At 37.2% G+C, this 144,179-nt stretch overlaps 9 protein-coding genes and 1 pseudogene across 12 annotated transcripts; 8 read left to right on the top strand and 2 right to left on the bottom strand.

The window, feature by feature from the left end:
• The first annotated feature begins 11,215 nt into the window (after nucleotides 1-11,215).
• On the top strand, nucleotides 11,216-35,842 carry LOC132131959 (protein shisa-5-like). 2 transcript variants are annotated; one of them, XM_059544159.1, is made up of 5 exons: nucleotides 11,216-11,413; nucleotides 11,612-11,771; nucleotides 32,570-32,691; nucleotides 35,282-35,476; nucleotides 35,560-35,842. In XM_059544159.1, the coding sequence occupies exons 1-5, from the start codon at nucleotides 11,353-11,355 to the stop codon at nucleotides 35,709-35,711; spliced, it is 690 nt and encodes a 229-aa protein (XP_059400142.1). In that variant the 5' UTR covers nucleotides 11,216-11,352; the 3' UTR covers nucleotides 35,712-35,842. The 2 variants fall into 2 exon arrangements, with proteins under 2 accessions (XP_059400142.1, XP_059400143.1); XM_059544160.1 differs by lacking the exons at nucleotides 11,216-11,413; nucleotides 11,612-11,771 and adding exons at nucleotides 30,238-30,382; nucleotides 30,586-30,628.
• A 5,529-nt stretch (nucleotides 35,843-41,371) lies between these two features.
• Nucleotides 41,372-47,555, top strand: shisa10.1 (shisa family member 10, tandem duplicate 1). Its single transcript, XM_059543528.1, has 5 exons — nucleotides 41,372-41,695; nucleotides 42,576-42,735; nucleotides 43,089-43,213; nucleotides 44,928-45,137; nucleotides 46,335-47,555. Exons 1-5 carry the CDS (start codon nucleotides 41,635-41,637, stop codon nucleotides 46,490-46,492), a joined length of 714 nt encoding a protein of 237 aa, XP_059399511.1. The 5' UTR covers nucleotides 41,372-41,634; the 3' UTR covers nucleotides 46,493-47,555.
• Nucleotides 47,556-48,568: 1,013 nt separating this feature from the next.
• Nucleotides 48,569-57,111, bottom strand: atrip (ATR interacting protein). The gene is made up of 14 exons (XM_059543298.1): nucleotides 56,890-57,111; nucleotides 55,311-55,626; nucleotides 54,379-54,455; nucleotides 54,066-54,236; nucleotides 53,868-53,983; nucleotides 53,050-53,150; nucleotides 52,907-52,966; nucleotides 52,689-52,815; nucleotides 50,980-51,633; nucleotides 49,672-49,814; nucleotides 49,506-49,597; nucleotides 49,339-49,425; nucleotides 48,934-49,192; nucleotides 48,569-48,804 (listed from the first exon to the last, which is right to left on the bottom strand). The coding sequence occupies exons 2-14, from the start codon at nucleotides 55,612-55,614 to the stop codon at nucleotides 48,731-48,733; spliced, it is 2,265 nt and encodes a 754-aa protein (XP_059399281.1). The 5' UTR covers nucleotides 55,615-55,626; nucleotides 56,890-57,111; the 3' UTR covers nucleotides 48,569-48,730.
• Nucleotides 57,112-57,726: 615 nt separating this feature from the next.
• LOC132131112 (protein BTG1-like) lies at nucleotides 57,727-59,015 on the top strand. The gene is made up of 3 exons (XM_059543055.1): nucleotides 57,727-57,910; nucleotides 58,032-58,168; nucleotides 58,432-59,015. The coding sequence occupies exons 2-3, from the start codon at nucleotides 58,051-58,053 to the stop codon at nucleotides 58,764-58,766; spliced, it is 453 nt and encodes a 150-aa protein (XP_059399038.1). The 5' UTR covers nucleotides 57,727-57,910; nucleotides 58,032-58,050; the 3' UTR covers nucleotides 58,767-59,015.
• A 6,366-nt stretch (nucleotides 59,016-65,381) lies between these two features.
• On the top strand, nucleotides 65,382-78,961 carry LOC132131989 (inositol-pentakisphosphate 2-kinase-like). Its single transcript, XM_059544195.1, has 13 exons — nucleotides 65,382-65,606; nucleotides 68,758-68,817; nucleotides 70,812-70,907; nucleotides 70,986-71,052; nucleotides 71,425-71,546; nucleotides 73,020-73,109; nucleotides 73,435-73,493; nucleotides 73,913-73,985; nucleotides 74,697-74,976; nucleotides 75,270-75,405; nucleotides 75,780-75,882; nucleotides 76,266-76,345; nucleotides 76,435-78,961. Exons 1-13 carry the CDS (start codon nucleotides 65,526-65,528, stop codon nucleotides 76,637-76,639), a joined length of 1,452 nt encoding a protein of 483 aa, XP_059400178.1. The 5' UTR covers nucleotides 65,382-65,525; the 3' UTR covers nucleotides 76,640-78,961.
• cenpp (centromere protein P) lies at nucleotides 78,651-135,386 on the bottom strand. Of its 2 annotated transcripts, none has more exons than XM_059544197.1 (9): nucleotides 135,262-135,386; nucleotides 134,583-134,723; nucleotides 134,226-134,377; nucleotides 134,040-134,128; nucleotides 131,803-131,891; nucleotides 123,217-123,313; nucleotides 82,352-82,431; nucleotides 82,060-82,151; nucleotides 78,651-79,102 (listed from the first exon to the last, which is right to left on the bottom strand). In XM_059544197.1, exons 2-9 carry the CDS (start codon nucleotides 134,705-134,707, stop codon nucleotides 78,984-78,986), a joined length of 843 nt encoding a protein of 280 aa, XP_059400180.1. In that variant the 5' UTR covers nucleotides 134,708-134,723; nucleotides 135,262-135,386; the 3' UTR covers nucleotides 78,651-78,983. The 2 variants fall into 2 exon arrangements, with proteins under 2 accessions (XP_059400180.1, XP_059400181.1); XM_059544198.1 differs by having other exon boundaries at nucleotides 134,583-134,720; nucleotides 135,262-135,329.
• On the top strand, nucleotides 89,225-94,722 carry LOC132131305 (extracellular matrix protein 2-like; annotated as a pseudogene).
• Nucleotides 98,446-103,319, top strand: LOC132131330 (asporin-like). Its single transcript, XM_059543352.1, has 8 exons — nucleotides 98,446-98,841; nucleotides 99,754-100,027; nucleotides 100,846-100,958; nucleotides 101,791-102,004; nucleotides 102,382-102,492; nucleotides 102,702-102,795; nucleotides 102,863-103,001; nucleotides 103,086-103,319. The coding sequence occupies exons 2-8, from the start codon at nucleotides 99,784-99,786 to the stop codon at nucleotides 103,281-103,283; spliced, it is 1,113 nt and encodes a 370-aa protein (XP_059399335.1). The 5' UTR covers nucleotides 98,446-98,841; nucleotides 99,754-99,783; the 3' UTR covers nucleotides 103,284-103,319.
• On the top strand, nucleotides 109,501-112,322 carry LOC132131507 (osteomodulin-like). 2 transcript variants are annotated; one of them, XM_059543550.1, is made up of 3 exons: nucleotides 109,501-109,691; nucleotides 110,987-111,943; nucleotides 112,033-112,322. In XM_059543550.1, exons 2-3 carry the CDS (start codon nucleotides 111,004-111,006, stop codon nucleotides 112,275-112,277), a joined length of 1,185 nt encoding a protein of 394 aa, XP_059399533.1. In that variant the 5' UTR covers nucleotides 109,501-109,691; nucleotides 110,987-111,003; the 3' UTR covers nucleotides 112,278-112,322. The 2 variants fall into 2 exon arrangements, with proteins under 2 accessions (XP_059399533.1, XP_059399532.1); XM_059543549.1 differs by having other exon boundaries at nucleotides 109,501-109,832.
• Nucleotides 115,561-120,159, top strand: LOC132131208 (mimecan-like). Its single transcript, XM_059543217.1, has 6 exons — nucleotides 115,561-115,824; nucleotides 117,813-117,873; nucleotides 118,036-118,200; nucleotides 118,865-119,067; nucleotides 119,232-119,324; nucleotides 119,439-120,159. Exons 1-6 carry the CDS (start codon nucleotides 115,672-115,674, stop codon nucleotides 119,607-119,609), a joined length of 846 nt encoding a protein of 281 aa, XP_059399200.1. The 5' UTR covers nucleotides 115,561-115,671; the 3' UTR covers nucleotides 119,610-120,159.
• Nucleotides 135,387-144,179: the final 8,793 nt, after the last annotated feature.

The raw sequence follows: 144,179 nt of genomic DNA, 5'->3' as shown, positions 1-144,179 counted from the left end.
CACCCCCACCGCGGGGTTTACCTGTGATTTCTGCACTCCTGTCTGAGCGAAATGGAATACCAAAACCATCAATACACAGGCTATTATCCAAGACCTCCTCGGTTAGCCGGGATTCTGTGAGTGCTATGACACAGCTGTTTCTGTATTCCTGAAGAAAACGAACATTTCCTTGCAACTCGTCGAGTTTATTTCGTAATGACTGTACGTTTCCTAGTATCATTGAGGGCAAGGGGGATACAGGTAAGCTGTTTACGCCGTAGTCGCTGACGAATACCTTTTTTCCCTGGTTCCCTGGATTATCTCCAGGTGTAGAATTACTATTCTCCCTCCGTAGTATAGATGAGAAAGCGAGTACTGACATAGACTCAGCGAGTTCCAAGCCAGTAGTTGATGCCTGGTATAATGAATCCTGGACATTCATAACAGGATTTAAGATATTTTGGATGAAAACCTGGAGGCTTGAGACTGTCCCATAGACTGCCAAGTAAATAACATTGTCAGGGTCCATAAAAGGTATGAAAGCGGTCATCAGAATACTGCATCAGGCATGCAATCTGGGTTATATGAAGCGACGGGAACCATTTTTGTAATCCTTGTGGCGCGGAGGACACAGAAGAGCATACACAGCACGGGTGATATGGAGTGATTTTCATAACTTTTATGGAGCTTGACACTGTTATTTATTTGGCAGTCTATGGGAGAGTCTCAAGCCTACAGGTTTTTATCCAAAATATCTTAAATTGTGTTCCAAAAACGAACTGAGCTTTCACGGTTTTGAAACAACATGGGGGTAAGTGATTAATGACAATTTTCATTTTTGGGTGGACTAACCCTTTAAATGTGTTGCGTATATTGTGTTAGAGGATTCTAAAATTAGCTTGTTTCCAAGCACAAAGCAAACCAGTGCGATAACCAGTGTGTTTTAATTAAACCAGAGTGGTTTCACTAAATTAATAAAAGAAATATTAATACAATTTTAATATAAATAAGAATTATATTTTAAATTATAGATTAAATATACTAGAATATGCTTTTTTTAATGCTCATTATCTGTCCAACAACAGAAACATTAGAATTGCCATTTTCTTATCAGTTGTGGGGGTTTGGGTCCTCATCAACTTGTTAATCATCTGCTGCTGCTGTATCTATCGATTGTGCAGACATCCCAGACATAAGTGTTTTAGTGTTAAGGAAATATTTTACCAAAAACAGAAAATGTACTTGTCCTCAGGCCATTCAAGATGTAGATGAGTTTTTTCTTCATGTGAATAGTTTTGAAGAAAAATGTTTCATTTTATCACTGGCTCACCATTGAATCCTCTGCAGTGAATGGGTGCCGTCAGAATGAGAGTCCAAACAGCTGATAGTATTCTACACGCCTCCAGTCCATTAATTAATGTCTTGTGAGGCTAAGAATATGTTTATAACAAACAAATTAATCATTGAGATGCTTTATAACATTAAAACTTTGGACACAGGAGAAAATGCTGTTATGGTTTATTTTGTCCAGTAGCGATGGTTTGAATTAAAAAATGTCTTGATAGATTTGTTTCATGGAAACGTGTGGCTTTTGTCTTCACAAAACATTAACTGATGGACTGGAGTGCTGTGGACTGCTTGTGGATCATTGTGATGTTTTTATCAGCTGTTTGGACTCTCATCCTGACGGCACCCATTCACTGCAGAGGATCCACTGGTGATGTAATGCTTAATTTCTCCAAATCATTTCTGATGAAGAAACAAACTCATCTACATTCTTCATGACGAGTAAATGTTCAGCAAATGTTTACTTTTGAGGGAGAACGGTTCCATTAATAGGGTTTATAAATGATTCAGGGGGCTAATAAAATGTAATTATTAATTGATTTCTGTCTTGGTACAAACACATGTAACTACAGTCGTGAATACACAATCCATTCAGCCGCAGCCTGTAATGCTGGGAGTCCAGTGCCAACAATACCAACCAGTGCCGACTCAAGCAGGTTATTGGGGTCAGCCTATGCAGACAGGACCATTTCAGGGACAGTCATATGCACCAGGACCCCCACCCTCGTATCACGTGGCCAGTAAGAACACCTAGTACTGGATAGACTGAGACCATGTAGTAGTCTTTTCTGTGAAAGTAACTAGTGTCTTTTACTGTTTCCAGTAAGTTCTGGGTATCCCACTATTCAGGGTGCATATGACGGAGGCCAGGCCATGTACCCCATGAAGCCGCCTGACCAGCCGGCTAAGCTTTCATAGACATTGAATCAGCCAGCCTACAACCCCGCCTAAATGCATCCACCAAACACCGATCCAGAATGCAGAAGCGAGGGTTGTCTTCAATGAGCCAAAAAAAGCTCACGTTACTCCTCTCCTCATCAGGTTACACTGGCTACCAGTAGCCGCTCGCATCAAATTCAAGGTACTGATGCTTGCCTACAAGACGACCACTGGCACGGCACCAACATACCTAAAGTCACTATCTTCAATCTTATGTGCCCTCCAGAAGTTTGAGCTCTGCAAGTGAACGACGCCTTGTGGTGCCATCCCAAAGAAGTTCAAAATCACTCTCACTGACCTTTTCCTGGACTGTGCCCAGCTGGTGGAATGACCTCCCAATCTCAATTCGTACAGCTGAGTCTTTACTCATTTTCAAGAATCATCTAAAGACTCATCTTTCTAATGCGGTTTTAGTTTTTATTAGTGTTTTCTGTGTTCAGTATTATTCAAGTATACACTGATACACAATTTAACATTTAATGTACTAAATAAAACAAAAATATAAAATAACTTGCCATTTTATTTTAATTATTTTTGTTAGGTAATATTCTTTAGTTACAGCTTATGTAATTATTTTATTGACTTTTCATATTACGTTTCATTATGTAGACCACATTTAAATGTTTTGTTTTTTCCCTATATTTCAAATCTCAGGAAGTGAGATTCTATAAAGTAAGTATCAACAAGTTTTCTATTTTAAGTTTTTTTTCATTTGAGGGTCTAAAATGCAACCGCATTTAACATTAAATGTCTTAATAGCCTACTGAACTGCTGTGAAAACCAATATTATATTTGCGTGATGCTGATTAATTATATGAAATGAAATAAATATAAACATGTCTGCCCCCATTTCTTGAATTCTCGGATCATTTTAAATGCATTTTAAATAAACTGAATCATGCGGTGAAAGAACGCGCACTGGTGTAAATACTAGACTTCCTATTGCTTTAGTTAAGCAACATGGTAGTTCTCTCATAAGTCATCGATGTTAGCAAGACAAAACTATTTTGACAGGGAAAATTTTGCACAAACAGAAACACGCACACATGTAAAAAAAATATATATATATATATATGATGTCGTAGTGTACACGTGCCTGGTTTGGACTGTCTTTTATGGTATGTTTAGTGAATTTGCAGCACTTGAATGTATATGGGGCCCCCTACTGGTGAAATAATAAAGAAACAATCTCTATTACTAATCATCTAACACAGGCACAGGTCCTGCATGCTCACTCTCCCTGCAGCACTTTGATCTGCCGGTGTGTTTTACACAAGAGCAGGGGCGATTCTAGGGTCAGAGCTTTAGGGGTGCTGAGCACCCAATGAGCCCCAATGCCTCCACCCACCCTCTTTTCACACGAAAACAAAAAATATGTCTATTGAAAAATAACTATAATTTTAACATTGATTCAACTAACTCCAAAATCCAGTTTTATTTTTATTTTTTTGAGACCTTTTCAAAACAACAGCTTAATTGTGAGAGTTCACACAGACAGCCCCCTGTAACAAACACAAAACCTTCTTCACTCAGTGGGTTTTCCTGACCGTTAACTCCATGTGCCTCCTTTTGTATCAACAGTCATCAGATTGGTTACATTAGATTCAACTTTATTGTCATTGAACAAAGTAACAGGTACTTGGACAACAAAATGTAATTCATCTTCTGTAAATTATTTACAAATGGCCATCTCTAACATATCTGGATGCACGCCTGTCTGAACTTTCATAAACCAATATGTCATCAATAAATAATAATAAAACAAGCTTCATATCAAGAGTCATTTTAAATGTCTTTATTATTATTATTGGGCTTAGAAACTTTTTTTAAATTACAAATTCCTTTCACAAGAGAAACTTGTGAGTTTGAAATAAAAAAATAAAAAATAAAAGCAGGGGACCATTGCCTAGATAAGTAATTTGATACAAAAGCAGCGGGTTTGCATTATCTGTTACTTTAACTTAACTCTTTTCAGCAGAAGAAAAAAAAACAAGACAGAGGTCATTATGGACTGTCTCGTCTCTCACCTGAATCTGTCTTTTTTCTTTTAAAGAATTGTCGTATGTCCATTGCTCACTGCCAGGCCACATACACACACACACACACACACACACAGAGAGAGAGAGAGTAATGCTAGGAGTTCAGGAGTTAAGCCTGGTTCAGGTTAAATCCTGTGTGTGATGAATGAATAAATACAGCAAAAGAAAAACATGAAACTTTCTTTTATTGTCTAGTTTGATTGTCAGCCACAACTGAAAAATAACAGATATAAATCTAGGAATTAATAACAATTCTTTTAAAAAGCCACAGTGAGTGTTTTCGGTGATACGTGTTTTCACTCAAAACGCCAGGGCTTCATGTTTCCATGACGACTGACGAAAAAAGACGCACGTGACGTCATGTTTACATGACTCCCGAGTATTAAATTAACGATAAACTTTAACAACAGAGACACACGTGCGCACTACACAGGTTCGCAGTTTATTTGTCGCGCTTCTGTTTTTGTTTCACGCTCTAGCAGTTAATAAACAGAACTGCATGCGTCTTGCGGAAGAACATTGTAACCGGCGTTACTTCTCTCCGTTTATGACTATGGACGAGTCACCCAGGTCCTGTGCTACTCCACAGCGGCGGCGACCCGCCGGACTAAAATAGTCTGAAAATAAACACTTATTATAGACGTACCACCATGGTGATTCAGGATACTGACTCCAGTATTCACCGATATGGTTTCGGAACTTAGTTGCAACACAACCGATCACAACACTACATCACGGGTTCTCACTCTGCGTGTGTTTCGCGCTGGATGACGGTCGTGCTGAGCGGTGCAGGTACACAGAAGTAGAAGAAGAGAAGATGACACAATTTGCTATGCGGGAATGTTTTCATTTTCCTCCTTAACACATACATTTTAAACCACAAACTACGGAGTATGTTTTGGACAATATTTAACCGTGTAAAAGACGAAAAAATATTTTAGAATAACAAAATTTCTTACTCCAAGTTTTAGGGGTGCTGAGCTCCTTTTTTGGGGTGCTTCAGCACCCCTAAAAAGGGGCTAGCCTCGCCCATGCACAAGAGGATCAGCGTCCCTCATCTACAACGAGAGGTGTGATCTTTTTAGGTGGATCGGAGGATAATGCTGATACCAATGATTTCATATCATTGAAAGCTTCAGATTCAATATTTAATAAAAATGTCATACCGGGACCTTCTGGTGAAAATGACTTCTCTCTGATGATGCATGCCAGACTTCTCCAAACATCAGTCAGAAAAATAAAATAACCGGTGTCTTAAATAACCGACAAATTATTAGTAACAAAACACATGAGTGTGAATGATGCAATTTCTACCTTTGATCTCGTAGGTGTCTGATTCACTATGAAAAGTGTGCACTGACTGTTTTGACTGAACTTCTCACTCCTTCCCTCATTGTAGCCACCTCATAACGTTCACCTTGGAGATTGAAAATGTTTCTTTTTTGAGACCCCAGGAGCCCAAATTCAGACCCAGAACAATAAAACCCACAGAAGTGAAGTGAAGTGAAGTGACATTCGGCCAAGTATGGTGACCCATACTCAGAATTTGTGCTCTGCATTTAACCCATCCAAAGTGCACACACACAGAGCAGTGAACACACACACACTGTGAACACACACCCGGAGCAGTGGGCAGCCATTTATGCTGCGGCGCCCGGGGAGCAGTTGGGGGTTCGATGCCTTGCTCAAGGGCACCTCAGTCGTGGTATTGAGGGTGGTGAGAGAACTGTACATGCACTCCCCCCACCCACAATTCCTGCCGGCCTGGGACTCGAACCCACAACCCTTCGATTGGGAGTCCGATTCTCTAACCACCAGGCCACGACTTCCCCACACAAGAGGTGGGAGTTCAAAGGAAGAATCTTTATATTACCAGACTGCAGGGAGAGGAAGAGTAGATATAAGTCATGATCTGCAAGATTAACCACAATCTGATGTGATCCGACCACCTCAGAGAAAACCCGTGTTGAGCTGCTGCAAGAGCTTTAGAAGCACAGCAGCTGTGGTCAAAGAGTTCTCGTGTGTTCTGATTGGTGGATGATGATGAGTGGATAAAGACTAGAGCAATCAAATAGTGAGAGAGTGATCTGCTCACCAGGGTCCTCATTTATAAAACTGTGCGTAGGATCATTACTAAAAATCTACGTACGCACAAAAGCCAAAAATAGACTAAAAAAATAGCACACCTGCACGCAATTTTCACTTTATAAATCACAGCCTACCTGATAATTTGCGCACGCAAAATAAAATCATTTACCGCCCTTTATCCGCCCACATTCAACCATATATAGACAATGCAAATTACCTCATTGGCCATGCATAGTAAAAGGAGCAAGGAAATTTGTGTTTTTTAAAAACAAAATCATGACAGCAATTTAGAGCAAGGGCAAGAAGCGAAATTTCTCTGAGGCAGAAATAGAGGTTCTTGTGAGTGAGATGGATGAAAGGAAGGCTATTTTGTTTGGTGGCCACAGCAGTGGAATTACCAATCAAAAAAAAATATTTAGAGTGGCAACACATCACTGCTGCGGTAAACGCAGTTGCTTCGGCAAACAGGACGGTTCCAGATGTAAAAAAAGAAGTGGTCCGATCTTAAGGTGGGAGCAAAGAAACGGCTTGCCTCTCACCGACAGTGTGTGTGCGACTGGTGGGGGCAAAGGCGCCCCCGATTTGTCCCCAATGGAGACCCGAATGGCCTCGATTCTCGGCCAAACCAGTGTGTGTGGCATTGTGTCTGAGAGGGAGGGAGACACAGATGTGCTGGATACAGGGGAACCAGGTAAATAACTTTATTGCTTGTGTGCTCAGTTAAACAAAATAAATGACACAATTGGTTTAGTCCTTATTCTTGCAGAGTCTGCCCAGAGCCCAGTGTGACGAAACTCCCAGCGCAGAGTCTGCAGGGGCTATGGAGTTTCCCAAGGTCCCCAGCGCAAGTGCGTCCCGACCGTATGGCATGGCTGGAAGTGGCCGGGTGCTGACTGAGGCTGTTCTGCAGACACAGAGAGACACCATTAATGCAATTACTGTAATCGCAGATGAGCTTAAGCAAACAAGGGTTGTGCTGGGTGACATTGCATCTACATTAAAAGATCTTGTTATACCATTCATCAGTGCAATGTTGTGTAAAATAGCGCACACCATGATGATCTGGCATACTTTTTTTGGTTGATATAAAAGTCTACCACCCGAAGCATCAAGGCAACGCCATCTACACTTGAGGAGGCCAATGGCTCTCTCAACTGAGTGCGCACGAGCGTGGGTATCATTAAAGCGCACTTCTTCTGTGCTCTGAGGGTTTGAGAATGGGGTGAGTAGCCAGCGCCTGAGCGGGTAACCGCTGTCACCTGTAAAGTATAACAGATTATTTGTACAATAGGCTTTAACCGTTATGTAAAAACAATTATATGCATTTGCTTACCCAGAAGCCAGTCATCGCGAACGGCACCTGCCCTAAGTCGATTCCCTACACTGCTGTGCGCTAGAATAAAAGAGTATTCATTATATACATTACATAAGAAAAGGGGGGGAGGGGGCAATATTTTTAATTACTGAACAACTGGTTTTGGTTCTCCAGCCGGTCAGTTTTCTACTCCCTTCAGTCAGTCTGCACTACAAGCACCGCTTCAACCAGCGCTTCTCTCAGACTACACCTCACCTCAACCACCACACAAACCTTTTTACATGGATTCACCAGAGACCAGTTAAAACCCCAACTCACACACACAAAATGACCAGTTATGAACTGGATTGTGGAGGGTTTTGCATTCCCGTGCTTCTTCTACAGATTCTGAAAAGATTTTGTTGAGAATAAATGTATTGTTGCTTAAATTTAGCTTAAACTTGCTTTGTGAACTTTTTTTACTCCAGTCATTACCCACTGTTTGTTTGTTTCTCTTCATTTTAACCAGATTTGCTTTCAGTGTTTTGACACCTTTTGTTGTATGGCATTTAGTTTAATAAATCTTTAGTTTAATTATTCAATAAATGGCATCTTAAACTAAAATGTTTAATGGTCAAAAGTTAATGCATCTTATCTAAATGTGAAAACAATCCTTTGTTCAATTTTATTGTAGAGATTCTATAAAACAAATCCAACTTCAGACATACGGTGAATAAATAGGAGAATTCTTAAACGGAACTGTTTTCTGTAGAGAAAACAATCTTGCACCATCTTAAGACTATTTTTATTGTATATTTTGGAAATACTCTTAAAGATAAAGGTTCTTCACTGGCATTAATGGTTTCACAAAGAACTTATACATAGAACCTTTACATCACACAAAAGCTTCTTTATATTGGAGGAAGGTGTTCTCTAAATATTGACTAAAAGGTTCTTTGGGGAACCCAAAATGCTTCTTCTGTGGCATTGCTAAGAGAATCCCCTTTTTGTAACCTTAAAGGGTTATTTCACCCAAAAATCTAAATTATGTAATTAAAAACTCACCCACGTGTCGTTCCAATTGGACAGTAGACCGTACACCAGTGTTGGGGAGTAACTAGTTACATGTAACGGCGTTACGTAATTTAATTACAAAATTATTGTAACTGTAATTAGTTACAGTTACTAAGAAAAAATGAGTAATTAAATTACAGTTACTTATGAAATTTTTAACGATTACAAAGGGGATTACATTTGAATATTTACACACATCCACATACAGATTTAACTGATTTCTTTCCCAAATTGCACTGACTATTCTGAGACATATCGCCTTAATAATTTCCGGGATGCGGAAACACAGTCTGGTTCATAGAATCCAGTCATAGAAACAGAATGCCTAACGCGGACGGAATGTGCCACATTTTGGATGACTAAATCAACAGTAGGTCAGTACACTTGAATCAAAACATGACATCGACTAGTGTCTGTGAATATAAAGCCCCAAAAATGCAATATATGACTTGCACATTCTGCGTTTCTGTGGAAATCAGGCGCGGAATGGACACCGGGAGAAACGGGACAATTCCCGGTGGCCTGGCAGCCGATTTGGTCCTCTATTTAATATCATTATTGTATAATTGCCTGCCGAATGTACTAAAGCGATCATTTGCGAATCCGCCATTTGATAATTAAATCTCTAATAAGTCATGAATTGTTAGTCATGACTCGCGCGCTCTCCGCGCCTCCGCCAAACGGTTTGGATCAGACTCAGAGTAATCAATGCGAGAGAGAGAGAGAGAGAGAGAGAGAGAGATAGAGAGAGAGAGAGAGAGAGAGAGAGAAATAGAGAGAGAGAGAGAGAGAGAGAGAGAGAGAGAGAGAGAGTGGACTGCTGGAGCAGAGAAGCAGAATTACTGTTCAGTGTTTCAGGTCAGTTTCATCTGTAAAGATGCTTTTTTGTCTTTGTTTTTTTATTTATTTAATCAAGCAGCAGCACGTTGCTCATCAGTCATCACTCAAAATACTATATAAAGGACATCATTATTATCTGTTGTAATGTTACAGTAGTAATTTAGCTGAAAAAAAATCAGATTTTTTTTATAGGTTTAGGGGGAGCTACGACAGACAACAACACAACCCTTACGAAAATTAACATTTTAATATTTAACTATAAATCCAGAGAAAATGGTTAGCCTACTATTGTTTAACTGTGATAACCAAAAATGTAAAATTATTTTACAAATGTATTTATTTAAAAATAAATACAAATCCATTTGCAAAAAAAACAAAACAAAAAAAACAAGGTTATTTTACTTTCACATAGGCTAATAAAAGCATGGTAATTTTTTGTAAGGGAAAAACATGACTCGTGTACAGTATTATGATTTTTCGATAAAGATATTGTAGTATTGTAGAGTATTGTATTGTAAAGTATAGTTTTGTTCAATCTTGAGTATTAAAGTCATGAGAGAGATGGATAACAGGGCAAAATAAAGAGACTGAAGAGAAAAATGGAAGTGAAGGTGCCGTTCAGGAGAGAACTTTTAATTATTTTGCATGTCCCCAAATTGAAGATTTAAACCTTTTTTATGTCAGGTCCATACAAAAAAATAGTTTTGTCCATGAATTTGTTTGTGTGAGTTTGGATTTTCCAGTCTGAATTTTTTTCCCAGTCCGCCCCTCCTGTAAATTAATGGCAAAGACCTGGTTTAATTTACTACACATAGGCCTACTGAAGCTCGCAGTGTTTTCAACCTCTGCCGCCTCAATATAGGAGTACACGAGCACATAAACATAATTTCTAGAACTGCTTTGTGTCACTTAATGAGCATTTTACTTATTTTGAGAAAACTATCATCATATACAAAGAGACAGCAGTTTAAAAAAAAACACCAATGTTTCAGGAGTTTATTACACAGAATACATCACATGCTTATTAGATAACTGTATTTAAGTTGATGTATATGCTTTTATTTATTATTCTTTAATTTTCACAAATTTAGAAAGTAATCAAAAAGTACTCAAAAGTAATTAGTTACATTACTTTAATAAAGTAATTGAAAAAGTTACACTACTATTACATTTTAAACAGGGTAACTTGTAATCTGTAACCTATTACATTTCCAAAGTAACCTTCCCAACACTGCCGTACACACAGTTTCAATGGAGGGACTGAGAGCTCTCGGACTAAATCTAAAATATCTTAAACTGTGTTCCGAAGATAAACGGAGGTCCCACGGGTTTGGAACAACATGAGGGTGAGTTATTAATGACATAATATTGATTTTTGGGTGAACTAACCCTTTAAGGATGTATCAACTTACAGCGCTCCAAATTCTCAGACTACCTAAATCCATTTAATAAAAACGAATATATAATATAAAACATGTTTTTTTTTTAATATTTGATTGATATATTTTACGAGCAAATCACGAACAAACCCTGAATGTATTGTTTAGATTTACATATTTAAGTTTCACTTCAACAATATTTTTTTTCTTTTCTTCTTCTTTTTTTTCCGATTTCGTTTTCCCCCAGTGTTTGCCTGACGTTGATGACGGAAAAGAGGGGGAAAGTATACAACTGGTTCATTAGACGCCCACGAGCTGATCTGGTAACACTGTGAGCATCAAGAGAAGTTAGTTGAAGAGGAAGAGAAGCGCGATGGCGTTCACCTCAGCGGTTCTCCTGCTCCTGTCTGTGGGTTTATTCACAGTAACAGACGGTAAGTTTGCAACAAAAAAAACACTTTAAACATGCTTTTGGGCGGTTTACCGATGGCGCCAAGTACAAAAATCATTTATACACTTGATTCATCGGTACTTTTTAAACGATGTTCAAGTTATAAAGTCCGTTCTTTTCAAATTATCATATCATCGCATGTTCTTCTATGAAATGTGTCGCATTTCTACTGTTCTCTTAGGTTTTGGAGATGACTGTAAGAGCTACTTCACCAGCAACGGGTACAGGTCTTCGATTAACTGCGGGTTTATGCTGCACTGCTGTGGAAGCTGCGATAACAGATTCTGCTGCTACTCTGAATCTTCGAGATTATCCTATCATGAGCAAGATATGTGCACTATGTAAGGATTTTTAAGCATTTTCTTTCTTAATACAATTGTCCGTTAGACCCAAAAGTTACAAAATGGTTTGAGTCTTCAAAAATGACACCCACACACACACACACACACACACACACTTGGGTCAGTTAATGGTTTAATATCCCTCGTCATCCATAGCTGTGATCTACTGATAATTCTGTTAACTGAATCAGAGATTCAATCCAGAGATTTACACTTGAATGTGTTGTGTATATTGTGTTAAAGGGTTAGTTTACCCCAAAAATTTAATTAGCCAGTGTTTTACTCACCCTCGAAGAATCCTAGGTGTAAATGACTTTCTTCTTTCAGACAAATCCAGTCGGAGTTATATTAAAAACTATCCTGGCTATTCCAAGCTATAATTTTGTAGTCAGCGGGTGTTGCAGTTGAACAGTCCACAAGTCAAGCGAAAAGTGTTTATTACTTTTGTAATATGGATATTTTTCTTACAAAACACATGGATTCTCTAAAGGGGGCCTATATTCATCCCCGGAGCCGTGTGCGGTACGTTTTATTATGAATGTGCAAGCTTTATTTGAAGACTAGTGGAGTGTTAAACTGCAACACCCACTGACTATAATGAAATAGCTTGGAATAGCCAGGATAATTTTTAATATAACGTCTGAAAGAAGAAAGTCATATACACCTAGGATGCTTCAAGGGTGAGTAAAACACAGGCTAATTTAAATATTTGGGTGAACTAACCCTTTAATATCGTTTTTGATCTTAGTCTAATCGTTGATTTAAATCTCAAACCCTATCTTGAAATTTACTTGCGTTTCCAGCATTGCATCAGGTTCTGTCCTTCCCTTTTCTTGCACTACCCACCATTTCCCACCGTTTTTTTCACTGAAATGCAGTTTGCAAAAAGCACCCTACTCCCTGTAGGTGCATGTTACACTTTTAACAGCCCCTTTGTTACTTACAGAACAAACACTTTAAAAAGCGGTTTTGTTCACATCAATTTAAAGACAAGGCAGGAGAGAAGTAGTATGATGCAACTTCTACATTTTTGAGGGCGTTAACGTGACCCAGGCAAGATTGGCCATGATCAAAAGAGTTAAAAAATGTTGTAAGAAATATTTTATACAAACAATTGTTTTCAATTTTTTTTTAAGTGGAAATGTTTGCAATTGTGGCCCTGGTTTGAATCCTGATTTGATATTACTGTTTATAATGATATTATGTTTTTAATATTTCAGAGTGGTTTCATTAAATTAATTAAAAAAAAATATATATATAAATAAGATTTATAGATTAAATTTAGGGCTGTGCAAAAAATTGAATGCGATTTTCATGCGCATCTCATCAGTAAAGATGCTCCTGTAATTAGAAGTATATCTCGAGCACGTGCGTTCGGATCAGGGCTGCCAGGTTTTCACAACAAATCCTGCCCAGTTGCTTCTCAAAACTAGTCCAAAACGAGTCCAATCGCGCTTCCAGGAGGTTCCCCGATAAAAATTGCTTCCCGGGGTTACAATATAAGTTTTTTTACAGGGTTGCCTTAGTAAAATTCGCATTTTAGGTGCTAAATATCACGTTATTTGTATTGGGGTCGCTTCGACCCGCGGACATGAAAAACAACCACAGACTACACCGAGCCGTAATTCACTGACAATCTACACAAAATCGATTTTAAAATCGCAGGCGATTCTTTGTCGATTTTGAAAACGATTTTGTGTTAGTTGTCGGTAGACTACGGCTCTGTGTAGTAACTGCCGCTCCACCTGAACCAGTGTTGCCAAGTCTGCTATTGTTTTTCATGTCCACGGTTTGAAGCAACCCCAATACAAATAACGTGATATTTAGCCCCTAAAATGCGAATTGTACCAGGGCAACCCTTCCAGAAAAATGTATAATTTAACCCCGGGAAGCAATTTTTATCAGGGAACCTCCTGGAAACGCGATTGGGCTAGTTTTGGACTAGGTTTAAGAAGCAACTGGGCAGGATTTGTTGTGAAAACCTGGCAACCCTGATCTGAACGCACGTGCTGGAGATATACTTCTAATTACAGGAGCGTCTTTACTGATGAGATGCGCATGAAAATCGCATTCGATTTTTTGCACAGCCCTAATTAAATTACAGATTAAATATACTAGAAGATGCTTTTTCTAATGCTTGTTACTTCATGTTTTTATCTGTCCAGTGGCAGAAACATTACTGTTATCATTGGTGTATCAATAGCAGGGGTTGTGGTCCTCATCATCTTGTTCATCTGCTGCTGCTGCTGCTGCTGCCCCTGCTGCTGTTGCTATCAAACGTGCAGAAAACCCAGACGTAAGCGTTTAAGTGTTAAAGAAATACTTGAACAAAAACTGAAAATGTTCTTGTCATCAGGCCATTCAAGATGTAGATGAGTTTTGTTTTTTGATCAGAAAAGATTTGGAGAAATGTTTCATTTTATCACTGGTTCACCATTGAATCCTCTGCAGTGAATGGGTGCCATCAAAATGAGTCCAAACAGTGGATAAAAACATCACAATGATCCACAAGTATAGGTGCATCTCAATAAATTAGAATGTTGTGAAAAAGTTCATTTATTTCAGTAATTGAAATCAAATTGTGAAACTCTTTTATTAAACAAATTCAGTGCACACAGACTGAAGTAGTCTAAGTCTTTGGTTCTTTTAACTGTGATGATTTTGACTCACATTTAACAAAAACCCACCAATTCTCAGCAAATTAGAATATGATTACATGCAAATCAGCTAATCAACTCAAAACTCCTGCAAATGTTTCCTGAGCCTTCAAAATGGTCTCTCAGTTTGGTTCACTAGGCTACACAATCATGGGGAAGACTGCTGATCTGACAGTTGTCCAGAAGACAATCATTGACACCCTTCATAAGGAGCCTCAAACATTAATTGCTAAAGAAGCTGGCTGTTCACAGAGTGCTGTATCCAAGCATGTTAACAGAAAGTTGAGTGGAACAAAAAAGTGTGGAAGAAAAACAAGCCTCCACAGGGTTTTCCCCTTTGAGCTTCTCTATGGACGCCAGCCCCGAGGGGTGCTGGATATACTGAGAGAAACTTGGGAGGAGGGGCCATCTCAGGGCAAAAATGAAATTCAGTATGTGCTGGACTTGAGGACAAAACTCCACACTTTGGGGTGGCTATCAATGGAGAATTTGTTACAAGCCCAGGACCGCCAGAGCCAGCTGTATAACAGGGGAACTTGATTACGCAAATTTGCACCGGGAGAGAAAGTACTTGTATTACTCCCAACATCGAGCTCTAAGTTAATGGCTAAGTGGCAGGGACCGTTTGAGGTCGCATGACATGTCGGAGATCTCAATTATGGGGTAATATGGTCCGATAGGAACGGGGCACATCAGATCTATCACCTCAACCTCCTTAAAAAATGGAATGAGGCAGAATCAGTGATGTTGGCAACGGTGATTGGCGGGGAGCATGATCTCGGACCAGAGGCGAATGTCAAACCACAATCCCTCGCCCTGGCCCCAGGGGGGGATCACCTCTCGCCATCCCAACTGATCTAACGAAATTACAGACAGAGTTTGCCGATGTCTTCTCGCCCCTACCGGGCCGTACTAACCTGATTCAGCACCATATCGAGACCGAGCCGGGCGTGGTAGTTCGCAGCCGGCCGTATCGCTTACCTGAGCACAAGAAAAAGGTAGTTCTGGCTGAATTAGGCGCAATGCTTGACATGGGGGTAATAGAAGAATCCTAGTAACTGGGATAGTAACTGGGCAAGCCCGATAGTTTTAGTTCTGAAAACGGATGGCTCAGTCCGGTTCTGTGTGGATTACCGCAAGGTGAATGCTGTGTGTCGAAATTCGACACGTATCCAATGCCGCGGGTTGATGGGTTGCTTGATCCGCTAGGCATGGCTCGTTTTTATTCGACATTGGACTTAACAAAGGGTTATTGGCAGATCCCCTTGTCTCCATTATTCAAAGAAAAGACAGCTTTCACAACGCCGTTTGGATAACACCAGTTTGTTACCCTTCCATTTGGGTTGTTCAGGGCACCTGCTACCTTTCAGCGCCTCATGGATAAGATTCTGCGGCCCCATGCTGCATATGCGGCTGCCTACCTGGATGATATCATTATATTTAGTAATGATTGACAGCAGCATATGCAGCATCTGAGGGCTGTCCTGAGATCGCTGAGGGGGCGGGGCTCACGGCCAACCCAAAGAAGTGTGCGATTGGGCGTGTGGAAGTAAGGTATCTGGGCTTCCACATGGGACATGGACAGGTGCGCCCCCAAATTGACAAGACAGCCGCTATTGCGACCTGCGCATGTCCCAAGACCAAAAAGGAGGTAAGGCAGCTCTTGGGGCTGGCGGGATATTATAGACAGTTTATTCCTAATTATTCGGACCTCACCAGCCCTTTGACTGACCTCACTAAAAAGGAGGTGCCAGATACGGTCCAGTGGATGGCTGCCCTGTGTGGCGGGCCGTTGTTACACTCTCCTGATTTTTCTCTCCCTTTTCTGTTGCAGACGGACGCGTCGGACAGGGGCCTGGGTGCAGTCCTGTCACAGGAGATAGAGGGGGAGGAACGGCCGGTGCTGTATATTAGCCGGAAGCTTTCGAAGACAGAGGCTAAGTACAGCACCATAGAGAAAGAGTGCCTTGCCATCAGATGGGCCGTCCTCACCCTCTGCTATTATCTCCTGGGACGGGAGTTCACCCTCTGTTCGGACCACGCTCTGCTGCAGTGGCTCAGCCGCATGAAGGATACCAACGCGCGGATCACTCGTTGGTATCTGGCTCTTCAGCCTTTTAAGTTCAAGGTGATCCACAGGCCGGGTGTTCAGATGGCGGTAGCCGACTTCCTCTCCAGAAATGGGGGGTGGGGGGGAGTGCTGCAGGCCGGATGGCTCCCCGGCCTGAGTCGGGCGGTGGGGGTATGTGGCAGGGGGCAGCGTGGGTTTAGCGAAGTCTGCAGCGGGAGAGAGAATCAGTAGACGAGCGGTAAGTGAGTGGTTTGGGCAAAAACGATCAACACCTGTTTCTTGTTCAGTAATTGGCGCGGAGAGAGTATAAAATGCCAGGAGAGACCGAAGCAGTCGAGAGAGAGATGGACTGCTGACGCGAACCAGAAACGGAACCGGTACAAGTAACCTGGAAGTGTTGTGCGATCGTGTCTGTGTTTATGTCAGAGTAAAAGTCACCATTGGTGTTTATAAAGAGTTTTGAGTTAATAAATTCGTCAGCAGTCCAGCCGACTCCTTTGTCATCTTCCTTTCCTCTCACGAACTTACTACAGTGGGTTTTTGTTAAATGTGAGCCAAAATCATCTGTGGACTGCTTGTGGATCTTTGTGATGTTCTTATCAGCTGTTTTGACTCTCATTCTGACGGCACCCATTCACTGCAGAGGATCCACAGGTGATGTAATCCTAAAATTCTCCAAATCTGTTCTGATGAAGAAACAAACTCATCTACATTCTACATGACGAGTAAATGTTCAGCACATGTTTCTTTTTTGGGTGAACTGTTCCATTAATGGGGTTTGTAAATAATTCAGGGGGCTAAAAAAATGTAATTATTATTTGATTTTTGTCTTGTTTTTTTTTTCCACAGCTGCGGTACAAACACATGTAACTACAGTCATGAATACACAATCCATTCAGCCGCAGCCTGTAATGCTGGGAGTCCAATCCCAACAATACCAACCAGTGCCGACTCAAGCAGGTTACGGGGGTCAGCCTATGCAGACAGGACCATTTCAGGGACAGTCAAAACCAGGACCCCCACCCTCGTATCACGTGGCCAGTAAGAACACCTAGTACTGGATAGACTGAGACCATAAAGTAGTCTTTTCTGTGAAAGTAACTAGTGTCTTTTACTGTTTCCAGCGAGTCCTGGATATCCCACTATTCAGGGAGGCCAGGCCATGTACCCCATGCAGCCGCCTGCCCAGCCGGTTCATGCTCCTATGCTTTCAGAGACATCGAAACAGCCGGCTTACAACCCCGCCTACATGCAGCCACCAAACACTGGTTACTAAACCGCAACCGTGTGTCAAATCAGTCATTGCTGGATTGTGGAGTTTGACGCACTTTCACAAGGCAGTAAAAATGTGCATTATACAAGACTATTTGATGTGCTATAGTCAGGGTTATTACCGTTTTTAATTTTAGTTATTTAGTTTTATTACTTTCAGTTTCTTTCAGTTTAGTTTTCGCTTTGTGACACTGGAAAAATGCATTTTGGAATTGTAAATATAAAAACATTTTTTTTTTTAATGTTTACATGAAAATACCATTTAAATCTTTCTGCAAGCAATGAATGACATTTTTTTTAATGCTGTTTTATTTTTTATTATTGTTTTCTGCGTTCAGTATTAATTATTAAAGTATACACTGATGTATATGATGTTAATGTACTAAAAAAACTAAAATATAAAATATAACTAGCCATTTTAATTTTTATTATTTTTGTTAGTTAATACTATTTAGTTACATTTTATGTAATCCTGTTATTGACTTTTCATATTAAGTTTCATTATGTAGACCACATTTAAATGTTTTGTGTTTTTCCCTACATTTCAAATGTCAGGACGTGTGATTCTATTTAAAGAAAGTATCACCAAGTTTTCCATTTTGAGTTTTTTTGCTTTGAGGGTCTAAAATGCAACCGCATTAAACGTTAAATGTCTTAAGACTGAACTGCTGTGAAAACCAATATTATATTTGTGTGATGCTGATTCATTATATGAAATGAAATAAATATATACATGTCTGCCCTCATTTCTTGAATTTTCGGATCATTTTAAATGCATTTAAATAAACTGAATCATGCAGTGAAAGAACGCGCACTGGTGTAAATACTAGACTTCCTATTGCTTTAGTTATATGTTTAGTTTACCCAAAAATCTAAATTATGTCATTAATAACTCACCCTCATGTCGTTCCAAACCCGTGAGACCTATCTACGGAACAGAGTTTAAGATATTTTAGATTTAGTCCGAGAGCTCTCAGTCCCTCCATTGAAGCTGTGTGTACGGTCTACTGTCCATGTCCAGAAAGGTAAGAAAAACATAATCAAAGTAGTCCATGTGACATCAGAGGGTCAGTTAGAATTTTTTGAAGCATCGAAAATACATTTTGGTCCAAAAATAACAAAAACTACAACTTTATTCAGCATTGTCTTCTCTTCCGTGTCTGTTATGAGAGAGATTTCAAAACAAAGCAGTTTGTGATATGCGGTTCGCGAACGAATCACTTGATGTAACCAGATCTTTTGGAACCAGTTCACCAAATTGAACTGAATCATTTTAAAAGGTTCATGTCTCCAATATGCATTAATCCACAAATGACTTAAGCTGTTAACTTTTTTAATGTGGCTGACACTCCTTCTGAGTTCAAACAAACCAATATCCCGGAGTAATTCATTTACTCAAACAGTACACAGATTGAACTGCTGTGAAGAGAGAACTGAAGATGAACACCGAGCCGAGCCAGATAACGAATAACAGACTGACTCGTTCCCTGAGTCAAGAACCAGTTGCATCGGTTTTCGGATCACCAGTAGTTCTTTCGGACAGTTCGATTCAATAAACCGGTTGAAGAAAACGGTTCACCCGTTCTTTTGCGCTCGACGTAATGGCGTCATTGGCCATGATTGCCCTTGATTCAGACCTTCGGTTTACCTGGGCTCATAACATTAGCACAGAATCAGTTCAGAATCAATCACCAAAAGAATCAGCTCCTCGGTTCTCGAATCGGACGCGTCTGACAGAAACGGTTCTTGACTCGTGATCTAGTTACATCGAATGATTCATTCGCGAACCGGATATCACAAACTGCTTTGTTTTGAACTCTCTCTCATAACAGACACGGAAGAGAAGACAATACTGAATAAAGTCATAGTTTTTGCTATTTTTGGACCAAAATGTATTTTCGATGCTTCAAAAAATTCTAACTGACCCTCTGATGTCACATGGACTACTTTGATGATGTTTTTCTTACCTTTCTGGACATGGACAGTAGACCGTACACACAGCTTCAATGGAGGAACCGAGAGCTCTCGGACTAAATCTAAAATATCTTAAACTGTTTTCCGAAGATAAACCGAGGTCTCACGGGTTTGGAACGACATGAGGGTGAGTTATTAATGACATAATTTAGATTTTTGGGTAAACTATCCCTTTAAGTAACATGGTAGTTCTCTCATAAGTCATCGATGTTAGCAAGACAAATCTATTTCGACAGGGAAAATTTTGCTCACACAGAAACACGCACACATGTAAAAAAAAATAAAGGGCACTTTCTCAAGGAACATAAAGGGAGAGGTGCTGAAATCCCATTTGATGTCTAAGTGTACACGTGCCTGGTTTGGACTGTCTTTTATGGTATGTTTAGTGAATTTGCAGCACTTGAATGTATATGGGGCCCCCTACTGGTGAAATAATAAAGAAACAATCTCTATTACTAATCATCTAACACAGGCACAGGTCCTGCATGCTCACTCTCCCTGCAGCACTTTAATCTGCCGGTGTGTTTTACACGAGAGGATCAGCGTCCCTCATCTACAACGAGAGGTGTGATCTTTTTAGGTGGATCAGAGGATAATGCTGATACCAATGATTTCATATCATTGAAAGCTTCAGATTAAATATTTAATAAAAATGTCATACCGGGACCTTCTGGTGAAAATGACTTCTCTCTGATGATGCATGCCAGACTTCTCCAAACATCAGTCAGAAAAATTAAATAACCGGTGTCTTAAATAACCGACAAATTATTAGTAACAAAACACATGAGTGTAAATGATGCAATTTCTACCTTTGATCTCGTAGGTGTCTGATTCACTATGAAAAGTGTGCACTGACTGTCTTGACTGAACTTCTCACTCCTTCCCTCATTGTAGCCACCTACCCTCATCTACTTTCACATCTCAGATGAGCGGAGAGGTTCACTGAAAAGAATCGGATCGAAAGACTGATTCAGTCATGATCCTGTTTCTGGCAAAATGATCTACAGGCACAATGGAAAAGAAAAACAGATTTAACTGACACTGAAAAGTCCAAAATTAGGAAATGCCTATGAGAAGTATGCAACACTACAGAAATGTCAACTTTAAGGCATGAACATTGGACAATGAAATGCTCATTTGGCTATTGGGGTTTCAAAAATCTGTTGAGAAGATGCATATAAACAGCAAGTGACTTTAAGAATTAAGGCAAAGATTTCAAGTTAAACTGAATTAGTAACAGATCTTATGCATATCCAGATTGTGACGCACATCTGGGTGAAGAGTATAATCAGAACTGGGTTCATCCATTGGTTGGATGGAGGCAGATCTGAATGTGATTTGCTGCATTCAAATTGCATACTTCCAAAAACCGCTTACTTCCAAAAACCGTTTATGAACAGAGTAACTGTGTTGTGGAAAGTTACCTTTAAAAGCGACGCAAAAGCTTACTTATATGTTTTTAATATAAAAAGTTATATTTTTGCCAAATGATTTTTGACATTATTATTACCATAGTGGTTTTTCAGGATGGCCTTTGTTGTGTTCATCTCCTTCTGCCCGAGTAAAAGAATGAGAAAGCTTCATGGTAAGTGTCATATTTGTGTAAAAAGAGCTACATGTGGGTTTTCTTCATACTAAATACTGTCTTTTGATTCATCTTTTGTAGTACATATGGTGCGAAGAATTACAGTCATGATTGCACGATACCATTCACAGGAGAGTCAGTACTTACCTTACCCAGCTAATAACCTTCACCCAGTTTATGGATTGCAACCCATTCCGATTGGACCTACGCCGGGACAACAATATGCCCCAGGACCAGCATTCACATATCTGGAGGCTGGTAAGATCTGCTAACATCTACCTGTTTCAAAAAGAATAAAGCCTAGCACATTCTACAAGACCAAATGTTGTTGAACTTTTATTGTTTTAAGTCTGTGACAAGAAGTTCATGTTGCAACAAAATTGCCATACTTGTGCTTAAAGGTCCCGTTCTTCGTGATCCCATGTTTTAAACTTTAGTTAGTGTGTAATGTTGTTGTTGTTAGAGTATAAATAATATCTGTAAAATTCTAAAGCTCAAAGTTCAATTCCAAGCGAGATATTTTTTATTTAACAGAATTCGCCTACAAAAAATGACCCATTTGGACTACATCCCTCTAGTTCCTGCAGTAATGACGTCACTAAAACCTTTTTTTGACTAACCTCCGCCCACATGAATTCACAAAAAAGGGGGCGTGGTCTTGTTGCGCTCCGACGGAGAAGAGGAAGAGCTGCGTTTGTGTTTGTCGCCATGTCGTCCAAACGCTGTTATTTTAATCTCGGAGTCCAATCACCTTTGTTTGGGCTTCCCAGGGACGCTGTACTTGGAGATTAATGGTTACAATTTATGTTTAACTCGGTTCCCGAAAATTATAATCCACATGTAAAACTATGTGCAGCACATTTTGCTGAGGACAGCTTCCTCAATCTCAATCAGTTTAATGCCGGATTCGCACAAATATTATTCTTGAAAGATGGAGCAGTTCCCTTTTTCCTTAAGTGTATTTTATTATTTAAGTTGATGCGTTTAACAGTTTCTGTAACTTATTACACAAAGGGCATCGCTGTTTAGCTTTGTTAACTAGATGTTAGGACTGTGCAAAAAATCTAATGCGATTTTCATGCGCCTCTCGTCAGTAAAAACGCTCCTGTGATTATAAGTACATCTCCAGCACGTGCATTCAGTTCAGGATTGCCAGGTTTTCAAAACAAATCCTGCCCACTTGCTTCTCAAAACTAGTCCAATCACGTTTCCAGGAGGGCAGTGCGCGCTCAGCTGCTGTCAAATCACAACACAGGAACCGCTGGCCCAATCACAACTCGTTACGTATTTCTGAAGGAGGGACTTTATAGAACAAGGAAGTCATCAACCCGTTTTTATGAAAGTGAAAACAGCAGTATATAGATAGGTGAATTGTGTGAAAAATACAGTTTTTTTACACGCGAAACATGAACACGTTATATTGCACACTGTAAACACAATCAAAGCTTCAAAAAAGCACGAAAACGGGACATTTAATATACATAAAGAGACAATTCACCCTAAAATTCTGTCATCATTTACTCACCTTCAAGCACAAAAGATGATATGTTGAAGAATGTTGGTAACCAGATGGTTGACGGTAGCCATGCACTGACTTCCATAGTATTTATTTTTCTTTAGAATATCCTCCTTTGTGCTTAAAGCTGTAGTCCGTAACATTTGATGCTCTAGCGGTTAATAAACAGAACTGCTTGCGTCTTGCGGAAGAACATTGTAGCCGGAGCTACTTCTCTCTGTTTGAAAAATCACAAAGATACTGGGTTACTCCGCCGCGGTACCCCAAAGCAATCTAAAATAGTCCGAATATAAGGAGGGCAAGACACAAAAGGTCATTGCAAAAGAGGCTGGCTGTTTACAGAGCCCTGTGTCCAAGCAAATTAATAGAGAGGCAAGGGAAGGAAAAAAAGTGTACAAGCAATAGGGATAACTGCACCCTGCAGAGGATTGTGAAACAAAACCCATTCAAAAATGTGGGGGAGATTCACAAAGAGTGGACTGCAGCTGGAGTCAAGAACCTCAAGAACTTCAAGAACCACTACACACAGACGTATGCAAGACATGGGTTACAGCTGTCACATTCCTTGTGTCAAGCCACTCTTGAACAACAAACAGCGTCAGAAGCGTCTCGCTTCAAAAAGGACTGGACTGCTGCTGAGTCGTCCAAAGTTATGTTCTCTGATGAAAGTGAATTTAGCATTTCCTTTGGATATCAGGGTCCCAGAGCCTGGAGGAAGAGAGGAGAGGCACACAATCAACGTTTCTTGAGGTCCAGTGTAAAGTTTCCACAGTTAGTGATGGTTTGGGGTGCCATGTCATCTGCTGGTGTTGTTCCACTGTGTTTTCTGAGGTCCAACGTCAACGCAGCCGTATACCAGGAAGTTTTAGAGCACTTCATGCTTCCTGCTGCTGACCAACTTTATGGAGATGCAGATTTAATTTTCCAACAGGACTTGGCACCTGCACACAGTGCCAAAGCTACCATTACCTGGTTGAAGGACCATCGTATCTCTGTTCTTAATTGACCAGCAAACTTGTCTGACCTTAACCCCATAGAAAATCTATGGGGTATTGTGAAGAGGAAGATGAGATTTCAGACCCAACAATGCAGAAGAGCTGAAGGCCACTATCAGAGCAACCTGGGCTCTCATTAACCCTCTTGGCGCCACGGTCGAGTTTACTCGACAAGATGCGGCACTGAATAAAACGGCCGATTTTGTCAAATAGGGTGTCAAATTTCATGCAACCTCCCCTGCACCAGATAGCAGACATGTAATACTTCATCTCTGACTCAAAAAAACGTAATGCTCCTATACAAAATCTTCGAGCTAGAGCGCATTGAATCAGTGCGAAAAAAAGCGGAGCTAGTGTGAGAGTGAGCCATTTTATCAGAGCAATATTGTCAACGTCAGCGAGTATTGGCAATAGATTATTATTATTATCATTATTATTATTATCTAATGGCATCAATAAAGCTTCAATGAACCCACGATGAAGTGTTGGGACTTCTATTCGCGGACACTGATTCTGAAGGGGAATAGCTGCATTCAGAAGATGACGGTGATACTGAAAGTGAAAGTAGCCCTTAACCAAGCACAAACGGTGAATCCTTTGCCTAATGTAAATGGTCCTTTGCCAAATGTCAGAGGTGTGAACAATGTTTGCCGGGGTCAGGGTGTTCATCGCGAAATTAGCAGGCGTGTTATTGTTGCGGGGACGAGGCGGGAGATTTTTACCGCGCTGGACATGTAACGTTATATTTGTCTTCTGACCGCGCCTCTCCGCAATCGCGGCGATAGTATTGTAGTGGAGACTTTGTCTTATGCCACTGGGTATGTTAGACGAGGTCGAAGTATTCATAGGAAAGTTAGGAGGCAAGGTGGGGAGTCGCAATGACACTGGGTGCTTCTCAATATCCCTACTCGTCTCCTCGCTCCTCCGTCCTCCATCCTATGACCCGGAAACCGATCGAACACAGCCATCTTGAAGGACATCTCAATTCTCTAATTGCACCACGAGGAGACGAGGATCGAGGAGGGAGGAGGCTTCATGAGGAGAGATGAGCGAGGATACACAGGTGTATCCTATGCGGAAGTATTTTATCGACTTAACGTGACGCACGTATAAATTCTCCTCCCCCTTCACATCTGTTGTAACAATTTTTATTTATATTTTACCTTTTCACTTCAAATAAACCATGCATGTCATATATTTCAAACAGGGCATCTTGCTTTATTAATATTTATTATGAATGTCTTAATTAACAAACTTTAACAACATAAGGGCAGATCCCTTTAATTACAGCTGATGACACTTTGAAGTAACGCTGAAGGGAGCGAGGATAAATCATTTCACTTGATTCAAGTCCTCCATCCTCACGTCTTTTCCTTGCGTCCTTCCCTCGCATCCTGAAAGGGTGGAGCTAAGACACGAGGAAAGGAAGCGAGGAAAGGAAACGAGGATGCACAAATATGAATTGAGAAGCACCCACAGACTGTTGTCCGAGCTGTGCACACTCGGCGCGTGCGTGAGGCAGATCTGGCCGCGCAGCTCATTGCAGAAGCAGAGGCGATGTGACACGGGGCATAGCTTTTGAACTAAACAGGTCTTGTCTACTTGTGTTTGTGTGTCATATGAATAATATATATGTGCCCCATACATGGAATCAGAGTGCCTGCTGCATGTAGTAAATTGAAAATCCCAACTAATACATGCATTCGGTTTGTTTCTACCATTTATTAGTAATGATTTACACAGTTTGTTTACTACTTACTATTTACCTGAGCATTCGGTATTGTGATATATATTACACAGAAGGTGAGGGACATTTTTTGGGAGAAAGAAGTGCTGCATTTTATTAATCAAACATGTGACTTTTCATGAAAGTTCTATAATTCAAGATGGCCAACCCCATATGACGTCATAATATGCAAACTAGATGGGAAAATAAAATCCCTACATAAGCATTGGGTCATCCTTAATATTTGTATAATTGACAGAAAGTCTCTATCTTTTATAAATTTTAAGATATAGCCTTCTGAAATTAAGATGTCAAAATCGAACATTTTAGGAAAAACCTCTGGCGCCTACCTGAGCAGTGCCACAGACTGATCGACTCCATGCCACGCCGCATTGGTGCAGTAATTCAGAGAAAAGGAGCCCCAACTAAGTATTGAGTGCTGTACATGCTCATACTTTTCGTGTTCATACTTTTTAGTTGGCCAAGATTTCTAAAAATCCTTTCTTTGTAGTGGTCTTAAGTTATATTCAAATTTATACAGAGTTTGGGATTTTCCTTAGTTGTCAGTTATAATCATCAAAATTAAAAGAAATAAACATTTGAAATATATCAATCAGTGTGTAATGAATGAATATAATATACAAGTTTCACTTTTTGAATGGAATTAGTGAAATAAACTTTTTGATTATATTCTAATTATACAGGATTCAGGACAGGCTAAAAACACGGTTTGGAAAATTGATTCATGGTGTACTCGCTTATTATATACATTTTGTAAATTTTGAACACAAAAAAAGTTACGGACCGCAGCTCTGGTTGTTTCTTACCTGCAAATGGCAATATGACCACTAGGAGGAGCCAGAGGAGCTTGATTTTTTTCCACAGATTATCTGACTATGGGTCACTCCTATTTTTAATTACTAGTTTTTGTTTTCCAGCCGGTCAGTTTCCTGCTTCCTTCAGTCAGGCTGCATATGATGAAGATCAGATCATGTACGCTTTTTATTGTAGGCTATATTTTGGACATAGGCCTACTCTTAAAGATAAAGGTTCTTCACTGGCATTAATGGTTCCACAAATTACTTAATACATACAATTCAATTCAATTCAATTCAAGTTTATTTGTATAGCGCTTTTTACAATACAAATCGTTACAAAGCAACTTTACAGAAAATTATGTTTCTACAATATTTAGTAGTAGCTAGTAGTTTGTGCACGTTTGACAGGATTTTAGAAAAATAAAAATAATAATAATAATAATACAAGACGTAGTCAGCTAGATGATGAACTATCAATATTATTAATTAATAGTAATTTATAGGATGCAGTCACACATGTAGCAATAATTGTTAGTTCTGTTTGTTGATTCAAGGTTAGCATCATCTGGGGTCCTCTGAGGGTCAGCATCATCTCTTCTCAGGTGTTCTGGATCCAGACTGGAGCTTGTGTAACGTGGCAAAACATAGAAACAAAATAGAGACATCATTAGCATAGCTGCTGATCCAACAAAGTAAAATTAGTTTAACCCAAGCTAAAGAATAAAAATGCAGATGCAACTACACTCACAATTTAAGAGATACATTATTCGAATGCTTGGCGAAAGAGATGCGTTTTTAATCTAGATATAAACAGAGAGAGTGTGTCTGAACCCCGAACATTATCAGGAAGGCTATTCCAGAGTTTGGGAGCCAAATGTGAAAAAGCTCTACCTCCTTTAGTGGACTTTGCTATCCTAGGAACTACCAAAAGTCCAGCGTTTTGTGACCTTAGGGTGCGTGATGGGTTGTAGCGTGGTAGAAGGCTAGTTAGGTACGCAGGAGCTAAACCATTTAGGGCCTTATAGGTAAGTAATGATAATTTGTAACAGATACGGAACTTAATAGGTAGCCAGTGCAGAGACTGTAAAATTGGGGTAATATGATCATATTTTCTTGACCTGGTAAGGACTCTAGCTGCTGCATTTTGGACTACCTGTAGCTTGTTTATTGACGAAGCAGGACAACCACCTAGAAGTCCATTACAATAGTCCAGTCTAGAGGTCATGAAAGCATGAACTAGCTTTTCTGCATCAGAAACAGATAACATGTTTCGTAGCTTGGCAATGTTTCTAAGATGGAAGAATGCGGTTTTTGTAACATTGGAAATATGATTTTCAAAAGACAAATTGCTGTCCAATATAACACCCAGATTTCTGACTGTAGAGGAAGTAACAGTGCATCCGTCTAGTTGCAGATTGTAATCTACAAGATTCTGTGTGGTGTTTTTTGGTCCAATAATTAATATCTCTGTCTTATCCGAATTTAATTGGAGAAAATTATTTGTCATCCAATCTTTTACATTTTTAACACACTCTGTTAGCTTAGATAATTGGGAAGTTTCATCTGGTCTCGTTGAAATATATAGCTGAGTATCATCAGCATAACAGTGGAAGCTAATTCCGTATTTTCTAATAATATTACCAAGGGGCAACATGTATATTGAAAATAGAAGGGGACCTAGGACGGATCCTTGTGGCACTCCATATTTTACTGATGATAAATGAGATGACACCCCATTTAAGTAAACAAAATGGTAGCGATCGGACAGGTAGGATCTAAACCATCTTAGAGCCTGCCCTTGAATACCTGTATAGTTTTGTAATCGATCTATGAGTATGTCATGATCTATGGTGTCGAACGCAGCACTAAGATCAAGTAAGACTAGAAATGAGATGCAGCCTTGATCTGACGCAAGAAGCAGGTCATTTGTAATTTTAACAAGTGCAGTTTCTGTGCTATGGTGGGGCCTAAAACCTGACTGAAATTCTTCATACAGATCATTTTTATGCAGGAAGGTGCTCAATTGAGCAGACACAACTTTTTCTAAAATTTTAGACATAAATGGAAGATTTGAAATAGGCCTATAATTTGCCAGTACACTAGGATCTAGTTTTGGTTTCTTAATAAGAGGCTTGATAACCGCCAGCTTGAATGGTTTTGGGACGTGACCTAAAGATAACGACGAGTTAATGATATTGAGAAGCGGTTCTTCGGCTACAGGTAACAGCTCTTTTAGTAATTTAGTGGGTACAGGATCTAATAAACATGTTGTTGGTTTAGATACAGTGATAAGTTTATTTAGCTCTTCCTGTCCTATATTTGTAAAGCACTGCAGTTTATCTTTGGGTGCGATGGATGAAACTGAAGTGTTAGACGCTGTAGAATCTACATTCGCTATTGTATTTCTAATGTTATCTATTTTATCAGTGAAGAAATTCATAAAGTCATTACTATTTAACATTGGTGGAATATTTGAATCAGGTGGCGTCTGGTAATTTGTTAATTTAGCCACTGTGCTAAATAAAAACCTTGGATTGTTTTGGTTATTTTCAATGAGTTTGTGGATATGCTCTGCCCTAGCAGTTTTTAGAGCCTGTCTATACCTGGACATACTGTTTTTCCATGCAATTTTAAAAACTTCCAAGTTAGTTTTTCTCCATTTGCGTTCAAGACTACGAGTTACTTTCTTGAGAGAGTGAGTATTACTGTTATACCATGGCACAGTACGTTTTTCTCTAACCTTTTTCAATTTGATGGGGGCAACAGCTTCTAATGTATTAGAGAAAATAGTGCCCATGTTGTCAGTAATTTCGTCTAATTCATGTGTATTTTTGGGTACAAATAGCAGTTGAGATAGATCAGGCAGGTTATTTGCGAATCTGTCTTTGGTGGCTGGAACAATAGTTCTGCCCAGACGGTAACGCTGAGACATATAGTTAATATCAGTTATACGCAGCATGCACGATACAAGGAAATGGTCTGTAATATCATCACATTGGGGTACAATATCTATAGCAGTAAGATCGATTCCATGCGATATAATTAGATCTAGTGTATGATTAAAACGATGAGTGGGCCCGGTGACATTTTGCTTGACTCCAAAGGAGTTTATTAGGTCAGTAAACGCAAGTCCTAATGTATCATTTGCATTATCAACGTGACTATTAAAATCTCCCATGATTAGCGCCTTATCAACTGTAACTAGAAGGTCTGAGAGGAAATCTGCAAATTCTTTTAGGAATTCTGTATACAGCCCTGGTGGTCTATACACAGTAGCCAGAGCAAGAGATACATTAGATTTCTTTTGCATGTCTGACAGTGTAACATTTAGCAGAAGTATTTCAAAAGAGTTAAACCTGTATCCTGTTTTCTGGGTAACATTGAGAATATCACTATATATTGTTGCAACACCTCCTCCACGACCAGTCTGACGGGGCTCATGCTTATACATAGAACCTTTACATCACACAAAAGCTTCTTTATAGTGGAGGAAGGTGTTCTCTAAATATTCACTAAAAAGTTATTTGGGGAACTCAAAATTGTTCTTCTGTGGCATTGCTAAGAAAAACCCCTTTTTAAGATTTTTTAAAGAATGTATCAACTTCCAGAGCTCCAAATTCAGACTACCTAAATCAATAATAAAAAAAAAAATATATATATATATCAAAAATAATATTTTATACATTTTACGAGCAAATAACGAACAAATCCTGACTGTATTGTTCAGATTTACATATTTAACAACTTTCACTTCAACAGGTGTTTTTTTTTTTCTTTTCTTCTTCTTCTTTCGCTTTCGTTTCTCACCAGTGATTGCGTGACTTTGATTACAGAAAATAGGAAAAAAAACTAAAACGGGTTCTTTAGACGCCCACGAGCTGATCTGGTAACACTGTGAGCATCAAGAGAAGTTAGTTGAAGAGGAAGAGAAGCGCGATGGCGTCCGCCTCAGCGGTTCTTCTGTTCCTGTCTGCGGGTTTATTCACGGTAACAGACGGTAAGTTTATTACAAAATCAAAGAAACACTTTAAACATGCTTTTGGGCGGTTTACATATGGCGCCAAGTACAAAAATCATTCATACACTTGATTTATCGGTACTTTTTAAACGATGTTTAAGTTCTAAAGTCCGTTCTCCTGAAATTATCATATAATCACATGGTCTTCTATGAAATGTATCGCATTTCTACTGTACTTTTAGGTTTTGGAGATGACTGTAAGAGCTACTTCACCAGCAATAACGAGTACAGATATTCGGAAAACTGCGGGTTTATGAAGCACTGCTGTGGCACCTGCGATAACAGATACTGCTGCTACTCTGAATCTTCGAGATTATCCGATCATGAGCAAGATTTGTGCACTATGTAAGGATTTTCTTTCTTAATACAATTGTCCGTTAGACTCAAAATGGTTTGAATCTTCAAAATGACACACACACACACACACACACACACATACATATATATATATATATATATTTATAGAGAGAGAGAGAGAGAGAGAGAGAGATAATATATTATATATATTATATATATATAATAGCCTTATTTATATAAATGCAGAATAACATTAATAATTCATAGAAATAAATACACAATTAATGAATTAATATAACTAATATACATTTAATATAGCAAATAAATTGTTTTTGTTTATTATCCACATCCCATTCAATTTGCATAGCAGCAGTTGCAGTAAATTTGCATTATAAACAAAATATACTTATGTCAAGGCTAATTAATCTTGAGCATATTGATTTAAAAATATCATATATCCATACTTTGTTAGATAGCTACTTGTTCAAAAAGGTAGCTTTAGTTTAACATGTAAAATATGTGGATCCTATAGAAACAGTTTAGAATAGCTTAATTAGTCCAGTGTTATTTTAGTATTAGTTATTTATTTTGCTATTTTATCATGCATTAAATATTAATGTATGATATTTGTGGACATATGATGAACATGATAAAGCCAGGTGCTAAATTATTTTTTTCATTTTGATTACACACAAGATGAAAAAAGTTGTTCAGAGGGATTTCAGCATATTTATATATTTATATATTTTCGGCATATTTTTTTATTTTTATTAAAATGTCTCATTAATCAGGCCAGTAATGATTTATTAACAAATCCCTCTGGAGATATCAGAGAAATCACCTTAATTATCTCATTTGAGGTATAGTGCCCAGGGGCACCACAATGTCTTAATATGGCCCTGCCAGGCTCTTCCAAGCTATATCATTGTAGTCAGCAGGTATTGCAGTTTAACACTCCACAAGATAAGAGAAAAGTGTTTATTACTTTTGAAATTTGTCTTACAAAAACACATGGATTCACTAAAGGGGGCCTTTATTCATCCCCCGGAGCCGTGTGCGGTACGTTTTATTATGAATGTGCAAGCTTTATTTGAAGACTAGTGGAGTGTTAAACTGCAACACCCACTGACTACAATGAAATAGCTTGGAATAGCCAGGATAATTTTTAATATAACGTCTGAAAGAAGAAAGTCATATACACCTAGGATGCTTCAAGGGTGAGTAAAACACAGGCTAATTTAAATATTTGGGTGAACTAACCCTTTAGTATCGTTTTTGATCTTAGTCTAATCGTTGATTTAAATCTCAAACCCTATCTTGAAATTTACTTGCGTTTCCAGCATTGCATCAGGTTCTGTCCTTCCCTTTTCTTGCACTACCCACCATTTCCTTTAGAGGTTGTCGTTTTTTTCACTGAAATGCAGTTTGCAAAAAGCACCCTACTCCCTGTAGGTGCATGTTACACTTTTAACAGCCCCTTTGTTACTTACAGAACAAACACTTTAAAAAGCGGTTTTGTTCACATCAATTTAAAGACAAGGCAGGAGAGAAGTAGTATGATGCAACTTCTACATTTTTGAGGGCGTTAACGTGGTGACCCAGGCAAGACGGGGCTTGTTCAGAGTTAAAAACTGTAGTAAGAAATATTTTATACAAACAATTGTTTTCAAATTTTTTTAAGTGGTAATGTTTGCAATTGTGGCCCTGGTTTGAATCCTGATTTGATATTACTGTTTATAATGATATTATGTTTTTAATAATTCAGAGTGGTTTCATTAATTTAATTTAAAAAAATAGATTAAATTATTAAATATACTAGAAGTTGCTTTTTCTAATGCTTGTTACTTCATGTTTTTATCTGTCATACAGCAGAAACAGTGGTATTGCCATTGGTTTATCAATAGCAGGGGTTGTGGTCTTCATCGTCTTGTTAATCACCTGCTGCTGCTGCCCCTGCTGCTGTATCTATCAAATGTGCAGAAAACCCAGACGTAAGTGTTTAAGTGTTAAAGAAATACTTGAACAAAAACTGAAAATGTACTTGTCCTCAGGCCATTCAAGATGTAGATGAGTTTGTTTGTTGATCAGAAAAGATTTTGTTACGTGCCTCCCTTGTGTAGGGTCAGGGATGGCAGAAACAAGGAAATTTTTAAACGAGGTAGAAAAGACAACTTTTCTACCGACCACCTGGAGACCTTCTCTCCTGTCCCAGCACTCCACGGAAAACCACACAGACTTGTCACAGTCTAGAATTTTGGTTTATTAAACAAATTCAAAGAAAAAGATACTAAGCACAGAGCAAAATAAAGTTCAGGAGGGGACCAGGCCAAAATAACACCTTAAAAGTTGTCTTTTCTACCTCGTTCAAAAATTTCCTTGTTTCTGCCATCCCTGACTCTAGACAAGGGAGGCACGTAACAATTGGGGACTCGTCCATTTTTTTTAACTACGCAAATTTGAATTGCAGTTTTCTTGTGGTTGGATGTAAGTTTGTTTGGCTGCTTTAAACTTTGGTGGGTGAGGAGGTCCTTTGTTTTATTGGAAACATGGATTTTGATTTGATAAAGTTCACGCGGTCTCCTTCTTTGGAGGAATACAACCGTTGTCTAAAAAAAGATCTGCTTTTGATAGCTGACTTTTATAATATGACTGTATCTAAAGCTGCACGTAAACAATGCAAATAGACAACTAGCACACATGCTATGGTCTGGGGCAAGTGAAAAGTCTCCAGAGGCAGCAAAGGCCAAGAAGGGCACACTTCAGATGGAGTCTCCAGCTTTTATCCACAAGTTTTCCCTCCAGCAGCCAATCAGAGCATCCAGGTGATTGATCACAACCAGAACCATCTGATCTTCATTAAGCTTTTGCACGGCGTAGAAGGAAGAGAGAGAGAGACAAAACACTGCCAAGACAAATTGTAATCCACATAACTGCAATAACTAAATACTGCACAAATAACACCTTATAAAACAAAATTACGCCCAACGACGTAACAATTTGGAGAAATGTTTAATTTTATCACTGGCTCACCATTGAATCCTCTGCAGTGAATGGGTGCCATCAAAATGAGTCCAAACAGCTGATAAAAACATCACAATGATCCACAAGTACAGGTGCATCTCAATAAATTAGAATGTTGTGAAAAAGTTAATTTATTTCAGTTATTCAAATCAAATTGTGAAACTCGTGTATTAAATAAATGCAGTGCACACAGACTGAAGTAGTCTAAGTCATTGGTTCTTTTAACTGTGATGATTTTGGCTCACATTTAACAAAAACCCACCAATTCTCAACAAATTAGAATATGGCGAAATGCCAATCAGCTAATCAACTCAAAACACCTGCGAATGTTTCCTGAGCCTTCAAAATGCTCTCTCAGTTTGGTTCACTAGGCTACACAATCATGGGGGAGACTGCTGATCTGACAGTTGTCCAGAAGACAATCACTGACACCCTTCACAAGGAGCCACAAACATTCATTGCTAAAGAAGCTGGCTGTTCACAGAGTGCTGTATCCAAGCATGTTAACAGAAAGTTGAGTGCAACGAAAAACTGTGCAAGAAAAAGATGCACAACCAACCGAGAGAACGGCCTTATGAGGATTGTCAAGCAAAATCTATTCAATAATTTGAGTGAACTTCACAATGAATGGACTGAGGCTGGAGTCAAGGCATCAAGAGCCACCACACACAGACGTATCGAGGAATTTGCTGAACCACAGACAACTTCAGAGGTGTCTTACCTGGACTAAATAGAAGAACTGGTCTGTTGGCCAGTGCTCCAAAGTCCTCTTTTCAGATGAGAACAAGTTTTGTATTTAATTTGGAAACCAAGGTCCTAGAGTCTGGAGGAAGGGTGGAGAAGCTCATAGCCCAAGTTGATTGAAGTCCAGTGTTAAGTTTCCACAGTCGGTGATGATTTGGGGTGCAATGTCATCTGCTGGCGTTTTCAAAAAAACACAATGGACCAAAGTCACTGCCACTGTTTACTAAGAAATATTGGAGCTTCTGCTCACCAGCTTTTTCTAGCAGGATTCAAAGAAACCTGGGCTTCCATACCACCTAAGCAGTGCCATAAACTGATCACCTCCATGCCACGCTGAATTGAGGCAGTAATTAAAGCAAAATAAGCCCCTACCAAGTATTGAGTTCATGTACAGTAAATGAACATACTTTCCAGAAGGCCAGCAATTCACTAAAAATGTTTTTTTTTTTTTAATTGGTCTTATGAACTTATGAAGTATTCTAATTTGTTGAAAAAATTAATTGGTGGGTTTTTGTTAAATGTGAGCCAAAATCATCTGTAGACTGCTTGTGGATCTTTGTGATGTTTTTATCAGCTGTTTGGACTCTCATTATGACGGCACCCATTCACTGCAGAGGATCACTGGTGATGTAATCCTAAAATTCTCCAAATCCGTTCTGATGAAGAAACAAACTCATCTACATTCTGCATGATGAGTAAATGTTCAGCACATGTTTCTTTTTGGGTGAACTGTTCTATTAATGGGGTTTATAAATAATTCAGGGGGCTAACAAAATGTTATTATTAATTGATTTCTGTCTTGTTTTTTTTCCACAGCTGCGGTACAAACACATGTAACTACAGTCATGAATACACAATCCATTCAGCCGCAGCCTGTAATGCAGGGAGGCCAGTACCCACAATACCAACCAGTGCCGACTCAAGCAGGTTACGGGGGTCAGCCAATGCAGACAGGACCATATCAGGGACAGTCATATGCACCAGGACCCCCACCCTCGTATCACGTGGCCAGTAAGAACACCTAGTACTGGATAGACTGAGACCATGTAGCAGTCTTTTCTGTGAAAGTAACTAGTGTTTTTTACTGTTTCCAGTGAGTCCTGGATATCCCACTATTCAGGGAGGCCAGGCCATGTACCCCATGCAACCGCCTGCCCAGCCAGGTGCTGCTCCTATGCTTTCAGAGACATCAAAACAGCCGGCTTACAACCCCGCCTACATGCAGCCACCAAACACTGGTTACTAAACCGCAACCGTGTGTCAAATCAGTCATTGCTGGATTGTGGAGTTTGACGCACTTTCTCAAGGCAGTAAGAATGTGCATTATACAAGACTATTTGATGTGCTATAGTCAGGGTTATTACCGTTTTTAATTTTAGTTATTTTGTTTTATTACTTTCAATTTCTTTCAGTTAAGTTTTCGCTCTGTGACACACTGGAAAAAGGATTTTTGAAATTGTAAATAAAAATTATTATAGAAAATTTTACATGAAAATACAATTTCAGTCTTTCTACAAGCAATGAGTGAAAATGTATTCTACACATTTTTTTAAAATGCAGTTAAAGTTTTTATTAGTGTTTTCTGCCTTCAGTATTAATTATTCTGGTATACACGGACATACAATATAAAATTAAATATTCTAAAAAGACTCAAATATAACATAACTTGCCATTTTTTATTTTAATTATTTTTGTTAGTTAATATTCTTTAGTTACAGCTCATGTAATTCTGTTATTGTTTTCATATTAAGTTTCATTGTTTAGACCACAAATGTTTTGTTTTTTCCCTCAATTTCAAATGGCAGAAAGTGTGATTCTATTTAAAGAAAGTGTCAACTAGTTTTTTTCCTTTGAGGGTATAAATGCAACCGCATTTGAATAACAAAGTGTCATGAAATTTCCACTGACATTCTGTACCAACAAGTTTAAATACACAAACTCGCTTTTCAAGCACAGAATGGCTGTTAAGGTAGGGGAAAATTGTTAATTTTGTTATAGCAACCTTTATTAAAGCATTAGGAAACCCCCGTCCCAACATTTGCAGTGCCTTTTCAGATTGTATTTTACTGTTTCAGGTGACTTTGCTTTTTTGAGATGCAGCCTATTTGTTTGATGGCTATACATTCTGAATATGTTTAATTGGCGTTTTATGTTTTCTATGTGGGAAAGATGGTCTCAACATACTTTCAAACTCAACATAGTCGTCCAAACCCTCTGTAGTTTGGACTGTCTTTTATGCAATGTTTGGTAAACTTGCAGCACTTGAATGTACGTGGGTAAAAATGGTGTAAATTCAAAAAATGGTGTAATAAAAAAGAAACAATCTCTAGTGTTTGTATTGTTACTAATCATCTAAAAGGTCCTGCATGCTCACTCTTCCTGCAGCACTTTGATCTGCTTATGTGTTTGATCTCTTTAGGTGGATTGGAGTAGAATGCAAAACTGAAGATTCTTTATCATTGACCGATTCAGATTTGGATGCGCCTGGGCCACGCCCACGCTGAGGCTTCACTCACTGAGGCAGACTGCTCTCACTGCGAGAGCATGAGTGTCGCGTAGCACTTTAATCCGCCAGTGTTTTACACGTGAGGATCAGTGCTCCTCATCTAATGAGTGGTTCGATCATTTTAGGTGGATCTTTTTAGACTGGTGCCGTTTTTCTCAGAAGTTAACGATGAACTCACCTAGACATGTCACGCCCCTGCTTTGTGCTAATCCACTTTTCTACTTCTCCCGCCCTCACCTCTGTTGACAGCACTGAAGAAAAAAGGTATTGCAAGCCATTTGCCTGGCAGATTTGCAAAGCGCTTCACTGCTGCTCAGAAGTTGTCACACTTCATGTACCACTTCCTGCCTAACCGCTCCAGCACTATAGAATTAGGTTACTTGCTCCAGTATGCTCACAGGCTCTCTTCAGAGGTATTATTCAAACTTCAGTACAGGACAATGATGCTCACGTTGTCCAGTCTGAAGTGCAAACACTGCTTGCAAAAGGGGATGTAGAAACGGTTCCTTTAGTGAACAGCGAGTCGGCCTTTTTACTGCTGCTACTTCCTTGTTCCCAAAGAAGATAGCGGCTCAGATCCCCACAGTAGCCCCCTGGTCGACTCCATGTAACTCCATTTTGGAGGCTATAGCTCTGTCTACAACCGAGACACACTGCACAATGTTTGGATGTCCCAGACAAAAGATTGGCATTGTGAAACAATCGTGGTGATTTCTGTGATCGTGGCCCCTTTTATCGGTAGTCCTATGTCGTACAGTGAGAGAGGTTCAAAGATGGCCATTGTCACAATTATGTGACCAAAGATAGCCTACGATAATTTTCTGTCAGTATCAGTAATTCAGCATGTTGATCACACAGTGTGTTTTCAGTTACCACCAACGTTTACTGACCAACCAGTAAAAATGTGACATGATATCAACGCGGCAGTAAAACACAAAACTGCTTCCCTCAAGCTCTTATTTCTTCCACTTTCGCCACTCCCAGTTTTTTCAGCACTCATAAAAACTAAACTGTCAAAGTGTGAAGTGTAAAAGCTTCTGGCTGACAGAAAGCTAAATTTACATCTGTACAGTAGAGGGCACAGCTCAAACAAACCTTTCAGCAAACTGTTTTTGACACTGAATCTGTTTTTGTGCCATTGAGATGAGTATATGTATTTTCACATTTAGTCTAGAACTAAAGTAAGCATTATGTTTACATGGTGCACACAACACCTCTGCACTAACTCCCGATTTCTCTCAAAATGTGGACAGTAGAGCTGTCAGTCAATAAATGGAAAATAATATTTTTAAAACTCCGATATTTTCTTGCAAATTAAAATGTAATTAATTACTTTACTAGATACTTAAAAAAAAATATCTAAAAGTGTTTTCCTCCAGCTGGCAACCCGGAATGCCGAAATACAATTGGGTAAACTGACAATGGGCGGGTTTCACAAACCAAAACAATGGTAGACGTTCTGGCCCAGAACGCAAATTTTCAAAGGAGAATAAATGACTGTAGCATTGTTATTCAGATAAGCAAGTATGTTAAATTAGCATGTTTCTTAAATATCTGCAAACATATTATGGTATTTTTATGCTTTAGTAGAGTCAAAATCTTACATACAGCACCTTTAATCTTAATTCTTAAAATCCTAAAGTATGGCATGTGTGCCAGCAAACAAACAGTTTGTACATGTAGTTCTGGGATTTGCAATAAATAAAATGTGAGGTTAAGAAAAAAAAGAAGAAGATTGATTAGCCTAGTTGTTTTGGAAATAGTAGCTGGTTGACCACTAACCATGTTCCCAAAACCAGTTTATATGACCAGACCGAGTCATGAATAGATAAGATCCCTAAAATTGCAAATACTAAAGTTTAAAACCCAAAGAGATATCCTTTATAAACGTTAAGAGTTGGTCAGGCAATAGACTGTATAAAAACATGGACGTAGTGTCCGTGACGTTATCCATAAAATCCTGAAGAGCTTTTTTGAAGCTCAAATTGGGCGTAGCTGGCCGTTGCCATCTTGGCAGCACGTCACCGCACGTCGCTCCTGGATAATCGAAAATGGGCAAAAAGGCGGGAGCTGGTTGCTGAAACCACGCCCACCTAACTCGACTGCGGTTAGAGCAGCGGCAATCCACCTATTACTCAAGTTGCCACACCCTTAATTATGCAAAACTTTATACAAGACTTAATATAATTTAAACGGATAATTAAAAAAAAAAACTGCACCCCCCTCACAGTTGTTATGAAGGGCAAAATTAAATATATAGACCAAAATAATTTTTTAACCAGGCTATAAACATGTTTTTTCCGGCTGTTAAGTTGGGCATTTTAACACGGGGAGTCTATGGGATTGGCTCCCTTCTGCAGCCAGCCTCAAGCGGCTAGTCGATGAATTGCAGTTTTAGTCACTTAGGCCCAATCCCAATTCTACCCCTTAGCCCATCCCCTTTCCCTCCGTTTAGCCCTCCGTTTCGCGCGTTCACGTGAAGGGGTAGGGGTGTCTCTATTCTCTTTTGGTTGGAGGGGAAGGGGTAAGGGGAAGGGCCAGATAGCCCTTCAAACGAAGATTTTTCGGGACCACACTTCAGACGAAGGGGTATGAATTATCTCAGCAACATGGCTGCCTGAGCGAACAAAAAGACACATAAATGTAAGCTTTTTCGGCATAAATAAAGATTTTAACAAAAAGTAATCATTTGTTTTATGTAACATTTAATTGTGAGTTCATATTAACGGTCATGTTACTCAAAGAAATGTTTATCAAAAAATCGCTTATATTTGCTAACGTCATATCATTACAGACTGCATGATAGTGCCACAGCATATGTCTGATCAGGGCGATAACTGCCGTAGACATTGATGGGGGCTAATCCCCACAATAATTAGAAATCGCTAAACCATTTTCTCAAATATTACCTATTCGAGAGAGAGAGAGAGAGAGAGAGAGAGAGAGAGAGAGAAATGGAAGTTGCGTGTATTCGCGTCTGTGCATCTTTTTAGAGTGAGTTTACTTAAAAACAGCGATTGTATCCTCTCTTCACTGGAAAATATAATGTAGCGATTCAGTATTTAAATTGTATTTAACAAAAGTCGTGGGGCAGCGTTGACAAGTTTATTTTCTCCTGGATTTGTGAGCTGCGCGATTTCCAATCTGTGTGTCAGTAAACAGCTCATTGATACAGAACTATAATTAAAGGCTCTAATGCACACCAGTATATGTGTGTATTGTAAGAGCTAGACGACGAATGATGGCGTGTGACGTCATGTTTGTGGTGTCCCAAACCTTAGGGGAATATTTTCTCCCCTACCCCTTGACACTATGTTTCAAGGGACAAGGGGAAGGGGTAGGCGGAGGGGTAGGGGAAGGGTAAGGGGTATAAAATAGAATTGGGATTGGGCCTTAGACTTCACATAAGAGAGTGGGAGGTTGCCGCTTGGTCCACGTCCTCCTAAATCGCCTCATTTTAACATGCCCCCACATGTCTACATCACCATGTGGGAAGATTTGCATAACTCCGCCCAAATGTTCAAGCAAAGAAAGAAGGCTAACCTTGATTCTTGTGGTTGCCACTTATGCCATGTTGTGGAGACACTGTTTCGTTGTGAAAGCAAACCTACTTTGTTTGGTCTTCCAAATGAGGACACAACTAGAAATCAATGGTTAAGTTGTTTTTACAACACTGCTGCAGAACAGTTCAACCCAGATATTCAGATTTGTGCAACGCATTTTAATGGTGTACCATTTCCTGATCCTGGGAGAGAAGACCACAATGCCTGCTGACTCACAGTCTGGGAGTAAGTTTTCATATTTAAATCATTTGCCACCTATGACTCAAATGCAAGTTTCAAGCAGTGTAGAGTAGCGCTTGTTGTTTGTTGTTTCTCCGATCATAAATGGTTTTAAGTTTATGCGGCGCGATGCAACACAATGGGTAAAAAGACAGTATAAGTCATTATAATTAGTAATTATGTCCCCACTGGATGCAACAAATAGTTTGTTTGTAATGGGTTTTATTGTTTTTGTCGACCGGGACACTACATCACAGTATCTTATGGGACGTAAAATTTCCGTTAAATGCTTGAGGCATTAGGCCAATCACAACGCATTGGATAGCTGGCCAAACAGAGCACACCTCGCTATTCAGAGAGATGAGCTTTGTAAAAAACTAGTTTTTAAAAAAAAAAACTTCTGTTTCAGACCAGCGGGGCATATAGGAGAAACAATAACGTGGGAAATATTTTTTTTTTTTTTAACTTAAACTGATGTTCTTTTTAGCAACATCATATGACCCCATTTAAAATATATGTGTGGACATTCGTTTTCGTTTCATCCATAAAGGCTGCAGCATGGGACAGGCATTTGATTGGTTAGGACTCAGGAGATCCACATTGTGACAGAATACCAACCAGTCCCTTATTCAGCAATTGATTCCCATTGTCGTGAGTGTGTAAGTGTGTTGTGTCGTGTTGTTTTATGGGTTTACAACAAAAAATAATATTTTTTCTCATGTTTACGCTCTGGACGTCACAGGACTAATAGTGTAAACCTGTAGGTTAAGCGGGACTGTTTTTTTCCTTCCTAGTTCAGGGTTTGGCGTCTTCTCAGGTTACAACATCCGCAGGACTTCGCACGGAACGAGCTAACGTTACTGAAGAGGAAGAGCGGAGCGATGGCGTCCACCGTCCCGGTTCTTCTGCTCCTGTCTGCGGGTTTATTCACGGCGACGTTCGGTGAGTTTCTAAGATACCTCAAGAAACGGCTTCTTAGCGTTCACACGTCTTCTTGTTGACGGTTTCTCCGGGTAAATCGATGTCTGCTAAGTATACAGCAGGATCTGCCCTGACAAATTCGTTATGCATGTCTCATGTCTTATGTGTCATTTGCAATTTTATTATTTATGTTTCACGTGTAGTTTTTAGTAGAAAATTATTTGTTTTCTGTATTTCTTTTTTTCTACAAAAAAATATTTTTTCGAAGTAAACAAAAAGATAATTGGAGTGGCCTACGTTTTACTGAGAAACTGTTGCCTTCTTCCTAAAATTTCACATGTAATATAGTATTTTTGTAATTATTTGTTCAAATGTACTGGCAATTTCAGTTTTTTCTCTTTTACAAGATTTTTTTTTTTTTTTTGCTGTAGTAAATAAATGTATTGTTTCTAATCTGTTTTGTGTATATGAAATGTTTGATCTTTTTGAAGTCTATACATGTTTCTGTAGATTTAAAAACATGTGATGCATTTCCCTATACCATATGGATCTCAAATCTGCTCACAACAAGTGATGCATACAGCTTACAAGAATAAGTCCACTTAATAAATATGATTATGTTGTTCCAATGCTTATTATTTTCTAGCAAGAAGCACAAAAGAAGACATTCAGCAAGTTTGTGCTTCTTGTTTACACACAAGAAAAATATATGGTTGTTTACATTGTAAAAACTCTAAAAAGCCATAAAAAATACCATTACAGATAATCTAAATCATATTCCAACTAATTGAGTTTGGGTGACCTGTCAGATAGCAAGATTTTAATTTGTGGTGGAAGGACTCCTACGTGTTAGTTTTGGCCAACATGTCATTTATTTCTCTTGTCTTTTTGCTTTGTTTAGCCGATGATGACTGCAAAAGCTACATCAACAGTTATAGTGTGCTGAAGCCTTCCATTGACTGCAAGTTTATACAGTTCTGTTGTGGGACGTGTGATGACAGATACTGCTGCATTAATCCACTTCAGAAGTTATCCGAGGATGACCAAGACAACTGTTTTTTGTGAGCTGTTTTACTTCTCTCGTGATAGAAAAAAATGTCTTTCTTAGTTACATACTGACATGCACATTTACTCTTTCTGTGTCGGTAGCATTACCAAACTATGTTTTGAAAATATGACTTCCCAAACCCAATCCCCATTTTTGTTTGGCCGGACAAACAGATAGCGATGCCATTGGTTAAGTCCGTGTCGCTGTGCTGGGATAGCAGGGATGTTTTGATACTGACAGAGTATTATTTATGTTCATTTTTCAGGGAAATCTATCTGTGAATTGGAAGATGATTGTGATTAGATCATATATGATCCAATGAAGTGTGTTTCTAACCTGTCTTTTTTTTCATCATCTGTCCTAAAGCAATGATTATACGTCTATTGCTATCGGTGTGACAGTAGCAGGGATTGTGATCTTAGTCGTTATGTTCATCGTCTGCTGCGTCTGCCCCTGCTGCTGCCTCTACAAAATGTGCAGAAGTCCCAGACGTAAGTGTCTACAGTTGCAGAATGCATCTATTCTTGTTCGTGTTTTCAATTCGAGTCATGATATAATTGGACAGGAGTCATATTCCATGTTCAAAAGTGAAGCCAGTGAAAAAATATTTTGCATTTTCTCTAACTGAATCTCACGAAACACATCACTAACTTGTAAATTGCGACATCATATCCAAGTTTCGCAATTTCATTTCTTTCAGTTTTGGTGTCGAATGTAACCTAGGTGTTTTCGTGAGACTGATCCATGTATAAAACAGGGCTAAAATGTTTAAAACACAATTTCCACAAGTTTAGACTTTCTCTGACCTTCTAGCCTATGATACAAATGTCCCATTGTTTTCATAAACATGCATCCATCAGGGTAGTGTTACAATGAGAATTGATTACGTTGTGGGTCAAAATGTGACATGTTAGTGTTTTGTCCAACTGACCTGTGTGTAAGACAGGATACAACTTCTTTTCCACAAGTTTAAACTTTCTCTGACCTTGTAGCCTATGCCAAAAAAACTGGAATGTGACTTTTGAGAGCAGAAAAACTGAATGCTGGAGCATTCTGAGATTCCCCACCCAGTCTGAGTCACTGTGTCCACACACAGCAACCACAAACAAGGGGAGGAAACGCCCTTGTGCCCCAGTGTCTTGTGACACCATTGTTAATAATCGTGTCACAAGACGCTCAAATAAAAGTTGATGTCTCATCTTTAGAACTTCTGTTTTTAACATTTAGTTACGTAGGGGGAAAGAAGTGATTAGGCTTTCCATTCTGGGAACTAGGAATATAGTATTCTTCTTAAAGTGACAGTGCACTTAAAACCAGAATTTTCATTTTTGAATGCACTGGCCCTTTAAGAAGCATGTAAATCATCTGAAAGACTCACTGTTAAATTCACTGACCTGCTAAAATGGTCAACCTGTTTATTTGTTTTCTGCTTTAACCAGTGCTATTTAATATCATTGAGATACCACTGTAAGTTTTTATTAATATCTTGAATTAGTTTTTATTTTTATAGTTTTGTTTCCATTTAGATTTTAACATTTTAGTCATTCTGTTGTGTTTGTAACTTTTATTCGTTTTTTATGTTTGTATAGTTTTCTTCACAGGGAGGATTGTTTTTATTTTCATTCAACATGAAGGATATTCTGTAGTATTGTTGTAAAGTTATTCATTTATAATTGCGATATAATTTAACATTTTTCACAGCGTTAGCTGATATCTGTAGACCAGGGTGGCAAATATAATACCAATATTTATATAATGTAATGATATCAAATGGCAAGTTATAGAAAATCTGTCTTCATATCAAACAAATGGTCAGATTATTAATATGCCTGGTCTCTCTCTCTATTAATAATAATAGAGCCTAATAATTAAAGCACAAACAGAAGTTGAACTCTTGCATTTCTAATTTATCCATTTAACTGCCACAAAGAGGAACTGCAGCTGTAATTGTGGTTGCAGATGTTATCAGGCTGAAGTGTGTATAAATATATTATTTAAAAATATAATATTAGTCAATGTTACTGTTTTAAAGAGTTTCTGATCAAATACATGCAGCCTTTTACTCTGATCAAATACACAAGGCTTTTTCCTGAAGCATTTTAAAGTCTGCAGGGTATTTTATATAATATGCATGAATGCTACGCATTGACTGTGACTTTATCAGCTCAGTATATTCATGTTCTCTTGCCTTTGATTCTTTTACAGCTGTTATGGGAGCAACAACCACTACAGTGATAACCACACAATATCCTCAGCAGCCTGTCGTTCAGGGAGTTCAGTATCCACCGTTCCAGCCCATGCCACCTCAGGCCGTGTACGGCGGCACCCCAGCCTATGCTGGAAAACCCATGCCGACGGGACCCTATCAGGGCCAGATATTCGCAGCGGGACCACCACCCACATATCAGGAGGCCGGTAAGATAATACAAGCTCCGCTGGACTATTTACAAAGATTCATTTGAGAGATTTTGCTGTAAATGTTGATGTTTTTAATGCAAATCTTTTTATTTGGAAATAATGTGTCATTACATAGTATTGCAATCCTTCACTGTCTCATGACTTGCGAGTTATGAGTATGACAGTCTTAAAGGAAAACGCTTCCGTTTTTCCATATTGCACTATGGACGATACGCACTGAGACGGGAGAGGTACACATCAAATCATCTGAGATGAGAGAAGAACAGTGCAATATGGAAAAACGGTGGCATTTACATTAAGACACAGATGATTCAATTATTACTGAAGTGTTTAAGTAAAAATATATATTTTGGTTTACCATTGCTGTTAAAACGGATTCATTTTAGATTATTCTGTTTTTTTAATAACAAGACTGTTTAACAGACCTTTTAACTTTATTGCATCAAGTTGCACACAAAATGTGTGTGTGTGTGTGTGTATATATATATATATATATATATGAAGCATATTTGAGATCTCATACCATCAAAATAAATTTCAACAAAACTAAAATAATTTTTTTTTTTTAAACATTGCCATTCAAAAGTTTGGGGCCGTGAGATTTTATTAAAATAAAGAATATTCTACGTTTATCAAAACTGCATTTATTTGATCAAAAATACAGCGAAAAACAGTCATTTTGTAAAATATTATTGCAATTTAAAATAAACCTTTTTTAATTGTATTGATTTTTTTTTTTTATGTAATTGATTCCAGCCGAATTTTCAACATCATTACTCCAGTCTTCAGTGTCCTTTAGAATTCATTCTAATACGCTGATTTAATTCTCATGAAACATGTAGTTTTATTATTATTATTATTATAAGTGTTGAAAACCGCTGTTGCTTCATAGATTTTAAGGATTGTTTGATGCATTAAGAGTTCAAAAGAACAGAATTTATTTGAAATAAAACAATGATTGTTTGTTTTGAATCAGGATTCATTACTGTCACTTTTGATAAATTTTATGCATCTTTGCTGAATAAAAGTATTAATTTCTTTAAACCCAAACCCAAACTTTTGAACAGTAGTTTAAATTATCAAGTTGCATGGCTTTCACCTGAAAATTGCGCTCTAAATCGAACTCGATTTCGAAGTGTTGGATAGAAGTTTGATTGACTCAAAGTGAAGCTGTAATTCTGCTTGTGTTTTCAGGAGGCCCAGGATATCCTGTTCCCTACAGCCAGGCACCGTACCCCATGCAACCACCCGTTCAGCCCGGATTCGCTCACCCACCCCCACCAACAGACTACAGCTCGACCCAACCAGCTTACAACCCCAACTACATGGAGCCACCAAAGACCGGCTACTAAACCACAACCTGGGTTGTTGATGATTATGTAGTTTTATCCTACAATTGCGGAAATGTACATCTACTGTGAAGCAGATCACCCAGTTGGGTCGGGAATTAAATGATCAGTGTTTGCTATCATTGCCGCTTTCAAGTCTGACAGCAAAGCGCGTTTTCTTTACACTTGATTTTATTTAAATATTCTTATTTTAATTTACTCCAGCCATTGTTTGTCACTCCAAGCCATATATGTTGGTTTCGTTATGTTTGTTTTTCTCCACTAGGCAATAGGGAATATGTTTTTTTCGAGCCTCATAACTTACATGCTTCATCTTGAAATGCCGTTAAGGCCCTTTCACGCCGAGAACAATAACTATAAAGATAACGATATTAGCGTCTACACCAGCAAATGATATTGTCTGTTTAATCTAATCACACGTGCGTCTGGCGCTTTAAATTCTCGAGCTAATTACAGCAAGCTTGATTCTGATTGGCTGTCAATGTTTTTATCGTTCAACAGGAAAGAAAAATCGTTCTGAAAGTGATTCCAATGATACCGTTTTTCTATGGCTTTATCGTTATAGTTGTGGTGTGGACTCTGCTATTCTTTAATATCGAGAACGATTTTGAGAATTATATCATTATCTTTATAGTTATTGTGCTTGGTGTGAACCAAGCACAATAAGGCGCCTTAAAGCTCACACTTTATTTTATCCTGGGAATTTGCACAAAACGTCGACACTTTATCAGTTGGTACATTCGAACGACACCAGCATGCTGTTTAGATGTTTTCAGAGGTTTACGCATTTGTGAATGTTTGTAACTGTGTTCTCGTGACGGAGATCCAGAATATGCCTTGTTCAATGCAGCAAATTACACGTGGATACCATGTGTTCGGATTATTTTGAATGTTGTAGTAATTCCATGTTTATGAAGGAGGCGTCAGCACAGTTTAGTTTTTACTTGAGGGTCTGAAATACATTTGTATATCGCTGTGTGAGAAAGAGGTTTCGTTTGGTAATGTTGTGACACGCTCTTACGTGTTATGAAGTTTGGTCGTATGTTATCGACACCTCTCTCTGTACCGTCTTGTACCGGGGGTGACTTTTTTTTAGATGTTCTTGGTTTGATAGTATGTTAAAACTGATTTACTGATAAAACTGATGTTTTATTTTCAAATGTTTAGAATTTCAATCTCCATGTTTGCATCCGCAAATAAAAAGAAGTTGTGCTGGGACCAATGTTGAAGTCAAATGATGTGCCTAACATTTCACCTTTCTTTCTTTTTTTGTCAGACTTTTCTCATATTTCTTACAAGTCTTTTACCTACACAGAGGAGGTTAAATGTTGTACAGGAAGTGAGTTTACGGAGACGTGGACCAATTCTAATTTAAAATAGCACACTTGTACTACAAGATACTTTGAGGTCTCGGGAAAGTACATACCACTTCCCTTGATAGCACTTACATCATGCACTGCACTCAAAAAAATGATTTTGCAGATGTGCAACGAACGTTTCCTATCAGATGTCAAATAGACGTTTAGAAGATGTCTTTAAGATGTTTGTGAAAACTGACATCTTAAAGACATCTATCAGATGTTTGTACACAGTAGATGACTTCCAGCTAGCTAGCATCTCGAATCCACCGATTTCTTTTCTCACTTTGTTTTAATACAGACTTATTTGATATCTTATTTTTTGACTAGTGTAACTTAGCTCAGATGATTCTTGTATTAATATTAGGGTAATATTACTGTAGTATTCATCTTGTTGCTATGCTGATAGTTTTGTACATTAATCTATTGTTTTGTGTGTTTTGGGAGAGCAGGTGAAATGATCAACTTTAAATCAAAATTACATGCAACTATTTTTTTTTCATGCGAGTATCCATTTAAATAAACGATATAAATGTACAGTCAGTCGTTCATGAGCATCCACAGTATTAACCCACACGGTTAATTATTGTATAAATGTATTTGTCACCTGCTGTTAATTACTACAGATAAACCCTTTGGTTTATAAAAACTAAAAAATAAACATTTCTACAGTAATGCAGCTACAATGGAGGACTATATCCTGTAATACAAAAAGGCGATATAGAATTAATTCTTTAATTCGGATCATTGGTGCTCACAGTCTTTTTTAAAAGTAAGACGAAATCTGAGGACACACGACAAACACAGAATGTTTCTGAGCAGACAAATTGCAAGATATACACTAAATATCATTAGTTACAAAACTTGACTTTATGTTTGCTCATCATGACCCCGTTTCCATATCCATGTCTTCAACGTACTCCGTTTCAGATCGGCAGATCTCCTCCAGAGCCAGTTCTGCGATGATATAATACAGTTTAATGCACTGCAACTGATTCATTTGAAGATAAATATGTTTAAATGTGCTTTATCAGATGTTCATGCTGGCATCACTCACTAGAATCGAACGTACAGACACAAACTGACCTTCGCTCTCGGACAGATCTGGGACCAGCCGGAACGTGTCTCTGATGGCGGGAATGACCTGATCGTACATGTGCAGGACTTCAAGACAGTGTTCAGAAAACGACGAGTCCTTCATCAGCAGCCAGTGCAGTAACATCAGAGCTTCTCGCAGTACCTGCAACCCAGGACACGTCCAGCTCCGACCACCCACCGTTTGACTTCCTCTGCCTTTTGTCTTCAGCCATTGTCTGTGTAAAACCACAACAACCGTCCGCACCACCTGAAGAGGAATTAAATGTATCGTGCGCTCTGTACCAGACACATCAGTAACTATTGTTTGAAACACCCTATTGTTTCCCATTGTGCTTCTAAAGACGGGTTTTGCTTCAAAACTAACAGACAGTGAGAGTAAAGAGTGTATCAAACCTCATTAACACACTGGCAGGATGATTCACACAAAGCCGGCCATGTCCCGGTCTTCTGTGTGAACAGTTTGGTTAACAACCGGACGACCTGTTCACAACAGAATACCGTTTTTAATACCATCTTTATATTTGGAATGCATTTCAAATGAAATATTACAAGATAATCACCTCCAGTTCTAAACGACTCCACACGTCCTCAGAAGCCGATTTGTCCGGTCTAGATGTGACGTACTGGAACATTTTGAGAAAAGGACACGGATCTGGTGGAAGAGCGAGGGTTGGTGTAAAATCATACCTGCAGATGATGATCAATGGAGCACTGAAACACACTTACATTCGTGTGAGCAGAGTTTAGCGGCCATGTCTTCATTATAGATGATAAACGACAGAAATCTCACAGACAGACGCACTATTCTGAAGGACGTCTCCTGAGTCAGACATTTAGGCAACACTTGACTCGACATCACCACCTGAAGTCTACATTAGAGAAATGAGTCAGCAGATTAATTATTATCATCAGGATTTAAAAAAAATATACTAGCAAATCAGATTTTTTAAAAGAAAATAAAACACTGGCTATGTTTGAAATGAAATTGGAACAGTTATTCCATGCGAGGCATAAATTACTGTGGCAATCATTTGGCATGCATCCAGTTTCACTGCATAAAAAACAATATGTTTCTTTTAAATCCAATTTTGTCTCATATTACACAGTCTAAGCAAGTAATCCAGATTGTGACTGATATTCCTTATGGTCCATTTTTCATACTGAAAATCTGGATAAACTGAGAATACTGCATTCTAGAAGTTAATTCAATCCAAAACCAAAGAATTGAAATGAAGTCTAGTGCTATTGTGCAATGTTTTTCATTAGATATTTTGTTTTTATATAGACAGATAGATAGATAGATAGAACGACAGATAGAACGAAAGATAGAAAGAATGATAGAACGATAGATAGAACGATAGAACAACAGATAGATAGATAGATAGATAGAACGATAGATTTAATGATAGATAGAATGATAGAAAGAACGATAGAACAACAGATAGATAGAACGTTAGAATGATAGATAGAACGATAGAATGATAGATAGAACGATAGAACAGATTGATAGAATGATAGATAGAACGATAGAACAACAGATAGATAGAACGACAGAACGATAGATAGAACGATAGAACAGATAGATAGATAGAACGATAGATAGAACGATAGAACAACGGATAGATAGATGGAACGATAGAACAGATAGAAAATAGATAGACAGATAGAAATATAGATAGATAGACAGATAAAACGATAGATAGATAATAGATATCTTATAGAAAATAAAACAGATATTATCAAAAACTAAAATGCAAACCATAAAAAAAGACTTAAAATTAAAATAAGTATTCATTTAAATATCAAATCTAAACAAAAAACTTAGGAAGTTACCATTTCTCATATTTGTTTAGCGTAATTTTATGTACTCAATTTAAACTAAAACTATAATAAATAGCAAAAAAAAAACAACAACTAATGACCATAAACTAATAAAAATGATGAAAACGCACAAGAAAATGACTAAAACTTTAACTAAAATTAAACTTAAAACAGAAACCATTAAAGTAAGTTGTAAATCTAAATCTACTAAACCTGGAGAGCTGGTCGTCCCGCGCTCTCTCGGCCAGAACACTGAGGGTCTTCAAACATGTGCTCACCAGCGCCTCCCTCTGGCCCGCGGCCGTAATGAACGCAGGATCTGCCAGCTGTAGGATCCTCCTGAGAAGAGACAGCGGGGTCTGCGAGTCCCCGTTCAGATGTTCAGAGGTGCTGAGGAGGGTTTTCGATCCCTGCGGCTGCTTCACGTCCTCTTGGTGGCAGAGGAACACGTCCAGAGCCTCGCTGCTGTAGCACACTATGTGATAGAGCGCTTTGAGGGCGGCCAGGGCGAACTCCTCCTGACCGCTGAGAGACTCCTCCAGACTCGAGGCCAGGCTGCAGTCAGACGATCCGGACAGTGAGCTGCTGTGGAGCGAGGTCTTCGCCGAGCTCTCCACCGTCTCCAGAGACTGACAGTATGTGCTGATGTGGAAGGTGAGCAGGGGGAGGAAGTGCGCCGCGGCGGGACAGGAGCGCCGGGTGGGCTGGAGAGCAGCGTCTGGGTTCTGTGGGACACTGTCGGGGCGATGGAGAGCTAATGCGGTCAGAGCGGACATGGCCAGATTTTGCTGCTGGTGAAATCGAGATTGAGGACGATGAAATGATCTGAACTCTGTGGAGGACGAGCTGGAAGTCGTCAACGATCCCCTGAAGAAAGGAGTAAGTAAACATTAAAGAAATAGTTGCTTATAGTTATATTACATGCTACAGTATAATACATGGATCCTCAAATCTGGCTCGCGAGACTGACCCTGATCAAACCCTGACCCAACTCAATTACCTGTGATTTACCTGCTCAGGTGTGTTCGATCAGGGTTAGAGCTAAACTCTGCAGGAAAGTGGATCTCGTGGGCCAGATTTGAGGACCCCTGGTATAATATAATGCTAAGTGTTATTTAAACATGGATGATTTTTTAACTTTCACAAGTTTTCCGGGCCTAAATATCAAATTTTAGAATTATGTTTTCCCCCAATATTTCTAGGTTTTCATAGTTTTACTTTCAGAAATGAATTAATAATAATAATAACAATATCTTTTATATATTTAATTGTAACAATAAATAAAAAATATTATAGTAAATTTAAAAGGAATATTTTCAAGTCATATATAGTTATCACCAATACAATATTTAAATAATAAATTATAAAATTAATGAAAACTACATTTTGAAAAAGCAAAAACAGCTGATTTCATGATGTAAAAAGTCTTTTAAACAAGGCATTTTTACAAACTTTTTTTTATTTTCTACACTAAAATGTATGTGAAGCTGTAGTGTTTTATATGCTGTTCTTAATGAACCGTATATATATATATATATATATATATATATATATATATATATATATATATATATATATATATATATATATATATATATATATATATATATATATATATATAATGTATGTACGTATACATCTCTTTCCATGACTTAAAGTATATTTGATCATCGTTTCCAAAGTTGACATTGCTCAAACGTTCCATTGGGAAACACCAATTTTTACAAATGATGCAACGGAATATTGTATGATAAATGTTGTTAAAGTGGGCCGCTGATTTCTCCGAACAAACAGTTGTATGTAATGGAATCCGATGTTTACAGTAGGTTTCTCATGTTTCAGGACACACACTAATGCTATCAGAAGTGTTATGTGTTTAAGTCGGATGCTCCTCCCAGTGGGCGGGGCTTGTTGAGGCTTACGGGCTGACGTAGCCGTGCTGCGATAGGACGTTTGGCAGAGCGTCAGGACTGATGGACAGCAGGTGACACAGACCCAAAGAGCTCGGATCCAGCGGCTGCTGCAGCAGCAGCTTCAGTAACACACACCCTACAGTGAAACAAAGCACAGCATCATCATCACCACACACAGAGATAACAGAAACAAGAAGAAACATGCTAGACATCTGATCAGCGCTTACCCTCCTGCTCCGATCGTGGCTCTTCTGTGAGGGAACGTTTGGACTGAGCTGGTTTACCATCTGACAGATTTTGATAATGTGATATTAAGGGACTGAATGACAATATAAACACATCAGCAGTCAGGAAGGAAAATAATTCATACCCTCTAATAAAAGGGCTTTTTTGACAGGAGATGTTTTCTTGGAGAATTCGGCTGCAAACGTTTCTTTAGTCATGAACACTCGACTCGCAGGAGACTGAAGACTGTTAACACACACACACACACACACACACACCCAAATCAGCTCATATTTGTCTAGTATCTCAGCTTTCAAGACACATTCGAACCTGCCAATAAATAAACAAGGATTATTATTAATTGCAATAATAATATATTTAAAAACAGTAATACCTTTAATTTTAATAACAATACGACTAGTAATTAATATTACTAATAGAAAAATAAGCAAAGTTTAACAATAACTTTTTTATATTATATTTAAAAGTATTGTCTGTACTTATTTAATAATAATAAATAAAATTATTATTATTACTATTATTCATGTTGTTTTAAATAATAATAATTTAATAATAAAATATTAATCAATAATAATTATTGCCTTTTATGACCACATAATTTTGTAAATTATTATTATTTCAAACACTTGTTTTTTAATATTAATAATTATAATAATTTTTTTGTAGTATGATCACAATCAATATTTCTGTTGCTTTTAAAAAATTAAGTATTACTATTACTTATTCTGTACAATAATAATAATTCTAATAATTATTGATATTATTGAAATATTTAGTAATATTTAATTTAATAAAACTTAGTAACATACAAACAATGTAACATGATGCACTGAGGAGTGGAGTGCATGCAAATATTAATAAAATGTTTCATCAGTCTCTGGTCAACTCTTGTCAACGCTCTCTCATTACTAATTTCTCCAACAAAACGAGTGCTGCATTTACATGTTTCGTGCAGGAGTGCCGGGCTGCTTTCCTCCGCGCTCGATGCTCTGAAGTTTCCCTCTCATTTCATTCATCTCGGCTTCTTTAAAGTGCAACTCTGACTGCAGCGACTGCACCTGTAGAGAAACAAGCATGTGGATCTCACCCGAGCCGATTCATCAGCCCAATCATGTCATGAGTCAAACTTGGGTGCCATACCTTCCTGGACAGCTCTTTCTCGCGTTCGCTCTGAGCGTCAGCTTTCTCGTTCTCCAGGGCGAGCTGGGTCTGCCGCTGCTGCTCCTTCTCCTGATTGGCCAGTTTCAGGGAGTCACGCAAGACTCGGATCTCTCCGTTCTTCATCAGGATCTCCTCCTCTACCTCCTTCAGCTGAGTGTCAACAGACATGCAGACAGAGTCATGAAACACTAAATGATGACTGGAATTCAGGAATGAACTGTTATAATGGGGCCTCTATGAGAGCAGATCTTGAAGCACTCAAATGAACTGTGTGTTGTGTTGAAGAACACACCTTTTTCTTCAGGTCTGCTTGCTGTTGCTCTAACTGCCTGAAGTGCAGGTCTTCTCCATCTTTACTGGAATGGCCATCTGTTGAGAGAGATGCAAAATTACACATGCATACATGTTTAATCTCCAGTTTAACCCATCTAGAGCGCTTACAGTGCAAAAATGAAATAATCAGAAATTTTGTAATTAAAAAAAATCTATAATAATGATTATTATTATATTTAATACAAATTAATATACTTTATAATAACAAAAAAATACTGCTATATTGATTTTTAAATTTAAAAAAAGTGTTAATTAAATATTATTATCTCTTCTTAGACAAAATTAAATTAAATCTGCACTAATTATTATTATTAATATTATAACTATAAATCCACTGTGAGAGATGCAGACTTACACACAAAAACTTACATTTGTAGTTTAACCAATCCAGTCCAAACCTAAGCAAAAATGATATATATAAACTTTGACTTAAAAATATTTCAAATAATATTTAATCTGATAAGAATTCACATAATATTTAAGTAACAAAAACATATATATATTTTACTACATTTTCTGTTAATAGGTTTTGCTATATTTGTTTTTGTTATTAAATTACATTTAATCATATCTTAAATTTGATCAAATTAAATCTTATCCAATTATAATCTTATATAGTTATTACTATAATACCATAAATCCACTGTGAGATGCTAAATAAAACCATACAATGCACAAATCAATTAAAATAAATTATAACTTTTGATTATTATTGCTATAAATCTGCTGTTAGATACATAACACACACAAACTCGTTACATTTTTAGTTGAACCCATACATATAATGCAAAAACCTGTAGGAATATGCTTTTATCAAAAATGCTCGGTCCAAAAGCAGACATGGCAGTGTTTGAGAAAGGAGGACTTGCATCCAAAATGTCTTACACTAACCAAACGCATCTTTTCTGTGAGGTTCTCTGTTGTTACAGGTGTTGATGCTGCTGCTGCAGTCTCCGATGGCAAATGTTTTCCGGCCGGATCTCACAGGTGCTTCTCTTCGCTCATCAGCGGACGTGAACACCGAACCGAACGGCCTCTTCGACCCACTGTTCTGGCCATCTCCGGTGATGGCCTGGGACGCGATGATGTCAATCTGCTCCAGGTCATCCTGTGTGAAATCGATGTCATCGTCAAACGGGTCGGGCTCAGCTGTGACCTGATGGCTTTTCAGTCTCTTGCTTGGTGGGAAGTCCATGACAAAGAAGAGCTTTGGGGGGGGGGGGGGGGGGGTGAAAATAAATAAAAATTACACTATTCAATGTGGGGAAAACACACACATATACACACATACATACATACACACACACATACATATATACACACACATACATATATATATATATATATATATATATATATATATATATGTGTGTGTAAGTATGTGTATGTATATATATATATATAAAGTGAAGTGACATTCAGCCAAGTATGGTGACCCATACTCAGAATTTGTGCTCTGCATTTAACCCATCCGAAATGCACACACACAGAGCAGTGAACACACACACTGTGAGCACACACCCGGAGCAGTGGGCAGCCATTTATGCTGCGGCGCCCGGGGAGCAGTTGGGGGTTCGATGCCTTGCTCAAGGGCACCTAAGTCATGGTATTGAGGGTGGAGAGAGAACTGTACATGCACTCCCCCAACCCGGGACTCGAACTCACAACCTTTCGATTGGGAGTCCGACTCTCTAACCATTAGGCCACGACTTCCCAATATATATATATATATATATATATATATATATATATATATATATATATATATATATATATATATATATATATATATATATATATATATATATATATATATATATGATAAATTAAAAATTAATATATATAAACACAGAACAAAATACTTCCATGTTTTAATTTTAATAGCAAATCCTCTTTATTTACCAAAAAATAAAACGTGTTTAAATTTCATTAATTAAAAGACAAATTAAATTTGGGTGAAACTTGTTTACTGTTTTTCATAATTATATTACTTGTAGAAAAACTTTAAACACAATTGTAAAAAATTATAAAGAACGGCATTGGTTTTATTCTTAGTGATAAAGGTTTTTTTTTTTTTTTAGCATATTTTTGTTATTTGCTTTGGTGCCTAAATTGGTACCGAGAACTGTGGATTTTCACTGGTATCGGTACCGAATACTGAAATGTTGGTACCGTGACAAATATACATATACATAAATATACATAAGTATGTATACACACTCACACTATTCAGTGTGGGGCAAACGTGTATATATATATATATAATACAGTTATTGCCAGCTGAAAAAAGTACCATAAAACAAAACCACAACTGACAATATCATAATGCTACTAGTCAAAGCAAATAATCCAGTTATTTTCAAGCCAAATGCGGTAAATGATATCTGTTCTCCATGAAATGTTCTTGCAGAGTCTCATACTGTATTTACTGTGGTGAAACTGTAGTGAAGTGCTCAGGTTGATCAGTTACCTGCTGCTTCAGCGCGTGTCTCTCTCAGACTCCTGCATGAACCCGCGGCGGACACGACCGAACTGTGAACCTTCCAAACAAACTGCTATTCTGAACCATTAACATAAACACAAATGAATAAAGAAATAAACGACAAGTTGTGAGGTTTGAAACATGTCTGAGCTTTGCCTCTCAATCAGTGAGGAGGAGGAGGGCCTACATGCGGACAGTAGAAAACGCATACGGTAGTAAAACCTCATTTGATTGGCCGAAGAGCGAGCCTAGTTTATTACAGCGTGCTCTGATTGGTCCATTGACCAGCGCACGCACAACGGAAACGCTCGTGAGACAAGAGTCATATGCAAAAAGGGTTTTGAAACTCAAAGTTGTGATTTAAAAGATATTATATGGTCAAGTTTGGACCAATGAACGGTACGTTTGGAGAGGTTTTCCCTTTTTAAATATCCGTGCACAATTAATTATGGAACCTCGGCTTGTTTCCGTCACGGGATAAAAAATAAAAGGTAACCTAATTTCCCCTTTTATTTTATTTTTTACTGGATTTTTTTAAATCTCACAATTCTGACGAGAATACGTCGAAACGGTCAGATATAAATCCCAAATTGTGAGAAATAAATTCCGAAGTGTAAAATAAAAAATAAATAAAAATAAAAAAAACTTTCAAACATCTGATAGACGTATGTAAGATGTGAGTTTTGCATAACTAGATGCACCATACGTTGTAAATAAGTATACAAAAGTACGCATCGTTTGATACGTGACACGCCGTCTGTTTATAAAAATGGATCGCTTGTGACGTCAGAGGGCCAGCTCGCGCTCTGATTGGCGAAGGCGCGCTGCTCTGGAGTGTTTACCATCGGAGCTCGGAACAGCAGCTGCACGTAGCTCGAGCCACCGCTGGAGGAGGAGGTCCGTGGTCGAAAATTTAGTTTTATTTGTCCGTTTTCACTACCGCGTCGATAAAAGCACTTCCAATAGCTGTGGAAACCCTTTGTATCGCTAAACCGAGTCACTGGAGCAGGTCAGTGGCGTTTAAGAGGCGTTTTTCCGTGTTGTTTTGAACAAAGGAGCGCGCCAGAGACACTGGCCTGGCCTATTGAGTTCAGCTGATTGTATTTTTTATATTTTATTTTCCATTTCAGCTCATGCAAAATCTTCACGATGAAAACCGAGGTCTCTACTGCTGCTCACTTTGTCACACGTCTGTTGAGAGGAACGAGACTGCTTTCAGAAGAGCTGCTGGAACAGTTCAGATTCTCTTTGGAGGAAGCTTTAGGGGGTGAGAGAGCCTCGGGCATCTCCTTTCCATTGTTTACAAATAAATTCAACTATATCATGGTCCAAATTTGGTAGTTTACAATGAAAACGAATATTGTTTTGAAAAAAGCAGATGAGGATGAGACTGGGTTTATTGCAGCACCAAAGTCCATTTACTAAACTTGGATCATTTTGTGACTAAAAGTACCAGAACTGTTAGCAAAGAATTGCAAATCAGTTCATGATCGATTGCTCCAAGGCCTTAACTTTCTTCTTTCATTGTAGATCATTATCAGCACCACTGGTTCCCAAACGCACCGTGCCGAGGTTCGGGTTACAGGTGCATCCGGATCAACCACAAGATGGACCCTTTGATAGGCAAAGCGGCCTGTACAATCGGACTCACAAAAGAGCAACTCTTTTCACTGCTGCCAAGCGAACTCACCATGTGGGTCGACCCGTATGAAGTGTCCTACCGGATCGGAGAGGATGGGTCCATATGCGTCCTCTATGAGTCCACACCTCCAGACAAAAACCAGCCGGAAAGCTGTAAAGATGGACTGAGAATCGGACGTCCGAGTCCGTCCAAATCCTTCGGCATGATGACCTGCTCCAGCTGAAGAGTGATTCTGTGTAATTAGCTGCTTGTGAGCGCAGTGAACCAGGCTTCGCTTGCATTCGATTTCTTTTTAAACCTTGTTTTTTATTTTTTAATCAACAGTGAAATCTTCATCCTATTGACCTCATGGTGAAAACAAATGTATTTTGATTAAATGTGTTTTAAGCTCCCTGTACAGTCATGTTGAATATGTTTTTTTAAATTTCTATTAAAATGTTTCTATGGATTTCTAAAAAAAAAAAAAATTAAACTGTCTTTTGTGGTTATTCCATGTAACTGTATTAGATTTAATCAGAACATAAGCCATATAAGAGACTCTTTATACTTACAATTTATTAATTGCCTTATTTTTCTAACACTTAACATGTTTCTTACAACCCGAATTCAGGAAAAGTTGGGACGTTTTTTAAATTTTAATAAAATGAAAACTAAAAGACTTTCAAATCACATGAGCCAATATTTTATTCACAATAGAACATAGATAACATAGCAAATGTTTAAACTGAGAAAGTTTACAATTTTATGCACAAAATGAGCTCATTTCAATTTTGATTTCTGCTACAGGTCTCAAAATAGTTGGGACGGGGCATGTTTACCATGGTGTAGCATCTCCTTTTCTTTTCAAAACAGTTTGAAGACGTCTGGGCATTGAGGCTATGAGTTGCTGGAGTTTTGCTGTTGGAATTTGGTCCCATTCTTGCCTTATATAGATTTCCATCTGCTGAAGAGTTCGTGGTCGTCTTTGACGTATTTTTCGTTTAATGATGCGCCAAATGTTCTCTATAGGTGAAAGATCTGGACTGCAGGCAGGCCAGGTTAGCACCCGGACTCTTCTACGACGAAGCCATGCTGTTGTTATAGCTGCAGTATGTGGTTTTGCATTGTCCTGCTGAAATAAACAAGGCCTTCCCTGAAATAGACGTTGTTTGGAGGGAAGCATATGTTGCTCTAAAACCTTTATATACCTTTCAGCATTCACAGAGCCTTCCAAAACATGCAAGCTGCCCATACCGTATGCACTTATGCACCCCCATACCATCAGAGATGCTGGCTTTTGAACTGAACGCTGATAACATGCTGGAAGGTCTCCCTCCTTTTTAGCCCGGAGGACACGGCGTCCGTGATTTCCAACAAGAATGTCAAATTTGGACTCGTCTGACCATAAAACACTATTCCACTTTGAAATAGTCCATTTTAAATGAGCCTTGGCCCACAGGACACGACGGCGCTTCTGGACCATGTTCACATATGGCTTCCTTTTTGCATGATAGAGCTTTAGTTGGCATCTGCTGATGGCACGGCAGATTGTGTTTACCGACAGTGGTTTCTGAAAGTATTCCTGGGCCCATTTAGTAATGTCATTGACACAATCATGCCGATGAGTGATGCAGTGTCGTCTGAGAGCCCGAAGACCACGGGCATCCAATAAAGGTCTCCGGCCTTGTCCCTTACGCACAGAGATTTCTCCAGTTTCTCTAAATCTTTTGATGATGTTATGCACTGTAGATGATGAGATTTGCAAAGCCTTTGAAATTTGACGTTGAGGAACATTGTTTTTAAAGTTTTCCACAATTTTTTTACGCAGTCTTTCACAGATTGGAGAGCCTCTGCCCATCTTTACTTCTGAGAGACTCTGCTTCTCTAAGACAAAGCTTTTATATCTGATCATGTTACAGACCTGATATCAATTAACTTAATTAATCACTAGATGTTCTCCCAGCTGAATCTTTTCAAAACTGCTTGCTTTTTTAGCCATTTGTTGCCCCCGTGCCAACTTTTTTGAGACCTGTAGCAGGCATTAAATTTTAAATGAGCTAATTAAGTGGATAAAAGTGTAAAATTTCTCAGTTTAAACATTTGCTACGTTATCTATGTTCTATTGTGAATACAATATTGGCTCATGTGATTTGAAATTCCTTTAGTTTTCATTTTATTAAAATTTAAAAAACGTCCCAACTTTTCCGGAATTCGGGTTGTATAATAATCAGACAAGCTATAAATATGCATCTTTCTTAAAAACTACAAAACTAACTAACTCTTCCTTAATTTTTATGTATATGGAATTTATCTTAAATTTAAATTAAATACAATGAAATATAACGTATATAATGTTCCCTATATAACATTTAGACCTAGACTAAAATGCATGTGTGGACTGTTTTAACAGAAAGACATATCTGAAAATACGTCAGTGCTATTGTTTTGTCTTAAGATACACACAAGTATTTTGTTATTTTCAAAGGCACGTTTATAAAAGATACTTGTATGTCCTAATTGAACTATGGCCTAATCCTGGCTTAACCTGAGCCCTGTCTGTGAAACCAGGCCTAAATCTTTAAATCATTTTCTTAATTGAATGAAAAAAAATATCCAGAACAAAGATTGATATTTCTGGATTTGAATCTCAAAATAAAATGTTCAATCGCTATTATAACTTACTTTTTGCTTGGTAATAATTTTTATGGCATCTTAAAGAACATTTTTTTTGTTTTGTATTTGATTATCTATAAGGCATTTTCATTGAATTTTCTTAGTCTCCTCACCTTTACGTAAGCATTTTAAATCATGAGTAGTCATAAATGCATACATTACTTTAGTAGTCACTTAATTATTTAAAAAAGTTTTAATGATCCTACTCGACCAAATAAAACAAACTTCGGCCTCTAAAAATGCCCCTCACATTTTATTCTTTTAGTTTTTAATTTTTAGATTTAGATTTTCTAATTCTTTGCCAATACATAAACCCCCTTACAATCCCAACCTATTAAACCTATTTTTAAATATCATTTAAATGCAAATTGTATACAATAATTATATTAATACTGATAAGGTATACAATTTAAAATGTATTATTTAACAAATGATTTATTTATGTGTATTAATTAATTATTTATAACTCAAAAGTCCAAAAATTTGATGTTTTTAGTCTTTCTGAGTAAATCATGTGCAGGCGAACACAAAAGGGGAGCAATCACAGCAAAACAGCAATCATATGTCCATGACATAATTTTATAGACACAGTCTTATAATTTTTCATATCCAGGGAAAAATAAATGTTTTTTTTTCAATAAATCCAAACATTATGAAACATTTTAATTCATAAAAATAAATCATGAGAACATGAACTAGATGACGTCATGCGCTAATTAGCATATTTATGACGTAAGTGCGTCGTATTGTATTGCCTCCCTATGCTCACATACACATATTTAAATTAGCCATTCATTTTAATTATCAATAAAACTGTTTTTATTACTATATTTTAATGTTTCTGTTGTCAGACAACAGAATGAATATTATAATGACTGAAACGCGGTCCATTAAGACTACATAACCAGCTCTCAAACATTAATCTGCACTAATAAAATCAAATACACATACGATAAAGTCAGTGGTTGTGCTGTGACTGATGTCGGCTATACTTGCTTGTAAAATAGAGTTAGAAGCAACAGAATATATTTTTTTTACTGAAAGTGCTGCTCCTCTCTGCGCTCGCTGAACACAGCAGATGCAGAGAGAGAGGCTCGCGCTGGGAAAGAGAGACCTCGCACTCGTGCGGCAGCACCAGAGAGTCTCAGAGACTAAATAATGATTGTCCAAAAAGTCGCTAGATTTGTGCTAGTCGCTTTTTTGGAAAAAAGTCGCTAAATAGCGACAAAGTCGCCAAGTTGGCAACTCCACTGCCCAGCGGACCGGCTTCAACCGTCTCGCAAGTGTTGATAGGCTATTACTCGTGAGGTGTAACCAATCAGATTGAGCAAGAGACATTGAGCAAGTCTTTTTTTTTTTTATTCAAGAAATTGGATGAAAATATATAATCACCTTCAGGAGAACATTAACAAATAAAGAAGATAGAGGAGAAGAGGAGAAATAAAACACAATAAAGGGGTATGTAGCTTACAATCGAGAGAGAGAGGAAGAAAAAAAAATCTATATAATAATAATAATAAAATAAATAAATACACAAATACATTTTAAACCAATGAAGGAAAGCTATCTAAGCTTAATCAGTCAATAGATATACATTTTTCATATAAATCCAAAAACCTGACACATTTTTTAGGAGGAATTGAGCCCATACATTTTTGCTTATGGATGAAAAATTTACATTTACATTTATTCATTTAGCAGATGCTTTTATCCAAAGCGACTTACAGATGAGGACAGTGGAAGCAATCAAAAACAACAAAAAGAGCAATGATATATAAGTGCTATAACAAGTCTCAGTAACACAGTACACATAGCATGGGATTTTAAATAATATAATGTAAAGAAAACAGATAGAATAAAAAAAGAATAGATAAAGCTAGTGTTAGAGGTCTTTACACATACACACACACACACACACACACATACAATTGCATAATTAATGAAAAGAAAATAGAATATAAAAAGATTAGAAAGGTAGTTAGATTTTTTTTAAAGAATAGAATTAGAATAGTGAGTGTTAAAGTTAGAGGGTCAAATAAAGATGGAAGAGATGTGTTTTAAGCCGATTCTTGAAGATGGCTAAAGACTCAGCTGTCCGGCTTGAGTGGGGAGGTCATTCCACCAGGAGGGAACATTTAATTTAAAAGTCCGTAAAAGTGACTTTATGCTTCTTTGGGATGGCACAATCAAGCGACGTTCACTTGCAGAACGCAAGTTTCTAGAGGGCACATAAGTCTGAAGTAACAAATTTAGGTAAAGGGGTGCAGAGCCAGTGTTAGTTTTGTAGGCAAACATCAATGCATTGAATTTTATACGAGCAGCTATTGGAAGCCAGTGCAAATTGATAAACAGAGGTGTGACGTATTCTTTTTGGCTCATTCAAAATTAATCTTGCTGCCGCGTTCTGAATTAATTGTAAAGGTTTGATAGAATTGGCTGGAAGACCTGCCAAGAGGGCATTGCAATAGTCCAGCCTGGACAAACAAAGAGCTTGAACAAGGAGTTGTGCAGCATGTTTCGAAAGAAAGGGCTTGATCTTCTTGATGTTGAATAAAGCAAATCTGCAGGATCGGACAGTTTTAGCAATGTGGTCTGAGAAAGTCAGCTGATCATCAATCATAACTCCAAGGCTTCTAGCTGTTTTTGAAGGAGTTATGGTTGATGTGCCTAACTTGATGGTGAAATTGTGATGAAACGATGGGTTTGCTGGAATCACAAGCAGTTCTGTCTTGGCAAGGTTGAGTTGAAGGTGATGGTCCATCATCCAGGAAGAAATGTCTGTTAGAAAAGCTGAGATGCAAATAGCTACCGTCAGATCATCAGGATGGAATGAGAGGTAGAGTTGAGTGTCATCAGCATAGCAGTGGTATGAAAAGCCATGTTTCTGAATGACAGAACCTAATGATGCCATGTAGACAGAGAAGAGAAGTGGTCCAAGAACTGAGCCCTGAGGCACCCCAGTAGTTAGATGTTGTGACTTGGACACCTCACCTCTCCAAGATACTTTGAAGGACCTATCTGATAGGTAAGACTCAAACCATTGTAGTGTGATTCCTGAGATGCCTTTTGCCAGTAGGGTTGATAGGAGGATCTGGTGGTTAACCGTGTCAAAAGCAGCGGACAGATCAAGCAGGATAAGTACTGAAGAATTGGATTCCGCTCTTGCCAGTCTTAGAGCTTCAATAACTGAGAGCAAGGCAGTCTCAGTTGAATGTCCACTTCTGAAGCCAGATTGGTTGCTTGCTGTCAAGGAGGTTGTTGTGTGTGAGAAATGTAGAGACTTGGTTGAACACAGCTCGTTCAAGTGTTTTTGCAATGAAAGGAAGAAGGGAAACTGGTCTGTAGTTCTCTTAAAGAGATGGATTGAGGTTGGGTTTTTTAAGTAGTGGAGTTATACATGCCTGTCTAAATGATGAGGGAAAAACATCAGTGTGGAAGGATGTGTTGATGATGTGAGTGAGTGCAGGTACAACTGTAGGAGAAATGGCTTGAAGGAGATGAGATGGAATAGGATCAAGCGGGCAAGTTGTAGGGTGATTAGAAAGGATGAGTTTTGAGACTTCTGCCTCAGAGAGTGAAGAGAAGGATGTAAATGAGTGTAAGTTTGCTGGTGATATGAGCTTGACTGATTTGCCGAACAAAATAAAAAAGCTGAATATATACACTTTAGATTTGTTGGCAGATTCAGAGTAATAACAGATAATATCTTTCAAGCTGAAAGATTGTGCAAAGAGGGGGTTTGACATTGAGCAAGTCTGCAGAGTGGTGAATACAGAGAGGCTGCACGGCAGCTATATCAGAGCCGTCCAAAGTAGCGCATTTTAAAATAAAATTGACTTTAATCAAACCACGGATCCGTTTTATGTTTTGTGATCCGTCTCGCCACTAGTGTAGTATTATATATATATATATATATATATATATATATACATATAATTAAATTTTTGGATTGATAATATCCAATACTGAATCGTTCTGTTGTTTTTATATCATGCGCAAGCGAAATTAAAAAGGAAGGGAAACGGCAATCATGCATTCTTGACATCATTTTATTGATACGGTGGGGCGACAGTTTGATTGTCACTTTCAGCATCCAATCATCGGACGAATCTAACGATGACAAACACTTCTGGCCAATGGAAAACCTCAATCCCTGCGACTGGCCAATCTGAGCGCAGGGGGGCGTGTCCTCGCGAAAGCGGTAGTAGCGCTACACCCGACGGTGTGTCAGACGCGGCTCCTCCAGAAGTTTTGCGCCCGACCCCGATCACCTCACCCGGACTCTCAAATCTGCGTCAAACCCCTCATCAGTTCACGGTTCTTCTGGGTTATGGAACTGGATAAAATGGACGAAAATGACTGGAAATATCACGGGGAGGGCAACAAGAGCCTGGTCGTGTCTCACTTGCAGGTTTGTGTTCAATAGTTACTAGCTTTTAGCTTAGCCAAGATTCATATAAACTCAGCCGAGCCGGATTCAGTCAACGGAAAAATCAATTCAAACTACTTGGAAAGGACCTAAACATAAAGTTTGGCAACCTTATACCACTATCAGACGGAAACAAACTCCTCCTTTGTCTTAAAAGGGTGTTGTCAGGGGTTTAATGCTAATAGCCGCATAGCAGGCTAAACTAGGATTCATTGATGAAGTGAATGTACTACATGTGAGTTACCGATGTCACACTCACTTTATGAGCTCTAAAGTTCATTAAATCTTCGCATATGTATATTTAATGCTGAGATTCGTTGAATTAATGTTTATGGATGGTTCTGTGCATCTAAAATTGGGTCTTTATCGGCGATAAGCAAATATAAACTTAACATTTTCCCAATGAAAGCTTCAAAGTTCAGTTTGGAAACATCTAGCAGTTTGTGTAAAAGAAAATGCAGGTCTAGACCGGTTTTAGACCACCATGATGGATGTAAATAAAGATGGTGATCACGTTTATGGTTGATCTTTGGGGGAAAAAGGTACAATTAGAGACGAAAACATAGGAATTTTCAACAGTCCAATACTTTTTTTAGGTATTATTTAGGTTATTTAAAGTGAAGTGACATTCAGCCAAGTATGGTGACCCATACTCAGAATTTGTGCTCTGCATTTAACCCATCCGAAATGCACACACACAGAGCAGTGAACACACACACACACTGTGAGCACACACCCGGAGCAGTGGGCAGCCATTTATGCTGCGGCACCCGGGGAGCAGTTGGGGGTTCGGTGCCTTGCTCAAGGGCACCTAAGTCGTGGTATTGAGGGTGGAGAGAGAACTGTACATGCACTCCCCCCCACCCACAATTCCTGCCGGCCCGGGACTCGAACTCACAACCTTTCGATTGGGAGTCCGACTCTCTAACCATTAGGCCACGACTTCCCCAGCAAATAAATAAAATCTGTTCCAAATAAGTCATAACTTGTGTCTTAGTTATTATAATAAAATGGAAACTATGTAAATAATTCATTTATCAGTTTATTCAGCATGTAAGTGAGTCCTTGTTTCAGTAGCATTGCAATGTCAAGGTCAGGATTTGTTAAGATCGAGGATATGTTCCTGTAAAACAGAAACAGCCTAACCTTTGCCTGATTTTCCAGCTTGTTTTGTGATCAGCTGTACCATCATATGATAAATAAAACATTTGGAGTCATAAATGGGGCTGGATGTGTGTTAGAGATTACAACACAGTATTATGTGTCCAATCACAGGAAGCCGCCCGAGACAACATTGACCAATATATTGATAAAATCGTGTCAAAACTGGGTGTGGGGAAAACACTCCCACTCTCTCTGGTCTGGTTTCACATTCTTGGAGTACGAGCTGGACCACATTGTCCTGATCAAATCAGTCTGAATGCGTGAGGTTCTTTATAAAACTATTTGTTAAGGCATGTTGGATGAACTTTTAATAATATGATGCAGGTTTAAATACACTGGGGTGAATTTCACGAAAAAATATGAGAAATTCAGGTTCATTTATTTTATGACAATTTTTTATGACTTTCCCCTCTAGAAGTTCTCATAAGAATAACACACTTCTTCTATTATGTGAAAAAAAGTTATATTATTACATTTAATATTACAGTTAAAGGGTTAGTTCACCCAAAAATGAAAACGATGTCATTATTGACTCACCCTCATGTCGTTCCAAACCCGTGAGACCTCCGTTCATCTTCAGAACACAGTTTAAGATATTTTAGATTTAGTCCGAGAGCTCTCAGTCCCTCCATTGAAGCTGTGTGTACGGTATACTGTCCATGTCCAGAAAGGTAAGAAAAACATCATCAAAGTAGTCCATGTGACATCAGAGGGTCAGTTAGATTTTTTTGAAGCATCGAAAATACATTTTGGTCCAAAAATAGCAAAAACTACGACTTTATTCATCATTGTCTTCTCTTCCGGGTCTGTTGTGCCACTGCTGTGACTGTTGACGTATGACACTGCTTACGTGTTTTCTGGTGCGCCCAATAACAAAGGTAACACGTCAGCAGCGTCACTGCAGTGTTGTGAACGCACTCACAACAGACCCGGAAGAGAAAACAATGCTGAATAAAGTTGTAGTGTTTGGTATTTTTGGACCAAAATGTATTTTCGATGCTTAAAAAAATTCTAACTGACCCTCTGATGTCACATGGACTACTTTGATGATGTTTTTCTTACCTTTCTGGACATGGACAGTATACCGTACACACAGTTTCAATGGAGGGACTGAGAGCTCTCAGACTAAATCTAAAATATCTTAAACTGTGTCCCGAAGATAAACGGAGGTCCCACGGGTTTGGAACGAAATGAGGGTGAATTATTAATGACATAATTTTAATATTTGGCTGAACTAACCCTTTAATCCATTTTTTTTAAAACTAAAATAAAATATAGAAAACTTTTTTTTAATTTCAGCTAGCTAACATTTGTCATTTTTATTTAGTTGAACTTGAAATAAGTAAAACTGGAGTAAAAATTAATTGAAAGTATATAGACATATTTTACAAAGACAAACCTACTAAAAATGACAAAAACACAGCAAAGTTAAATATTGGTAAAAAATGTTAAATATAAAAAATTAAATCTGATTTAAATTAATAAAATATAGTAGTATCTAAATGATACCAAAATAACTGAAAATCTATTTATTTTTCTTTACATTGATATTATAATTATGATTCATTTACTCATGAGCTTCATCTTTTTACATTTAACATTTAATGAGGCAGAAGTAGGTTTTGTAAGTGTTGAGCAAGTGTGTTTAGAAACTGCATTTGCGTTTAAGTCACCAACGATTGCATCAGTCCATAAAACAAACCGTCATACTCTGAGTTCACCGTCATTGACGTGATATCACCTTTGTGGACCTTTTTAGTTCTAAGAGCATCCTGGGAAAAACAATGTGTAGTCCGTTGACAGTTGAGGGGATGGAGCATTTGTTGTGCACACAAGTTCAGTCACAGGCAAACCCGTTTCAGAGGATTCCCTTCTGAACTAAAATAAGACTTGGATACAGACGACGATCAAAGTCTGTTTGAAATGAGCCGTGTGATTCTGTTTTCAAACATGTCACTTCCTATTACAGCACTGTCGAGTTCTTCGTCTGCTGAAGTTTCCCTCTGAAGACTCTGCACATACACGACAGGTAAAACTTCCTCAAATAGACTCTACTGAACGCTAGTACTTCCCAAATTTCTCCAATGTGCACCATATAACGGTGTTACCTTTTCTCACACTATGAAATAATGGTAAATTGTTGATAAAACTTGTAAATAGTTAATAAAAGTAATGAAAACAGTTTTTGGTGATTGATTTGACTGCTCTACAATCTGTTTGGTTAATGTAACGGCTAATTTGATGGTGAAAGATCTATTCATAGCATCTATCAGTCTCCTGGAAAGCTGGAACACAAAAATGGTTATAGACTGAACCTCCGACACAGATTGACTGGATGGATATTGTGACCAGTTTAAAAACATGGAAAGAATTACTTTTCCATTAATTGTACAGATGAATAAATGTGCAATGCTTGGAAAAATGGATTGTGTTTTTGACTTAAAGGTATACTCTCACCAAAATGAAAATATTGTCTCACCCTCATGTCGTTCCTAACACATAAATACTTTGTTCGTCTTCCGAACACAATTTAAGATATTTTGGATGAAAACCTGGAGGCCAAATAAATAACAGTGTCAAGGTCCAGAAAGGATGAAAAACATCGTCAGAATAGTCCATCTGCCATCAGTGTTTCAATCGTAACATTATGAAGCAACGAGAATACTTTTTGTACAAAATAATGACTTTATTCAATAATATGTAACCTCTGTGTCTCTCCACATCACTGTAGTGCCACTTTGGAGAACATCCACTGAACGCAAACTGTGTATGCTCTTCTGTGACAGAAGAGTTTACGCTGCCTGTGTTTAGCTCTTATTCTCCAAAATGGCGCTACAGTGATAATTTTATTCGCGTACAAAAAGTATCCTCGTCGCTTCATAGTTTTATGGTTGAAACACTGATGGCAGATGGACTATTATGATGATGCTTTTCATTCTTTCTGGAGCTTGACACTGTTATTTATTTGGCAGTCTATGGGACAGTCACAAGCTTCCCGGGTTTTCATCAAAATATCTTAAATTGTGTTCAGAAGATGAACAAAGCTTTTACTGGTTTGGAACGACATGGGGGTAAGTGATTAATGACACAATTTTTATTTTGGGGAGGAGTATCCCTTTAAAGGGGCGGTCACACTGCACTTTTCGTTCCATTGACTTCCATTCATACGCATGCGAATGCGTCAGACCGGAAACGCAGGTTCATGCGAAACATTACACAATTCACTGCGTTCGAAAGTTCAAGTTTGGTGAACTCTGACCTGCGAATTCGCATCACGTGAAGTGGTGTGACCAGTAGATGATCGATTCGTCACTGCGTGACCTCTCTGTACAGAAATTAAAAAATGAAGGAAGTGCTAATTTTAGCCGTAGTGCAGCATCCTATTTTATATAATACATATTTAAAAGATGATAAAAAAAGAAACTGCATGGTTCGCAGTGTCAATGGAAACAGGAACAGATGGTACATTTAAATGAGGACACGTTCTATAATTTTTTTTATTGTTTAGTGTGTATATATTTATAGAGAGAGAGACAGAGAGTACAATATAATAAGACGCTTTCGACGCCGTCGCAAAAGACACAGTACAAGTACAGATTAATCCATGTTGTGATAATTGAGGGGAAACCGTTATATCTTATATCTTAGCGTCCTAAATAATTTTGCACGTTCAAAGGCTAGTGTGACCGCCCCTTAAGTCATAAACACAATCCATTGACATTGTATTATTTCCATCAATATAATTTAAGTATGAATGCATACATGACCAAACGATCAAGTTTGGTTGTCTTTTCAATAGCCCTTTTAATTTTAAGGGTAGTTCTGTCAACAATTTCCACAAAAAGCACAATGTTTAACATTAAACATACTATTTCTGTGTGTTTTCTTGCACCATATTGTAAGTTTTTAGCGTCTCTTGGTACGAGAATCTGCAGCAATGTAAATATGCATCAAATATTTGGTCCTGGTTTACTTGCATTGATGGTGTAGCGTCAGCTCATTTTCCTGTATCTTTCCTATCAGACCGCAGAACAAGCTTTTCGACACATCCTCAACATCGTGGATTATAGTAAATATGTCATGAAGCCTTTACTGGAGGAGAAATACGTTCACAGTGGAGTGAGTTACAGTTTAAGACATTTGTGTACATTATTAAATCAACAAATGAGCTGAAAGTAATGGCTTGAATACTCACAGGAGGTTGTTAAACTACCACTGGACTTTGTGAGACAGCTGTCGCTGAAGGTCCAACAAGAACGACCTGGTAAGATCTGCAATTTTCAAGAGTTTTTTTGCAGTGACATTGTAATAACCCCCAAAAACCAACAGTGTTATGATAGTGTTTGTTGCATTTTGATTGCAAAATCCTTGTATAACAGTAATTTCAACATCGAGAATGGATATTCTAAAAACCTCAAAAGTAAAATGTACTGATCCATTATGGTAATGACAACTGTCCTAAAAATGCAATTTACCTTTGGGGTAAAATCTGACTTGGATATGTGATTCATGAGATTCATCCTCTAAAAAAAATTCAGTCTGTTATTCATCTAAACATGTTTATGTGAGACACAGTCAGTTTTTTTAGACCGGATTTGATGTTGCGTAACGGTGTTGTTATCTTTCCTTCACGCAGAACTGCGCTGTGATAAGGTCATGGACACTTTCAGTGGGTGTGGTTTATGCCTTCCCAACCTGACCCAACTTCCCCTCCACCATCTCAGAGACCACAGACCTCCAATCTGTGTTGAGATTAAGGTGAACTCCTTCATTCTGAAGCACATAAATGTTATTTTGGAGAATGTGGGTAACCAAACAGTTGCTGGTCCCCAGTCAATTCCACGGTATTTTTCCCTTACTATTAAAGTCGATGGGTACCAGCAACTCTTTGGTTACCCATATTCTTCAAAATATCTTCTTTTGTGTCCAGCACAAGAAAGAAATTTCTTCAAAAAGCAGAGACATTTGAATCATCCACGATCAAAAATTGCGATATTGCACACCCCTAGTTAAGTATGTCTGGTTTAAAGGAATAATTCATCAAAAACTGAAAATATGCATAAAACGTACTCTCAGGCCATTCAAAATGTAGTTGAGCTTGTTTCTTGATGTGAAGAGCTTTGGAAAAATTGAGCATTACATCACTTGCTCACCAATGGATCCTCTGCAGTGAATGGGTGCCGTCAGGATGAGAAAAGCTGCGTGTTTATAAGAAACAAATCGTTAAGACGTTTTAACTTTAAACATCACTTCTGGTCAAAACACCATTCCGTAATCCAAAATAACACTTCCTACAATGAAGAAGCATTGTCCTCCTACATCAAAATCCATATGTGTAGAACTGTTTTTGAAAGGAATATTATGAATAGAGAACTCATATTTTAGCCAGAAGAAATGGTTTTGAAGGTAAACAGGTCTTATGATGGATTAGAAACATGCGGTTTGTGGATTACTTCCATTTATTTGTGGTTTTTATCAGCTCATTCTGACGGCACCCATTCACTGCAGAGGATCGACCTGGTAGGAAAGTAATTTAATGCTACATTTCTCCAAATCAGTGCAGATATAGAAACAAATTTACATCTTGGATGGTCTGAGGATTGATACATTTTCAGCTAATTGAAATTTTTGGGCAAACTATTCCTTTAACCTTTTTCTCCATCTTTTGATCATCATTAAATGAATAACTGATGCAGTGGTCACAAAAAATGCTTAGATTAATTATCTTGGTAAATAAAGCATAAACTATATTCCTAATTAACAGTTTTCTCGAGATTATGACAACAATAACTTTTGAAACTATGTAAAAGTGTGCCAAAAAACACTCTCCTTGAATGTGTTGACTTTGTATCTTTTTTTGTATCTTCATGTCGTTTGGGTGTTAACACTATTGGTTTGGATTAGTTAGAGTTGTTAGACTGGAAGATCTGAGTCTCATAACTGATTTGTTATGATCTGATAAGAATTGTTTTTAAGAGATCAGTTTAATATGAACGCCCGCTCTTGGGGAAGTAGACCAGAGTAGCCGAATGACTCATTGAATCTATTTGTGTGGAATTTAATCACATGGCCACTCAAAAAAACGGGAAGGTGGTGTGAATCTGATCTGAAAAGCTTTGTTTGTGTTCATAAAAACAGCTAACATTCTTTACATAAAGTCATTCACAACACTTCATTGTGCAATTCGAGATCCAGAGATACAATTACATATTTTGCTTTTTTCCCCACTAGCCAAAATGTGGATTTCTACCCTTTTCAAGACACATAACCAAGGAATGTAAGCGCAAAGTTTGCAGATTCTGCATGCATCAGCATTACAAGGCAAGTACCAACTGAATATCTAGTCGTTGCCAGACTTTTATAGAAGTGAAGCCAGATTTCTCAAAGCAAACTTCTGCTTTAACCTAAAAGTAAAAAAAGAGGATGGTGAAGTGTAGTGTAAACATCCTGCTGTCTGTTTGCACTCTACGTTATCATATAATCAATTCTTTGTGGGGCTCGGATATTGCTGAAATACAAAAATCAGTTTCAATCCCAAAGTAGAAGTGAAATGGCGAGTCTTTCATCATTACATAAACTTTACAGTATTTTTTTTTTTTTTTTACGTTTTAGTAAAATTCCTAAAATGTTATTTTGTTCTTTATAGTTAGCCAATGGGAAGTGGAAGCGATTGAGCAGATATTGCCCTCTGGATCTCTTCTCAGGGTGAGTTACTGCTTCAGTCACTAAATGCAGGAATGGAAAGCTGGATTTCTATCTTTCACTGATGGGAAGACCTTAGGTCAGCTTTGTTAACAAACCTAACTGACTGCGGCAAAGTCATTCACCAAGCTGGATGTGTCACTAGCCTGTGTTAAAGCAAAGAATTTTCCACTTGGAAAAAGGAGGATAATCAACATTATTGCAAAAGTTGTGACTCACCTTTCCACTGTGAGACCAGCGCTACAATCTATAATGCCTGAAGGCTTTGTATTGCTGCTCGAGTCATAGGAATGCAAAAAAAACAAGATTCAGCTGTGGTTATCCAGATAATTTGTGCTGTCGTGTCGAAATCAAAATGAGAGGCAAAGAATTTAACATGTTGCTAATGAAGTAATTTTACACACAATAATCTTGTATTCCAGGAGCAAACAGCGAATGTACGTTGCATTAAAGAATCTGTTCGAGGAACCACAAAACAACTTGAAAATTTTTAAGGTAAATATGAACTTCTGAAATTAATTCAGTCCCAAATCGCACAGATTTCAGTCTGCTGCCTATTTTTGGAACTTTACACTTCAGATTTAAAGATTGAAAGTCTTCCCTCGACTTCCATTGATAGAATGTTCAGCATTCGAAAAGTAACTGACAGAGATGATGTCATGCATACTGATTAGCAATTGGTCTTCAATCCAATGGATGAGAACATTCTGTTTATTACACAGCAGTTTTGCCGTCTGCGGTCTTTAATGCTTCAGCTTTTTAAAGTTGAGTGGATTCTGATTGACTGTCAGTGTTTATTGTTCATTCGCTAGAATGTCATTATGATTATGGGGTGAACTTCCCTATACTAATAGAATAAGAAAAAATTATCATTGAAAATCTTAAATATTTATTTAATATTAAAAACATATTTATCCTAGAACGTTTCTTAAACTTCTTCTAAACTTTCTTAAAATCGGTTTACTGGTCTTAACTAATCTACTTGCCAAGTCAGAATGTTTTCATTGGGATTGTTAGCTGGGAAACTAGCTTTGTTGACCATCTTTATACCTGGTTTTGTGACTATATTAAACCACCAAAGACTAGCAAACCAGCTGGTTTCAAGGGAAAATCAAAAATATTCAAAAATAATAAACTCTAGCTGCTATGTTTAATGTTTGATAAGTAGAAAAGTAGCATTAATTCAATGTTTCTCTACTTTTTCAGGGTGGAGAGTTGATATTTAGCTGTAAAGATGATGCCAAGCAGCAACCCGAACTGAACGATCTCATACAACACCTTTGGCCTTATTTCTCTCATAGTAACGGCCTCTATAACGGCCACCAGCCAGGCAAAGCCGTCCTGAATGAGTTCATTCAGGTGATCTGCTCTGCTCTGCTCAGCGACGGGGATTCGAATCGCTCGGGAGAGCCCAGGAAGGTGCACCTGTCCGAGAGCAGGCCGCACTGTGAAGCCAGTCCCTTCCCAAGAGACCTGCTCCGCAACGGTGAGGACTTTACCAGTGACTGCTAACTAATGAATATCTGGATGGCCGGCAGTGGAGAAACATGGCTTTATGCCCTTCAAAATATTGCTAAACAAGTGCAATGGAAATTACTTCACTGATGAGTCACAATATCTGCGCAGGAGTGAACTGGAGCGAAAGTGTTTGACATAGTTGAAGAAAAGATACTTATGGGGTGTATAAAAGGCTGGATTGAATCATACAAATGGTAGTAGTCGTAATTGGGTTACTCAAGACCAGTAGAACAAATTGAGCTCATTTTCATGTGTTCACAGGTAACCACGGTCTCCCTAAAGACAGTGTCCTTGCAAAAATCCTCCAAGTCCAGATGCTGGATAACCTGGATATCGAAGGAATCTACCCTCTGTACAAACGTGTGGAGCAGTATCTAGAAGAGTTCCCGAAAGAAAGGTGAATTTTTAACCTGGGATATCGAGTGCTGCGTTACTGATCTGTCAGATCAATACTTCGGTGCAAGAATGTTAAGTTCCTGCTGAGTAAAGATTCTGTTGGGCAGATAATGTGCAGCACCCACCTGTACCGAAATCATTTTATAAAAAATACAGAATAGTTTGTTTTGAGTTACTATAAATTACAGTGCAATTTATTTGAAGTAAGTTTGTTATATTATGGTGCCTTGAATGATTTAATAGACACTAGGTGGTGCAAAAGACTCATTTATTAATCGATATACGTCATTCTAGTCATGAAGCACTGCAGCCACATGGTGGTCCTCACATGCTGAAAATCACTTAAACGTAATCAGCACTTGTTTGTATCTCCAGAAACCGACTGCAGATAGATGGGCCTTATAATGAGAGTTTCATGGACACGGTGAAAAACTGTCCTACTGAAGATGACGGCTCTGTAGAATATGCAGTTGGGAAGGTAAGACCGTGAACACGTGATGCCGACAAGTTTAGGTTTGTATTTAACAAGAAGAAATGTCCAGGTTGTATTTCATCGAAATCAAAAAAGAAAAAAGTTAAGGTATATGTGATTTATTATAGCATGCATATATAATTGATTAGCTTATGTACTGAATCAAATACAGGTTTATTAATAATTTAACTTCTTGTCTGCCATTTTGCATGTTTTTTTTTTCTGAGCTCTTCATTTTTTATGCAAAAAAAATATTTCTTATAGGTAAAATCATGTATTGTTGAACATATATTTAATATAGTTTTTTAATGTTATAATACTTAAAATCATAGTATTATAAATTTCATTTAGGAAGGGTTAACTCTCAGATTTTCATTTTCTGATTCCAGGTTTATCAGTATAGAGTTGCAATGACCGCCAAAGACTGCTCAGTCATGATCACGTTTGCACCTGACGAGGAAGACGAGGAGTAAGTTTGCTACCGCTCTTTAAAATCACAGGCTATCTGATCTGCCTCGATATGTGCAATCATTTTACATTCGGATGCCTTGTTTTCAGACAGCAGTTGAATCTGGAGAAGCCTCGTTTCACATATTCCATCTCCATCCTGGATCTGGACCCCAAACCATATGAAGGCATCCCTCACCAGTACAAGCTGGACACCAAAATCGTCAACTACTACCTGCGAAGCACGCAAGCTCCGCCCCCCTCCAGCCTATATAAGGAAAGGCAGGAGTGTACGCTGCTCTTCCATGCTGTATGAGACCCCTCCACAAGTGCTGCTAGGGAAATACCCAGAAGTGGAGTTGAAGTAGTGATACCGTTAGTTTTCTTCTTTTTGTTTGCTATTCTGTCTAGTTTTTTGCCCTCCCACAGGATTCCGGGACATGAACTTGGCAGCGATGGCGGCGTTCCCAGTTGTTGCCAGAGCGACCTTTCTTTTTGAGGGTGATGTTCTCATTGGGGCTGGTCTCCTAAAGCACAGAATACCTGAATGAATCTGTCATTGGCTGTAAAGAGGGAGGACAAGGAGGCTGTGTGTGTTTTTGTGCAGTACTGGGTTTTTCTCGCACGCAGCAGTGCAACTGTGGTTTCCAAGTGCCAAAACTGGCTCACAGCGATTTCCTCTAGTGAATGTTTTACCGTGCATCAGCTTGGCCGTGTCTGCAGTCGCTGTCCAGGCAGTTTGGAATTCCAAAACAGACAAGTACTTGAGTTTTTTTGCGTGACTTCATCCCTAGAGCTCCTCAAACCACTGACCCTCCGCGAGCTACAGTAGCGGGATTTATACTGACAAGCACAGACCTATTGCATGCTAGCTAATGAGGTCGCGTTAACACCGTCACTACCCGAAAAATAGATTTGATAAATTAGAGGATAAGTCTAATGACATTACTCGCTAATGAAAGTGTATTTTTGTAACATACGCTTGGCTGGCGTAACCGTTTACCATCATATACACATCGAAGTGTCTTCTTAACAAGCAGTTAACAATAAAAAAATGTATACATTTGCCCATTTTTTACTAACCCTCATGTCATTGCAAACCCATTTGATAGAATCGTTATGCAGCTTGTCAGTTCATTCTGAGTGGGTATTTTGTCCGAACTGTGAATGAACACATGAATGAACTTTTTTTTGAACAATCATCAGTGAATCAGGACTTAGTTTTGAATGAAGAACAGACTAAGTTTTTTTGTTCAAGTAGTGCACGAGTGAAATTAACTACATTTGTTGCATTGGAGCTTGACAATACTTGGTCAAATACAAACCGTTGTGTAATGATTCTTCAAAAATCTGGAGAAACATCCGTATGCAGACATGATGGTGTGCAAATAACTAGTCCATCACCTCAAACACCACCGTTTTCCCCAGATATGCAAAAATATGCTTTCTGTCCATCAACGATTGCTTTGTCTCAGAGTTTGACACTAATACACTTTGTTGTTGTCGGTTTTGAAACCGTAGAGCAGAAAACAACCAAAGGAATCCAACCTCAGCATCTCGAATGCTACTATGGTTGTGTTTGGATTGAGTTTTAAAGGCCGTAATTGGTTGCAGAGCCATTATACGACCAAAAATGGACAGCATGCCAGTTTTCATTAGCACAATTAAAAAGATGATCTAGCAGTTTTCCCAACGGTGAAGATTTTTTTTTTTTTCAGAGAAGCAGTATAGGCCACAGAAATGGTAGTGTTGATTTAAAATGAGTTGCAAGTTTGGCGCCTTTGACCCAAAAAAACAACCACAGTGAGATGGTTCGCATAGATTGTATGCTGCAACTTTAACACTAAAGATGGCACCTCATGGTCGACTTTCTTTGTCATGGGAAGTATTACTGTTACAATATACTGTGGCCTGAGAGATACTCATGCTCCTGTTTACCTCCTTTGGCGTGATGCAAACTGCGTCGGCTTGCTTTTCTCAAAGTCAATGCAGTTCTCATCAGGCGAATATTGTTTTGAGTTTTACATGGATGAATATTCAACATTGCCAAATTGTTCACACTCCCCTTTCTCTTAAAGTGAACTGGTGTCAAGAGAAGTATTAATACGCCTTACCTGTGAGTGAAAACGCCTTGTCCAACCAATGGCGTTTATTTGACTGTCATGTTTTAATGTGTTATGATGTAACTGATTGAGCAGTTTCATTACTGTATTTGCCTTTGTTTTAACAACATCTTTCCCCTGTTGAACCAGACGAGCCAGAGATATTAAGAGTCTTAGGTGGGACACTGTGTTATTCTAATGAAATAAAGATTTATAATCACTATGTAGGTAAGAATGGACTTTAATTCTGTTATTAAGCAAGAAAAGGAAGATGCGAGTTACAGTGATGTAATCTAATGTTAAAATGTAACTATTTGAAAATACAAAGTGGATTTTGCAGTCAAACATTTTGTATTTGAAATTATTTATTTTTCTAGCTCTTGTCTAATAATGTATATTTCCACGCAACGTGGGCCTATCATGCGTAAAAAATGATTGACATGTACAGGTGGCGTCACTATGTAGTTCCTAACGGCTGATTGTACAGGTGTTTATATCGAATAAAAAGATTAGGTATGAAGTTCCCACGGCGTGAACGTTGGCTTGTTTTATGACTTCTCACAAACATACGGTTCTTATCAAGCCCTCGATTGACGCTTCCACCCCGAGAACCTTCAGGAGGCTCTGAAAGTAATTTGAGCCGTTTTCCATCACTTTTTTGGTGTCAAACTCCCGAGCTGAAAGCAAAATAAAACATTTAAGATCATTGTACCAAAAGTCACAATTATGAATTGTACAAGTGTAAAATAAGAAAATACTTGATTCTGATAAGTCAACTGTGTCACTTTTTTTATTGTAACCACAAAATTTTATATTTCACATACAACATAACGAAAGTTGTTTTCTCATTGTTAGAACTTTTCTCACAATTTTCCTCAATCTCAACAAAACGAAAGTTTTGTTATCATAAGGGCTGGGTTTTGACACAAATTTCGCGATTCGATTCTTGATTAGATTCAACATCGAAATGTATATAAATATATATCAGCCAAATTATCTCGAGGAAAAAAAAATCTCTCAACTAATGCTTTAAAATGTAGAGTACGTTGGTACAACGTTACTATATAATTGAAGGTTAAAACTGACTGATTTGTAGGCCATACAGCTGCAAAAATTACACTTAATTAAGTTTTTAAAATAAAGTTGTTTTTTTTAATTCAAAGATTTAAATGGTGGCCACCATTAAAAACTTGGATTTATTCAAACAAATGAAAAAAATTATGATACATATGTTAAGCTATATAGTGTGTATACAGTATTTAGCAAAATGTCCCTCTCTACAGTTTATTTTTCTATCTGACTAATGAGTTTATGGTCACCGGATAAAGTTTTTTTCTGAGGTAAAAGTGAAGTTATGCGACATTGTTTACAAGCTGTTATATTTGGATGTGTTTGCGCGGCTGAAACACTTAAGCGAATACATTTTACAAGTTTTTTTTTTTACTTTAAATACTGCAATACAATGGACAGAATTTGAAATCTGAAATTTTTTTCATATTAAAAGTAACAAAGCAGAATGCTTATTCTGATTAATTGGTTGGGTAGTGCCAGGGCTTAATTTGTGCCGTAACAAGCTGGATCCGGATACGGCACCTCATTTTGGCGGATCCCCCTCCTCCAGGGAAGGCGTTTCCGTATGGCAGACAGAGAATAGCCAGATATGTGCCGTGAAAATTATCCGAAATTAATATCTCTATTATAATTCGTTATTATTATTTTAAATCACAGGGTTTTAGAAATATTTAACCAATGATAAGTATTTAAAGGTGCTTGTATAACTTCGTAATGCCATTGGATCCTCAAGCTCTCGCGAAACCTCGTCACTTCACGCGCCTTCACTCAGATTGATGCGCGCACACAGCTGGAGGAAACAGATCTCTGCTTATCCGCAAAGCAAGGGTAAACAAATAACTGTTTGAACACTATGTTAGGGAAGTCGTGGCCTAATGGTTAGAGAGTCGGACTCCCAATCAAAGGGTTGTGAGTTTGAGTCTCGGGCCGGCAGGAATTGTGGGTGGGGGGAGTGCATGTACAGTTCTCTCTCCACCTTCAATACCACGACTTAGGTGCCCTTGAGCAAGGCATCGAACCCCCAACTGCTCCCCGGGCGCCGCAGCATAAATGGCTGCCCACTGCTCCGGGTGTGTGCTCACAGTGTGTGTGTGTGTGTGTGTTCACTGCTCTGTGTGTGTGCACTTCGGATGGGTTAAATGCAGAGCACAAATTCTGAGTATGGGTCACCATACTTGGCTGAATGTCACGTCACTTTCACTTAGCAGCAACCTTAAGGCTATTGTTTTGTGTGTTCTTGAAGACTGGAGAAGTAGGTTTTTTGCCATCTAGCCAAAATACTTTTGTACATTTTAAATATCCTGCTGTGCATAATTGCTTAATCGTTTATAGATTTTGGCTAAGCGTATTAAACAACAAGAAAAAACTAAGCGCCCATAGCAACAATAAACGTTATACCCTAACCTTTATTTGTCAAAACCCATCAGACATCATATTGTTTGTATTTGGATGCTTAAACAAAAAAAAGAAAAAAAAGAAAAATAACTCATATTATACTCGCGAGGCAGCTTTATAGGCGCGAGCTTTGGATGTGACTTTGAGGGCATATAATACAGCCTGTGGAGCGCGCGAGTACCAAATGACTTAAAATACTTAAAAGGTGTTCCTATTATACATTTTTGTGACCATGCAACAATTACCTGATTAGTCAAGTGATAGTTTTGTCAGCTGTCCCGATCGAAATGTGAGTCTTGTATTGCAGCGCGCGCAGGTCGCTTTAGTACAGACAAGATGCGCTAATCAGAGAGAGTTCATGGATTCGAAGACTGGGTTCGAATGACTGATTTAATCTAATAGTTTGTGTTGATTTATTTTATTATTCAAATCTATGTTAAATAAATGCAGGAATTTCCCTTACAATAAACTTGAAAGCTGAGAGAATTATTAAAACCATGCGATATAGCTACACCCAGAAATTTAGGACCTGATTAAATATAACTCTATTACACAGAGATTTGGAAAATAAAATTCCACAACTTTTTCGAAACGTTTTTAGTCCTGGAAATTGTTGTTTTAAAATCGCATGGCATTACCATGTTATTCAAGACCTTACAGACTAAATGCAACTGGTGCACGCTCTTTAAATCACCTAAACTGGTCCAGCAATGTGATTGCACGAGTGTTCCGTTACCTCTTCCTCCTGTAATCACATGCTGGATCCGTTACCGCGCTTTGTTCCGGGACCTCGCAATTTACAAATTAAGCACTGGGTAGTGCCCTTAAATCAATGTTCTGTTCAGTAACTGAAAACAGGCTACACTAATCGATTCCTGGGATTTAAGAATTGATATTGTTCCATAAAAATTTGAATTTTTTTAATATTAAGATATCTTTTTTTTTTTTTTTTTACCCAGCCCTAGTTATCTTGACTTAATTTTCTTGTGATTTTGACAAAGTTATACCCCATCAGTTATATTTAGTTACAGTATACACTACAAAAATGGCTAGTTTCGGAATGGAGTAAAAATGGCCATGAAAGATTTTCAATCTATTTAAAAAGCTGGATAAGCCAGTCAACCCTGATGCAACATTATCCCTTACATAATCATATGGTTAATCTTACCCTGGTCTGGCATTTTCAGCAGGAGCTCAAGCGATGGCTTTACCACTCCTTCCATGGACACATCGATCTTCCAGAATATGGTCATGGAGGTCCTAAGAAACATACAGCCATTGACTCTTTCTGTATTTCATGCATGTAATCTGAAGAGATGAGTCATGGTCACCAGTAAAAGATACAGGAACTTGTAGTCGCTTGACACTATATTTGCGTTTCTTGTGCCATCAACAGTTGACAAACAGCAGAAGTTACAGGCTGCAATTTCCATTTGGCTTTCCTAGCTGATGCAACTTACCCGGGAAGTTGAGGACTCCTTATAATCATGAGCTCAGATCTGCATCCCTCTGGAAGGCTGACCACGTCTGGGTACTTCTCCTGCCAAACAAACCGTTAGTTTATTAAAGGAATCAAAATCCCAACAGATTCCATCTGACCCACAGCAACCTGGTTCCAAAACAGTGGCCGATAACAAAACACATACGAACAAAATATGTGGAGAAATTTACATTTTAGATGATTGCGTAATTGTAAGTGGAAATACGTTATTTGCTCCATAACAAGGCAAGAATACACTGAATTCACAGTCTGAGACTGTCTGCACTGGGAATAAATCACTCAAAAATGCAATAATTTATTTCCCCTCATGTCATTTCAAATGGTTTTTACTTTCTTTCTTGTAACACAAAATGTGAATTTTTGCAGAATGTCCAGGCAAGAACATAATGAAATATTCAAATACAGTCAAAGTGAATAATAACTATGGCTTTCAGTTTCCAAAATAACCATAAAAGTCTTGGTACAAAAAATTGGTACATAATTTGACAAATTGCTTTTGTTCTTATTCTGTAAATTGTTTTGGATAAATATCGCCTGCTAAAAGCATGAACGTTAATGTCAATTCAAAAAGTCTTCTGGAATCATATGATATTTTATTCTTTGTTCATTTTATCACTGTAATGAGCTGTTTACTGTTTTGACTGAAGTTCACTGAGACAATAACTTGAACCGGTTCAACCTAATAAACCATTCAGACCAGTTTTGTAAACCAGATTCAATTATATTGAAAAAGAATCTGGATTATTCCACAGAAATACAGACTTTTACAACATCTGTACTTTTAGGTGAACTATCCCTTTAATATATCAAGTGTTTTTTAATAATTAGTGAACTGAAGACATTTAATAGTCTTACTTTCAGGACTTCAAACCAAAGAAGAGAAGATTGAATACACAGAACCATTTCTTGCTGACGGTAAATAATAAAATAAAAGAAGAGAAATGTTTCCATCTCTCTGTCTTTGGTAGAAACCACTAAATACAGTTAGAAATTATACCCTTACTTACCCTGTCCCTTAATTACATATTAAAACATGTAATAACACTCTGTATGTGTTTTAATAAGTAATTAAGACATCTAATTAAATAAATTTAACTCCTCATTTGTCTGCATTTCAACTAGCTAATTAAAATCATATAATAATAATTCACACCATGTTCACACAATCAACCAGCACGACCGTCATAAATGCCTTAGACAAATCCATCAGACTTTTCCATTGGACATCAAAGCTTTCCAGTATTTTTTCCTAATCCCCACATTACATAGCTGGGAAAATGCTGTCAGTTACACCATTAACTTGATGCTCCCTTTGGTAAACACAAAGACTTTCTCCTACAAGTATCTCGAAACCTGTCTGAATTTGTGGTCCAGTGAAGAATAAACACTGTTATGTTCTTAGAGCGAGTCATTTACATTTTTGTAAATGTTTATTTTTACACCTACACATTGATTCTGGTCAGTCGATGAGTTATGTAATTAATATTTAGTCACAATGTGTGTACTCTTTCCAGTTTGTTCATTGCACACTTTTGGCAGCGATCAAATTAATTTGATTGAAATATGGAGATGGAGATTGGCACTTATGCAAAACTATATTTTACATATACAAATTGGTGTATGCTTTTCACTCTGCACATACAAATGTTTTTGCTTATAAATTTTAGTTTTTACATTAAAGAAGCATTTTTCAAGACTCTTAACCAATCATAAATAACTTCATAGAGCTTCTGTCTACTTGTTAACCCAAAACGTTCAACAATTATTTAAAAGACAGCACTCTTTTTCATAAATTTGACACTGGTCTGACCAAAGGCTTCCTTGAACTAAGCCATTAATTTACCATCCTTTAAAACAACCTAACCATTATTTGAACTCTATACCTCCATTGTCTGATCCTGGAACGACATGTTATACTCCCCACGGATCCCTGTCAAAAGTTATTAAAACACCAGACAGACCAACCAGAGTCTCTGGGCTTGTCCAGAAGCCAATACCGTCTGGATGTGAGGGATTGTCTACAAACTTGAGCCGAGAAATCAGAAAAGATGCAATTTTGGGACTCTCAAGAGTTTTTACACTTATTGTATTTTCAGAAACACAGGACTTAAATGTTCAGCATACCACAGTTTGCACCGATTAAAGATTTGTTTAATTTACACCCAGGTTTGTTAACAGCGGATGACCTGGAACTGACTTGTTAATCTAAATGCCTCGAGGGCGATATTGAGGTACCATGCTAAAAGGAAAGAAACACAAAACCGCTGACTACACACATGCCACTGCTGAGTACTTAAGCTCTCTGGCACAACATGAAATCTTCCATTATGTGAAAAGTTCCATAAGAAAATATATACTGAACCAGATGCTGAAGCAAACAGACATCACCGCAGTGGAAAGAGATGTCTAAACGCAACAAAAAACACAGTCCAGCCTTTTGACAGACATTATTACGGTGCTAGGCTTGTGTGAAAGAGCCTTAAACTACATCTCAAATGGACCGTGACATTATACAGAACATTCTAACCAATGGAATTCATCAGTGGAAATAGTGATTTTTTTTAAAGACATCCTAAATTCAACATCCTCTGGTGAGTTTATTCAAGACAAAAACGTCCACAACTAAACAGAACTAGAAGAACGTCCTATTCTCATAACTGAAGATGTGCATAACAAAGTTGAGGTAGAACCATTTTACTTCCATGATGCAACAGCATATTCAAAGAAGTTTGTAGGGAGGCACTTGATGTCGAAAAGTGGTTTCTGTAGGACAGGTAGTTTGGAAGGATGGGACTGAACTTGGGATTGACTTCTTGGCGTCATCTGAAAAGGAAAGTCATTTCTGAGGTGGAGCAAGTGCATTTATTTTGATGAAAAACACTGAAGATGGTCTTTTTTTCTTTGGATTCATGTACACCAATGAATCATGCACAATTAAGACCAGGAGCCTGTATAAAGAAAGTTCACACACGGCAGTTCAAACAGTGAACAGTCGCAGCTGTTCATTCCAGCTGGTTGAGTCACTGAGCTCCGGTCATTACCTGACGGAAAGTCAAAACATCCTATGGTGCTGAAACATCTTACATCATTCATTTCACAGTACAGTTAAACTCTCGTTTGATCTATGTCTCATAAAACTCATCTATTTACAGTTCTGTCACTAAGGACCGACAAGGACTAGGCTGTAAAATCATTTGTATATTCAGAAAGATCCCACGCACGCAGTACAACTCTTAGGTTACTTTCACTACTAATCTTTGGGATGTTGCAAGGAGTTGTGTAAGAGTGATATCAGCTTCAATCTAAGGCTGGATGTGATAGCAATTTAGCATCTCAAGGTAACAAATCTGGAGATTGTTTTATTCTGAAAGCTCTGGAAAATGTCTCAAACTCATGTGTTCATCTGCTAGTTTGTCAGTACTTGACTGGGGAAAAAAAGTATGCAGTCATTTCTGCTTATTGAAGACTATGTGGAGTTTCATTAAAGTTATATACAAAAATGTCAAACTGTTAAGAGCATAAAGACTATTTGAACTACATTTTACCATTGCAAACATTTAATAGTTTAATTCAAAACTAGGTTAAATTTAATCGGCTGATTTGCCAAATCTTCAGCCATCATCTTCACGAGGATTGGCTATTAAACTACACAAATGTGTTTAAAAGACATTTGTCTACAGCAATGAATCAAATGTTCTAGTCACAACAGCGTTTTTACTGTTTAAACTTGCATTATCTTTGTCAAAAGGTCTTTAATATAAAATGTTATTGTGATAAATTACTAAAATAACAATGGTGCATCTGTTGTGAGTTTAACAGTAAAAATACACCAAGTAGTCCTCACTGTTTGTCAAATAAATCTTATATTCATGAATCTTATTATACAACAGTTAGGTCACGCAAAGCATGATTTGCTTCCTTTGGAAATATTTTCTTTGGCAGAGAAAGATATACAAACTAATTGGCCATATTCTGTGTAAAACGCAAGTTGGTTGGATATCAGCTTCTTCCCTGAATCACAGCCATATAGCTGATTCATCTTTATCATATATTATAGAGATACTAAATGCATTTACATATTCTTCAAGAGTTTGGTTTCTTTCGAGTCATTATGAGAAGAATGGACAATAGATGTGATTTACCTGAGAGCATACCAATCTAATTATAGCACGCAACTGCTTGACCACGACACCCTTTGTGTATAAAACCCAAAGACGAGAAAGATGAGATCTTTCTTCTTGGCTCAACATGCCCACCCTCTGAAATGGGAGATGGGGCTGTCTTATTGGGCAGTAGGGGGTTGACTTGAAAACCCAACCAGAAAAGCTGGAAAACCAGTCCAGACATATTGATCAGCGTATTGAAGCTACAATGTGTGCATTTACAGCCCAATTCAGTAATGACAAGCCAGATGCCACCTCTTTGTTTGAATACAGTAGTCCTAGCCTAGTAATTAGGTCGAACAAAATCACCAAGTTTTTTCGTCTTGTCACAACCCTCATTTTGCTGAAACGTTCTGAGACAGAACAGGAGAAGTTCTGCCCGAGCGAGTCCCAACTAAACGTCTGTTCTGACATTTATCAGCATTCTTGCTGCGGAGCAGATGCACACACACATCTTGCGTTGCTTGCAAATCCCACAGTTTTTCAGGAAAGAGCGGAAATATCTGGCCTCACAAAACTGCCTGAAACCAATGGTAACGTACAAACGACTCTCTCCTCACCCTAAGTAATGTAGTAAAACACTTTTTTGTACAACACTTATTGTATTCCTTTTCCGTCCGTGCATGTCACATTTTTATGGGTTTATAGATTAAAACTTCTCATTGCATACAGTTTGGAACTTCTTCGCTTAACATTGAGACATTTGCAGCTGGAGTGATGATAAATGATTTTTCGGAAATAGATCTGTCTCATCGCTGAAGCACTAGCATACAGCTGCAGGACTGTAAAAGTGATTATTCCTTTACAGGGTTGACAGGGGGACCCCATATTATGCACACCTCTCTAGGATATTTTTACTCACAGAAGTATATTTCAGTCCTCTCTTTCTCGCTCTAAGCTGTAGGTTTTATAGATTCTTTCCATCTGAGCCTGGTCATCCTAAAGAGCTTAATCTAAAGGTTTTTTTTTTTTTTTTTTTGCTCCATCCATCTCACCGCAGCTCTGATTTAATGTTAACCGTATGATTTTGCCTGAGGGTCAGAGTGACGTTTGTAGACGCCCCCTGTACACAAATCAGCTTTGCTCAGCTGTTGATTTTTTATTTTTTTTTCCCATTACTGTAAGTCGGGGAAATCGGTGTTGTCATCTTTTCCTTGTTTGGCTTGGCTTTTCTTCTACAAGATATTTAAGCTTTGTGATGCAAGTAACAGATCTGTACATAAAAAGAAAATCAGCGGTGTGTAAGCTACATTTCTTTGAAACAGGAGGCATGTGATTATCAAAGATAATGTATGCCCTGATACATTTTCAAATAAAATACAGCGTAAAAGTAACAGACACTCTTTACGCTACTTTCAAAACTTTAATTTCTGAATTACAATTAAATTATTACTTTTAGTCTTGAACTGACTAAAACAATACACTGAAAAAAATCTGATTTGAACGAATTGGAAATTGATAGCATGTTTTGAAAACAACAAAGAATTTCAATTAAATGTAAACCAAGTAATAACCATTCCACTATTAATTTAAATTGAACATTTTGTTCAAAATTCTGAAGTTTACATTTAAAAAAAAAAAAAAAAATTTAAACTAATAACAATACCAATACCAATACCATTCCACCACCTGGTCCTGTGACCAGATTTAAAGTTTTGAACACAGTGTAAAAAATGTGTTAGTATTTGGTAAATAATTGAAATTTACATTTAAAATAATAACCATTTCATTAACATTCCACTAAAACCTTAACATTTACATTTATTCATTTATCTGATGCTTTTATCCAAAGCAACTTACGATTGCTATATTTATGTCAGAGGTTGCACGCCTCTGGAGCAACTAGGGGTTAAGTGTCTTGCTCAGGGACACATTGGTGTCTCACAGTGGATTTGAACCCAGATCTCTCACACCAAAGGCATGTGTCTTATCCACTGCGCCAACACCACCCCTTAAATTTAAACTAATATATTGTTTACAATTCAGAAATTGCTACCAGGTTTAAAGTTTTGAAAACAGCATAAAGAGTTTCCATTACCTTTCTGCATATTGAATTGAAATGATCCAAGTTAATAAATAACTGATTCATTGAACCAAAAACCATCTCTTTCAGACATTTGACTCATTACAAGTCAAGTACCAATGCATTTGAGTGTGCATAGGCTTTTAATGATGATTTTCATGGTTGCTACAACATCCAAAAACTTTTTCAGCCAAGTCTTGCAAATTATATTAAAGTTCTTTTATGAGGTGAATTGTAGCTGCAAAAAACTGAACAGTTTGAATAAAAATCCTATAAACACTATTACTAAACTTGAAAAATCATAATGAATAGCAATATGTGCGCACATATGGCTTTATTGGAATGTTTTAGATAATTTAATATGGGACAACGGAATCACTGACGTTCATCACTACAACCTGAGAGTATGAGTATTACTGAAAGCAAGTCTGTTTATCCTAAAATGTGTGATATGATAGTTACATTTGAACATAATACTTAAAATCTCCTGTAGTCCTCTAAACACCACCCACAACACACCGAAATAAGTTTTACTCTTTACTCTTACAATAAAGGTGTTAAAGGCTACTATTCCTTCAAAGCTGTCTGGCTCTCCAGGGTCAAGCCGTTAAAGGCTGTATCACCTGTGATGCCGAAACTTATCATTATGGAAATGTGTACACTGGCAGTATACATTCACAGAGTTATATGAGGAAATCTTAGGGCTGAGATGCCTCTTTTTTTGTCCCACAGGTTTCAGCCAGCCATGAGACTCTTCACTTTTTCGCGAGTCTGACCTTCAGCCTTGCAAAACATCAGAGACATCCCTTGGTGCAAGATAGAGAAGGAGGTGATGGAGCAAAACGAGCAAGAAAACAGACATCTAATACTGCCTTGCAGCAGGGAAGAACAGCAGAAAGCAATGGACAATATAGATCTATTTTTATTGAGTCTTACAAGAATACAAAGGAGCCAAAGCCAAACTATGATACTTTGAGACAGTAGTTTAACAATCTACTAACTATTCGTAAATTACTATTTCTACAAGTTGAACAAAGACTAGCTGATGACATCTTTTACTGTCCAAACAGAGTTATTTAAACATAAAACTCAACATAAAAAGTCCATTGTTTGTATATATTGAAATCAAAGTAATTTGCCTTATTATATATTATATATTGCAACCCTAACAGTATTGAGCTCCAACATTTTGCTCTGTTCATAACCATTTGGCTCCGCTGTCCATCCCTGAGCTCAAATCCCTCAGCCTACAGGATGAGGAAGGCCACATCCCCGCGTAACCCCAATACAGGTCGTAAAGAGATACAGGCGCTGCAATGGAACTTAGAACATTTAACTAAGACACATGCAAGAAATTAAGTCTAAATCAGTATATACACTAGTATTTACACAGTCCACGTCCATGTATACAGATCCCAGTGGGGCTGATTTTGATAACCTGTCATGCATTATGAAATTACAGGCAATGAGATCTAAACCATCCCTGCTGGAGCATTCAATGGCATTCCCAACTTAGAGTGGCTAGACTTGGGGAAAAATAAGATTGTGTCATCTGGCATAGACCCACAATCACTTAAAACAAAGTTAAAAATACAAGTTTACCACATACTGCAAATAACGAACACATAAACACCGTTTTAGAAACATGTGAGCACCCAAATGATCCAACTGCAATTCACGGTTTGGAAGGTTTTTTTTTTTAAATGCCACAAATATGGTGCAATACTGAATGGCTGTACTGCAAAAAATGGTGCAAATACTGTACATGTTCATGCCATTAAGTTGCATCTGACTTTGTGTGAAGAGATCTTAAAGCCCCCCCCCCAAAAAACTTGTTAGTAATATCTTGACATAATTTGCAAGGCTGCCGAACAAGGCTGTAAAGAAATCTTGCATCATGTTGTTGTAATTTTTAAAAGTCTGCTGTATGTTCATAGACACATAACAGAAAGTATGAATAATCTGACTGTTGACATGAAATTGACCCATTCTTAGTGTACAATTAAACTGATATGTACACAGGGTTTCATTTACACAGGTTTTTTTCATGCAACATTCGGGCAATTGAGATTAAGTACTTTTCCACTGCTGCCCTTCTGTTCAGAAATTCATATGAATGACTTCATTTCCTCCAGCTGAACATTAGGTGAATTAGAGAAGAAAATGTTTCTTCCATAACAGTTTAAAGCCATATCTGTCAGGATCCTGCCCTGACAGTCTTGTCTGTCCTATCTTTGTTTAATGTGTCTCTGTTCATTTTGTGCCTGAGCACATGGTTGTGTCTTTGTTTATGTTGGCCGTGTGCTCCCCTTGTCCTGCCTCCTTGTTTCTAATCACCACGCCCCCTTGTTTAGTCCTTTGTTTGTCTAATTGTTCACCTGATCCTTGTGTGATCTGCTCCCTTTATATTGTGCTCATTTCCCTCTGGTCCTTGCTGGTTCGTTTTTGTGTGTGCCTTGTGTACAGTCTCTAGCTTGGATATTTAGTCTTGTTAGAACTCTTTAATCAGTATTTTGCATCTTATTTGGTTCCCTCTTATTTTTTAGTTTTCATTTGTTTCCATGTGTAGTCTAGTTCTAGCCTTTGTAGTTTAGTGTTTTTGTTCTTTAACCTTTTGGGGTTTTTCCCACCTTTTTCTTTCTAGTTTTCAGCAAGGTTGCTGTTTTCTTTATTTTGGTTTGTAGTTCTAGTTAATTATTCCTAGCTTTTTCCAATTGTTATCCTTTTGTTTTCAGTTAATTCCAGTTATTTCTAGTATTACTTTTTGTTTTTCCTTTTTAGTTTTCTTTTCTCCCTAGGCATTGGTTTGCAAGTTTACTTTTATCTGTCAAATTCTTGTCTCCCCTGTTTTGTCTTTGTGTCTGTGTTGGTTCCTGCCCTGCTTCCTGAATCCTCCCTGGTCGCTGGTTCTTCTGACCTGACAGACATTGGGGCGCTACAAGGGGTTCCTTCAACCGGGTCAGGCCCTTCCTACTTGAGTTGCTACAAGGTCTCCTTTTGCCACAGAGTCTGGAGCCATCTCCTTCTGATCCGCCTGTTCTCCTGTCGTGAGCCCTGCCCTATTGTGGACTGTCTTAGTGCATCATCTGTGTTCCACACTTGTTAATAAACTGTTTCCCCTGTTAATTCTGCATCTGGGTCCTCCCTTGCCAAACCCTGACAATATCAAAACAGTACCATCCTCAACCCTAACAGTATTGAGCTCCAACATTTTGCTCCGTTCATAACCATATGGCTTTTACAGAAGTCACAAATCCTACTCTAATACAAACACTATACCTACTTCTACTTGACACTTTTAGTCATGCTTTTTTTTTTTGCACAGACTTTCAAATAAAAACAAAATTCCATGGCATCTGTTCAAGATGTGTTCACTGGGCTCTAACCAGTAGAAATATGCCCATCATCTGAACAAATGGTGAAGTATTGAAAAATGTAAAGTATTTATATAGTACCAAGACTGTGTCAATTCATCAGAAAGCTTGGAGTAACGATCGTATATACGATAGAGACACAGATTCTGCCCATGAATTCCAAACAGCCGCTTGTTCAGTTAACTTAAGCATGCTTGTCATTAACATAAGATAAGTATTCAAAGCATTCCCAGAAAGCCAAAGTGGAAAACTTTAACTTAAGGTTTCGAAAGCATATTGTATGTGACCTTTATTTTTCACACCTTAAGATTAATGACGTCATTTTTATGTAACTTTCTTTTAAGGGTCTTAAATTCCTGTCTCGCCTGTACATGGACGGAAACCTTCTGGAACGAATTCCCTCTGAGCTCCCATCAACACTGCAGGAGCTCAAGATAAATGAGAACAATCTAAAAAATAAATCGGGGAAAACAGCTTTGAAGGTAAAACAGTTACAGAAATTGCTATGTATAAAAGGTTACATGCTGACATTTAATCAGCTAATATTAGCATGAAATGTTCCTTACCTAATTTTGTACTAAGAAAACACAATATTTTCAAAAATTGCTTCATAATTCCTGGAAGGTCTCGGCAATCTGGTTATTTTGGAAATGGAGGGGAACTTGCTCAGTGAAGGTACCGTGAATCCACAGGCCTTTAAGCTCCTCAAACATCTGACTTACCTTCGGCTAGGCAGAAACCATTTCCATTTCATTCCTTAGTGCCTACCTGGATCTCTACTGGTAGGTTTCAAAACAGAGAACTATTTCTGGAGTTAAGGAACATCCTGTCAAACAATCTTATTCATTTAACTGCATACAAGTTTGTGGGCTATAAACCAGAACTGGTTTGGTTTTACAGTACCTGTGGGAAACCAGTGGCACTTGAACAGCAATTATGGCAAACCAAAATTTGAAGCTGCTTCAAATTAAATCAAAAGTCACAACTGCTTCTGTTTATTTTATTCAATGAAGCAAACTCTACAATTTACTTCATAATCTCTTCGATATTTAGGAGTTGTACCTTGAAAACAACATCTCTGAAACGGCACCACAAACATCAACACCGTTGTGCTAAGACATAATAAATTAGATGAGTCAAGTATTGCACCTTTAACGTGGATTAATCTCAGGTGTACACGTGTCCTCAAGAAGTTTAACAACGAAACCAATGTTAAGGCAAATAGTACTCTCATTTGTTTTATAAAATGCCTATTTTGCATATAAAAAATTATGAAATTTGGTTCCAAATGATGTTGATGTTTAGCAAATTTGTTTTTGCACTCAAAGATTGCATGCTAAAGTGGCGAACTGAAAATTTGAAGAACTAAAAAGTGGTACATTTTCTGAGTGAAAACACATTTTTAAACACATGAACACAACCTTTTCTCACTTTGTCTAAAAGGAACCTGCAATCTCTAGATCTATCGCACAACAACTTCTACCTGGTTCCATCGTTCCTGCCAAAGTCGCTGATTCACTTGGTGCTTGCCAGTAATCAGATCGAACGCATTCCAGGATACGTGTTCGCACACATGGTGCCTGGCCTGGAGTACCTCTAACTTTCTTAAAACAAGCTGGACGGTGACGCTTTCGAGCCACCTTTAACACTATGAACGAACTCTGTCTAGACCATTACCAGCTTACATCTATTCCCATGGGAATTCATTAGATGACAACTTTACATTTCCTACGACTTAACAACAACAAAATAAGGTACACTGATTGCCTCCTGCAAAGAGCAATGATTTTGTCATAATTTCCTGTGGCACAATGTTCTATGACCTTTACACAAAGTACATCGCTCATTTTGTTTTAATTTTAAGGTTTATCTTTAATAAATAAAAACAACTTCCAGTATGGTAAGAACTTAATTCAAGATAAGGGATGCAATCTGATAATCAGTATTGGCTAATAAATGCGATTGTTTGTGCTATCAGACTTTGTCCAGTTATTAAAAAATAATAATAATAATATAGACTGGTTATATCCTGTCAATAAAAATGCATCTAAATTCAAGCTGTGTGTGAAGAAAAGGTCTCCTGTGGAATTACTTTTAAAGGGGGTCATATGTTGCTAAAAAGAAAATTATTTTGTGTATTTTGTGTAATGCAATGTGTTTATGTGGTTTAAGATTAAAAAAAGACATTTTCCACGAGTCTTAACTTTTATAAAGAATACCTCTTTGGGTTTGAGACTTTAGTCATTGCAACTTTAGGGATCTCATCTATGCATGCACAGCTTGTAACACTCCAAAGAGAAAGGAAAACTTGAAATGGCACCATATTTAAAACAATGTAATTAATGATTCATTTGAAGGTATAAAAAAGCAAAACCACCAAACTATCAGTCAGTATCTGTATCGGCAAATGTCATTCTAAATCATCGGTATCGACGCAGAACATTTGTACTGATTGCATTCCAATTTATGATCAATTTTCTGAAAAAAGGAAAATTACCCCCAAAGTTTTTTTTTTTTTCAATATATGACAAAGACTTGAGGTCATGAGTGATTTTATGTCCAACAGGCACATATCAGAAGATGCTATCTGTGACCCCCTTGAATGAGGATGACTCTCATCTAGTTGCCCTTCGCCTCGAGAACAATTTCCTTGACTCCCGGAAAATCCCACCCACGTCTTTCTCCTGCGTCCATTCCTTCTCTAGTGTTGTGTTAAAGCCTCAGAGGATTAAATAACTGCAAGCTTCTGTGCCATTATCATAAATCACTAAAGGCCGTTGACATTAATAAACTAGATTCCTTCTGAAACGTGCAGTTGTCATTTTTGTCTCCCAAAAATTGCATTAAATATCTGTTTGGGATGTTTATTTTCAGTTTTGTTTTATTAGCTTTTATTTATAAGTCAGATAAGACTGAACATGATCACCGCCTCAGGATGCCAAACAGGATGCATGGTGTTTATAAAAGAAAGCAGTTAAAATCAACCTTTTGCTTACATTATGCATTTTTTTTTACTACGTTTACTACTGACAACTGTTATATATAATTGCAAGATATCTACATGGTTAGAATCATTTAAGTGACAAGTTTTGTATTTGCCTAGTTCAGAATTCAGTGGGAAAACCAATACAGCTTCAATAAAGACTTTTCCAATGTGTTTTTCTATTCACATTATCACTCCTTTTGTCCAAATGTGAGTGTTAAATTACACTATTACATAAACAGATTTCCTAAAATGTCTATTGTCTTTCTTCCTCAAAAAATCCCAGTGTAAAACATCTGTGCTCCATAAACGTCCGACAGAAATCCTGTGCTAATGCAATCACTGCAGACTGAAACACATTAATGATCTGACTATGACATCATAGTCTTCCGCTCCTTCTCAAGTTCTTCAAAAGATTTTGAGCTCTCACTCCATCATCGGCAACAAAATGTGGACGATTACTGAAAAATGCCTCTGAGGTTGAACTGGGGTTTCGGTGATTTTAGGCTACGACTAAAAAGAGGGGAAGAATAAACAAACAAAAAGAGCCTGGAAGGGGAATCATCTCAGAAGCTTTCCAAGTTCTCCATGGCATCAATGACTCAAGTGCTAGTCACATGACTTTTATTTCTTATTTTGATTCGATTCGATTCACTATTTAGATTTCACGATTCAATTTGATTCACTTTTTTTTAATTAGGAATGAAATGTCTCCTTTTCATAATTGCTTGGACAATCTTTGTGATATTGAAATATAACAATAATAAAAAAGTAATATAGCACTTGAATATTATTGCGCTTTTGTTGGTTTTGATTGCTTCCATTGTCCTCATTTGTAAGTCGCTTTGGATAAAAGCTAAGCTTTGGATGACAAAATTTAAAGGTCCCGTTCTTCGTGATCCCATGTTTTAAACTTTAGTTAGTGTGTAATGTTGTTGTTGTTAGAGTATAAATAATATCTGTAAAATTCTAAAGCTCAAAGTTCAATGCCAAGCGAGATATTTTATTTAACAGAATTCGCCTACAAAAAACGACCCGTTTGGACTACATCCCTCTAGTTCCTGCAGTAATGGCGTCACTAAAACCTTTTTTTGACTAACCTCCGACCACATGAATACACAAAACAGGGGGCGTGGTCTTGTTGCGCTCCGATGGAGAAGAGGAAGAGCTGCGTTTGTGTTTGTCGCCATGTCGTTGAAACGCTGTTATTTTCATCTCGGAGTCCAATCATCTTTGTTTGGGCTTCCCAGGGACGCTGTACTTGGAGATTAATGGTTACAATTTATGTTTAACTCGGTTCCCGAAAATTATAATCCACATGTAAAACTATGTGCAGCACATTTTGCTGAGGACAGCTTCCTCAATCTCAATCAGTTTAATGCCGGATTCACACAAATATTATTCTTGAAAGATGGAGCAGTTCCCTCTTTGTCTGGAGAAGGCCTTGTTTATGGACCACAACCGGAAAGTGTATTTTATTATTTAAGTTGGTGCGTTTAACAGTTTCTGTAACTTATTACACAAAGGGCAACGCTGTTTAGCTTTGTTAACTAGATGTTAGGGCTGTGCAAAAAATCAAATACGATTTTCATGCGCATCTCGTCAGTAAAAACGCTCCTGTGATTATAAGTACATCTCCGCACGTGCTCCTGCACACTTGCTTCTCAAAACTAGTCCAATCACGTTTCCAGGAGGGCAGTGCGCGCTCAGCTGCTGTCAAATCACAACACAGGAACCGCTGGCCCAATCACAACTCGTTACGTATTTCTGAAGGAAGGACTTTATTGAACAAGGAAGTCATCAGCCCATTTTTATGACAGTGAAAACAGTGGAACACAGGTGAATTGTGTGAAAAATACTGTGTTTTTTTACACGCGAAACATGAACACGTTATATTGCACACTGTAAACACAATCAAAGCTTCAAAAAAGCACGAAAAACGGGACATTTAAATAGAAAGTAAATGTAAATAACAAAACTACATTGAAATTTTAAAACTAGCCCCAAATCAAATGAATAAGTAAGTGTGCTCTTTCCATTTAAAATGAGAGGCATCCACTGCATTTTCATCATGATCCAAACAAAGATGCTTTATACATGCAACATGAGCAGTTTTTAATTTAAATTAGATTGTATAATTTCGAAATTTTGATGCAAAAACAATGCTTTGACTTCAATTTTGTGAAACTATACATAAAAATATCTGCATGAAACAGCAGACAGGCTCAACGAGACGCAGATTCACTCTCTTCCAGCAGGTGGCGCTTAAAGCGTTTCCTTGGTTTTGGCTGTAAACGAAGCAGTGCTGCACTTTGAACTTTAACATACATTATACAGAGGCAAGATGAAAAGAAAAAATACCATCTAAACTTTTCTAAAGACAGTAAGTTCCCCTCAGACATGCATTCATATAAACTCCTACCCCTAAATGAATCGCGATTTGTTTAGCATCTCAACCGATTTGAATCGTCACATATTTAAATCGATTTTCAACCGGCTCGCGTTTAATCGTTAAATCCCTAATAAACATGCATACTAATAAAAATATAAAAATAAACATGTCAGTATTTATATTGCAAATTCACTTGTGTAACATTAAAACTTGAAATCAATTTATCTTGAATTAAAAAAATTTTTTTACCCCATTGGTAAAGAATTCATTTTAAGGTTTATGCTTGAAACAAATAAAAAACAGAGGAGTAAGAAAAAGAAATGTAAAGCAACAAAGCCAACATTTCTCAAGGCCGCACAAGTGTTTTCAAAGTTGATATATTTCCAACATGGTTCTCCACGTCATGACATTACAACAAATAAAACTGAGGAAATGAAAGACATAGAATTAGAGAAAGACTGAGGGAAATTATTGGTATTTCATCGCTCTTCCTTGCAACACGTAAGTACACATTTCTACCTTTCCTGAACCGGTTCACCCTCACATGTAGTGTCAGTAATAGTGTGTACATCCTTTTAAATTAAGGCACCAACTCCACACACCACAAACATTTATTGGTTTGAGGTTGGTTATCATTTCGGAAGGAATGCAGGCCAGTGAGACTCAGGAGAATGAAGGGAGAAACTATGAAACATAGGAACTTCCATCATCTCAAAACCCAAGCATATGTGGCGCCAGCAGTACTGCCCCGTGATTGAGAGGGGTCTCGTTTTGTGCTGCTGTAAGCAAACAGCACCGTCAAGTCTGGAAAAGCTATTATCCAACATTTAGTTTTAGATTAAAGGTCTCCCATGACTTGGGATTTACAAGATGTTGTACCATTAACGCTGATTCAAAGAACAATTTATTCAAGATAACAAGCATTTCTCTTCCTAAAAAGTGAATGATGTCATTTGTAATGTCTAACAATTTGAGTTGATGTTTTTTTTTATATATATATATATTTCCCAATATAATCTAAGGATAAAAAGAGAAAAACTATATTGTTAACTAACATTTTATATCACTATCAAGCCATTACAAGATTATGATTAAGATTAATGTTTTATCTTAAAAACAGAAGGACCGAGATTATGCAATATTATGCACACTGAAATATTTCAATGCATCAAAATTCATATAAAACTGAGACCACCCATTGGCGATGTCAAGAGTGAGGATATCCCACACTGGCCATTGAAAATTTAGCCGGACAAAACTGGCCAAGTTTCAAGTGCTGATGAGAAACATACGGCGGGTAACAATGAGTGTTCAGTGCTAGTTAAGCATCCAGCAGAGCTGCGTAGCGTTCCTACCCCTTATTCCCAGTCTGCTCCTTGAACCAACAGCATCTTTTCCATCCTCATTCATTCAAGGATCTGCTTTGACGAGTGTTATCTCCACCTTTCGGCTTTTGTGCATGCTGCATTTAAGGACCAAATCTTCCTTGAAGAAGGATTACACAGATTCAACAGGTATGTTGTTTTTATCTAATTGTAGATTATGAAAGAGTGGTTTCACCTCAGTAAGCTTCTGTAAATCTCCATTTCATACACATACACACACACACACACACACACAAACATATATATATATATTATATATATATATATATATCATATTATGGTATTAATCTGGAGAGTACAAATTTATTTAAAAATGCTGCTGGGAAACATTGACAGATTAATTCTTCATCATTCATGATGCTGAGCAGACCAGTAACATGCAACTTTCTCTAAACATGATCTCAGGAGTTTTAAAACATAAATAAAACAAACATTTTTTTATTCAGTTTGAACGGAGAGTTCTTAAGTTTCTTTTCTATCTTAAATAATAAAATGTTCCCAAATGCAAAAATCAAAGCAAATGAGTTCGATTTCTCATTGAACGTCAGGAACAATGTTTTTCATTCTGAAATGTCTATAAACTGTGAGCCACCATCTAACATGTTGATGACTAAGGTGTCCATAAACAAGAAGTGCAGCTGGTTCATTTGAACTTCTTTTACAATTACAGCAATTATTTACATTTCGCCTTCACAATCATTATTGCTGCTGAATCTGATTCAATATTGTGCAGCTAGATAAAAAACTGAATAACAATCAAATAACCCCCAAAATAGTGTGCAACTATGAGGGTAGTGATATTTCAGGAGCATCTGTAGTTATTGTGAAGCACTATGCAAGTCATTCAATTAGAATATAACTCTCTTAAACCTGTCATCAATTCCTATTGGCCCATTTCATTGTGATGCTCACTAATAATCCAATCAGGACACTTGGGATCCAATTCACATTTCTTTTTCATCCTGTGAAACGTACAAAACAATGTAACATTTGCATACCAAAATGTTCAGTTTGACAAAGCGCCTGTGTTCGTTTTCGCAGGGCTAAACCATTTATGACTGAAGCTGCACAATGAAGGTGCTTTTACTGCTCTCTCTGCTGACGTTATGTTACACGAAACCATACACGCCTATCAATGTCCTGGATTTCATCAAGCATCATGACATCATGCAACAAGATGCGGGTGACTATGATGATGACGACGATGATGATGATGACGACGATGACCATTACGACAATTACGATGATAACATTGTTTCGGACTGTCCTGAAGGGTGTCGGTGCTCAAAGAAAGTTCTGCAGTGTTCAGATCAGGGTAAGAACTTCATCACGCTACTTTAAGGTACCAGTCACTGACTAGTCATTTTAGGAGGTCAAATTGGATTAAATAGTACCAATTTACAATTTAGTTTGAATGTTTTATTTACCGCACTAACAGCATATTTTAAAATACACATTAAGACAGACATCTTGAGATGCATTAAGAAAATATGGACACTTGTTTCTGGTGTGGGAAAAAACGAATGGCAAAAGAAGGTACAGGTAATTGCAACTTTTTATCTGGCAATTTTGGCAAGTCTGAATAATGAAATATAGGCGCAATTACCATATTTTTAAACAAAAAACAGAACCACGAGATGGAATTAAGAGAGGAAAAAGTCAGAATTATAAGATAAAAAGTCACAATTATCTTTTTCTTTTTTTTTTACCTGTGGCAAAAGCATACTTCCATAAGGAGACAAAATAAAAAAAAATGATTAAATGATATAAAATGAAAAAGCATCTCAAGATGCCTGTGTTCTGTTAGGTCCCACTTGCTGTTTTTGAATTCAAGAACAGGTTTTATTAACGCATCTGATCCGGATTATAATTACATAGGGTTTCCTTAAAACTAAATGATCAACTAGGCTTTCAGACAGCCCACATAAACGTGCAGCTTTGCACATGCCCATAATAAAGAATAGGGTATATATAAGTATATCAATATATGATATATAAAATCTCAAATGAATCATTTAAGATGAACGGCTTGTTTGAGGCAACTGAAAATTTTTTATCGGTCTTAATGAGAATGATTTTTCAAGGTTTTTTTTTTTTATAGGACTTTGATTTTCTTTCTTTTTGTTGTTATAGGTCTGACCAAGGTGCCAAAGGACATTCCTGCAAACACATTGCTGCTCGATCTCCAAAACAATGACATCACAGAAATCAAGGAGGACGATTTCAAAGGCTTGGATAATCTCTATGTGAGCAGAAACACCCTCGTTAAATGCTTTCAGAGTTGTGTTCTCATACTGGGTTTACACAAGGACATCTGCAGTGCTAGTGGGATTATGAGGAATGCTGGATGCATATTTGGGTGTTATTGATATTGAAATTTATTGCAGACTGTTTCATACTTGTGGTAAATATTTGCTCATGTTTAGTGGTAAAATGGTTTAATGTTCTTGCCGGAAAAAAAAAGCTAGTAAGGAAATAAAATACCAAAAAATAGAGTCTACATCTTATAAACAAATCACACAAAATGATTTTCTGATTTTCCAGAAAATTACAGAATATTCAGAACTAAATATCCTATAATTTAGTTATTTGTCTACCAGAAAAAAAATCTATCTATCTATCTATCTATCTATCTATCTATCTATCTATCTATCTATCTATCTAGCAAATGGTTGTGGGTTCAATTCCCAGGGAACATACATACTGAAAAAAAATTAATGAATGCACTGTAAGTCACTTTGGATAAAAGCGTCTTCTAACTGCATAAATGTTAATGTAATGTGGTTATGTTATCTACAAAGAATACTTCATATATTTGATGTGCAACAACGGCAGAAATTGCCCCAAAAAACCTTCTGTAGCCAGATAGATAATGCTATGTTCAGTAACTCCAGACATTTATTTTAATATGCAACAACATTCAATCCATCACACAAAACCAGTGTTTAAGAGCCATAAAAATGCATCCAAGCTGTAAAATGTACTGATTACAATTCTGTTTTAAAAACGGCAGATATGTTTATGGCTATATGCATTCATGCGATGTGCTTTTGTTATTTCCCCTTCGGTTTTTCGCAGGCCCTGTTTCTGCTCAATAACCAGATATCAAAAATTCACCCAAAGGCCTTTCGCAACACGAACAAACTCAAGATTCTCCACCTGTCGTACAACCTGCTGACACAAACGCCCGAGAACCTTCCGACCGGCATTCAATCACTGCGTCTGCACGACAACAAGATCAGCAGACTCCCAAAAGGAGCATTTAGAGGAATGCAAGACCTAAATGTTTTAGGTGGGTCTCTCCTAAGAGATGATTTTAAATAAACACGTTCTTGAGTTTGTGATGTAGGACTTGCATCATTTCCCGATCCTATTCCCTCGGTTCTCTCCATCATGACCTCGTCAGATCGGGTTATATAATGAGATAATTGATTTTACACACTATTTATGTTTTATCTCCATTTTTCTCAGGCAATTTACAGCTAAAGCACACTCTGCCTCCTAGTGTCTGCATTATGACCTGCATTCATCTGAGAATATGGGATTACATGGTCTTATAGTTAAAAATACGACCCAACAAAGAGTGATCCATGACTCAAGTCACAATTTTTCTATGTAAATAAATATTTGCTTAGAAAAACAAGTGGTTCCCTTTTCTTGCATCTCTAGAACTGAGTGCAAATCCAATTGCAAACAGCGGGATTGAACCAGGGGCTTTTGACAACATGGCGACTCTCTACTTGAGAATAGCTGAAGCAAGGCTTACAGCTATCCCTAAAGGTAAGTATTAACATGTTTTATGAAAGTCTTAAAAAGCATCTGGGTCTCATAAGACCAAGTGCTTACAAATTTGTTGATGTGATGTAGCCCTAACAATACTATTACCGTCTTTCTACTTCAAAAATTAAAATGTGTTACAGTGTCAAATGTTCTTCAATGTAAGCACACAAGTCGTTTAACGGAGACGTTTATTAATCTAAATCCCACAGATCTGCCATCTTCCCTCACTGAACTTCACTTGGACTATAACAAGATTGCCAAAGTGGAGTCGGAGGATTTTTTGAGATTAAAAAGTCTCCAAAGGTAAGGTACACATACCCCCCCTTGCGGATAGAAACAGACCCCACTTAAAGACCGATGTCTTTCACAGGTTGTGGCTTGACTTCAATCAAATCAAGTACGTGGAGAACGGAAGTTTCGCAGCCAATACCAAAGTCAGAGAAATCCATCTGGATAACAATAAACTGAAGAAGGTTCCTCCAGGCTTGAACAACCTGAAATATCTGCAGGTAAAGCACAAACATGCACGCAACTGAAACATGAACTAGACATGATGCATACGGAGATTGAATAAGCTTCACTTCCTCTTTTAGGTGGTGTACTTACATGCCAACAGCATCACTTCGGTTGGAGTAAATGACTTTTGCCCTACGAGAACCCGGGCTAAGAAAGCCCTTTACACTAGGATCAGTTTATATGCAAATCCAGTGAAATACTGGGAGATTCAGCCACCCAGTTTTCGGTGCGTTTCCAGCCACAATTCTGTGCAACTGGGTAACCACAGAAAGTGAGAGAAAGCATCAACATCTTGCCACTGGAGGGCAGCATTATAACTAGTCATAACTAGTAATAAATGATCGTTTCATGTCCTCTTGGTGATGTACAGAACATAATTTATCCAAAATCCAAGAGTATCCTCCGTGATATACAGACTCGTTACTTGAATTTGGTGAGGATTTCAAACACTTTGTTTACATTGAAATCTTTTCGACTCTATAAAGACAGAAGAGCTGTTTTAATTGCATATTTTCAGAACAGGTGCTAAATACATTTGTAGCCATGTACTGGAGGTCTCTAATTAATTTTTGTTTATAAAGGGTACAACTGTCTAGAAACAAAGAAAAATAAATCAAATTTACAAGGACAGTTTGTTTATTATTTTACTTCTTGTATTTTAGAGAATGGCCATTATTCACATGGTGCTTATTAACAGTTTTAGTGATAACAACTAATTAATATTGCATGCTAAATTTGCATTATATAATTTTTTATTCTCTGAAAACGGTTTACACTGACATCTGCAAATCTGTACTTGCAACAAGTGTTTTCTTGCAGTGCTGTGTTATTCGTTTCCAATTCAGATATTGTTGTTTCTTTAGAAAAATAAAGAACAATAAAACAGTACTGTACATCTGGTTGGCCTCAGAATGTGTACATCTGTCTGGCAATAAGACCAAAAAAAAAATTGTACAAAATTTGTAGCATTAGCCAAAAAAACATTCCATGGGTCAAAATGATTGATTTTTCTTTTATGCCAAAAATCATTAGGATATTAAGTAAAGATCATGTTCCATGAAGATATTTTGCTAATTTCCTATTGTAAATATAGTAAAACTTAATTTTTGATTAGTAATATGCATTGCTAATAACTTCATTTGGACAACTTTAAAGATGATTTTCTCAATGTTTAGATTTTTTTCTTTTTTTTTTGCACCCTCAGATTCCAGATTTTCAAATAGCTGTATCTCAACCAAATATTGTCTGATCCTAATAAACCATACATCAATAGAAAGATTATTTATGTATATGATGTATTATGACCCTTAAGACACAATTCATTTAACAGTAATACAATAAAGACCAAAAAAAAAAGCAAAGGAAAGGAAAGGAAAAATGCAATAAAGATACAAATGAAACGAACAGTACTTAAAGTTTTTATGCTAAGTATTAACAGCCTACTTCAGAAATGTAATAATCGAATGTAAAATAAATAAAAAACAGTATCCTATGTTTCTTATTAAAGCTACAAAAGTCCTTCAGTCAATCGCAGTGAGTGATGTTCTCGTTGTCTTTTGTTGGATTAATATTAAGATCAGTCAGCAGCAGGAATATTAGCCTGCTGTCACTTTAAGAGCCGCACACATCTAATTTACTGTTACACATGTATTTTCATCAAGGTATATACAGAATGTCTTAAGTTGAGTTTAATACCTTTTACTACCTTTTTTAATACCTTCAAAATATTTTTTAATACCAGCGCCATTTCAAGCTGCAACTGTAGTGGCGTAAATTAAATCTCTTTCTTTCTCTTAAGGCCATGAATTAAGCACAGGTGTTATTCAGATTAAGATGATACATTTAAGTAAAGCGGAGGGATTAATCAAGATGTCACATTGGGCCTTTGTCCATAGTTTTGGCTTCACAGGGCTTATTGCTTTATTAGACAACCTTAGCCTGTAATTATAGCATTATTAACCTAAAGTAAAACACGAGCCAAGTGTTGGGCTACACTTGACTGTGATAGATATGTCAGGACTGTTTGGTCAAAGTTAGATCATTGGTTCAGCTGTGGCTCACTATTGGTGGTACTCCATTAAACATACAATATAATAATTTAAACAAAATACCCATAATTTATGTTTGGCTTTATCAGAGCCATGCTAAGCTTTCAATTTAAGGCGAGACACTGCAGGTGAACAGGGTAAAAAAAAAAAAAAACTAATAGTTATCACCTTACTAAGTTGATTGATTACATTGATAATTGCAACAAATAAAGTTTTCTGAAAACTTATGTTTAACTATGCAAATGAGGCATTAGACTGGAGCTATTAATCCTGAATTTGCATATTTAACAGGTAAATTGGTCTACTCCAACCTCCACTTAATTAAATCAATTTTCCAATTTTATAGCTACTATTACCGAAAATCAACAGTAGGCTAAATAATAAAATGATAACAAATGCGTGAAAATGTTAGAATACAAACAACTGTAAGCATATAGGTCTACCAAACATTATACAGGCCCTCCAGGATTTCACAGTTTTTTTGTGTGTGATTTTTGTGATCAAAATTACTGATTTTCCTGTGGCTTTTCTCAAAATTTGCAATTATATTTGCGGCATTTCTTATTGTTTTGCAGTGAAAATATACCACAGAGAACATTCTTCTAACACTGTTATGACTTTTCTGACTTGGAGAACCACTGTAGGGCTCCAGACTAACGTTTGAGGACACCAGCACCAGTGCCATTGAGTTCTACAGAAGGTGTCTCCAGCACCCGACAGTAAAGCACTCACCCTAATCACACATCTACATCTCAGAGACATCTAATGTCTGCATTTACATATGCAAGATGTATTTTTAAGAGTGCTTGTTCATCTGCAGTAGGTCTCTAAGATGTTCCCTGTCAGATGTCAAACAGACATTTATTAGAATGCATGTGAAACTGCTTCTGAGACCTTTATCAGATTACACAGCAGATGATTCCTAGATCTTTAGCAGACGTCTTACACATCTAATAAATATATATTACATCTGCTAAAATGTACTTTAATTATTGTCATTCATAACGTCTAAATATAATTTAATGAATACAAAAATATATAGGCTATATTAGGGAGTGGAAATGACCTGTAAGTTCTTCTCTGCAGCCATCTACTAGTGGTTATTAAATATATATTTTTTTAATTTTTAAATAAGCGTTTGCTTTCCTACATTATAAAACTTTTAGTTTTATACATGTGGGAAACCTATTCAAGATTAACAAATATCGTCACATTAAAAATAACTTTCAAATTCGGTAATACTTGTGTGAAGAAAAGTTGTGTGAAGCATTTAAAATCACTCGAAAACATTAGACTATTTCTGGCACAAGTTGTCCCTGTGGTTTACTGTTAAATCCATGGTCAATGGTGGAGATTTTGTGTGCATTGAACAATGTTTTTCCTGGTTTCCACATCAGTGGCGTTTGTTCTGATATCAGCTTTAACAGAATTTCTTGAATTGCTTCTCACAAGATTTCACAGAGATGTTGATTCTGTGTTGAATTGGACTGCTTTCTTTACTGTATCTCCCTGCGTTGTGTATAGCAGTGTTGTGTCTCCGGCTCGAGCAGATAAACGGTCTGCGCAGCCCAAACTAGTAGCGCGGATTCGTTCCGCTTTTGGTTTGTTTATCCAATGTAGCTCTTGTAAATCGGCCTTTCTTTGAATGTGCATTGCGATGATGTCAAGGGACGCTTCTAAGTCCACATTCTGCAGAAATTTTGTGGCAATAATGAAAATTTGCGATCTTTTGCGAAAATTGGTCCAAAAACTTGCATTTTCCCATGTTTTAATTACTGAATGGAAGTGATCTCTCGTACATGTTTGGCAGCAAGCCAGCCTGTTTCAGCGCGTGCGAACGAACACCTCACACGATATCGCTCAGGTCCTACTCTCAACATATAAATAAATCCACACAAATTTTAGAAGAAAGGCCTGCACTTAACACAAATTGAAAATGTATCTGAAAACAAAATTGGGCGCGAAAATTTGATACCTCGTCAGATGATGTTTATTACTTTTTAATGCCCTTAATTTTGGCTAATTTAATTTACTACCTTTTACAACTCCACGGACACCCTGTTCATTCTCAACTTCACTGTTGGCTTAAGACATACCCAACAAGGGTTTACGTGAATGATCACAAATTTGAGTAATGACACATTTTTGTATTTTGTATGTTTTTTGTATTTGACTATTTAAGCATGTACCTGTGTCAGAGCACATGCACAGAGAGCCTCCTGAGGTTAAAATTAAGTAAATACACAGATAAATCTAATAAACTTTAGTAAACCAGGCTAATCCCATTTTGTGTATTTTACTGATTTACACATGAAGTTTGGACTTTATGGAGGAGCGAAAGCGCAAATTGCTGGAGACAAAAATGTATTAATTTTGTAGCTCTATTTAATAAGGTATAAATAATGTATATAATTTAAACAAATGTGAATGTTAAAAAGGGTTTTCCAAGTAACAGCCATTATGACAGCCATTTGAAAACTTTTCTCCCATTTTAGTTAATTGGATGCTGCTAAATAAATCTATAACGGATGCTTTCTTAGGGAAAAATCCTTTGGAATGAAGCATGGCAACTCTTTAGTCCTACAGAAATCAAACCAGTCCTGGATAATGTAACTGTAGCTCAACTTGGGTCTCGCTGTAAAAAGAAATTATATACTACAGCAAAACTGCTAGATGTGATAAAACTAATAATCAAAAATTAGCTGAATATTTTCTTTATTTTGTGTTCCTCAAACTTAATTTTGGGTCTGAATGGGTTAAGATGGGGGGGTGGGCTACAGAGAGAGAAGAGAGGCTCTGCTCAGGAAACATATGGAACAAATCTTCAGGTTGGCCTGATTCGCTGCTGCCACGTCTTGCATACCGGCATCTCCAAAAAAAAAAAAAACTCACAACAGGTTTGGATCATTTAGGATCGCTGAGCCCCAGAAAACACCTGAGGGATTCAGACACAGATTTAAAATGGTTTAAAGCTACACCAATACATCACAATCAGCGTAAACCCTCAGATGTGAACAATTCTGCACAGAAGTCAATCATCATGAAATATCTGATATTATCAGATATTACTGTAGTTTGATGCTTCAGATGAAATGTTTTTATTGAGCTTTTAATAAACCTTAGCGTCTCAAAGAGCACATGAGGATGAATTCTTGCAAACGCAAAGTAAGCTTGTGTAAAATGTGAGCACATAACTATGAAGAACTGATTCTAGGTCTAGTTTAGATCTTTTTTACACACACCTCATGCTTTTCCCCCCATACGATTTCCCTCCAAAGTAAATGCCTTCGAACTAAGACAGAAAACAACCGCCCAGCTTGTTTTTATCAGCCTTTTTCAAGAGGGCCACCAGACCACTTCCCTCCTCTGGAACATTTTCCAAAGAAATAAACACTGTTTTGTTCAGACACACATTTGTGGATGCCGTTTTTTTTTATTTTATTTTTTATTTTAAGGTTCAAATGGTCCATAAACTATAAATCATGGTACTTGCATGCAGGTAAAACTATGACAAATGGTGTTTACACCAAGACTACTTTTGTGTCAGTCAACAGTAAAACATTTATTTAACTGGAAAAATGTCATTAAAACGCAAATCTGATTGCAAACGTCTATTCACACTTCCTAGTCAATAAAGCACAGGTGTGACAATTAAAATGCAATGCATGTGTTCATTTGCATATTCCCCAGAAGCAATAGTCATCCAAATATTTGCACATTGCTAAAAAGCGTTGCCCAGGCTTGTGTAGAATGCATGCAACTGCTCATCTATCCCAAGCCTGCATGTTAAAGTCACATTATGACAACAAATAAACCAGGCAACGTTTCTCAAAGACCGAAAATATGGCTTGCACAACACATTTTGTTCAGTTTTCACCCCCTTCCTCACAAAAATGGCCCAAAAGAACCTCTAGGGATCACAATTTTTTTACCCGCAGTAGCATTCATGATGCAGAGACTTCTCAGTGTCTGTCATGTGGGCAGCAGCAAAAACAAATCTTCCAGCTGACAGAATGAGTGCTAAGGGGTCTGTCTTGCCAACTCTGAAAAAACACTCTGTAGATGGCTCATGAGAGACCGTCTGTGGTCTCAGATACAGTACAAGCACTGGAAAAAGTTGTCATGTTGCAGAAGGCCTCCATATAGTGAGCTAGAAATGTCTAAACCAATTTAATTTAACCCACTTAATCATTGCCAATGCATTTTAGGCCAGTTTTGCCAATGTTCCTTCTCACTTAATAAATATGTTGGAGGAACACTGGCTAGTTCTGGTTACAGTATATAGTATAATATTTATTATGTAGAGTTAATATTACACTTTAAATCTTGCATAACATTAGCTGCACAAGTGCAACACCTGTCAGGAGTCTGGCCTTAATTAAGTGGGTTAAATTTTTACTGTCCACAATCATGTGGACTGGATACTACGCTATTCCTTCCAGAACTATGTCTGGAAACTTCAACCTCACCTCATCTCAACAAAAGGGGAAAAGAAGAATCAGATGAGACCACGAGGCTTTCCTGAGGTCACCGAACACATGCAACCAAACGCTTCCAGAATCACTTCCACAGTAAAAGAGGCAGATCTCAATCTCTCCTGAAACGCCTAATGCTGCCGCGGGGGAAACCACAGAGGTAAATCTTTCACGCTCGTCCCAGGAGAAAAAACATTTCCCCGCTTTAGGCAACATCGTTCAAGCTGAAGGGGTCCCCTGCTGCTGGGTTTCATCTTGGGCGCTTGGTGTTCACAATCTCACTCGAAAAACAACCCCACAGGTATGACAACATGATTTTAAAGATCGTGCACTATATGAGGCTGAGTAACGAAATCAAAGGAGTTACTTTAATTCTGATTGGTGTGGGATTTTATAGAATTGGCATTCGTGTCTGCAAAATGAATTGAGCTATACTATAAATAGTGGTTTTAGCAACCTACATGCCAAAGTCAAGTACCATATTTAAATGGCAATGCATATCTAAAACTTAGTATAAGAAGAATTTAAAAAATGTGGCACATCTTTTCTCATGTTCAAAGGGCCAATCAAAATGTATCAATTCCTCTAGATGTAGTTTCCAGCTATGAGAGAGATTAGTATGATTGATTAATGAAAACGAGCTTCAAATTTACAGGATAAGTCATTATATAATGGAGAAACATTAAAATCATAGCCAACATACCAATATGTCAAAGTTCTGCAGAAGACAAGGAAATTGCTACGGAAAGAAAGTTTGTCATACTGAGCAGTTAGTTAAATTAAATTTAAAAAATTTTACTCTGTATTTTTTGGATCACTTTTCTAGCTGCTTTGCCGGTTTGTATTATTACTATGACCAAACTACATTTTGTTACGTTTGGGAGAATGTTACATCAAATATAAATAATAATCCAAGAAGACAGAGTTCTTTCATATTGCAAGGGAGTGTCCACCTCTCCAAAATGGTTGTTTGTGCTTAGAAGTTAGAGAAAAAAACCACAACATAAATACCTATTAATACTAGGTCAGTCGACCACTGAGGTTTCACTTTCAACAGGCACAGTAAAAACCCCGCTGAGATAATTGATCCCAGACATTACAACAGAAGAGAATGCGAAACAAATATCAACATTTACAGAAAAATGTCTTATTTCCCAAAGTATGTGCAATTAGAGGTGTTTAGTCTTCTGGAAAAGTCTTGAAATCTCATTTTGGATCATTTCAGCTGTGATCACTTTCTATTCACATTCTGCTTCTATGTGGAACCCAGTCTAAATTCAATATTTTTGTAATAAAATATTGAAGATATTACTATTACATTGATTACTTCAGTCATAGCAATTTGATCTAAATGAATAAAATCACTCTAAAATACACAAGGTTTAGCATCAGCATTCCTAATAAACATGTTCTTATGATTAAAATACAATGTTTTTTTGTGTCTGTTCCAAACAGGAAAAGCACAGTAAACCATGGCACCATCACACATCTTGACAATACTGTCTTTGCTTTTGCTTTCTGGAGTTCCGGTACTTTCTCAAGACTATGAAACCAACAATTTGGATTACGACACGGAGGACTCTTCGCCTGAAGATCCTCTACTTTCTATACCTCAACAACCTGATTATGATGGCCAATTAATGTATTGGTATGAATGTGCCAGCGAGTGTTCCTGTCCCCCGTCCTATCCTTTTGCCATGTATTGTGACTCCCGAAAACTCACGGCAGTTCCCAACATCCCAGGACACATTCGCCACTTGTACATTCAGCATAACGACATAGAAGAGATAACTTCGAAGCCTTTCATCAACGCCACGTCCCTGAGGGAAATCAACCTCAGCTACAACAAGCTCCAATCATCTAAGCTGGATAAAGATGTCTTTAGTATACTCAAAGAACTCATTCAGTTACACCTTGAGCATAATAATCTGGAAGACATTCCTTCGCCTCTGCCAAAAACCCTTAAAAGGCTTCATCTGGGCTTTAATAAAATTTCAAAGATACCAGCTGATGCCACACGAGAGCTTACGAAACTTACAGTGCTGGATTTGTGCAGCAACAGACTAACAGATGCAGGGATTAAAGGAAAGATCCTATCTGACATGAAGAGCCTCACGCAAATCAACATGTGCAACAATAAGCTCAAGTCCATGCCAGCGGACCTTCCAGAATCGATCCAGCAGATATCGCTGGAAAACAACTCAATCAGCTCCATACCGGCAGGCTACTTTAAGAAGACTCCTAATCTTCTGTCTCTTCGCATGCCACACAATAAACTCAAATCCGTTGCATACAATGCCTTTAACCTGTCCAAACTGATGGAGCTCCATTTGGGCCATAACCAGCTCTTCAAACCCTTTTTTGTCCCCAGGACCTTGGAACATCTTTATCTAAATCACAATGACTTTAAAGGTAGGACCGAACCCGTGGACTAAAACATGAAGGGCTCTTCAAGAAATGTCAAACGTATCAATCTAATGATGGCATATGTCTCTTTGCAGATCTGAATATCTCTGTGATGTGTCCGTCACTGGATCTTGCCAACCCTAACATGCTGACCTACATTCGTCTCGACAACAATAAGCTGACAGGACCAGTGGACTACTACGCTTACAGATGTTTCCCAAGGCTGGTAATGATATTTTATGGAATTCAAAGGAAGGACGATGAAGAGGACTCTGAAACCAAAAAATATGAAAAACCCAACCGACCAAAAAGGCCTGGAGGCAACAAAGCTATCAACTAGATAGAATATACAGATTTGGCAGATATAGTTCAACACACCAAACTATTAATTCTCCAAAGACTGAGACTGAGACTATTGAAATATTATCAAAATACATATATTAGTCATTTTAAACATTCTATTTGATTTTCTGCTTGCATAGTTTTGCTTTAATGCATCTTAATTATCATAAAACGTGTCCAAAATTGGATTGCTATGTGCGGAAAGTACAGATTTTCTTTTCTTTTTTTCTTTTGCACAATGTCACTTTTCTCTCCGTGAATACAATATAAAGCATTTATCTTCACTAAGACACTGCACTGCAATGCATGTGAATTCCTGCAAAATGTAATAAATAGCAAAACTCTTGTTTTCTGCTGAAATTACTGAAAAATGCTACTGAAGCCAGAAAAGTATCTAAGAGGAACTTATATAAAGTACAAAGTCAAATAAACAATACAGCAATAGTATTGCATGCAAATAAAGTGATAGTCCATTAGTTTAATGGAATAAACATCTTGTTGAAACCAACTGTAATGTCTGGGGCACTATACTTTAAAGACTCACTAGATGGCGGCATTTATTGGAAGACTTGTTATTACAAAACAATACGTTTAAATATCAAAAATTATTATTTTTCATCAAAATCACTGAACAAATAAATTAGCATTCGACTGTGGTCAATTGCTACTAAGTATACAGACTTCTTTGACGGACTAGCAGTTCATAACCCTCTGACTATCCAATAATAAAAACAAGTATTTTTGCACAATCTTCCACTCCAGTTTTTTTTAGAGTAGAGGAATTACATTTAAACATCTGAAATCCTCCAAATCAAGTCATGTGGTGAAGAAACCACCCTGATGGAGAAATGAACCACAGACGAACAGCACTGTAAAAACATTTCCAAGTATTTGGCCCTTTTCCCAGTACAGTCAATTTTTACAGGTTGGCATAATTGTTAACACACCTGTAATGTTATTCATTCTCTATTTTCATCTCTTCATCTCGCATGTTTATTTCGAGGGGCCCTCCGTAAAACAGTCACATGTTTCCTATTAAACATGTTTTTCTTCACTTTAACCGTAAAGTGTCTGTTTTATAGAAGAGCTCTGTTGTTCTTTTGTAATTCATTTTATTTGGTTTTAATTAAATGTATATAGGCAAACTTGTGAATTTCACAAACAAACTGAAAATGCTTAATCACAGTTCAGATACAGTGATGGACATCTATTACCAAAGAATTCATCCTAATGCCTTGGTATCGATACATTTTTTTTTAATTTCCTGGTGGTATTTTATAAATAAACTAGTAACGTATCTGCCATTGCCATTAGCCCTTGATAGGCTCAGACTACAGATTGTGGTGGGATATTTGAAACACTATAATATGGTGAAAACACATGTTACATTTAGGATACTTTTGATATCAAGTTTTGCTGGTTAGCTTTGTCCTTAACCGGTTACAAGATGACCTACAATCTAAAACATGACATTTCTGAAATTATATTGTTCAAAAATTTTTTTATTAAATACTAGGAAATGAATATAAAATAGGAAATATACAAAGACAGTTTACTACAGAAAACTACAGTTCAGTTCAATTAACTACAAAAAAAACATTAAAATGGTTTAAGAACATAACAGCGTTTGTACAGATACTGCAAAATAAAATTCCAGGACTTTCAAATACTTTTTTGGTTTTCAAGGACTAAAATCAGATTTATCAATCAATATTGTTATCATCTTTCAAATTATAATAAATAAACTAACACAACAAAATGGTACAAATAAAGTGCAGCACATGCAAAGAATGCAATGACTGACTGTGGCAACTTCAACATTTGAAAGGATACTATGAAAAAGTTATCGCTTTCCTTATTCAAACAAATTTTTTTTCATGAATATATGATTGAGCTGAAGAATGAAAGCTATGTCATACACTATCATATGTGCTCATAGACACTAGGGGTGTGACAAAATGCAGATACTTGGTTCACTTGAACGAGTCAATGTTTTTATACTTTAAGAAGTATTCAAATGATAAAATATTTGTCTTTTAATCACAAAAAGTGTAACAATGCAGTTGTATTTTGAAATGTTTTAACTAATCTAGAGCTTAACTAATGATTATTTTGCTAATCAAGTAGGGGTGGGCGATATGAGCTAAAATTCATATCACAATATTTTACACTGTATAGGCAATATCGATATTATATTGCGACATGAGAAAAAAATGTAAGAAATTATTTTAACCTCATATAGCTAAAAAATAATAATAATTTGTGAGGGATTGGACATAGACCTTAAAAGTATTTTTTTTTTATTGTACTATTGTTTTTTTTTTTTTTAAGTGCAAATATGCAACATGAGGTAGGTCTTTATGAATTAAATAAAATAAAATATTGTGTGTTTGAGTAGACCAGTGGTTCCCAAACTTTTTCTCCTGGAACCACCTTTTGTAGTGTAAAAATATTTTCAGTTTCAGTTTGTTTTGCAAAATAATCTGCTGACTTTACACGATTCCTCAATTTGGAAACCAGTAGAGCAGGCGATTTGTGCTCTATTAATTTGGTCTGTTACGATGCTTTATGATTACTAATGCCTGTGTAGTACGGGCGTTGCACACAGAGGACAAAAATGTTCATCCTCAACCCTTTATCGTCATTTGTGTTCAAATCAAATCTGACAGAACAAAATATTTAGAAATGGATTTGTTTTTGTCTAATGCTTGTAAACGGCTTGGTGATGTTTCATGTGATTCAACGACATTTAAATCAATTTAATTTTAATATCTGGCCACATGCAAAGTCCGAAACTTTTATTTTGAATTTACTGTAAAAGCTAAAAGTAAACAATGAACAATATAACAAGGTTACAGAGAGATGGACAACTGGGCAACTCAAAGAATCTGGACCTGGTCTATCTTAATACCCTGTCACATTTCTGTGTTAACATCGTCCTCCCATTGTCTTGTTGCTTTTCTTGCTTCTCTGAGAAGCAAAAAAGATGAATTAGAAAAATACAGAGCTAAGAAAAGCCAAACACGCCTCATGTTCCAAGAGATCAACATACATCAAATTCTGAACTACAAATCTCCAATGCAAAACTTAGTCCTTTTTTTCGTTGCCTTCTGCTCTCTTTTACAAACTATTTTTTCCAATGGACCACAAACATGGCCAAACCCTGCAGGCGACACAGTGGTCTGATCAACTCAAATGGGAAAGTGAAGGGTTAAAGTCTGTTCCATAAACTCCCACTTAAGGATCTCCTCTGGCAGCCTGTGGTGGGGCTTAAAATCCTGATTTGACAGATCACATTTTACTTACAGGCACCAAGAAAATAGCCAACCACTGCCTGCACTGCGCTTCTGCTCTTTAACGTGGCAGAACACATCCAAGAGTCTTGAGATACAATGGGATCGAGGCTGAGAATGCTCATATCAGCAGTCATAGTGGCATCATGTATGCTCTCAGCATCTGGTGCACACTATCACACTCACAGGTATCACAGACTGGAGGATGTAGCACTTACTGAGGAAACCGATGCAAGGGCACAGAGGAATAAGGTAAACTTTGTGTTTTTATTTCATGACTAATTGTTATCTTATGCAAACGGTGACAGAACAGAATATTTAGAAATGGGTTTGTTTTTGTCTAATGCTTGTCCATTTTATATACGGTATGCATTTTAATTTTGGGTTCATCTGATTTCATTTGTGTTTAGTTTAATTGATTTTGCTTGTTCCTACTTCAACAATTAACTAACCCATATATGACACATGGAATCTAATGCAACATATTAAATCATATCTATTATATTAAAAAAATGACCTACAGTAAATGTTCTAAATAAACTGCTAATTAAAATGTTTATAATGCAAACTATTAAGGACCAATTCTCACTATAAACTAGTTGCTTATTAGCATGCACATTATTAACATATTGGCTGTTTATTAGTACTTATAAGGCACATATTAAATGCTTTATTCTGCATGACAATATTTTAGATCCCCTCCATACCTAAACTTCTCAACTACATTACTAACTATTAATAAGCAGCAAATTAGGAGTTTGTTCAGTGAAAACTCTTAATTAATAGTGAATATGTGTTCCCCATTCTAAAGTGTTACACAAATACATACATATATACATAATGCCAATTTAAACTTAATATAAAAACTGATTAACATGTCAAATATATTCAGTATTAAGATTATAAATTTACTGCATTCCAATTTAAAAAAAACAATTATTACTGATTATTAATATTTTACTATGTAACTAATGATTCAAAATGACTTGTTTATTCACATTTATTTAAAGTATGCTAAGTGACTTAAGCCTAAGTAAATTACACCACACATTTACAGGTTTACATATGTTACATTTCCACCATAAAATCAGATTACTTCCATGTACTTATGGTTTTGAGACCATACTTTTTTCAAATAAACAACTCTGTGTGGAAGCTGTCTGATTAGTCAGCAGTTGTTTTAGAGGAGTTCCCTCAGGCTCAAATTCTCCCACCCACAGCTTCACGCTAACTCATAGGTCTGACACTGTCAGGGTGATTTAACAGATGCCTGAAGACACACAGGTCCAAACAGAGGCTCGCCCCAACAAGCCCAAAGTGATAACAGTTATTCATGAACAGGATGTCAGAGTAGTAAACTCAAAAAATAACCTGTCATACAATTTCTCACCCACGTCATTACAAACCCTCATGTTATGACTTTTTTTCATCCATGAAACACAAAAGGAGATTGAGACTGTTTTCCATGAATTGATAACGAACAGGGTTTTTGTAGCTTCAAATCTTCAAAAAGACTGCAAACGTACCTTAAAAGTGTCATTAAAAAAATTATTCTGACATAATACGAGAACTTTCTGTGATGAAAAGGTACAAATTCAAGTAATTCAAAAAACAAAAAATGTTTTCGAATGCTACTAAATGATCCAGATGCAATGGTAAACGGTTGACTTGATGGGAATACTGTCAGTGAATAAGATAGATGTCAATCTTTTTTCATGTAAAGCTCTCTTATGACAACTTTTATCCAACCGTTATTCTTCATTGTAACCAAATACACAGGACTTTCTCCATCCTTCAGAATTCCTCCTTTTGATTTCTACAGAAGAAGGTCACACAGGTATGAAAGCCCATTTCCACTACTGAATAAAAATAAAGGTATCTGCAATTTTTTATCTCACAATTCCAATTTATTTATTTATTTTTTACAGTTGCGAGTTTAAAATCTCACAGTTAAAAATGTTTTTCTCAGAAGTGTGAGTTTTTATTTCTCACACCGAGTTATAAAATCAGAATTCTGAGATATAAACTCGAAATGGTGAGAAAAAAAGTCAGATGTTTTTTTATTTAGTGGCAGAAATGGGCTTCCATATGCAGGTTTGAAACGACATGACAACAGAACATGAATTGTTCGTTTAACATTAATGGAAAGGCAAAAAAAACCAAGACATTAATTATTGATGTTCAACCTGAATGTGGCATTCTTCTCAAAAACTGTACCAACTAATGAAGCCATTTTACAGAGAGCGACAGATGACACCCCCGATGACTCTACCCCATTGGCTCCTGGAGGAGACTCTTCAGGTAACGAATAATTGACACTTGGTCAACTGTCTGAAAAGAATGAGTGATGGGCTCTTTTTGAAAACCACACGTTACTCACAAGAGCCCTTATTTGTTCACGAGTTATGTCTATGTGAGTTGGAAGCTTCATTAACTTAAATTAAATTTTGTTCATGTTTCCAGACCTTCCAACTTGTCTACTGTGTGTGTGTCTAACTGGATCTGTCTACTGCGAGGAGGTCGACCCAGAGATGACGGCAGTGCCAGCTCTGCCAAAGGAGACAAACTACCTCTACGCTCGGTACAACAAGATAAAAAAGATATCAGCCAAAGATTTCAGAGATATCGGTGAGTTCTTCCTTACTTGACTTGCTCTGGCATTCTCGTTGACCCCCCTTTTGTTGGGGGAACAAATACAATCCTTGTGGACAGGATAAGGGATTGCCCCTTAAGGAGAGCAGGAGGCAAACAGCTGCTTCTTTTCAGAAACAACCCACAATTCATTTCATCCAAAAGATTTCCAAATGTTAAGGGACATGATAGACAAACCACAATGTGATCACAAGAGATTGTGAGTTTGTTTTCCATTGCATAAAGACATCGATCACATTTTGGAACCACAACATCCTACAAAACATGTGTTGACAAAAACTTGCAAATGTGGTAAACTACTCTGTTTGCAGCAGTGCATCATGGGTTGAACAAAGTTAGTTAGAGACCTTTAGGGGCCTCATGCATCAAAGGTTTTAAAAAAAAGTTTATTGGATAATTAGTTGAATATATATAGGGTATTCACAATTGATGCTAATAAAACACTCGATAATAAGTTGACTTTTGACAGCACAAAAAAATAAAACTTTTAACAAAAACTGCAATAACTACAAAAAATGAACTACGTGGACGGCAGGAGTGTCATGTCTACACCAAACTGTCTTGGTGTCTAACAAATGACGCTTAACTTTCACATTATCGATTTAATGCTCTTCTGTCCATTTCCATTCATCCACTATAGTTACTCTGAAGAGAATCGACTTCACGGGAAATATCATTTCTGAGATTGAAGACGGTGCGTTTGCTAAGCTTACCATGCTAGAGGAGCTCTCACTAGCCGAAAACCAGCTGGTCAAGCTACCAATGCTACCGGCGAAATTAGTCTCCTTCAATGCTAACCACAACAATCTGAGGACCAAAGGAATCAAGTCAAATGCTTTCAAGGTAAAGAGCCACAAATTACACTATCTGTTGGAAAACACTTCTAGGCAACGCACAACCCTTTTAGACTTTTTCCATTTATAGAAAGAATACCCTACCGAATTGATTTAATCAAGACAATTTTTGACTTTTTAAAGAATATTTTAATCTTTTGCTCTCACTTCCAGAAATTAAGCAAACTGACACATCTGTATCTTGCTCACAATGAACTGGAGGCGGTTCCTCTCATTCCAGAGACTGTCCGCACACTTCACATACAGGTTTGAAAGCTGAACGTGTTTTGCATGCTGACAAGTCTTCTGCACAGAATTTTTTTTTTTTTAAACGCAACATCTTTAAGGAACTCTAACCCCTTCTCTTGCTGTGCTTTTTAGAACAATAACATTTCAAGCGTGACTGTGGACACCTTCTGCAAAAGTAACAACACATACTACATCCGCTCCAATATGAACGAAATCCGTATGGATGGAAATCCAGTCAACCTCGGCCAGTACCCCAACAGTTTCACATGCCTGCATTCTCTGCCAATTGGGCGATACCAATGAAAACAGAATCAAAAGGTACACTACAGTGAGAAGTCCTTGGATAGCAAATGATGATGACTAAAACCAAGAAGCAAAAGTCCTTCAGTCTCCTGGTGCCTGAGCACAGACGAGTGTAGAAGCTAATATCATGAGAACCTGTATTATACATCTAGTTATGTAACAGCTGCCCAAACACTTAAAATTTCCTCTTGATATTGACTTTGTAGATGAACCTGAACCGCAAGTCTTTGAAAGAATAACTTCATATCCATTGTAAATAACCACTGGAGGCTACTGCTTAGAAAAATGTGAGATCATGAAAAGCTGCAGTCAAGCTTCTAGTGTTCCTCAGAACTCTGTGAATTTCTGACACCTCTAGTACTGTTAAATGGTCTTTCTTTAGATGAAATTAAGATGCCTGCTAAGTTAATTAGAAGGCGAGGAACTCATGCCAAGTTCCAACTGATCTTTCCCAGCTGGCTTTTACTTTGATATTTTGAATATTATTTATATGCTAAATTTGTAATTACTACCTATATGTGAATTAAACATGAATAGAGTGTACAGTAAAGCATTGTATGAAATCAACATGTTATTTTTGCTTTTGTTGTTCAAATACACTTTTATTTCTTCCTAAAAACGTGTGACTAGTTTGTTTTTATCTTTTACAACTATGCCAGACTGTAGATTAAGCAAAAAAAAAAAGGCAGTTTCAAAAACAGATCAAAACAACTGTCTGCAAATTGCAAACCCAAATATTTTGCACACAGAAACTTCTGGAAAAAGTGGGGTAATATTGTTCCATTTAACCAGCCAAATTGGCAGCGATCACAGCACAATGATCCAAGCAAAAAATTGAATGTTTTTCATATTGACTTGAAGGCTTCATTCCCAAACTTTCACTGCCATCGAGTCATGGAATGTGTTCCCAATCTGACATTCAGCAATCTTTCTCATACTCTTGAGTATAAGTCTCATGATATATACATATTAGGGGGAAGTACTTACAAGAAGAGAAATGCAAGTGGAGAACTTTGTTATTCCATGTAGAATCTTTGATAGACATATTTCTCTCAAAGGAATTAATTAAACCCTGTGTCTTTGTTTTGGATACTGATAAAAAATTACTAACAAAAGAAAATAAATGTATAGCCTGAATGCACAGTAAGTCATTTTGAATAAAAGCGTCTGCTAAATGCATAAATGTAAATGTGGATACACATTGGTCTAAATAATCATATTCCTTATTACAACTTATTACAATATTAACTTACTATATAAGGATTTAATGAAACTTTTTCATTACAAATTAGATTATCATCATAACAACAAAAGTTTGAATACTACCAACTGGACAAATCGTGCCACAACCAATCAAAGAAATTTAAATTGAGTGCCTTTTTATTTAGTTTTTGTGTAGCTGTGATTAGATTTCAATAAAAGTCACAATTACTTTCATGATCAATGAGAACTGACATTGCTGTCAATTCTCAGTACTAGTGATTGACCGATATTGCTTTTTTTGCAATAAAAAAGTATATTGCTTATACTTTAGATGAACTAGTATTTTCTACAATTAAATAAATATTAATAAAAAATATTTAAAAGAAAGTAAACCATAACCAACAGGGGACTACATTTTTTCTAATAAAGCCAAGGTAACACATGAATATGACAGTGGGCAAATGCGTAAAGCTCTGCACAATTTGATAGATTTATCAAATAGATTGCAAGGTTTGTGAAATGGAATTTTCATTAGCTATTCAAATATTTGTTTAAATGATGTAAATGCTGCATGGTGACTGTAAATGAGAAAGTATTATAATGTTTTACCATTCTATTACTAAAAATATAAAAGGAATCATTATAATACTTTCTGTATTCATTTTACTTCCTTTGTTTAACGGTGCCATTGGATTTTTAAACAGACATCTATTCATATTGGAACTGTTAACTGTTATTGTCCAATGCCGATATTTGAAAAATGCCAAATATCGGCCGATATATCGGTCGACCATTACGAAGTACTCAAGTATTTGTGCCCATACATTAGGGCTGAAACGATTCCTCGAGTAACTCGATTACAAAAAATGATCGAGGCAAATTCCTCTGCCTCGAAGCCTCTTTAAATTTATTTTAAATTTCACGTCAGGTTCTTTCGCAATGATTTTTTTTTTTTAATGGGATACAACGCGTTTACGTCACCCACAAAGCAGAAGGAGACACAAGCGCCAATCGCATACTGCAAGGAGTCAGCAGTGTTTTGATTTGAGGGCGCGGGCAAACGTCGTGGTGTGTGTCCATTGCAAGATAGAGCTCGCATACCACAACTAGGACCCTATGATTTCGGTGATGCAGAAAACGCAGAGGGAATCGTGGAATCCAGTCATATAAACGGAATTTACAGTTTAACGTGGAATGGCACGGATTTTGACAAATTTTGAATGAATTAATCAAAAATAGGTCATTGCACTTACATCAAATCACGATATGGACTAGTATCTGTAAATATTAAGCCTGAACAGTCTATTTGAATATGAATCCTGCATGTTCTGCGTGTCTCTGTTAATGAATGGAGCAGAAGCGTGACTTCCTTTATCAGCATGGTGACACACTGGATGCGTGGCGTAAGCGTCTCAGCTGCGTGGTGTGTCCGTTTTTAATTTGGCTCCCATGTTAACAGGTTAGAGCTTGCTGACTGCCTGCATGAGACGTGCGTCTCAGGAGAGGCTCGAGCCGCGAGGTAAATGCGTGTATGCTAGAAATAGAACCGACGCCTATTTTTTACGCGACACGCAAGCGTGTTGGAAGCGTTTTCAGGCAAAATAGAATAGGAAAATATGTTTATATGTCATTTTGTACACAAATACATATTAATTCATGGCATTTTGATGTTTGAAAGTCTATAAGTTGACATAAATTCAGATATAAATATAATTTAAAAAATTAATAAATAATTATCGATTTTCAAATATTGCACCTGTCAAGCAAAGTCTATTTTGCCGTCAATACTGTTAACGGTGTCCTTTATCAGTAGTCTTTATATTTATGCTTACATGAAGGTGTAGGTGTGTAAAAAAATTGAAATTGTTGTCGTGAAGACAAGAGCCTGATCTGTCGGCGGCCTACCTCTATGTCACCTACAGCAGCGCGCCAGGCAAGATTCTGGTGCCACGCAGCAGAAACGCCACACAGCCAGTGTGTCACCAGCACACATGTGACGCTCGCGGTAATTTCAGCGTCTGCTGTCTCACTAAATAAGGACGTGAACACATGAACAACATCTCCAGAACTGCTCTGACAGTCACTTCATGAGCATTTGACCATTTGATTTAAGTAAAACTAGCGTCACATCACATACACAGAACTGTAAATGTCAACCCGTCAAAATAAAAGTCCAGTGTCCTGGCATTTTATCCTACCCGTCAGATTTTTCTACCCGGGTTTACTGCGCATGCGCACATCAATATCGCGTCATTATAATTAAGCAAAAACACATTTTGTCTGATTACTCGATTAATCGATGGGATTTTTGGTAGAATACTCGATTACTAAAATATTCGATAGCTACAGCCCTACCATACATAGTTGGATGAGCACTTTATTCCCTGCTTCTATTCCTGGTTACCTGAAAGTGCTGAAACGTTTGACGCCTCTCCTCACATCTCTCAGAGAACGTCCTCAAGGTCCTGAAGAACAAAAGAAGGTCTTTTGTGTCCTCCACTCTGCAAACAAGATGGTATTGTTACATTAATACCCCAGAACACCCAACATTGATTTGCACACTTTGATAAATAAACAATTTGGTAAATTCTAATCGGATTATTTGATAAGAAAACAAATGACAGGGAAATATCCTCCACATACAATGTAGAAGGATAAACTGTTTATTTGTGATTAATCCCATTCACAGGCTGACATTACGAGACATTTTGAGATTTTCCATAGATTTACCAGGAGCCCAGAAAACTGTGGCACAGAACGCAACTTTCCATGACTCTCGAGTCTTGTCTGTGAAAGGCCGGTGCTGTAATGTGTGATGGAAAAATGGTACGTTTCTCAAAACTAATTGGATCCACTCCAAGAGTAAAAGACAGCAGCTTAATGGCAAGAGTTGGAGAAAAGGCTCCCTGAGAATATCTAAGCACCAGACAATTAATGTCCACCTTAAACTTTTTGGATTTGGGTAAGCTGAAAGTTTACAAACATTAATCAGCCATCTGGATTGACTGACGTCTAATGCTGTTTAAAAGAAACCACAGACAAATCAACCTCGCCGACGGATCTCATTTTGTAATACAGGCAAATTTCCATAGCATGCATTTCAGATTTGTTGACTGGGGACCATGAATCTGAAAAAGTCATTTTAAAGAACGCTAACCTTTTAAGTTCGACAGACTAAACACACCGAATGCCAGGATTGCTCAACAGACCGATTAATGGCAAATCAATGTTTGGCTGCTTTGTATAATTTCACTAAATTTGCCCTTCAGTTTTACTCATTTGCCTGGTTATGCTGCCAAGAACCTGTGGTATGTGCTAATATTAGATTCATGATTTTATTTGTCACGTACAAGTTATATGACATACAACAAGCAGTGAAATGTAGGTCTGGCATACTCTTTTTAGACTGTGCAAAAAAAAAGAAAAAAGATGTATAGATGTATAGGTTCCAAAAACCTGTGTGATTGTGCTTTGATTCAAACTTCACACTCGTCAAAAATCAAAACATCATCAACAGAACAAAAGTTGGAAGCACAGCTATAGAGGATACAGTAGTTTTAGTGCTTTAAAACTTTCTCAACAGACATGCCTGAATCCATTTATGTACCTGACCACAAAAGTGCTCAAAAAATTCTTAAGTTTACACGGACCATAATAGTTATAAAATGCGTCTTCCTGAGACGCAGAGACAACTCAGACTTATGTGAGAATCATTATCTCCAGTATTTTTCCGACTCTCTCGTGCCAGGACTCTCAGACCAGACAATGTGATCCAGATGTACATTCAGCGACCAGGAGGCTGGCTGCACTTTAGAAAAGAACCCAAACAAATCGCCGCCAAAACAGCAGCATTGCTTCAAACTGTAATTTGTCATCTCAAGTGGAACAACCACAAAAGATCCAATAGTCATGCTTTTAGAAAACAAACTCTGAAATGTAAAGAAATTCATTGGTAGTTCAAATGTAGAAGTGTAAAGCATTTACATTTCAAGTGATATTATGTTGATTGAGAGATCAGTGGTGATCAGAGAGTAGTTGCTTTGAATCAATGGAAATGTACCATAAAGCTACAGATACAGGAATTGTATCACTCTAAACCAACAAATAAAGCAAATACATTAACTAGGACAACAATGGTATTGATCGATCCCTGAGGTCTCTGGTGGAGTTTCACACAGTCCAGAGTGACCTTCAGGTTGTCCACACCTTCACCTTTTTTGGGGTGCTGTTGTCTGTCAATGACTTGCTGGTGCCATTTGTTGACAGTTTAATGAGCGGGACATGTTATGGACCGTCAACACAGCACTTTTAAACATTAAATCCACACATCATTATGTGGGGTGCAGATTTCTTATGAACACAACTGACTGAACTGACTCATTACAGCACCAGAAGAGCAACCATCCATAGTTTAGAAAGAGAGATTACTCCACCAACATAAAAAAAAACATGCTCCTACCGTAAAGCTGCTCTTCTCATTTTTGTGGAGTTTACCACAAAAATGGAACACTACAAAACTGACAGAACAGAACAAAAAAGCACAATACAGCAACAGAACACAATAGAATAGAACAAAGCAGAACAGATGGGTAAAATCTGAGAACAAACTTTGAAGTTGCTAGCATGTTTTAAAAAAAATTTCTTATGTTGCTATCATGTTTCTAGCATAATTACCATGTTGGTTGCATGTTTTTTATCATGACTAGCATGCATTTAACGTAATAAGCATGTTGTTAACATGCATCTAGTATGATTAGAAAGATGTTAGTATGATTTAACATTTTGATGGCATATTGCTAACATAATAAGTTGTTAGCATTATTTATAAAGTTTGCTAACACGTTGTTTCCATGATTAACATGTTGCTAGCATGATTTAGCACTTTGCTAGCACGTTGCTAACGTGATTACCACATTGCTAGTATGATTAGCATGTTGTTAGCATGTTTCTAGCATGTTTTTAACATGATAAGCATGTTGCTGAAGATCTGACCTGAGTTTGGTGGTTGTAGCTATAAAGCTCTAGTAGGAGATACTGATTAAATTTTGGCTCAAAATAATAATCCAGAATTTTTTTTGCCGCATTACTAGAAACAGCATACAATGGAACAAAGCAGAAAAGTCTAGAAAACGAAATAGAATCAGAATAGATGGAACAGAGCAGAATATTACAAAATATAACAGAATACAGAGAGGAGAAGTGTCACGATCCACACAAGAAAGAGGAAAAGTAGATCCAATTGCAGCAAGTTTTAATAGGGCAAAATCGTTATACCAATCTCCAGTCCAGGCAGGGGTCAAAACCAAGGAGGCAATTAGAAATCAAACAGGTACAAAAACTAAACGGGTAAATACAGAACTCAGAAGTGGCGTGATAATCACAAGGACTCCATAACACATACTAAAAAAGACAGGGTATAAATACACAGGGAAATGACAATGCTAATGAGGAATTGGCTGAGTGCAATGATTAGCGACCAGGGACAGCTGAGTGCAATGAAGAAACAAGGATCGTGGGGAATGTAGTTCAGAAAGTGACAGACACCGTGGGTAAGGAGGACATCTAGTTGTTACCCAGGGAACACAAACCAGACACTGTGACAAGAAGAACAGAACAGAATAAAACATCACAACAGAATAGGAAACCAGGGATGCACGATCATGATTTTTCTTGGCCGATTCCGATACCAATTTTTTACAAGCAAACTGGCCGATTCCGATACCGATTTCCGATTTTTTTTTTTATCTTTAAGCAACAAACAAGAAAGAAGGAAAGTGTTCATAAACAAGATGTTTATTTGTTATTTAATAGGCCAAACTGGCTTTTGGCTATTGAAAACAATTACCATAACCATCTGAAATGAACGGCAGTAACTGCACAGTAAGTATACTACATTTAATACAAACATAGATGGTACAGACATCAGCATTTAGCTTTTGTTTTTGAATTGGGTTGAAACTACATAGAACTGGCCTTAAATGAAAAGATTAACTGTAACCATGTGAAATTAAAGGCAACAACTGAATAGTTCTACAGTCCAAACAACACAATTAGTTTCTTAATCAGCATTCAGTATTTGTTTTAGTTTTTAAATTTGGTTTTAAATAAATAAAAAAAAGGTCTTTACCAGTGAGACTAAATAAAAGTATGCTATATAAATATATTATTCCAAAATGTTAAAATCAAATAATGTTGGTGCGAATAAAACAAAGATGCAAAGTGTTTCATTCATCCAATTAAAAAAAAAATTAGGGTAATGATTCACATCTATATTTTTTTTACTTGAGCCAATGAAAAATAAATAACTATTGTCTCAAGTAAAAAAAAAATTTAGATGTGTATCATTACCCTAAAAATGTTTAATTGGATGAATGAAACACTTTTTTTGAGTGTGCTACAGCAGGTGATTTTTAAACCAAATTAAGTCGATGTAATTTTAAGGTAAAATAAAAATAATCATCCTAATGCAGAACTGACGTTTACTTCTGGCTTTTCAAACGTGTATGCAAGTTCTAATTTACAAAAAAAAAAAAAAAAAAAAAAACCTTTCCGTTTTGTCACAGGTTAGTACGTTTCATTTCTCAACACGTGAAGTTGAGCTGAACATCTCTTCACGGTCTACGCGTGTGCAGGGCTCTGACAGGTACAGTATACGCTCGCGCAGCTTTAGTGCGCGCAGGAAAGGAGCTCTTATTTGTGCTGCAGTACACCAACGGCTGATCGCTTCCTGCTATCTGTGCCTCAGACATGAAGCTCTGCATTTCCAGTGCTGAATGGCTCCCCGTGTCCTGCGCACAGATTTCGAAATAATTCCTCACAAATGACATGATAGTAAATGATTACAATGTAGTCTGTGCACGCGGGCACACTTCCGGAAAAAATCGGCCGAAAAAATACCAAAACTCGTATTTTAAGCAAAAACCGGCCGGTTCCGATTTATGGCCGGTCAACCGGTGCATCCCTAGAAAAAAAACACCAATAGAATGCATTAAAGTGCCCCTATTATGGATTTTTTTTTTTTATTACCTTTCATGCAGTGTGTAACACAGCTCTAAGTGAATAAAAACATACTGCAAAGTTGTAAATATGAAAGTACACCGTGTATAAAGTTGTTGTCCGTCAAAAGGAAGAGCCGACTCTGAATCATTGAAACTAGTTGTTTTGAAAACGAATTCTTTGTCACTAGATGCCGCTTTTGGTGCAGTAAAATAGCGGTTTCCACTAGGGTTGTGCCAATAGACAATAGTACCGTGTATCGACAATAGTCAGAGATATCGACGTAAGCAGATGTCTTTGTCGATAGTCAAGATGATATTAGGCTCATTCTCCTATTAATGTATTACATTATGATAATTATAACTATTATCATTTTTATTAGGTGGCCTACTATAATTCGGCTATCAAACTGCCCAGCTATTTCACTTCAGCACCGCATTTCACACACTCACACACTAAGCGTAGTTTTGCTGAAGAAGTTGTAACGCTTTGACTCCGATAACTCGTTAAATCCATGAAATGAAAGAGATAGAAAATAAGGAGTTGGTGTCTCACACATTAAATTACTGCTACACAACAACGCACTCTTCTCATACATGAGAGTAGGGATGGGCGTTTTCCGCAAAATCACATTCGAATATTTGAGCTCACAAAAAAATAATATTCGAATATTCGTTTATTTAAATTAAGTTTAATGAGACAGACGTTATTTTTCAGCAACATTTATTGTTTCCGTCATTTTGAACAAGCTTACACACAATAAGCTTGAACATTACACATCGTGTTTTGTAGCTGAAAACCTTTAACAATGCGTGCAAACAAACAAAAGTAGATTAAAAGCAACAAAAAAAAGTGAACAAAGAAAAAACGTAAAGCAGCCTGCAGCAATTAGGCTATTGTAGAACGTAGCCTACACTTTGAAACTTTGAAACTGTCAGCAAATCTTTTTGCTTTTTTTTCTATTGTTTCAAATGTTCTTGTTAAGAAATACGGGCATGTAAACATGATCGGGGGAAAGTCGGCTCCTTAGTCTGTTAACAATAAGGCCGGCCGCGGAGAAAACGCGCTCTGACGGCACAGACGTTGGCGGGACTCACAAATAACGGTGTGCTAAGCGAATAAGTTTTGTGAAGCGCTTCGTGTTTTCGTTTCATCACTGAATGGGATCCTCATCTGGTGGAATACATGGCTCCAGCAAGAACTGTTCCCACTCGTCTCGGCTGGACTCTCTGTAATCATCTATGATTCTCCACGGCATATTTGAAGTACTGTAGAAGACCGCAGTTCTTAGGGGCCGTTCACTTATCGCATCTTTTGCGCGCTCAAGTTCGTTATTTCCAATGTAGGTGCGGTATGCGCGCTTATAATGGAAGCGACGTGGTCGTGATGCGCTCGCGGTGCGACACGTCCGTTTTTTCCAGGCACGTCGCACTGTTATGAACAGCTGATCATAGCTGTATATGGATTGCCATTTTGAAATAAATTTAGTAGCAGAGCTACTAAATGCGATTTTTTTGTGCTGCAAATCCATTTATCCTTTGCTGAAATTTCTGCGTCTTCATGGAGAGAGCGCGTCATTGGCAGACGCCTCAGGAGCGCTTCTGCCCGAGCGCCTTGGAAAGAAGGAGAAAGCGGCGCGCATAGCGTTTTCCATGCGTTTTTAGGCGCGATATGTGAACAGCCCCTTATTCATTAATTATTTTTTGCTTGCATACATCTTCAAATATGCCGTGGAGAATCACAGAAAGTGACCAGAATTTAGAAAGAATTTTTTTGCGAAATTCGAATATCATTTTTACTTATCGAATAATTAGAGCAGAAAGAATATTCGAATGTTCGACTATCCGTGCACACCCATACATGAGAGATTAACTCTTTCTTGGCGTTACAAATAAAGTGAAGACAAAATAATAACAGGTGGCAGAGCGAACTTATCATCCATAGCAGTTCTCACATAGTCCTTCTCTTAAAGACTGATCACTTAACTTATAACACACACTATGTGGTGATGACGTAGAAGTACTCCGTGAGAACCACTATGGATGATAAGTTCGCTCTGCCGCCTGTTATTATTTTTATGCACACCACAATATAATGTGATGCATGCAAAATACATAGTTTTGGCCATTACTAAGTCTCCATCCACAAACAGACGTACATCGTCTGCAGATATAAGGTATTTCATTGCACTTTAACAAGTAATCTGAAAAACCTATATATGTGTAATATTTTAAACGAGCCCTCACTGAGTTTAATGCCACAGTTATGTCAGAATGCATCTCATTCTTGTTTCTGTGAAGGTGCGTCGGTCTCATCATGAGGCGCATTTGCGATCGACTATATATGAACTAGCTGAAAGTATATTTTTTCGATTATTGGCGATTCCATAGGCTCTCTCTCTCACACACCTGCACCATTTAAAACACCAAATATATGACAAGAACGAAGAGTCTCTCTCTTACTCCACCCATGCATGATAATATTGTGTATCGTCAATCTCACGGGCTGACGATATGACGATTTGAAAAATGGCCATATCGCCCAACACTAGTTTCCACAGTTCACTGTACACAAAGCAGCACTGCGCTCACAAACGCTGCTTTATCAGGCATGATGAAATAAAAATGAGACCAATCGGACCAATCACTGCAGATTAGCATCAATCAAACGAGGGGTTTGGAAAAATGAATTGTTGAGCAGATCGTTTGGGAGTCGTTGAACAAATAAGGTAAAAATAAATGCCAAAATAAGAACCCTTCATTACCCATAATAGGGGCACTTTAAAATAAACAACAGAAGAAAATAGAATACAACAGGGAAAAAAAGCTACAGCAGATATGGACCACATGCCTAATGATCACATTTATTTGTTCATTTGGCCTGGACCACGAATAAACAAATCCTTCAGCTGCAAGCGCAACAGAAATCACTCAAACACACAAACAAAGCCATTATTTTTCTAATGATGGAATATTTTTTAAACAAAAAAAAGTTAATATTTTTGAGGTTATGTGGTATTTCACTTAAACACTACCTAATATGAACAGTTCTCAAGAGTACATCGCCGTCAGTCAATCAGTCGGCAGCGGATCTAACCTGATCTCACAACACTCACCAATCAGAGAGATCTGATGAGAAAAACAGACCTCTGCGGGAACTATCTCGCTCTCTGTTAACAACAGCTGGTCAGGGTTCACTCAGCATTCAGCTATTGAGCCACTTGAATACTTTTTCCCCTCTTTTTGTTTGAATTTGTGTATTTTTACAAGAACACTCTTCCATGGTGTCTGGGAATTCACTTGCATGATGTTTACTTACACTGTAGGTTTTATGTTGTGTAACTTACTACGCAACCGGGATTTTCTCCAAATGTGATTTCTGTTGATTCAATTAAGCAAACAAGCAAGATCCAACATTTTGTGAAGAGTACATCCATGTAATTATCTATGGAATCCACTTACCTTTTTTTAAATAAATGTAAAAATAATAATTATTATTATTATATTAAAGGAATAGATCGCCCAAAAATGTACTTATTCCCGGACCATCCAAGATGTAGTTGTGTTTGTTTCTTGATCTAAAAAAAGATTTGGAGAAATTAGCATTACATCACTTGTTCAGCAACTGATGCTATGCAGTGAATGGGTGCCGTCAAAATGAGAATCCAAATAGCGGATAAAAACATATTTGTTAAGAGTTGTTTAGAACTGTTTTGGCTTGATGTTTGATGTTAAAAATTTCCTAATGACCAATTTATCAAAAATATGCATCTTTTAATATCATTCTGATGGCACCCATTCACTGCAGAGGATCCATTGGTGAGGGAGTGAGTGATGTGGTACTGAATTTCCCCAAATCTGTTCTGAAGGACAAACAAACTCATCTACATCTGGGATGACCTGAGGGTGAGTAAACATTCCTTAAAATCTCCTCAAAATCCCTTAAAATAGAAACACACCAATGATATTAAAGCTGTTAACAGTCATCACTCTACCTGGACACAAATGCAGAGAAATCTTTGAATTCAACACCATCCACAACGATATTGAGCTCTGTAACTCTCCTGCGCAGAGCATCGTCCTCCTGGAAATAAACACTGAGAGTTAAACAATATCAGAAATACTCTTAATAAATAGCCTTAAACTGATCTGCATTTACGCATTTATTCCATCACCTGTCATGAAACTGATGGTTTATGGGATTTCCTCTCTTCAGGAAAGAGACTCTTTTTCTTCTTTTTTATTGTTAAGACTGGAGCATGAACCTGCTTTCACTTTTTTATGCGCTTTATGTAATGCTTCAAGTTTATTCTTGACTATTGACATGGTAAAGATTTTAAACTTTAAAGATTTTTTATTTTATTTTTTACTATTTTTACTGTGACTCAGCTTAAGATGTTCCAACACAAATAAAACAGAGTTATATACTGATCTATCCGCAGGCTGACTATTTAAAATAACCAAAAAAAATGTAGGTCACCAACCAACATTATTATTCTGAATTATTTAATGCAACTGTGTAAATATTTGTGCTAAGGAGGTCGCTCAAAGAACTGCATTTATGCTTGTCATGAAGATTTCAGAGAAAGAAGAAGAACGACAAAACTATAATTGTCGAATCTACTCCATTAAAGAGACATTTTAAGTCTACTGCACAAATCTGATGTTGAAATGACAAAGTCTCGGGTCAAAATGGAGACATGCTGTCCTCTAGTGTTTAATAAAAGAACAATCACGGCAGGCTTCGCTGGTTCAAATTACAATGAGCTTTATGTGGTTTAAATTATTGTAGGTGAAATGTGAGAATTTCAGTACTTGACTACATTTTCTGGAGAATATTTGAATGGAGCTTTATAATGAAAAAACATGTTATGATACTCATCCCTCACCTTTTTCCTTAACAACACATACGATTTGAATAAACAAACCCCTAACCCATGAGAAATCATAGCAAGTACAACTAATAATTAGAGAACAAAACCAAATAGTCACTGACTTAGAGAATCTTAAAATAAACTTTGTGAGTTTTAAAGCCATGACCTGGCTGCAACAAAACCAGTGTTTGTAAGAAACAAACCATCATTAAGGCATTTTAACTTTAAACCATTGCTTTTGGCCAAAGTATGAGTTCATAATCCATAATATTACTTCCTCCAGTGAAAAAGTCCATGTGCATATTTCTCTCCTCTTTCAACAGAGATATCTTTTTCACTTTAGAAAGCAATTTTAAGGACAGAGAACTCGTATTTCAATCATGGAAACTCTCACAACGTTTTATCATGATGATGACAATGTTAATGTATTTGGTCTTGGTGGAACAGATCTCTGCTACGCTGCTGCTGTTGGTTATTGCTGTAGCTGTAGATTATTGCTGCTGCTGCAAGCAAGTACAGGAACTTACTTGCTGCTCCACAAATAGCATCTAAAATAACCCGTAGTAGATCTATACAGGTGGAGCTGGGGAAGGTGAAGGTTTCCAGAGAACTCTGAAAGTGCACTGCAGGAATCTCGAGTGAATACTAGCTAGCCATTTAAATACAAGGCAGTAAGCTCATTGGCTGCATATACAGCATGAACCAATCAGCTTGTGCCAAGTTGTTTAACTCTTTGAATATCATCAGTTAAGTTAACACCCCATCAGCCAGCACCATCTAGAGTTTCATGACTGAACTATACTATTTATCCAGAATCAACCGTCTTAATGACGGTTATGTTCTTTGCAAAAATGCAGCTTTTCTCTTCACAAGACATTAACTGATCGACTGGAGTGCTTTGGATTACTTGTGATGTTTTTATCAGCTGTTTGGACTCTCATTCTGACGGCACCCATCCACTGCAGAGCATCAATTGCTGAGCAAGTGATGAAATGTTAATTTCTCTAAATCTGTTCTAATGAAGAAACAAACTCATCTACATCTTGGATGGCCTGAAGGTGAGTAAATTGTTCAGGTAATTTGCTAACCATTCATAAAAAACACCAAAACTCATAAAACTAATTAGTACTAAGGATTTTCTTAACCTCATGGTTTTGTTGCAATCAGCTGCAAGACCGTGAATATCTTAAGTCCTAAAGCACACAATCTACATCGTTCATCTGGCAGGAGAAATATTTCAAACACCCTGCTTTGCAAAGAAGTATCCATTTTGTGTGCATTTTGAAAGTTTGTTAATTTTAATAAACAATACCTGTGTTAATACTGTTAAGTGCATGCATAAATATGTAGTGACTTACCTGAATCTCAGTCACTGCAAATTCAACCTGGAACAAAAGTACACTGCAGTGACCTGCAAGTCTGAGCTGCTGTACAAGTTTTCTCTCACCTGAAGAGACAACAGAAGTAAAAAATGTTTTAAAAAAATCGAGAAATTAACCTATATAAATGATTTTGTAATTAAAGGCAAATTTTAAAAAACTCACTTTTGTGCAATGTCTTTACGAAACATTCATTTAGAGCAATCCCATTGATTTCCGTCTGTCGTCTGAGGTCTTTTTCCAGCTCTCTGACTTCTGTGATCAGCTTTGAAAGAGCAGGTTTCTGTGATCCTCCTCTTTCCTCAAACACTGACTTTCTGTAAGAGGAAAGAAAAAAGTTAAAACCTTAAATGTATTTCCTTTTGTCCAGTCCTCAAGTGAACCATTTTCATTGTGATTATCCTTAAAGATTTCACATCACAGGAAGACAGTTTTTTTTAATTTAGCTTTTGTTCATTTATGTCCAGTTTACACTGCTATATGAAACTAGATCAAATCCACTGAAAGGTAGTCTCCACTAACAGTTCATGCTGTAGTCGATCTCCATGCTCTATGAAAATGGACCGTAAAATATCCTCCTGTTCAGCCTCCAGCATTTCAATTTCCTGCTGAAGCATCTGGATCTCTTCTTCATATTTCTGCTCCATTCTCTTCCTCAATCTACTAAAAAGCCGTTCATGGAAATTCATACAGAAAGAGAGATATTACATAATAAACACGTTTACATAATATACATATAGCTTAAATAACATTTGCATGCTAGAATTGTTTTGATATGCAAAGGTACTAAGCTCAAGTTAAAAAAAATTAACTTTTAACTAATCTAACTTAAGCGATATATAACATTTCAACAAAATATACAACATATTTAATAGATTTCACCGCATGCATTTATCATCACATTCTGCAGGAGACGGTTCATGTCAAAAACGCTTTTATAAATGTATCAAACCGACGGATTATCCTAACAGCTATCCATGTGTTAATTATAAACCTTTAGATTCTTTTACATAGTTTTATAATAACAATATTTCGAGCGTAAATCCGATGACAGGAGCTCGATTTGACAGAACAAACCAAAACATTAATCAGACGAGAGTCTTAATAAAGTCTAAAGTTGTAATATAAAGCTATATGTTATTTCTATATGGATCTATTACTTAGATAACTTAAAATCGAGTGTTTATAGGAATAAACTTACTTTTATCTACTCCTGAAAATGAAAACAGCAACTTCACGATTCTGACTGATTCAACTGAATCCCGCGTCAACACGGAACATACCAAATGAGAACTGCAGGGGTGAAGAAATATACAAAAACACACTTAACACATTTAAACATTTATCTAAATATAATTATTATGAAGCGAAGTTGTTATAAACTGATATATTTCTGCCTATAATCATCGATGCGTATGAGAGAAATCGGATATTTGTCTAATATTACTTTTCTTCACTGTTTTGTGGATGGAACATTCCATAAGGTAGCGGTACATTCGAAAATGGAACCAAATGCACGTCCTGATGTCACAGCGGACGACTTACAGTGTAACATCAGTATGCTGAGTCCCAATTCGCCTATTTATACTACGACCTAAAAGTATATAATTTTTTTGTGAGGAAAAAGTAAATACTTTTGAGTGTTTAGCAAAAGAGTATGCACGTTCTGGGACATACTTCGATGACGTCATGCGACGTGAACGACAACGTGGTTGCCTAGTTACGCACACCACAACTGTTAACGTTTCATTCATTCTTGTATGTCCAATAAAATTTGATTTACTATTCCCATCTTTTTTTTCCTCGTCGTTTTTTTCACAATACATTTTACAATTGTGTTCTTCTACCAAGTTGAGGAGTGAAGAAGCAGGGCGGCGTCGTCGTAGAACCAAACGCAGGTCGTTTGTGAGGCGGCTGGTTCTGACGTTCATGTGTATCAAAGCCATCGCAAAGCTCCTCCCTCCCGCACGCAATGGGTTGTGGGCAATATTAGCACGTAGAGTGTGCATTGATCTGCACTTCGAATTCTAACCGGAAATAGTAGACCATCCGGGTATCTTTGGAATACTCTTTTCAACATACTACGATTTGGGACGTACTAATTCTAGTTTCGCATACTATTTAGGATGAATAGTATGCGAATTGGGACTCAGCGTTAGGCATAAGTCTGTCTACTTTAGCGTTTGCTTTTATTCAGCCTCATGGAATATTTTAGGAACTGTTTAACTATGACATGTTAACGTAAGATATTTTTAAAAATAAGACCATACAGAGTGTACTGCTGTAGTAATATGTAATACATTCCCAAGTCCTGCCAAATTTATATTTAAAAAAACAAATAAAATAATAATAAAAAAAATATTTTTGGTCAGGTTTTTTTAATCAGGCTTACAATCATTTGTGTTGTGTAACAAGTTCTGAAACATTGCTAATAAATAAAAAAAATTAATTGTGTTTTGCCAACTTTAGCAGTGTGCATAATTTTACACATTTTGTATGTTTTGATCATGATTTATTGTACATAAAGGAATTATAAAATAATTATTGTCTTATCTGTAGTGACCTGAATTTTAATATCATTGCATCCATCATTTAAAGTCGTAATTCACTGAAAACTGAATTTGTCTCGTAGTCTTTTAGAGTCATTTACTCTAAGAAGATCTTTTTAAGGACTCAGTGAATGTGAACAAAAGTAAATACATTGTGTTTGATTCTGATTAAGAAGAGGATTAAGCCACAAGCAGACCAGAAGAACAACTTGAAAAAAAGCCACTTAGAGGATGATTCAGGATCTGATGAAGATCAAACAAACGTCCACTTTGAAAGAAAAGGCATACATTTAGTTCTTTTCACTTGTTTTTAAAAGTTTATGAACCTTGTTTTAGCTTTGCAGAGATGTTTCCAGCCTACATTACGACCCAACACAACAAGAACATGCTGCTTTTGAGACCAAGACAGAGGATCGGAAGAAAGAGAGGTATTAGATAAACAAATTTTTATATTTAAATTCAATTAACTGTTTCTTTGTAATTGTGAAATGTACTATCAATTTCTGGGCAGTTTCACAAATAGTTTCTACACCATTTATTTTTTTCACTGTCCATATATTAAAGATCTTGCTCTCTTTCTAAGTCACTGATCAAATAACAAAGCAATGTTTTAATATTTTGTGCATAATATTAAACTACATTTTATACTCAGTCCCTTTGCTTGAAACAGATTGTGGATTTCTAGTTTAACATATTTCAAAATTGCTATATGACATTTGAAGTTACTTGAATTTGGTTTGCATTATTTATTACATGAATTTCAGCAATTTCCCCCTGAGCAGGAGTGTCGCAAGAAACAAAAGAGATGCCAAAAGACACCAGAGGCCTTCGCTGAATACCTGAACAATTTAAAGTATTCAAAAACATTTTTACAGAGACATCTTTGCATATTCTGTTTAATAGCTGTAATTTATTATAAAAAAAACATGATCTACTGAATATTTCCTTTGTATGATTTCAATTATTTGAGCTAATAAATGTCTCTTTATACCACTAGATGGTGATGTGATCATACTTTCATGACTATTGCAGCAGGCTTCAGTGTTTGTTTTCGTTCTTCACTCACTTTCTCCAAACCACAGGATCAACCACAAAGTTGTGTTCTAGAAAACCTACTCTGTGCTTTTAATGTGTTTACACTCGCTGCTTTAAAGACCGTTTAGTACATATGTTCTCCACAGAAGATCATGCAAATGTTACATAATGCAATTTTTTTGTTTTAATTTTTTTGCATCTAGTCTGTAAGGAAAGATTGCACGGTGTCGACAGCAACAAAGACACTTTACGTTTGGGGGAAAACGTGCCTGTATGTGCAAGGATGATTGAGGAATCTCTTCAACCTGGTCTTAGTGTCCATTTAGGCTAATGATAGTGATATTTGACCCCTGGTGTTTAGTCTTACCCTTATCTGCAGACTCAAGCAGTTTCCACCAACTAGAGCAAAAGGGTAACTGGAGTCTTTACTCTTGTGTAAACTTCCAAAAAATGTTTAAAGATTTAATGTTACCCATGAAGGTTTTGAGCACAGACATATTTTTTAAATAAAAAAATGTGTTTCTAATATATGAAAGAATTTAGGTTTTATTTTGCAAATAAGTACAAGTAAAAACTATATACATACAGCTATATGTTTTAGGTATAGTAACTGGTCATATTTTGCCATTTGTTATCACTGTTTTGCTTTAATGCAGTTCGTGTAAATAAATGTTTTGTGTGAACTGTTGCATGTCTTACTTAAATTGCAAATTCAGTTAAAATTATTATTTTTTTTAAGGTCACACAAGCTCAGGCAAGTTGGTACTGAACGTGTTTTATGTCAGTCTGTGCAAAGGCCAAGAATGAAACGTGCAATCACTCAAGGAGCAAAAACCTTGCACTCGTCCACTGATGAAACCCTTAATAAATATACATGAACCATTTGGCTCTGCCCAGTTAGCGTATTGTGTGTCTGTGTGTTAAAGAATGTCGTGGTTCCATTGACTTTGTGTTTGATCAACAGTGGTTTTGCTCACTAGGCAAAGCAGCACGTCTGTGGATCTGAAATATAGTTATGCACACTGTGTTCTGTGTATAAACAGGACGCTGTGGTTTCCGATTTCAATGTGACATCACAGCTGGTGTATAACTCTTCAAGGACTGATAACAGCTTTTGTACAGTGACATAAGTCCCCCAAAACGACCATTTTGCATCACCAAGTTCTGTTTTTGGAGTTCAACCATAATACATTTAATTTTGGAACTTTCTAGATAAAATAGTATGGGTTTTGTAATGGTGTTTGATATGCTTTGAGTGGTTTTTAGCATATTGCTAATGCTAGAATGATGAATGTGGTAGTTAGCACGTTGCTGGTGTATTTTTAAAAGAACCCACAAAAAGTAATATTCTGTTTTCTAAATATTGCTTGACCTCATCCTTCAATGCATTTATTTTTTACCCACTTTGCTAAAATTAATAACTCACCCCTCCTCAACAAAAACACATGTTCGGAGGAATAATTCACGTTCCTAGTATAGATACAAGATTTTTGAGTTGCTGTGTGATTGTGTGGAGATTAAAAAAGTTTTATGTCTATTAAGATTCCTCAGATTATCATTTTGCTTTCGGCGTCTGTTAAAGGGCCAGTAGTATATATATAATTATTTATTTTTTCTAAAGAACTAGCAAACAGTCATTTGTGCAAGTTAATATTGTAATGTAAAAACCCATTTTTGGTTCTACTTAAAGCCTTTATTATAAAAAGCATGTCACATTTAGGCTTTATGAGGCTAACTGTAATGCTAATCTGTGAATGGGGGATGGGAAGCCAAAAACGGTTTTTCATTCTCCATTTTAATATGAACTCAGCACAGCCGCCTTGATTTTAAAGTCATTTTCTAGGTTTTTATTTTTTTTTTTTTACCAGTGAACATATGTTAGGAAAGATTAGCAAGCTGTTTGACAGATATGAATGAACTCTGGTGGTTTTTATGACAAAGGGAGGCTAATTTCTGAGCGGGGAGGAACCAGAATATGTGCTGGTTTGAAATATCTACACTTTACTCTGTAAATTCCTCTCATAGTGTGAATAACTTCCACAGTTATGTGTTACTAATGTGTTAGCCAGCTCAAACAGACAAAGTCAGGTGACTAGCCTAGCCTGTGTCTGACTATAATAACAGCCCTTCCCCCAAATGACACACCGTGCCTGCAAGGGTAAAATAAGAGGCTTTCCACATACAGATGTGTACTGCATATCTTATGTAAATACAGAAATTTGACTGATAAACCACCAAAATATTAGCTTCAGCATAGCTGGAATTTAAAAAATTTGACTAGTGGCTGCAGTCTGTAGCAACAGATGCTATTGCGCAAATCTTTGCAATGAACCGCCATGCGTTTACTTGAGAAAAAAAACTCCCAATAGTCTGTACTTTTCCGTACTTAAAGGTCTTGTGTGTTTTTCACTCCAAACATTCCCAACCTCTGTTCCTCAAATCCCACCCCGTCCTGCCCCCAGACTTCTCAAAGAGCACTTGTTTGGATCTATAACTATTACTGTTCACATCCAAGCGTAGGGCTCGGATAACATCGGCGTCTTCAGCGATAGGATGATGCTAAGATGAGGGGGTTGTCATCAACGGCCATTTTAAAGGCTTCCTGGTCTCTGATTGGCTATCGCTTTGGCATATCAGGTTAGTGTGTGACAGCAGGAATGTCTGTTTTTGCACTGAGACAAAATTCCAACCCTCCTTAGTTATACACAAACAGTGTTTGGCACAAAAATGAAATATAAAAAAGAAGGAAAGGAGAATGTGTTGCCTTGCAATAAAATTAGCAGCTTTCCTTTATGCTTGTTGCGACAGGTTTTATATAATTAGTTAAGAGGAGTGTAGCTGTGCAGGTGGATCTTGTTAAACAGTAACAGTTAGAAAATCTGCAAATGTCTTCATTTCAAGCTTCAGTCTTTGGTTTTGTATTTGTAGTGTAGTTCCCAACATAACAGCTTATTCCTGAATGTCAAGAGGATGATTTAGTAATTCAAGCTCATTACAAATCATATTATGACCATAGCATTTCAGTAAACATTTTACTACAAAAGACCAAAAGTCACACTTAAGTAACTTAAATGTTGCATTACATCTAACAGTATTATTGTACAGTACTTTAAATGTTAAAATGAAAAGATGAATAAAGGTATTATTTGATCTAGCAAGATAATTTCATTCACGTACAATTTTTTTTTTTTGAGGTTTTACTGTTTACTTTTAAAAGAGCTGTTGCTTTACAATTTTACTGTACTCTTTACAACCTGTTTGTTTGTGAGTATTTAAAAGTATTTATATGCATTTACATTGATACCGATTTTCTGTACATGCATCATAATTGAACTCCTTTGACTGACTTTAAATAATTGTGATGGTAGTAAATCATCCGTTTCCTGTGGAAGAAATTTCATTACATACAGAGTCATTTTGAAAAAATACCTTATCCAGGAACCAACACAAATGCTGACCTGTTAGTAAACCATATATTAAAACCAGTTAGCGAGCAGTAATGCACTAAAATGAATGTCGATTTACTTTGCAGAAAGAAAATGTACTGCACCCGTGATTTTACTGTGATTTGCCCATGGAAAAGTTGCTTTCTCCATGCTATACAGTGTTCTAACCAGCATTGCTATATATCCTGTTGTTAAGACGTTCTGAGGGTTTTTAGCATGTTGCTACATTGTTTTGTGTGTTTTTTTTTTGTTTGTTTGTTTTTTTAGCTGTGTAGATATGATATGGCTTATTAAAAATTAAACTGAGAAACGGTAAACTGATGTTTCCCTTAACACTGCCTTGGAAAACACCTAGAAATATTAAGGATTCACCTAACAATATTCATGCCGTCAGACTGTCTTCTTTGGAATTCAAAGTGGTTCCTTTATAGAAGTGAGAATCAAATCCATAAAATGACGTCAACCAGAACTGCAGCTGGGTACAAGGTCACAGAGGGAGAATCCAAAATGATAGCATTGACATCATGGAAGTGTTATTGTTAAATAAAATTAAAATTAAAACTATAGAATTTTTTATCTTTATTTATTTTTGTGAAAAACATTTTTTTTTATTGTAATTGAAATAAAATAATAGAATTTCATTGAATAAACAAATAAAATTAAAACCTTGAACCTAAAACTGAAACTAATGAAAATTAAATTTAGAAATAAGAGTTTAAATTAAAGCTCTAAAATTACTAAAACTACAAAAGCAATGAAAATTACACTAGTCAACATTTTTTTATTATTATAAAATATATAAACACAAATGAAATCTGAAAATATAAAAATAAAAGCTAATTCAAAATATTAATAAAAATATACATACTAAAACACTTAAGGAAAATCGGCCCTTTTTATTGTACAATGGCTACATTCTTGGATATATACATTTTCTTTGAAGTCATATAAATGTGTTTTTTTTTTTGTTTTTTTTTACGTTTTTTTGTTTTGGTGTTCATCATTACTCTAAAATCTGATTAGGAGATATGTAAGAGGGGATGCCCAAAGGTCAACAATTTCTTCCTCTCTGACATAAAAAAAAAAAAAACATTTTACTTTCAAAAGCTGGTGCATTTCTGACCTGCTGATCAAACACAAGAACTCAAACCACGCCAGGCTGACAGAGACAGATCATGGGCATGAAACGGGGCCCTTTCTGGCTCATGATTTTCTCAATATTGGGTGTAGGAGGCACTTTCTATGTCTGTGAAGGAGAGGAGAGGATATAGAGGGAAAGGGTGGAGGCGTAAAACACGAAGTGCAGCCTTTGGGCCTGTTAGGAGATTAAGCTACGTGCAAGAGGAAAGCGAGCCAGCGGGAGGGAGAGAGAGAGTCGATTGGGATTGAGTGCTCTCTTATATCATTATCTCGCTGAATAATCCTGCTAGCAGCATCTTTGGCAGCGGGGGAAGGGAATGAACCCACATTCACAGTCTTTGGGTCTTGCCTTCTACTTATCTGCTGTGTTTCCTCAGTTTGCTCACTTTTGTTGCCATTTAAGAAAAATGGATCTTGTTTGTGCTGTATGAATGTTGTTCAACTAAAGTCATTCACATTTACATCTAAATGTAGAGACTTTTATCCCAAGTCATTCACAGTGCATTCAATTTACATTCTTAGCAAATCATTAGCAGTTAGCATTGAAGCGTTTGATGCAGTAGCATTAACTGTTAACAGGAAAACGGTCTTAAAATGCAAACAAGCAAAAGTCATTGATCTAAACAGTAAGGTACATTTTTCCTGGCTGAGAAAAAAAAAACATCTAAAACTAGTTGCGCTGGTTGGTTGACTGGTTTAAGTAGACAAACCAGTGTTCAGCTGGTTGGTCAGCTGGTCTCCCTGCCTGACTAGCTATAGAAGAGGGCAAAAGCCTTCTGAAACTAGCTATGACTGGACTGGAAGACCATCTAAAACTAGCCACAGCTTAGGCTGGTTTCAGCATTTATTTTTCCCCAGCAGGTTAAGAATGGGGTGGTGTTGGCGCAGGGGATAAGACACATGCCTTTGGTGTAAGAGACCTGGGTTCGAATCCACTGTGAGACACCAATGTGTCCCTGAGCAAGACACTTAACCCCTAGTTGCTCCAGAGGTGTGCGACCTCTGACATATATAGCAATTGTAAGTCGCTTTGGATAAAAGTGTCCGATAAATGTAAGAATGTAGTTAACAATTCATTTAACTACATTAACAGTATTGCGCTAACTGCTAATGAACTGTTAAAAAATTTATCTTGAATGGCATGTGAGTCACTTTTGGTAAAAATGTCTGTCAAATAGGCTACTTAACGTTAAATGTCAACGTCAATGTTATACCCTCAATGGATGTAGTGTCTAATGCTATAGTGCAAATCGCTAAAAATTTATTGTGAATACACTATGTGTTCCAAATTGTGCACTTATGTACTATTTTATGATGTTGTGTGGTATAAATAGTGCCATTTAATAGTGAGAATTCTAAAAAGAAAAAGTCCACTTTAAATACTCGGATGATGCTCTTAAATAACCTGAAAAAAACAAAGTGTGGAAGGGGATGGGGAGGGGCTATCAGACTCCGATTATAAATGACAATATACCCTTATAAAATTCATACACTAAATGATTAAGTATAAGTACATAGTGTATAGTGCATCATTTGGGATGCAACTGAAGTGTGGAATGTTGGACACTTCATGCACTCAACTGCAGTTTTATTTACGTAGTAAAGGGGGAGGGGCTATCAGACTTCGATTATAAATGATAAAATAATCTTATATAATTTATACAGTACATGGTTGGGTACATAGTGCATAAGTACATAGTGTATAGTGCATCATTTGGGGCGCACCTATGTCAGTTTGGATAAAAGTTCTGTCAAATACATAATGTAAATGTTAATGACTCTAGTGCAACAACATCTATGCAGTGCAAACAAGAAAATCACTGATTTGAGCAAATCTATGGATAAAGAATGCAGCTAACAGCTCTTTTAGCTGCAATTACACTCACAATGTGCTAACTGCTAATGAACTGCTAAAAATGAATCTTGAACAGTCTGTGAGTCACTTTTCA

The sequence above is a fragment of the Carassius carassius genome, chromosome 48 (assembly GCF_963082965.1).
Source record: "Carassius carassius chromosome 48, fCarCar2.1, whole genome shotgun sequence".
NCBI classification, from domain to species: domain Eukaryota; kingdom Metazoa; phylum Chordata; class Actinopteri; order Cypriniformes; family Cyprinidae; genus Carassius; species Carassius carassius.
The sequence above is the reverse complement of the archived record's forward strand: the minus strand, read 5'-3'. Positions and strand labels throughout refer to the sequence as shown.

Bases quoted from the DNA above. Each gene is read 5' to 3' on its own strand.
- LOC132131959 (XM_059544159.1), top strand. From the start codon at position 11,353: ATGGCGTTCACCTCAGCGGTTCTCCTGCTCCTGTCTGTGGGTTTATTC. The intron at 32,692-35,281 runs GTAAGTGTTTAA...TTTTTTCCACAG, and splicing joins AATGTGCAGAAAACCCAGAC to CTGCGGTACAAACACATGTA. The intron at 35,477-35,559 runs GTAAGAACACCT...TACTGTTTCCAG, and splicing joins ACCCTCGTATCACGTGGCCA to TGAGTCCTGGATATCCCACT.
- shisa10.1 (XM_059543528.1), top strand. From the start codon at position 41,635: ATGGCGTCCACCGTCCCGGTTCTTCTGCTCCTGTCTGCGGGTTTATTC. The intron at 42,736-43,088 runs GTGAGCTGTTTT...TCTGTCCTAAAG, and splicing joins GACCAAGACAACTGTTTTTT to CAATGATTATACGTCTATTG. The intron at 45,138-46,334 runs GTAAGATAATAC...TTGTGTTTTCAG, and splicing joins ACCCACATATCAGGAGGCCG to GAGGCCCAGGATATCCTGTT.
- atrip (XM_059543298.1), bottom strand. From the start codon at position 55,614: ATGGACTTCCCACCAAGCAAGAGACTGAAAAGCCATCAGGTCACAGCT. The intron at 54,456-55,310 runs GTTAGTGTAAGA...CTCTCTCAACAG, and splicing joins TCACAGAAAAGATGCGTTTG to ATGGCCATTCCAGTAAAGAT. The intron at 53,984-54,065 runs GTATGGCACCCA...GTTTCTCTACAG, and splicing joins AGAAAGAGCTGTCCAGGAAG to GTGCAGTCGCTGCAGTCAGA.
- LOC132131112 (XM_059543055.1), top strand. From the start codon at position 58,051: ATGAAAACCGAGGTCTCTACTGCTGCTCACTTTGTCACACGTCTGTTG. The intron at 58,169-58,431 runs GTGAGAGAGCCT...CTTTCATTGTAG, and splicing joins TTTGGAGGAAGCTTTAGGGG to ATCATTATCAGCACCACTGG.
- LOC132131989 (XM_059544195.1), top strand. From the start codon at position 65,526: ATGGAACTGGATAAAATGGACGAAAATGACTGGAAATATCACGGGGAG. The intron at 71,053-71,424 runs GTAAGATCTGCA...TCCTTCACGCAG, and splicing joins GGTCCAACAAGAACGACCTG to AACTGCGCTGTGATAAGGTC. The intron at 71,547-73,019 runs GTGAACTCCTTC...TTTCCCCACTAG, and splicing joins CAATCTGTGTTGAGATTAAG to CCAAAATGTGGATTTCTACC.
- LOC132131330 (XM_059543352.1), top strand. From the start codon at position 99,784: ATGAAGGTGCTTTTACTGCTCTCTCTGCTGACGTTATGTTACACGAAA. The intron at 102,005-102,381 runs GTGGGTCTCTCC...TTGCATCTCTAG, and splicing joins GCAAGACCTAAATGTTTTAG to AACTGAGTGCAAATCCAATT. The intron at 102,796-102,862 runs GTAAGGTACACA...TGTCTTTCACAG, and splicing joins AGATTAAAAAGTCTCCAAAG to GTTGTGGCTTGACTTCAATC.
- LOC132131507 (XM_059543550.1), top strand. From the start codon at position 111,004: ATGGCACCATCACACATCTTGACAATACTGTCTTTGCTTTTGCTTTCT. The intron at 111,944-112,032 runs GTAGGACCGAAC...GTCTCTTTGCAG, and splicing joins AAATCACAATGACTTTAAAG to ATCTGAATATCTCTGTGATG.
- LOC132131208 (XM_059543217.1), top strand. From the start codon at position 115,672: ATGGGATCGAGGCTGAGAATGCTCATATCAGCAGTCATAGTGGCATCA. The intron at 118,201-118,864 runs GTGAGTTCTTCC...CATCCACTATAG, and splicing joins CAAAGATTTCAGAGATATCG to TTACTCTGAAGAGAATCGAC. The intron at 119,325-119,438 runs GTTTGAAAGCTG...TGTGCTTTTTAG, and splicing joins TCCGCACACTTCACATACAG to AACAATAACATTTCAAGCGT.
- cenpp (XM_059544197.1), bottom strand. From the start codon at position 134,707: ATGGAGCAGAAATATGAAGAAGAGATCCAGATGCTTCAGCAGGAAATT. The intron at 131,892-134,039 runs GTAAGTCACTAC...GTTTATTTCCAG, and splicing joins TTGCAGTGACTGAGATTCAG to GAGGACGATGCTCTGCGCAG. The intron at 79,103-82,059 runs GTAAGATTAACC...TTTTGCTTTCAG, and splicing joins GCTGAAAATGCCAGACCAGG to CTCGGGAGTTTGACACCAAA.